The sequence below is a fragment of the Podarcis erhardii genome (genome assembly GCF_964252035.2).
Source record: "Podarcis erhardii genome assembly, chromosome: 7".
NCBI classification, from domain to species: Eukaryota; Metazoa; Chordata; class Lepidosauria; order Squamata; family Lacertidae; genus Podarcis; species Podarcis erhardii.
This window is the reverse complement of record NC_138511.1, coordinates 88,807,514-88,949,138: the sequence shown is the minus strand read 5'-3', so window position 1 is coordinate 88,949,138 and position 141,625 is coordinate 88,807,514. Positions and strand designations below refer to the sequence as shown.

Genomic DNA, 141,625 nt, shown 5'->3' with positions numbered 1-141,625 from the left:
AGTGTGTATCTGTAACTATAGATGATCACAAGATGCAGCTTGTATAATATTTTGTGGACTATTTTCACTCGTATATAAAGGAAACACCCACTAGATGGCATAAAAGGCACCCATTTTTCTAACTTTTCTTTCAGCAGCATTACATTATGGGTTATTTTCTCAGCTATAGCTGACTTCTTCTTCTTCTTCTTCTTCTTCTTCTTCTTCTTCTTCTTCTTCTTCTTCTTCTTCTTCCTCCACACAGAACCTAGGACTTGCTGATCAGAAGGTCGGTGGTTTGAATCCCAGCGACGGGGTGAGCTCCCATTGCTCGGTCCCTGCTCCTGCCCACCTAGCAGTTCAAAAGCACGTCAAAGTGCAAGTAGATAAATAGGTACCACTCCAGCGGGAAGGTAAACGACCATCATACCACACTGTGATACAATATGAAAGGACACTTTCTATTGTGGACCGGTAGAAGTTCATCAGTTGTTGTTTAGCATTATTCTTTCACAAGACCCTGAGGCAATGGAGTCTCTGTTGGGCCTTTTTGACCACCCGAGTTATGTTGATTTTCCAAGTGAGGTCCTCACTAAGGTATACTCCCAGGAATTTAAAGGAGGAGACTCTCTCCACACAGCCCCCCCCCGATATACAACGGTGCAGGTTCCCCTCTCTTCCTCCGGAAGTCCAACACCATCTCCTTTGTCTTACTAATATTTAGGTGCAAGTTATTCTCTAAGCACCATGTAGATACTTTTTGAACCTCTCCCCGGTACGCTGTTTCATCTCCGCCTGTAATTAGGCCCGTTATGGTAGTATCATTTGCAAACTTAATAATTACTGTGGATGGATCAGGTGATATGCAATCAAATGTGTACAAAGCCACTTCTGACATCAGGAGGAGGTGTTGCTGTTGTTCTTGTGGGCTTCACGCCCCCAACACACGCACGGTGGCTGGTTTGCAGCCCCGCGCGATCTGGGGGAATCCTCGGGCTGCGTCATCCCCTGAGCCATCCAATCGGCTGGCTCGGGGTGTGTGGCTTGCCCCATTTAAGGCAAGCGCGGCCCGGGATCACCCTCTTTCGGACTGCTCAGCTGACTGGTTTTCTCACCCACCCGCCCTTTAAGGTTTCTCTTTTGACCTTGCTATGGACCTCGGTCGGTCACCGTTAAGGGGCCTGGTAGGAATTTTGTTCCATTTGGCAAATTGGCACCAGCCATTTGGTTTTTTGCCTACCTCGTAGCAAATCGTGACAACTCCTTTGGTCTTGGTGGTTAGGCATTGGTAGGGGTATTGTTATGCAGATGTGTTGGGGGGGCGCCATCACCTCCCCCAAATATTGAAGGGTAGTCTGGTAAAGGATTCCGGGTGGCATGGCCTCGTCCGAAGCCTATGGAGACCAGGGCCTAAAGCGTGCCCCCAACCACAAGGGAGTTACCTAGTTGACATGCATCAGCAGGGCTCCCCCTGCTGGTGTTAACCCTTCCCAGTCTTCAAGCAAACAGGCTGAAGCCGGATAGTCGGATAGGACCAATGCCTAAGCCAATACCGCTCTTACCTGTAACCAATAAAGTTGTGGCCAATTTTAGCCCATTAACCTTAATCAATGGTGTCACATCTCGTTCTTTCTACTGGGGGAGGTGGGAACTCGCCACGCAATGCGTAAATGGCTCAGGACTGCAATGCCTCAAAGACCACCAGTCCCCATATAGACTGAGCCCATATCATCTGAGGCTCCTCTTTGTTCGCCTCCTCCATGGAAGGTCCAGGTGTCCATTGCAGGAAAGTTGCCAGTAGAACCTGAACATAAGAGGAACTCTCTCCATTTTTGGCTTCCATAAACTGGTATTAAGAAGGATGCTGAGTCCCAACTTGAAGGGAGACGAAGAAAAACCTCCGCTTGACCACTGTTTTTATTAATAATAATATTTTATTAGGGAAAAAATCATTTATAAAGAAAGAAAGTGACAAAGGGAACAGTGCAAAAAATACAGCGCAATACAATTAGCATAATCACTTGCATTTCCATACATCTTTATTTTGATATTAGTGCTATTACAGTGGTGCCTCGCAAGACGAAAAGAATCCGTTCCGCGAGTCTCTTCGTCTAGCGTTTTTTTTGTCTTGCGAAGCAAGCCCATTGACGGTTTAGCAGATTAGCGCTATTAGCGGCTTTTAGCGGCTTATCAGCTTAGTGGATAAGCGGATAAGCGGATAAGCGGATAAGAGGGGGGGAAAGGGGGGGAAACCCACAGGAACTCGCAAGACATTTTCGTCTTGCAAAGCAAGCCCATAGGGAAATTCGTTTTGCGAAGCACCTCCAAAACAGAAAACCCTTTTGTCTAGCGGGTTTTCCGTCTTGCGAGGCATTCATTTTGCGGGGCACCACTGTATTATCTTAATGCATATACGGTTTTTAATGACCTACTACATTCTGCATAAACTCATTCCAAATGTCCCAACAAAGTCTACATCTATAAGCAACCCCTTTCAGAAGTTGCGAGTATTGTCGTGTTGTCAAGCCATTGATTAAAGGGATCATATCTCCCAGTTCATCAGTATCAGTCTCTTAGCCACTGTTAGGGCAGAATCCATTTTCATTGTGCCGTTGTCCATTTCCATACAGTAGGTATAAAATTTAAAATAATATTCTCCTCTGAAAATGTTAACTTTTTCCATACATTCCTATTTATATAGTCCAGCAATTTCTCCCAGCATTTAGCAAGTATAGAACACTATAAAAATATATATTTCAAGGAGACATTGTCCTTATTACATCTCCAGCAAAAAAGCTACTTTAGCCAGTCCTTTTTTATACAAACATAAAGGAGTCCAATAAATTCTGAATATTATTTTCTGTTGTATAAATCTCGTTTTTAAGATCCATCAATACGGTTGGTACAGAGGGTAAAACATTTTCCCACTGTTTGGGTGGTATTGAAAGTTCCAGTTCTTTTTTCCAACCATTTCTTAAAGTCTGCATATGAAACTTACTTATTGATAATAAACATCTGTAGAAAGTGATCATGTCTTTTTAGTTTACAACAAATTATCCAAATGCTCCAATATCTCAGGTGTCTCAGAAGCTGAAAAAGCTGCTGTTCCAAACAAACTTGTGAGGAGATGTTGTGCCTGGAGATTTTGGGCCAGATTTGTTCTCTTAGAACAGCGAGCGTATAAAACTAATCTTCCTCATCTATTGATTGGTCCAAAGTCAATACACCTGCTTCCATCCAATTTTTCCATGGCACCATCATTTCCCCAATTTTTAAAGTAGGATTTCCCTACAAAGTAACTTTGGCATGTGAGAATGGGACAAATTTGCTTTTATTAGACAAGATATTCCATATCCTTCTAACTCACTTGATTGTTTCAAGGGTCACAAGAAATTTCAAATACTTTGATCCTAATATTGTCCAACCAACCAAAGGAGATTAGATAGATAGATAGATGAGAGAGAGAGAGAGAGAGAGAGAGAGAGAGAGAGAGAGAGATGATAGATGATAAAGGATAGGTGATAAAGGATAGGTGATAGATAGATAGATTAGATAGATAGATAGATAGATAGATAGATAGATAGACAGACAGATGATGATAGATAGATAGATAGATAGATAGATAGATAGATAGATGATAGATAGATAGATAGATAGATAGATAGATAGATAGATAGATAGATAGATAGATGATAGATAGATAGATGATAGAGATAGATAGATAGATAGATAGATAGATAGATAGATAGATAGATAGATATAGAGAGATAGAGAGATAGATAGATAGATGATAGATAGATAGATAGATGATAGATAGATAGATAGATGATAGATAGATAGATGATAGATAGATGATAGATAGATATAGATTATAGAGATAGAGATAGATAGATAGATAGATAGATAGATAGATAGATAGATAGATAGATATAGATAGATGATAGATAATAGAGATGGATAGATGATAGATAGATAGATAGATAGATAGATAGATAGATAGATAGATAGATGATAGATAGATAGATAGGTGATAGATAGGTGATGATAGATAGATAGATAGATAGATAGATAGATAGATAGATAGATAGAAAGATAGATAGATAGATGATAGATAGATAGATGATAGATAGATAGATAGATAGATAGATAGATAGATGATAGATAGATAGATAGATAGATAGATAGATAGATAGATAGATGATAGATAGATGATTGATAGATAGATAGATAGATGATAGATAGATGATAGATAGATAGATAGATAGATAGATAGATAGATAGATAGATAGATAGATGATAGATAGATAGATAGATGATAGATGGATGATAGGTAGATAGATGATAGATAGATGATAGATGATAGATATTCTGAGGTTTCTCACTTCAGAAAGTTAATACCAAGGGTGTGTTTCCAATTCTGAATGCTTGACAATAGATAGGCAGCATGGTGTAGGTCAAGATTCAGACCAAGAAATATACCACAATGCCCTAAACCAGATGATAGTAAAACTTCACATTCATTTTAAAAAAAAGAAAAAAGAAAACCCAAACGGTTCTTTCAAAGTCTGTCCCAGGAATGGAGATAGCAAGGTTCCAGAGAAGCAGTTTTCCCTACATTATGGCAGACCTCTTCTGCCTCCCCAAACCCTTCAGCGGGGTTAACAATTCTTCCTTCACAGTGAATGTTTCAGCACAGGAAAGTGACAAGGGGGAAGAAAAAACACAGGATGGAAAAACAGAGCGGAAAGGGAATCTGATAGATGGAATGGGGGGGTGAGGAGAAGGGCTCATTCATGGTTCCTGAGGGAAGGAACAGAAGCTGTGAGTCAAGGACCTTCCAAAAGAAATACTGAGGGAGGGATTCTACCAATGGAAACACAGATCATGGAGCTTCAAAAGCAAGATTCTGGAGGACGGAGGGTCAACCTGTTCTGGCCCTTCATGAGTTCAAGAACTCTCCAACTTTTGCATTCGAGGCAACCAAAGGTGGGTGACAATGGGACTCCGCTTCTCCAAGACACCTGTCCTTCTTCAGAGGGGAATGGCACACATTTCATAAAAATGTGGAATGGTGGCAAAGCCAACCAGCATGGGAGAGATGTTGATCTTTTCATGAGGGACGGGAGATTTTAAACGGAAGTTCTGCAGGATGCTGGTGAAGAAGAGGAAAAGCTCCATCCGGCCCAGATTCTCCCCCAAGCAATAGCGCTTCCCTAAGAAAGAGGAAGAAGGTAAAGACAGCTTTTCAGGGTGCTGTTAGAGATGGTTTAGGAGTGCTTGGAAAAGGAAGGGGACTGACTCACCAACAGAGAAAGGCATAAAAGCCTCATTCTTCTTGAACTGCCCATTCTCATCCAGGAAATGTTGTGGGTCAAACACGTCTGGTCTTGCAAAATGTTGGGCGTCTCTCAGCACAGACCCGAGCAAGGGAAACACTTCAGTCCCCTGAACAAGAAAGAAAGAGAAATGAGAAGATACGGGAGAAATGGGAGATTTCAACACCAGGCCGACTGGTGCAGTGGTCAGTTCTGAAGTGCAGGAGCTTATCATAGCCATGCCCACCCCCAGAAAGTCCACAAATACAAGCAACTGTGGCAAGCAATCACTTTAGATAAAAGGTAAAGGGACCCCTGGCATTAGGTCCAGTCGTGGCTGACTCTGGGGTTGCTCATCTCGCTTTATTGGCCAAGGGAGCCGGCGTACAGCTTCCGGGTCATGTGGCCAGCATGACTAAGCCGCTTCTGGCGAACCAGAGCAGCGCACGGAAATGCCCTTTACCTTCCCGCTGGAGCGGTACCTATTACGCTTTGATGTGCTTTCAAACTGCTAGGTTGGCAGGAGCAGGGACCGAGCAATGGGAGTTCACCCCGTCACGGGCATTTGAACTGCCGACCTTCTGATCGCCAAGTCCTAGGCTCTGTGGTTTAACCCACAGTGCCACCCATGTCCCTATCACTTTAGATAAACATACAGTGGTGCCCCGCAAGACGAATGCTTCGCAAGACGAAAAACCCGCTAGACAAAAGGGTTTTCCGTTTTTCGATGCGCTTTGCAAGACAAATTTCCCTATGAGCTTGCTTCGCAAGACGAAAACGTCTTGCGAGTCTTGCGATTTTTTTCACTTCCCCCCTTTTTCTAAGCCGCTAAGCCTCTAATAGCCTCTTAGCCGCTAAGCCACTAAGCCTTTAATAGCCGCTAAGCCGCTAAGCCGCTAATAGCGCTAAGCCGCTAAGCCACTAATAGCGCTAAGCCGCTAAGCCACTAATAGGTTTGCTTCACGAGACGAAAAAACCGCTAGACGAAGAGACTCACAGAACGGATTATTTTCGTCTTGCGAGGCACCACTGTACCCTAATCCCAGAAAGAGCAGCATAGTTGCGTAGTGCAAGACCCCATTTATGAGAGTTAGCACAACTCTGGTCCTCTGCCTTGCAAGCAGCCAATGGGGCTGGCAGAGGCATTGCGACTGGTGCCTGGTGGGGGGGATGGTGGGGGGGGTGAGTCAGCAGGGAGGTTGGTGCTCTGTGGAAGTACCAGAGGAGCCCATGTGGTCCTTCTGCTGATGTATCTGCACAGCGCTGGCCTCGCAGCTGCCTTGCTCCTCCTGCTAAGCCACAGCGATGCCAGGAGAACAAGGGAATCTTGCTGGGCCTCCCCAGTATCCACACCTGCTATAGTTTCTCCAAGAACCACCATTGAACTCTGTGGTGCCTGCATGCGACTGAAGAAATTGTCCATTTAGCACAGATTCCTGTTCTCACAATGGTCTGCTGAGGACTGTGACCCCTGGCAGGGCCTTTTCAATGACAGTTCCTCATTTCTGGGACACTACCCTTGGTGGCGCTGTGGGTTAAACCACAGAGCCTAGGACTTGCCAATCAAAAGGTGTCTATTCCTGTAATGGGAACTGAACCAGAAAGGGCTGGACTCCTGATGTTGTGAAGACACAGGCAAGATTTATGAGGAACTGTGCTGAGATCAAGAAAAGGGTCCCCAAGAGTCGGTGCTCACACACTAACAAGACAGAGTGCTTGGGGAATTTCGCTGAGCCACAAACTGTATCTGGAAACTGTACCGAAGGGTCTGAGCCTCAGGAACTAATAGAACTACCGTACCTTGGGAAGGTTGTATCCCCGGAACTGGGTATCACGGGTCACACGTCTTGCTACCCCCAAGGGGAGCATGTCACCAAATCTCTGGATCTCGTGGATCACAGCATCCGTGTAGGGCATCAGGGGACGGTCATCCATGTTGGGAGTGCGATTCGAGCCAATCACCCGTTCAATCTCTTCGTGGACTTTCTCTGTTGAGAAATCGTCAGAATGAGACCAACAGTGCTGTTTGCACCTTCCAGGGAGCTAAAGAAGGATCCCAGCTCATAGCCGGGAAAACAAAGAGAGACCCTCCCACAGAAAGGCAAGGACACATCTCTCCACCCTATTTTCCTCCCCCTTCCGCAGTCACCTTCAACCTCCGGGTATTTCAGCAGAAGAAGGAAGCCATAGCGCAAAGTGGTGCTGACCGTTTCTGTGCCAGCGAAGAAGATGTTGAGGGTTGTCATAACCAGATTCCTTGCAAAGAACTCTGTGTTTGGGTTTTTCTTATCCTAAGTCAGAAGGAAAATGGTAATGGAGGATGCTTCATAGATTATATGTGGGTAGAGATTAAAATCTGCTCTTCATATGTCTTCAAAGCTTGTTCTTTCCTGCTGATTGGCTAACCTGCAGTGATGTCACGATTAAACCAATGAGGATGAAGGGACAGTTGAGTAGTGTTGAAAAGGTGGCTTCGTTCCAGAGATCCTAATTTCCTTTCAGACAAATACTTTGATCACAATACTTAGAATGGAATCACCATACCTGCTGCATTTTCACCAGGAAGCAGTCAATGAAATCCCGAGGGGCATTGGGGTCCAGGGTCTCCTCGTGGTCTTTTACCTTCTCCATGATGAACTTCTCCAACCCTAAGAGCTGCTTGAAGGCTTCATGTTGTGGGCCAGGGAGGTACTGCATGACGCCCGAGAACATGTCATAGAGCTGTTTGTGTTGGTTTCAGAGGGTGAGGGGAGAGAAAACAGATATTGCACAAAGTGAAGTTGAGGTGAAGGTCTGTGGAAGTTGGAAACATATCATGGAAGTTTGGAAGAGACTAGAAAAAAAGGCAGACTCAGAAAGTCTCTCTACAGGAAGAACAGAAAAGGCAGGTGGAATTCCTGACTCCAGATAGAACTTGGCATCAACTGCTGACTAAGCTATCAGCTCAAAATAAAAAAAATCCTTCCAGTAGCACCTTAAAGACCAACTAAGTTAGTTCTAGTTACAGATAGGTAGCCGTGTTGGTCTGCCATGGTCAAAACAAAATAAAAAAATTCCTTCCAGTAGCAACTTAAAGACCAACTGAGTTAGTTCTAGGTATGAGCTTTCGTGTGCATGCACACTGTGTATCTGAAGAAGTGTGCATGCACACGAAAGCTCATACCTAGAACTAACTCAGTTGGTCTTTAAGGTGCTACTGGAAGGAATTTTTTTATTTTGTTAAGTTAGTTCTAGGCATGAGCTTTCGTGTGCATGCACACTTCTTGGTATCTGAAGAAGTGTGCATGCATACGAAAGCTCATACCTAGAACTAACTTAGTTGGTCTTTAAGGTGCTACTGGAAGGATTTTTTTTATTTATTTATTTTACTATGGCAGACCAACACGGCTACCTATCTGTAACTTAAGCTATCAGCTGTACCAGACATGACTTCTCCTCTTTCGGGGATAAGGATGGAGACTTGGAGGAGGACTCAGAGGGTGAGAAGGAATTTCTTACAGTGCCAGCAGCCTCAACAGCTCAATCTGGGATTATGTGAGGCTGAAGCAACATTCTAAACTTGCTCCAGTCAAGCAGCAAGGCAGATCAGGAGTTGCAGCACCATGGAGAGCTCCAAGTGAGAAACTTGCCCCAACAACGGTCAATAGCTTTTTATTAGCCACTGCCAAGCCCTGTTCCTTGTGGAGATCTTAGATTCTTTCAAGACCAGGGGAAAGGGGAACTCTTCTTGTTTCCATGGCCTCATCCCATGTGCTCTCCCTCTCCCCTCCCCTCCCATTTACCTGCCCCCAAGAGGTGGCAGTGAACTGGAAGCTACCCAGCATCATGCTGAGCAGGGAGACGAACTCCTGATCTTCGTATTCAAAGCGGTCGCCAAAGGCAATGGAGCTGATGACGTTGGACACCGTGCGGCTCAGCATGTAGGTGGGGTCAAAGGGTGCGCCTGGAAAGAAATACACACAAAGGGAGCACCTAGAAAGCAACTCACTCAACCCAGGAACAAATCAAGAGTACGATTTGCACGGGACAAGGATAACTGTGACTTTAAAGATGAATGGGAACCTTTTACAAAGTATTTAAAGAAGCAACAAAGTGAACTGGGCTCCTTGGCAGGCTTTGAATAAACGCTCACAAACTTTTTATTGATAATAACCAGTCAGATAAATTAAGGGTTTATACAATTTTGTAACATGCAGAGAAGAGCATTTATAGAGAAACCAGAGATTGGAACTGAGGGAAGTCAGGGGGGGAGGGGGTTGTTTTATGGGGGGGAATTAAGGATGATATGTTTTAAGATAATATGTTTTGTTTAAATTCCTAATAAAAAATATTTTTTTAAAAAGAGTACACTTTGCAAAGCAGTACAGTCTTACCTCATTATTCCTTTGAGAAACATTACTTCAATAGGATGTAGAGTGTTGGTGATCTATTTAGCTCCAGCTAGGTTACGTCTGTTTCCACCCATTACCAAAAGTAAATATAATATTCAGTATAAAGCCTTCAACTGCCCACTTATATGCCCACTGTTTCTAACTATCACCTGTAACTCATTAAGCAGCATTTATTGAAGATATCAAAACTGAGCTCACAGACTGATTGATTGATTGATTGATTGATTGATTGAGAACCTGGCTTCTGCAGCTCTGGCTAGGAAACTGAAATATGGCATTGCACAGCATCCAAGACACCCTGGATGATAGAAAAATTCTGAAAGGGGGCTGAGGACGTGGCAGAGGCCACACATTGCAAAGCCATCTAGAATGATTTCATCCTACTCTCTTAAACCCATCAGAGGATTTTGATCCCAAGTTGGATATTACAGAGATAGGCCAAGTAGACCCTCCCCTGGACTTCCATCGTCCACATGAAGGCTAAGGACTAGGGTTGTTTGAGGCTGTTTCCACTTCCTATACTCCCGAAGTTAAGAGTGTCTTGACCTGGTTTGGACCACTAGCATAACATGAGTCCATTTCTTAAAGATACCAAAACTGAGCTCACTTTTTGTTGCCCTCAGGGATTCCAGCAGGAAGTGGGCCTCCTCCATGATCCGGTCTTCAATGGATCTCCTTCCCATCCCAAAATTCCTCAGTGTTGTGATGGAGAATCGGCGTAGCTGTTTGGCCCGTTCCCCATTACTGAAGACAACCCCTGAGAAGCAAAGGAGGAGGAGGAAAGAGGAGGAGGAGGAAGGCATGTGCTCTGAATGAGAACGTGGTTGGAACTGCACAACAATGAAGAATGCCCCCCTTAAAAAATCACATTTTGAATTTTTTGCCTGGTTTTTAAAATTGTAATTTCAGCATTTGGAAGAACATTGTAAGCGTCAGGGTTTCCTCTCATAGGGTGTGTGCCTGGGTGTGTTGTTGTGTGCAAAGAGAGTTGTGGTCTTTATAGGATCTAAACAAAATTAAAAAATTCCTTCCGGTAGCACCTTAAAGACCAACTAAGTTAGTTCTTGGTATGAGCTTTCGTGTGCATGCACACTTCTTCAGATACACTGAAACAGAAGTCACCAGACCCTTCTATATAGTGAGAAGGTGGGGAGGGGTATTACTCAGAAGGGTGGTGGGAATGGGTGATTGGCAGATAGCTGTGATGAGCCTGTGGACGACTCTTAACGACTGCAATAGGTCTTACAGGAAAAAGCAAGGGGTGAGGAGGTGAAAAATGGCTTTGTCATGTATAATGAGATAAGAATCCAATGTCTTTGTTCAGACCAGGTCTCTCCATGGTTTTAAGTTTGGTAATAAGTTGCAATTCAGCAGCTTCTCTTTCCAGTCTATTTCTGAAATTCCTTTGTAATAGAACAGCTACTTTGAGATCTTGTATAGAATGTCCTGGGAGATTGAAGTGTTCTCCTACTGGTTTCTCTGTCTTGTGGTTCCTGATGTCAGATTTATGTCCGTTTATTCTTTGGCGTAAGGTTTGGCCTGTTTGTCCAATATAGAGAGCTGAAGGACACTGCTGGCATTTTATGGCATACACAATGTTAGACGATGAGCAATTAAATAGTCCCGAGATGGTATGTGTGATGTTGTTGGGGCCAGTAATGGTGTTGTCCGGGTGTATGTGGCAGCAAAGTTGGCATCTGGGTTTATTGCAGGCTCTGGTGCCAGTGTCATTGTCCAGGAGAGGTTGTCTTGCAGGAGAGTCTGTCTTGCAGCAAGTTCTCTCTGGGTATCAGTACCAGAGAGAACTTGCTGCAAGACAGACCCAAAAAAGAAAATAACAGAACACCTCTAGTCATCACATACAGCTCCCAAGTTAAAACAGTATAACGCATCATCAGAGATCTACAACCTCTCCTGGACAATGACAGTTCTCTTTCTCAAGCTCTGGGAGGAAGACCTTTCATTGCCTACAGACAGCCACCCAATCTTAAACAACTCCTAACCCACAATAATACTACAACCAGACTTAACACGGACACTGGCACCAGAGCATTCTGCCCCCTGCCCAACCATCACCGCTGGCGCAACATGCCTCCCAGCCGGTCACCCAATCGGGAGACACCGCAGGGGTGTGGACTAGCTTTTCAAATGCAGCCACGCCAGCTCTCCCCTGCCATTGCCCTGCCGATTTTTGTGAGTCACCCACCCACCACTCCCTTTAGTGCATAGTTTCTCGCTTGACCTTGCTATGGACCCATGGTTAGTCGCCCTGGTTGCCTAGGGGGCCTGGTAGGAGTTTTTTCCAATTGGCAAATTGGCACCGGCCTCTTGGGTTTTTTTGCCTACCTTGTAGCAATCGTCACAACTTTCTTGGTATTTGGCGGTTAGGCATTGGAATTTGTTGTTGGTGTATGGAGGGGCAAAGTGTGGCCATCGCCTACCCCTTCACTTATGGGTATTTTGTTAAAGGAATCCGGCGGTCGTGGATCCTGTCCGATGCCCTGCGTGGCAGGGGGGGGCATAGCATGACCCCCGGTGACATCAGGGGAGAGCTTATAGTTGTATTTGCATCAACAGGCTCCCCCTACTGGTGGTTACCCCCTCATCAGACTCACCCCTCACTCTGAGTTGGTGGAGTCAAATTTGCTCTTGTCCAATGCCTAGGCCAATACCTTCTCACATGCTGTAATCAATAAAGTTGTGGCCTTTTCTAGCCTATTAACCTAATATGCCGTGTCCTCGTGTCTTTATTATTCCTAAGCGGGGGACGGGTCCTCGAATCACAAAACTGGCAGTGATCTACCCATTGTCATTGGAGGAAGGAGGAGTGCCCCGAGTTGTTGAGCCTAAGGGGGAATGCCATAAATTGATCACCAAACAATCTACTGCTGACAGACACAAGCAGCGCTAAAGCCAAGTATCGCATCTGCTATCACCAGCTGCAGATGCCAAACGACTGCCCACTTGATGTGATGGAGGGACAGAGTGAGGGGGATGGGGGGTGGAGACATTCATTAGCCACTTTAAATAATCCTGCGATCGATCAGGAGCCCGCAATCCACCAGTATCATCCAGGGATCTATCTGTCGATCAAGGTCGACCGGTTGAACATGTCTGATTTGCATCATAGGACCAGGGGAGGTTCACTAGAAGTGCCCTATAGATGCCCATAATCATGCTCTCTGGTCTGCATTTAAAAAATAATAATCATGCTTCTGGACTGCAAAAGCAGAGACTGACCATAACCCCGGAAAAGCCAGTCAAACGTGGCTTGCTCTCCACGGCCGCCGAACTCTTCGGCCTGATCCACCAGAGCCTCCTTCACGGCATCGTATCCACACAAGACCACAACACGGCGGGGCCCTAAGTGGATGGTGAAGACAGGACCATATTTCTCACGGATCTGTGAAAAGAGGAGGAGGGCATTGTGTGAGGTGATGGAACAGATGGAGAGATGGAGCAAACAGATTGGTTTTCAGGAAGACAAGGAATCTTAAACACTGGCTATCATGTGTTGGTGGAAGAGGGGGGCAAGACATGGCAGGAAGGCAGGAATGACTGTGGTGGTGGTGGTGATGATGATGATGATGATGATGATGATGATATAATAATAATAATAATAATAATAATAATAATAATAATAATAATAATAATATACCACCCTTCATCCAAAGATCTCAGGGCGATTCACAAGATAAAAAAAATACAAGATAAAAATTCCAGTTTCATTGACACCAATGACAAAGGTAGACTGCAGGAGCGTTTACACTTGCAGTTCAGTATTGGAGCTAACTCTTTATTCTCAAAACCTCCATCTCCATAGAACTCTCAGCAGTTCATTCCCGCTGGTCTTACTGCATGCAAATCAGTTGCTGAGACTGAAAGTCCCCACCTTCGCAGTGCTGCCCTCCCCCTCCCCCAGTTTAGATGAAGGCCCCACCCCACTACCTTCCCGCTCCGAACTACCTCCTTCCCCTTCACAGCCCTGCTGCTGCCAGCCCCATCACCGCACCTTCAGCCTCACCTGTGCCTGCTCTTCCACCCCAGTGCAGCAGCAGCAAGGGTGCAGTGACAAGGGCAGGGGGGCTGTGTTGGCAGCCCAGGAAAAGTCCCAGGGAGAGAGGCTGTCGGCAGCACAATGGTAGGGTTGGGGTCAGATCTCCTGGCCAAGCAAATGCCTTCACCTCACCTAATGCCCCTGGTCTCCACTTTCACCTGCTGGGTGCAGACGGTTCTGCGGATGAGGGAACTGTAGAAATAAAGGAGGACGGCACTGGAGTTGAAAGCATGTGAGCTGTGCAGGAGCAAGCAAGCTAGCAAGCTCCAAACAAGCTGCCGGCTAGCTCTGCAGAGGCTCCTTTTATTAGCAGAAGTCAACAATTGGAAACAGGAGTGAAACCACCCCGAACTTAATGTATTTCCAGCAAGGCCAGTTGCAGGTAGTTCTGCAGGTGGAACTGGTAGAACAGGGGTATACAGTCATAGGTAAGCATGACTAAGCCGCTTCTGGTGAACCAGAGCAGCGCATGGAAACGCCAATTACCTTCCCGCTGGAGTGGTACCTATTTATCTACTTGCACTATAACGTGCTTTTTGAACTGCTAGGTTGGCAGGAGCAGGGACTGAGCAATGGGAGCTCACCCCGTCGCGGGGATTCGAACCGCCGACCTTCTGATCGGCAAGTCCTAGGCTCTGTGGTTTAACCCACAGCGCCACCTGCAGCCCAGTCATACCTTGGGATAAATACGCTTCAGTATTTAAGTATTTTCGGGTTGCGCTCCGCAGTGACCCAGAAGTAGCGGAGCACGTGACTGACGGGTTTTGTCGCTCACACGTGTGCAGATGGTCAAAATGATATCATGCACATGTGTGGAAGCAGTGAAACACGACCCGCGCACGCACATACGTGTCTTACGTTCTGTTCAGGATACGAACGGGGCTCTGGAACGGATCCTGTTCACATCCCAAGGTACCACTGTACTATGTGTATGGCAGCTGTCTGTTTATGTCACTTGATGCGGCACTAGCTTACGCAGCAATGTTTACCAAAAAATGGGGGTGTTAGGATTTTTATCTATCCGAGCTGCTCCAGCAGTGGTAGTATGTTTTGTATACATCATGTGAGTGCCTGAGTGAGCGTGAGACAGGAAGTCTCATTACTGTTGAAAGTTAGTTTCACTTCTGTATGTGTCGCCGTTTTCTGTACTGGTGTTCAAAGAGCACAGACGTGCTGATGGAGTCTTTGTATATATACTGTGCACCTTGCCAACAAAGGTCCGTATAGTTCAAGCTATGGTTTTCCCAGTAGTGATGTATGGAAGTGAGAGCTGGACCATAAAGAAGGCTGATCGCCGAAGAATGAATGCTTTTTAATTATGGTGCTGGAGGAGACTCTTGAAAGTCCCATGGACTGCAAGAAGATCAAACCTCTCCATTCTCAAGAAAATCAGCCCTGAGTGCTCACTGGAAGGACAGATCCTGAAGCTGAGGTTCCAAGACTTTGGCCACCTCATGAGAAGAGAAGACTCCCTGGAAAAGAACCTGATGTTTGGAAAGATGGAGGGCACAAGGAGAAGGGGAAGGCAGAGGACGAGATGGTTGGACAGTGTTCTCTAGGCTACCAGCATGAGTTTGTCCAAACTGCGGGAGGCAATGGAAGACAGGAGTGCCTGACATGCTCTGGTCCAGGGGGTCACGAAGAGTCGGACACGACTAAATGACTAAACAACAACAACAAAGAACTACGAACTATGATAAACCAGAAGATTAGTGTGCTCTTCTCAGGAGAGAAGGGTCGCTTATGACTGGTCTCTCTGGACTGAGGGAGATTTACAGGCAGAGAGGGCCACTGGAGAGACACTCCAAAGACTTTGGAAGTTGGCAGCCTTTCCCGGGGCATGTTTCCAACACATTTCCAGCGCTAGCAATACACGTGTCAGATAGGCGTTTCCCCCCCCCCCCAATCTTCCCCTGATACTCTAAAGTCTGTTTGTCTCCAGCCAAATGGAACTTTAAGCGAAGTTTTCTGTGAGGGAGGCAAAGGTCAGGGAACGGGCATGGCAGCCAGACACGCTGTGGCATGTCTTATGCGGAGGTGGGGGGGTGCCCCCACGCTGCATCCGCATCCCCACAGGAACTCGAACCAATTACAAAGAACCATATAGTTGTGTTACGGATAAAATGCACGTTGATAAATGCATCCCCCCACACACACACACAAATGTGCACAAGCAGCGACTACAGTTGCACATGTTCTGAAAACAGCACACACAGTGGCAGAAAAACAGCTCTTCAAACTTTAGATCCCTGCCCTTTAGAACTGGAGAAAGAAAGGAAAAACCTTACAAAAACAGCAACGCCTTTAGGCAGTGCCAAGAAAGACTCTGCAAAAACATCCTGTCATTACCTCACCCATCAAACAGCAGAAGTGGAGACCACACTCTGAGGGAGCTTCTAATTAACGCTTGCAAACCCTTTTTCATGAATGGAAAGGCCAGAAATATATGAATACAGTAGTTTGTTTTAAAACAGAATTCGAACAAAAGTCACAAAGTCATGTGCAGAGTGGATCAGAGGGGTTCTGAGCAACAGGGCATGGCCAGGTCACGGGCAGAAAAACAGAGCAGAGCTTTCCAGACTTTGTGTGTTGTGATATGCCTTTTAGACATGCCTCATTTCGCGACACAGCAAATCAGTTTTACTAGCAAACGGGAGGTTAAAGCAACCCCTTTCCAGCCCCAGGAGGAGCGCAGGGAGCATTTGCGCGACACATCTGCACACTGCAGCCAACACATGAACATGTCAAGACACAGAGATTGGGAAAACTCTTGGTTAGACTGTGTATAGGACCAGGTCCTGGGTCATAATAATAACCTTAATCTTCATTTTCATCATCATCATCTACAAAAGCTGGAACACAAATGCCTCATCTCGTTCTCTTTCCTAGTCCAATCAAGGCAACACCATCGCTGCCTAAACTGGGGGGTGGGAAGAGCCCTGGGATTTTTCAGTGCTTCACTAGAAATAGCACAACAAAGAGGCAAAGGGTGCCTTTTATTCCTGCGTGGCAGGGGGTTGGACTAGATAACCCTTGGGATCCCTTTCTGACTCGAACATAGATTCTGTTCATCTGAGACTCACCATTGGGGGACTGCCCCATTTTCCTTCATGCCCTCCTTGTTTGCGGGGGTCACCCCATACAGCCTTTTCGTCATTTGCACGACATTTGCAGTGTGTGTGTGTGTGTGTGTGATGCAAACCTTTCTGGGTACCCACCCTTCATTCTGACTTGTCTGTAGGGAGGCTACATAGCAAGCAATGGGTGCCCCAACACTTTCCAGGGCATTCCCACATCACTGTCCTTACAATGAATCTATGAGTTATGTATCTATGCTTGATGGTGACAGCAGTCACGAAATTAACAGGCACCTGCTTCTTGGGAGAAAAGCAATGACAAACCTAGACAACATCTTAAAAAGCAGAGACATCACCTTGCCGAAAAAGGTCCGTATAGTTCAAGCTATGGTTTTCCCAGTAGTGATGTATGGAAGTGAGAGCTGGACCATAAAGAAGACTGATCGCCGAAGAATGGGTGCTTTTGAATTCTGGTGCTGGAGAAGACTCTTGAGAGTCCCATGGATTGCAAGAAAATCAAACCTCTCCATTCTGAAGGAAATCAGCCCTGAGTGCTCACTGGAAGGACAGATCCGGAAGCTGAGGCTCCAAGACTTTGGCCACCTCATGAGAAGAGAAGACTCCCTGGAAAAGACCCTGATGCTGGGAAAGATGGAGGGCACAAGGAGAAGGGGATGACAGAGGTCGAGATGGTTGGATAGTGTTCTCGAAGCTACCAGCATGAGTTTGACCAAACTGCGGGAGGCAGTGGAAGACAGGAGTGCCTGGTGTGCTTTGATCCATGGGGTCACAAAGAGTCGGACACGACTAAGCGACTAAACAACAACAACAATCTATGCCTGATGAGCCACTTGGGACACAAGAAGTGAACCTTCTCACGCCTGGCTGAGGAATGTGCACTTGAAGCGTTCCTGCACTGCAGGGGTTGGGCTACGTGACCCCTGGGGTCCCCTCCTTCCACACTTCTAGGCTTCCAAGTCCCCGAGTGGCTTGCAAAACTATTGAGGGCACTTGGCGCATGGCCAGGAGGTGAGAGGGAAGAAGGCCGGATGGACGGACAGGCGTCCAGAGAGTTACCTTCATCAGCGACTGATACATGTCCTTGGTGTTGACTTGCAGCAAGTTCCCAATGAAGGGCAGCGGAGTCGGTCCAGGCGGCAGCTTCTCTTTCTTCTTCCATGCCGAGAGGAGCAGCAAGCAGAAGAGGAAGGAGGCCAACAGGAGGGTCCATGGGCCCAGGAGGTCCATGGGGCAGCTGGAGTGGTAGCCTGCAGGTGGGGAGGAGAGGAAGAGATGGAGTTCCTGGAAGGAGCTTATCCAGCTCAGCCGCAGCTTCTGAAAGTTGCAATTAAGTGAACAACAGATTTATTTATCTACCCTCTTTCTCTGCAGTCGGAGATGACAATAAATTAATTTCCAGAACTGTGAATGAATGTGACTGCAAGGATGGAGAATTTTGAAAGGCAATCCATTGACAGTTAATGTGGCAATAGCACTGTTTAAGGAAATAGGTGTGCAGGTGAGAAAAATGATTCTAGGAGAATCTGTTGGTGAAGTGCCAGAATTGCCAGAAGAGGAGACAGAAGCTCCTTTTCTGGCAATTGCAGGCTCAGATCAGGTGGGGGGGGGGAGCCAAGGGGGAAGAAAAAAAACAATTTGAATCAGAGACTCAGTCTGGAAAGCAGAATGGAATGGCAGAGTTGCACATCGGTGTGCAAAGGTCGGGAGGAACAGAGCTGCCAAATAGTGGAGGTTTGGTTTATTTATTTTAGGGGGGGGGCGGTCAGGAGTGGAGCCAAAGCAGAGAAAGGATAGACTTTTTGTGTGCAGTCTCAAAAGAATCTTGCTTCCCTGGTTAACTGGAAGAAGAGGAGAAAGACTGGACAAACAGGATTGATGGGCTGATATATAGATACAGGACTGGAACAGAGCTGATATCTGGATGGAAACGACACAGGAAATGGATTGGGATACAAATTAAGGTTTTAAAGTGACTGAACTTCTATGCATTAATATACAAACACAGCTTTTAAAAAGCTTTTCTTTCGGAGGAGGAGATAAAAAATAAAGAGGGACTGTTTTATAATAATAATAACAATAATTTATTATTTATACCCCGCCCATCTGGCTGGGCTTCCCCAGCCACTCTGGGCGGCTTCCAAATTGAAACAAAATTTAAAAATTCCTTCCACTAGCACCTTAAAGGTAAAGGGACCCCTGACCATTAGGTCCAGTTGTGGCCGACTCTGGGGTTGTGGCGCTCATCTCGCTTTATTGGCCAAGGGAGCCGGCGTACAGCTTCCGGGTCATGTGGCCAGCAGGACTAAGCCGCTTCTGGCGAACCAGAGCAGCGCACGGAAATGCTGTTTAGCTTCCTGCCGGAGCGGTACCTATTTATCTACTTGCACTTTGACGTGCTTTCGAACTGCTAGGTTGACAGCGCCTTAGAGACCAACAAGTTTGTTATTGGCATGAGGTTTTGTGTGCATGCACACTTCTTCAGAAGAATCTTTTTTAGACTTTCTGCATAGAATAAAGCAAACAAACTGGGGAGCACTGGGTGGAAGGCTGGCAAAAAACAACGTCCAGCAAAAGGAATAATTGAATAAGATATACGGAGCATTTGACCAACTGGAAGAAATATTGACGACACATCTGACCGGTGGACAGCTGTAGGTCCTTTTATCTCTTTCTTTCTCTCTTTTCTCTCATTTATTATCATTCTCATGTGATTTGTCTCATTCTACTGTGGTAAGAAGTGTATACAGGTGTGAGAGGCAGAGAAGGTGAGAGCACCCAGGGTGAGAGGCTTTGAGAAGAGAGGGGCGAGCCCAGGTGAGAGCTGGGAGGGCACACCTTCCTCTGGAGAGGATGAAAGTTAAGGTATAGTGACAAGGCAGGATCTTGCAGCTTCTTTTTCTCTTCCTTCTTCCTTTAGTTTCTTTCTTTTCTTTATTTCCTGCAGATGGGTTTCTCCTTTTATTGTACAGTCATACCTCGGGTTACAGCCACTTCAGGTTGGGTTTTTTCAGGTTACGGACCGCCAAAACCCAGAAGTACCGGAATGGGTTACTTCCAGGGTTCAGTGGTCGCACATGCGCAGAAGCGCTAAATCGCCGTTTGCGCATGCGCAGAAGCATCCAATTGCAACGCGCGTGTGCACAGACGTGGGTTGCGAACGCTGCAACTTGCAAACGTGCATCCCACACAGATCACGTTCACAACCCAAGCGTCCACTGTATTGCAAAAACTTCAATTAAAAAACGGGGCAGAGCTCACCCAGCTGCTGAGAAACGGGCAGCATCGCATTGAGGAAGAGACTGCTGGGCCTGTGAACATTTCCCTCCCCTTCTCCATATTCATTGGCGTTTATATGGTGCTTTCCTGCCAAGTCGTCTCTTTTCAAAAATGAAGCACTGAAGCAAATAAATAATCTAAACTAAGAAGATGGCCCTGGGGATTAGGGCGGAACGCACCGTCCAATTGGAGCAGGCCCTGAGGCTGCCTCTGCCTGTGACCCTTGCCTTCCTCCAACCCCCAACCCCCGCTTTCCCAGAACTTTTTCCTAGCTCTCAGGAGTGACTGTTCTTTCCTAAGAGAGACAGTGCAGCATAGTCAGTGGCGGAGATAGATGATAGAAATAGAAATAGATAAAGATACATGATAGATAGACGATGGTGATGATAGATGATAGATAGATAGATAGATAGATAGATAGATAGATAGATAGATAGATAGATGATAGATAGATAGATAGATAGATAGATAGATGATAGATATGATAGATGATAGATAGATAGATAGATAGATAGATAGATAGATAGATGATAGATAGATAGATAGATAGATAGATAGATAGATAGATAGATAGATATGATAGATGATAGATAGATAGATAGATGATAGATAGATAGATAGATAGACAGATAGATGATAGAGATAGATAGATAGATAGATAGATAGATAGATAGATAGATAGATAGATAGATAGATAGATAGATAGATGATAGATAGATAGAGATAGATAGATGATAGAAAGACAGATGATAGATAGAGATAGATAGATGATAGATATAGATAGATAGATGATAGAGAAAGAGAAAGATGATAGATATAGATGATAGATAGATAGATAGATAGATGATAGATAGATAGATAGATAGATAGATAGATAGATGATAGATATAGATGATAGATAGATAGATAGATATAGATAGATAGATAGGATGATAGATAGATAGATGATAGATAGATATAGATAGATGATAGATTATTGATAGATAGATGATAGATAGATAGATAGATAGATAGATAGATGATAGATGATAGATAGATAGATAGATAGGATGATAGATAGATAGATGATAGATAGATATAGATAGATGATAGATAGATTATTGATAGATAGATGATAGATGATAGATAGATAGATAGATAGATAGATAGATAGATAGATAGATGATAGATAGATAGATATAGATAGATAGATAGATAGATAGATAGAGATAACCTTTCCTGTGCAGTCCATTTATGCCCTCCAGCTCTCTCCCCCCCCCCCCGAGGTTTCCAGCAACTCATATTCAGAAGCACTGCTGCCACTGACTGTGGAGGCAGAGCTCAGCCATCACAGGGAGGAGAAGGAGGGTGATATTGAACGACCACCCTTGAGTTCCTCCTCACCCCAGGGTGCCTGCCAAACCATTTCATTGAAGTGCCTCTGGTTGCCAAGCGTTCATGTTCCCCTCCCCTACAACGTCCTGGGAGAGGGAAGGGTGGGAGAGAGAGAGACACAGCTCAAGAGGGAGATTGGCATGGATGTACAGCCGCCGTTCGGACATTCAGTGTCCAGGGTCTTTGCCCACGGATCCCGGTTAAGCTAAAAAAAACGAGGTCTCCCTCCCATCCGCCAGGGTTCAAATGTCTTGCAAACGCCTCTCTGTGTCACTGTCCCTACCTTAGTCGGCTACTCGGTCTGTCCTGCTCCCTTCTCAAAATGCTTGTTGCACACAGGTCCACACCCTCTGCAACTGAGGCACCCAGAAGGGGAGGCAGCGGAGGAGGAGGAAGAAAGAGCTGGACTTAAGCCACACTCGCAGCTGCAGACATGAACTCAGTCGCCCGCTATTATTATTTCTATAGATTTGTTCTTCCTACCCTCCACCCCCACCCCAAAAAAGGACAGAAATAACAAAAGGGGGGGACACACCAGAAATCTAAACCATGGGTAGGCAAACTAAGACCCGGGGGCCAGATCCGGCCCAATCGCCTTCTAAATCCGGACCACAGACGGTCCGGGAATCAGCATGTTTTTACATGAGTAGAATGTGTCCTTTTCTTTAAAATGCATCTCTGGGTTCTTTGTGGGGCCTGCCTGGTGTTTTTACATGAGTAGAATGTGTGCTTTTATTTAAAATGCACCTCTGGGTTATTTGTGGGGCATAGGAATTTGTTCATCCCCCCAAAAAAACATATAGTCCGCCCCCCCCCAAGATCTGAGGGACAGTGGACCGGCCCCCTGCCAAAAAAGTTTGCTGACCCCTGATCTAAACTATGAAAGCGTCACAACCTGGAAGGACAAAGAATGTAAAGATCCTGAACATCTGCAAAGGGAATTGGTTTAATTGTTAAATTAAAGCGACTTCCAGTTCTGTGGTGCACAAATCTAGCAAGAGGGGGAGACTCCACCCTCCTCAGATCACATCTGGCTTTGAAGGGGAGGTTGGGTCTCAACCGCTTCCTACACTGGTTGTTCAGAAACTACTTCTCTGAATGTAGGTTTCTGGCGAAATGCGATTCTGGCGTTCTGTACCTTTACCAAGGCAACTGGGAGACTCCACCATAAGATTCACTTTTGGGTGGGGGCTCCTCATTGTGAATGTTTTGGCTGATATACATCCTGGTGTTTGGGCTGATTGTGAAGTATTCAAATCTTGAAAACACAAGAAGTGGATAAAAGACCCTTTCTAAGTGGTAAGCTTGAAGGGACGCAGGTGGCGCTGCAGGTTAAACCACAGAGCCTAGGACTTGCCAATCAGAAGATCGGCGGTTTGAATCCCCATGACGGGGTGAGCTCCCGTTGCTCGGTCCCTGCTCCTGCCAAACTAGCAGTTCGAAAGCACGTCAAAGTGCAAGTAGATAAATAGGTACCGCTCCAGCGGGAAGGTAAACGCCGTTTCCGTGCGCTGCTCTGGTTCGCCAGAAGCGGCTTAGTCATGCTGGCCACATGACCTGGAAGCTGTACGCCGGCTCCCTCGGCTAATAAAGTGAGATGAGCGCCGCAACCCCAGAGTCGGCCACAACTGGACCTAATAGTCAGGGGTCCCTTTACCTTTACCTTTAAGGGGTAAGTTATAGTTCTCATTCTGGGATTGAGAGTTACATCTTTGTGTAAGGAGTACTTTGAAGGAGATAAAAGCAACCATCCAAATTAAGCTTCTTTCTAGTCATGCCGCTGTGAGTATAGAATGGATAAATGAGAATCAAAAGTCTGGGAATGGGATATGGAGCTTAGATCCAAATTTTCTACTGCAAAGGGGAGTCAAAGGATAGATCCAAAGGAGATTCTTTTTAAAGGGGGGGGGGGAGTGTGGCAAATGAATTTGTATCTTTCACAGGAAATTGCAACGGCCCAGACTCTACTTTCCTCTGATTTTCTGACTACTGCCCCCCACAGCACAAAGAGACATATACCGTATTTTTCCGTGTATAAGACTAGGGTTTTTCCCCCCTAAAAAACAATGTCAAAAATTAGGGGCCATCTTATACACGGATACATCTCCTCCCCCCCCCACACCTTTTCTTAAATCTGAGTCCCCAAAAATAGGGGGTGCTTATACATGGGGGGCGTCTTATAGATGGAAAAATACGGTAATTAAAAAAGAGGCCCACTGGAATCTGTGTTTTTAAAACCTGTGTGTCAGCTGCAAAGCAACATTTAATGTTATGTGTAGTTTGGCCCTGGATCAGGCCCAGCATCCTAGTCGAGTATCCTGTTCTCACAGTGGAAAACCAGATTCCCATTATGGGAAACCTGCAAGTGGAATCTGAGCGCAGCTGTAATTCTCCCTATTTGTGGTTTCCAGAAGCTGATATTCAGCCGGACACCGCCTCCCACCCTTTGTTGGCCATTGTGGGAACAGGTGGCTGGACTAGGTGGGCCTTTGGTCTGATCCAGCTGCAGGATTCTTCTTGTGCTCTTAGGAAAAGAGACCCTCAGAGCTTGATTTATTACTGGCCGACTCCCTCCTGTTCGGTTCCTAGGTTTCCCCTGCTTCCTATGGGACAATGGGAGTTAGCAATCTCCCTTTATACGGGTCAGGTGATCGATAATGTGATGCTAAGGGCAGCAGATGGAAAGAACAGACAAAGAGATACACCACAAAGACCAAAACCAGATGATGGTAAACTTTCATATTCACATTTAATAAAGAAAACTCCAACCATTCTTCCAAAGCCTATCCCAGGAAAGGAGCTAGACTGGTGACTGGGAGTGGCTGCCGGGACCACATAACACTGGTTCTGAGAGATCTGCATTGGCTCCCAGTACGATTCCGAGCAGAATTCAAAGTGTTGGTGCTGACCTTGAAAGCCCTAAACGGCCTCGGTCCAGTATACCTGAAGGAGCGTCTCCACCCCCATCGTTCAGCCCGGACACTGAGGTCCAGCGCTGAGGGCCTTCTGGTGGTTCCTTCACTGCGAGAAGTGAGGTTACAGGGAACCAGACAGAGGGCCTTCTCAGTAGTGGTGCCCGACCTGTGGAACGCCCTCCCACCAGATGTCATAGAGGAAAAATAACTACCAAACTTTTAGAAGACATCTGAAGGCAGCCCTGTTCAGGGAAGTTTTTAATATTTAACGCTGTACTGTTTTTAACACTTGATTGGGAGCCGCCCAGAGTGGCTGGGGAAACTCAGCCAGATGGGTGGGGTACAAATAATAAATTATTGTTGTTGTTGTTGTTGTTGTTGTAGGATTCCAGAGAAGCTATTTTTCCTAGATTACGGCCAACACCTTCTGCCCGCAAAACCCTTCAGTGTGGACTGAGCAGCTGTCATTTACTGCAGGGTTAAGAATTCTTCCTTAACTGCTCACAGTGAAAGTTTCAGCACAGGAAACTGACAAGAGGAATGGGGGGGACACACCAGATGGATAAAGATATCCTCTTTGACTAGCAGCAGGAAGGGAATCTGACGGCTGGAATTGTGGATGGGGAGAGAGGTTTCTGAGAGAAGGGAAGGTGGCTGAGAACCAGGGATCTGCTGTTTATTCCCATGGGCATTCCATTCCAAAAGAAATACAGAAGGGGAAAATTCTACCAATGGAAACAAGAGATCAAGTTTCAAAAGAAAGAATCTGGAGACGGGAGGCATGACGTTAACATATGAGAGTGCTGGAGGTGAAATAGTTGAACAGGTTACGCAATCAGAACCCGGGGGGGTGGAGTCAGAGGGACTATAAAACTCTGGGAGGGGTGAAGGGGGGCGTTCATTGGGAGTTGGGAGGTTGATTGGAGTGGGAGTGAATTGGGATAGAGTCTGTGGGTAGGTTGAGTTAGTGTAGTGAAATAAGCTGAGTCAGGAACACTTAGGAGCTAGGAAGACAAGTCAATATCTGAGAGGTGGCTTAGTGAGTGAGAGCAGGTAGCGGAAGTTATAAGTCTGGATAGGCAACCCATTGACCGATACCGTTTATGAAACCACATGCTTGTTAAACTGCAATAAATAAACAGAAGTTTATGTTCAAATTTAACCCTGACTGGACTCAGCATTGTACCAGGTAGGGCCTGGGTGGTGGCCGCGAGAAATAAAGTGGTGGCACAGGAATCAATAGAGGGTGAAACATCCGGAGACCCTGTGTGATCGCCACAGGAGGGTCAACCCCTTTCTGAGTTCAAGAACTCCCCAACTTGTTTATGATACAATACGATACGATACGATATCTTTATTGTCATTGTCCCATGCAGAACAATGAAACTGAAAAACTACATAAAACTACTACAAAACATTCAAAAAACCCTAAAAACTCTAAAACCCCATTTTAGAGGGGAATGGCACACATGTCATAAAAACGTGGGATGGTGACAAAGCCAACCAGCCTGGGAGAGACGTCAATCTTTTCAGGAGGGATGGGGGATTTGAGGCGGAAGTTCTGCAGGATGCTGGTGAAGATGAGGAAGAGCTCCATCCGAGCAAGATGCTCCCCAAAACAATAGCGCTTCCCTAGGAAAGAAGAAGAAGAAGAAGAGTTTGGATTTGATATCCCGCCTTTCACTCCCTTTAAGGAGTCTCAAAGTGGCTAACAGTCTCCTTTCCCTTCCTCCCCCACAACAAACACTCTGTGAGATGAGTGGGGCTGAGAGACTTCAGAGAAGTGTGACTAGCCCAAGGTCACCCAGCAGCTGCATGTGGAGGAGCGGAGACGGGAACCCGGTTCCCCAAATTACGAGTCCACCGCTCATAACCACTACACCACACTGGGAGGAGGAAGGTGAATGCAGGCTTTCAGGGTGCTGTTATAGATGGTTTAGGAATGCTTGGAAAAGGAAGGGGACTGAATCACCAGTAGAGAATGGCATAAAAGCATCATTCTTCTTGAACTGCCCATTCTCATCCAGGAAATGTTGGGGGTCAAAAACATCTGGTCTTGCAAAGTGTTGGGCGTCTCTCAGCACAGACCCGAGCAAGGGAAACACTTCAGTCTCCTGAGCAAGAAAGGGAGAGAAATGAGAAGATACGGGAGAAATGGGAGATTCTTCTGGGGGGCAAGAAATCATTCTGAGATTTGAGGCTGCATATTCCACTCTCCAACACCAGACTGTTAAAGTTTGTGGGTCGTAAACCCTTTGATCCATGGAGTCTGCTGCAACGGCACTGCAATAAATCTGATTTATTGGCACTCTGACAAACTTCAATGGTGCCCACACACTTCCACTCATGCGCTGCCTCTCTTCTCAGTTGTCGGATAGTAGCAGAGTTCACACGCGGCATAAAATGGCTTTCTCTGTGTCTGTGTGGTGTCTTCAGTAACTCAGCTCGACACCAGTGCTTCTAATCTGTCACTCTTTCTTTTTGTTGTTGTTGTTGTTTAGTCATTTAGAGGGCCAGTGTGGTGTAGTGGTTAAGAGCGATAGACTCGTAATCTGGGGAACCGGGTTCGCGTCTCCGCTCCTCCACATGCAGCTGCTGGGTGACCTTGGGCCAGTCACACTTCTTTGAAGTCTCTCAGCCCCACTCACCTCACAGAGTGTTTGTTGTGGGGGAGGAAGGGAAAGGAGAATGTTAGCCGCTTTGAGACTCCTTCAGGTAGTGATAAAGTGGGATATCAAATCCAAACTCCTATTCTTCTTCTTCTTAGTCGTTTAGTCGTGTCCGACTCTTCTTGACCCCATGGACCAGAGCACGCCAGGCACTTCTGTCTTCCGCTGCCTCCCGCAGTTTCGTCAAACTCATGCTGGTTTGATAACACTGTCCAACCATCTCGTCCTCCGTCATCCCCTTCTCCTTGTGCCCTCCATCTTTCCCAACATCAGGGTCTTTTCCAGGGAGTCTTCTCTTCTCATGAGGTGGCCAAAGTATTGGAGCCTCAGCTTCAGGATCTGTCCTTCCAGTGAGCACTCAGGGCTGATTTCCTTAAGCATGGAGAGGTTTGATCTTCTTGCAGTCCATGGGACTCTCAAGAGTCTCCTCCAGCACCAGAATTCAAAAGCATCAATTCTTCGGCGATCAGCCTTCTTTATGGTCCAGCTCTCACTTCCATACATCACGACTGGGGAAACCAGAGCTTTTACTATACGGACCTTTGTTGGCAAGGTGATGTCTCTGCTTTTTAAGATGCTGTCTAGGTTTGTCATTGCTTTTCTCTTTATTTAGAAGCATACAAAAAACAGAAAAGAAAAACCTACAGAATCTAGCTGCGTGTTCGCAGCTTTCTGTCTCTAACAAAAATGCAACTACCTTGCTCACATTCTCAGACAGACTGCTCTCTGCAGCCCCCAGAGAGCATAGATCAAAGGGAAAATGCCCAGATCACGTGGGCAGTGCACCCAGTTAATAAAAACTCTTCCTGGAGTGTTAACTCTTAACCATCCAGAACCACAACACCATTGGTGTTGTGGCCAGCTCTGAAGCACAGGCGCTTATCATAGCCATGCGCACCCCAGAAAGTCCACAAATGCAAGCAACTGTAGCAATCCATTGCTTTAGATCAGGCACCCCCAACCTGCAGCCCTCCAGATGTTTTGGCCTACAACTCCCATGATCCCTAGCTAACAGGACCAGTGGTCAGAGATGATGGGAACTGTAGTCCCCAGAGGAGCCCATGTGGTCCTTCTGCTGGCATATCTGCACAGCACTGTCCTCGCAGCTGCCTCGCTCCTCCTGCTAAGCCACAGCGATGCCAGAAAGTCAAGGGAATACTGCCAGGCCTCCCCAACATCCACACCTCTGTCTCCCTGATTGTTATCATTCAGAGAGTAAGGACAGCTGGAACAGGTGTTTGGGGAACTTGACTGAGCCACAAACTATATCTGGAAGGGTGGAGTCTAAGTCTAAGGAATTAATAGAACCACAATACCTTGGGAATGGTGTATCCCCGGAACTGGGTATCACGGGTCACACATCTTGCTACCCCCGAGGGGAACATGTTAGTGAATCTCTGGATCTCGTGGATCACAGCATCCGTGTAGGGCATCAGGGGACGGTCATCCATGTTGGGAGTGCGACTGGAGCCAATCACCCGTTCAATCTCTTCGTGGACTTTCTCTGTTGAGAAATCAGCAGAATGAGACCAACAGTGCTATTTGCACCTTCCAGGGAGCTAAAGAAGGATCCCAGCTCATAGCCGGGAAAACAAAGAGGGACCCTCCCACAGAAAGGCAAGGACACATCTCTCCACCCTATTTTCTCCCCCTTCCGCAGTCACCTTCAACCTCCGGGTATTTCAGCAGAAGAAGGAAGCCATAGCGCAAGGTGGTGCTGACCGTTTCTGTGCCAGCGAAGAAAATGGTGAGGGTCGTCATAACAAGGTTCTTTAGGAAGAACTCTGTATTTGTGTTTTCCTTCTCCTAGCCAGAAGGAAAATGGTAAAGGAGGTTAAAATCTGGTTTTCAGACGTCTTCAAAGTTTGTTCTCTACTATTGATTGGCTGAGCTGCAGTGATGTCATGATTAAACCAATGAGAGTGAAGGGACAGTTGAGTAGTGTCGAAAAGGTGGCTTGGTTTCAGGGACCCTAGTTTCCTTCCAGAAAAAAAAATATTCATATTTCTTAGAATAAAATCGCCATACCTGCTGCATTTTCACCAGGAAGCAGTCAATGAAATCCCGAGGGGCATTGGGGTCCAGGGTCTCCTCGTGGTCTTTTACCTTCTTCATGATGAACTTCTCCAACCCTAAGAGCTGCTTGAAGGCTTCATGTTGTGGGCCAGGGAGGTACTGCATGACGCCCGAGAACATGTCATAGAGCTGTTTGTGTTGGTTTCAGAGGGTGAGGGGAGAGAAAACAGATACTGAACAAAGTGAAGCTGAGGTGAAGGAAGTCACTATGTTTTATCCAGAGCATGCTGATTTCTAATTCTTTTTACCCTCTGGGTGAAATTTTGCCACTCAGGATTGTGAATGGGGTGTTTCTGGAGAACAGGAAGGGAGAATTTACCATATTTTTTGCTCTATACGACTCACTTTTTCCCTCCTAAAAAGTAAGGGGAAATGTGTGTGCGTCTTATGGAGCGAATGCAGGCTGCGCAGCTATCCCAGAAGCCAGAACAGCAAGAGGGATTGCTGCTTTCGCTGTGCAGCGATCCCTCTTGCTGTTCTGGCTTCTGAGATTCAGAATATTTTTTTTCTTGTTTTCCTCCTCCAAAAACTAGGTGCGTCTTGTGGTCTGGTGCGTCTAACAGAGCGAAAAATACAGTACCTTTATGAATAATAATGGAACAAGTGCAGTGGATTATTGTCTCACAGATAAGAAGGCCTTTCAATCAATCAAAGTTTTAACTTCTACAAAACTGCTGCCAAAGGGCGGGGGGGGGGGCGGTTGAGAGTGCTTTCAGCTGCAACACGACTCTGTGGGACGAAGCTTCGAGCTATCTACTGTCAACAGGAGATTCTCAACTAAAAATATTCAAGCCGAAATTAAAGGGTAAGAAGAATTTGGCATCTTCTACCATTTTGATTGAAGAATCAGATTGGATTTAATTAGACGGAATTCAGGTTAAAACAGGAGGTCCACCCTTCGATTTCTGGATAAATTAAGGTTACGTGCAGAAAAGGTGCAAGTAGGAGACCTTCTTTTGTTAAAAACCTATGGACAAGTACCTGCTGATGGGCCACCAAAACCCATACTTTTTCTGATTGCCAGTATCAGTATTGGCTCCCAGTATGTTTCCGAGCACAATTCAAAGTGTTGGTGCTGACCTTAAAGCCCTAAACGGCCTCGGCCCAGTATACCTGAAGGAGCGTCTCCACCCCCATCGTTCTGCCCGGACACTGAGGTCCAGCGCCGAGGGCCTTCTGGTGGTTCCCTCCCTGCGAGAGGCCAAGTTATAGGGAACCAGGCAGAGGGCCTTCTTGGTGGTGGCACCCGCCCTGTGGAACGCCCTCCCATCAGATGTCAAAGCGTTAAACATATACCTGACAATCAGAAGACATCTGAAGGCAGCCCTGTTCAGGGAAGTTTTTAATATGTGACATATTAGTGTATCGTTCATCTTTGTTGGAAGCCGCCCAGAGTGGCTGGGGAAACCCAGCCAGATGGGCGGGGTACAAATAATAAATTATTATTATTATTATTATTATTATTATTATTATTATTATTATCAGGAGATTTTAAAAGTGGCTATGATGCTGTGTTGAGCGACAGAAAAGGGAAGGCGGTGCCAGATTCCTGGGAGCGTCAGGGAGCCCTAACGCCACTGTCTCAAACCTTTCGTTTATGGCTATGGAAAGGAAAGTTCTTAACAACTGAACTTTATTCATAATTGCATATAATCACTAATGGATTACAGTCATAATTCGGGTTGAAGTTGCTTCCGGTTGAGCGTTTTCGAGTTGCGCTCCGCGGCAACCCGGAAGTATTGGAACACGTTACTTCTGGGTTTTGCTGCTCGCGCATGAGCAGATGGTCAAAATGACATCACACGCATGAGCGGAAGTGGGGAATCGCGACCCACGCACATGCGGACGCGGGTTGCGTTCGTTTCAGGATGCGAATGGGGCTCCGGAATGGATCCTGTTCATATCCAGAGGTACTGTAATGGTTGTGAGGGGGTTAAGGTAAAGGTAAAGGTACCCCTGCCCGTACGGGCCAGTCTTGCCAGACTCTGGGGTTGGTGCGCCCATCTCACTCAAGAGGCCGGGGGCCAGCGCTGTCCGGAGACACTCGTGCGTAAATTGCCTTCAGTTTAGTCAGCTAGTTTGCTCAACCATGTTTAGGGTCAGAGCTCGCCCTCCGTGACCTGTTAGTCACTTGCAGAATCCGTCAGTGGGCGTTCCTTGAATCTCTTCCAGCATAAAAGCTGTTTGACCCCAAGTCTCCTCCTATGTTCCCTGCGTGGAACGTGTCTGCGCAAGTAAGGGGAAGGCAGGGGCGTGCCAGCACTCTCTCCGCTAGTTTCGGTTGAAGGGTCTTGGAGCCCTGACACCGATTCCTCCATCTCCCTCTCCTCTCTATTGGTGTCACGCTGAATTCCTTCCCCCCTGCTGGTTCCCTCTCCGGCATCGCTCTGGAGCCCTGCCTCCGCCTCTCGCTTTGATGTCAGTTCCCTGACAGGTACCACTGTACAAAATTGGGAGTTTAATTTTGTACTGTGTTGAGGAACCCAGCAGGAAGGTTGTATTGGGAAGGTTGTATTGGACAGCTCCATTCAGCCTTGAATATGATCTGGCTCCTTAGTGGAAAGAATGGCTCCAATTTCTGCCATGCCTTGAGGAGATTCATTGAAACGACATTATTCACACACTCACAAAGGAAGTCCTTCCCGTCCCCTCCATTTTACCTGTCCCCAAGAGGTGCAAGTGAACTGTAAGCTACCCAGCATCATGCTGAGCAGGGAGACGAACTCCTGGTCTTCATATTCAAAGCGGTCGCCAAAGGCGATGGAGCTGATGATGTTGCACACCATGCGGCTCAGGGTGTAGGTGGGGTCAAAGGGTGTGCCTAGAAAGACAGACCCCCAAGTCACTCAACCCTGGAACATGTCAAGAAGAGACTTTGCAAACCAGTCCAGTCTTGGCTCACATTATTCATTTTACCCACTACTCCATTTTCTTCATAAGCCTCAACTTCCTGGGTGAGAGCCTGAGCAAGTTCTCATTCATATATATATATATATGTATATATATATATATATATATATATATATATATAAATTGATTTTAACATATAAATTATAAAATGTACCACAAAACTTATACAATCTTTTTAGACTTCCATCAATACCTCTGATGATCCACCGTTTTAACCACTTCTTATGCATTTCTTAACTTTATATTGCCTTTACATCTCTTAACAAATCATCCTCCCCCTTCTCCATTTTTGCAATACTTCCAATAATACTCCTCACAAAACTTCTTGCAAACCTACAAACGTCGTTTGAGCTTCACAAATACTTTTTAAATAGTCCGTAAATTTACTCCAGTCTTCTGTGAATTTCTGGTCCTGCCGGTTTCGAATCCTTCCTGTTAGTTTATCTAGTTCTGCATAGTCCATTAACTTCATCCTCCATTCTTCAATTGTCGGTAATTCTTCTTGCTTCCATTTTTGGGCCAATAAGAGCAAGTTCTCTTTTAGAGGACAAAACTTATTGGTAATGTGGTTAGCTTAGGCAAAGTTTTCTTCACACATAACCAAAAATAAATCAAAAGTGGCAGTGAGAACATTCAGTATAAAGCCTTCAAATGCCCAGTTAACATCCAACGGTTTCTAACCCATTAAGCAATATTTCTTGACCCATTAAGCAGCATATCTTGAAGATGTCAAAACTGAGCTCACTTTTTGTTGCCCTCAGCGATTCCAGCAGGAAGTGGGTCTCCTCCAGGATCCGCTCTTCGATGGATCTCTTTCCCATCCCAAAATTCCTCAGCGTCATGATGGAGAATCGGCGTAGCTGTTTGGCCCGTTCCCCGTTGCTGAAGCCAAGCCCTGAGAAGCAGAGGAGGAGGCGGAAGGAGGAGGAAGAGGAGCCAGAGGGGGTGGCAGTGAATGAGAATGTGGATGGAACCACACAGTGATGAAGAGTGGCCCCACACAAAAAAACCTTCACCTTCTTAATTTTTTCCTGACTTTTAAAATTGTGATTGCAGGAGATGGAAGAACATTGTAAGTGCCCGGGTTCTCTCTCATAGGGTGTGTGTGTGTGTGTGTGTGTGTGTGTGTGTGTTGTTTTGTGTAGAGAGGGTTGTGGTCTTTAAGAACAGATGGAGAGGTGAGGACTCAATAGTCTTGCAAAATCTCTCTCTCTCAGCCTCAGTAAAATGGGTATAAAAAATCTACTTCAGAGGAGCATGGGAAGGGCCATTGGCAGTGCTACTTTATAATTATTATTATTATTAATTAATTATACCCCGCCCTCCCCAGCCAAGACCGGGCTCAGGGCGGCTAACAACCAATAATAAAAATAAGTTGATTAAATTACAACTTTAAAAACAAGATTAAAATACAACATTAAAACATTAAGATGCAGCCTCTTCACAGGAGGAGAGAGGAAAAAAGAAAGAGGAGGGAATCAAACTGATTCTAAGCCAAAGGCCAGGTGGAACAACTCTGCCTTGCAGGCCCTGCGGAAAGAAATCAGATCCCGCAGGGCCCTGGTCTCATGAGACAGAGCGTTCCACCAGGCCGGAGCCAATAATAATAATAATAATAATAATAATAATAATAATAATAATAATTTATTATTTGAAAAGGCCCTGGCTCTGGCCAAGGGTGGCCCAAGAAGAGACTGACCATAACCCCGGAAAAGCCAGTCAAACGTGGCTTGCTCTCCACGGCCACCGAACTCTTCAGCCTGATCCACCAGGGCCTCCTTCACGGCATCGTATCCACACAAGACCACAACACGGCGGGGCCCTAAGTGGATGGTGAAGACAGGACCATATTTCTCACGGATCTGTGAAAAGAGGAGGAGGGCATTGTGTGAGGTGATGGAACAGATGGAGAGATGGAGCAAATACATAGACTAGTTTTTAGGAAGACAAGGAAGCTTCTTGTTGTTTAGTCGTGTCCGACTCTTTGTGACCCCCTGGACCAGAGCACACCAGGCACTCCTGTCTTCCACTGCCTCCTGGCCAGTCTTTTGAAATGAGGCAATCTTACTCTGCGATGTATCTTCCCTTAGACAGAAGTCCACTTACTGGCTCATTGTTCCCTTTCATTGAGGCACCTTGATCCAGGGAGCTCAGTCTGCTCAGCCTTTCCTGCCTTCCTGACATATCTTGCCCCCTCTTTCACCAACACTTGATAGCCAGTGTTTTGGAATTCTGGTGCTGGAGGAGACTCTTGAGAGTCCCATGGACTGCAAGAAGATCCAACCTCTCCATTCTGAAGGAAACCAGCCCTGAGTGCTCCCTGGAAGGACAGATCCTGAAGCTGAGGCTCCAAGACTTTGGCCACCTCAGGAGAAGAGAAGACTCCCTGGAAAAGACCCTGATGTTGGGAAAGATGGAGGGCACAAGGAGAAGGGGACAACAGAAGGCAAGATGGTTGGACAGTCTTCTCGAAGCTACAAACATGAGTCTGACCAAACTGCGGGAGGCAGTGGAAGACAGGAGTGCCTGGCGTGCTCTGGTCCAGGGGGTCACAAAGAGGCGGACACGACTAAACAACTAAACAACAACAATATATGCTTGATGAGCCACTTGGGACACAAGAAGTGAACCTTCTCACGCCTGGCTGAGGAATGTGCACTTGGAGCGTTCCTGCACTGCAGGGGTTGGGCTACGTGACCCCTGGGGTCCCCTCCTTCCACACTTCTAGGCTTCCAAGTCCCCGAGTGGCTTGCAAAACTATTGAGGGCACTTGGAACTTGGCCAGGAGGTGAGTGGGAAGACGGCCGGATAGCCGGACAGGCGTCCAGAGAGGTTAGGCTGGCCTCAACTAGAGCCAGGGCCTTTTCGGCCGCGGCTCCAATCTGGTGGAACGCTCTGTCCCAAGAGACTAGGGCCCTGCGGGACTTGACATCTTTCCGCAGGGCCTGCAAGACAGAGCTGTTCCACCAGGCCTTTGGCCAGGGCGCAGCCTGACTCCCTCCTCTGGCAATCTGCACAGAATTTTGCTTATTGGTTGCCATCAATTTGATTTTAATTAATTTTTATAATGAAATGTTTTTAGAATCGTTGGATTATTTTGATTGTTGTTAGCCGCCCTGAGCCCAGCTTCAGCTGGGGAGGGCGGGATATAAATAAAATTTATTATTATTATTATTATTATTATTATTATTATTATTATTATTACCTTCATCAGCGACTGATACATGTCCTTTGTGTTGACTTGCAGCAGGTTCCCAATGAAGGGCAGCGGAGTCGGTCCAGGCGGCAGCTTCCCTTTCTTCTTCCATGCCGAGAGGAGCAGCAAGCAGAAGAGGAAGGAGGCCAACAAGAGGGTCCATGGGCCCAGGAGGTCCATGGGGAGGCTGGATGGCAACCTGCAGGTGAGGAGCAGAGAAAGAGAGCTCCTAGCATTGCCTTGGGGGAGGGACTGCTAGGTCTGGGAATATTTCCCTCCCCACCAGGCCCTCAGGTTGATCCTGGATCTTCCACAGATTCGTTCACTGGGATGGCCTGGGATTCGGACTCGGGTGCTGAAACTGAGGGATCCCAGTCTGCACAGGAGTCCCCACATGAGCCTGAAGGGTCCTCACCTGTGCTGGATCCTCAGGTGCAGGCACCAGCTGAGTCTGCTCTGGCTCCTGAGGTGATGGAGGACCCATTGCCTGCAGGTCCTCCACTCTCAGCCCCATCAGAGGAAGCTGAGGTTGCCTTTGGGTCCGGTAACCCTCCAGCCTCTCCTGAGCTGCAGAGGTTCAGGGCAGAGAGGTGGAGGGAACTAAGTTCCCGCAGGAGGAGTGCTCGCCTCCAGGCCAGGACAGGCGAGTTACCAGAGGATCGGGGCCGCCCTATGCCTCGGGGCAGATAAAAGCTGGCCAGCCCCAGTCCCAGGTTGCGGGAGCAACATTGTTGGTCGCTAGTTCCTGCCTGAACCCTGTCCTGTGTTCCTGCCTGAGCTCCTGACCCGCCCTGGCTCCCTGCTTGCAAGCCTGTTCCTGACTTCACCCAACTCCCTGCCCTGCACCCTGCACCCAGCTTCATCATCATCATCATCATCATCATCAACATCATCATAATTTATTATTTATACCCCGCCCATCTGGCTGTGTTTCCCTGGCCACTCTGGGTGGCTTCCAATCAAATGTTAAAAACAATACATCATTAAATATTAAAAGCTTCCCTACACAGGGTGTTCTCGTTGCACCTTTGACCACGGACCAGACTTCGACCTCACCTCTGAGGTAACCCATGGGACCAGCACATTCACATTTATATTATCCCTTCCTGCCAAGTCCATTTTTTAAAAAAAATTAAAGGCTATGTGGCATAGTGGTTAGAGTGTTGGAAAATGAGCTAGAAGAGGTCAAATCGCCACCACTCGGCCACGACGCTCACTGGGTGTGACCTTGGGGGGCCAGTCACAGCCTCTCAGCCCAGCCTACCTCGCAGGAGTGTTGTAAAAGTAAAATGGGGAGGAGGAGAGTCCTGTGTAGCTCCTGGAGGACTTTAGAGGAAAATGTGAAAAGGAAATGTCATAAAGGATAGAGAAAGAAATAACCTTTGTGCTGCAGTCCATTTATGCCCCACACCCAAGCTCTTCCTGAGGTTTCCCGGATGGTTGCCACTTTCCTTAAAATCTCTGGTTGCCAAGCTTTCATAAGGGTAAGGGGTAAAGGGCCCCCTGACCATTAGGTCCAGTCGTGGCCGACTCTGGGGTTGCGGCGCTCATCTCGCTTTATTGGCCGAGGGAGCCGGCGTACAGCTTCCAGGTCATGTGGCCAGCATGACTAAGCCGCTTCTGGCGAACCAGAGCAGCGCACGGAAACGGCGTTTACCTTCCCGCCAGAGCGGTACCTATTTATCTACTTACACTTTGACATGCTTTCGAACTGCTAGGCTGGCAGGAGCAGGGACCGAGCAACGGGAACTCACCCCGTTGCAGGGATTCGAACCGCCGACCTTCTGATTGGCAAGTCCTAGGCTCTGTGGTTTAACCCACAGCACCACCAGCATCCCTCAAGCTTTCATATCCCCCCCTAAAATGTCTGGGGGGAGGGGTAGAAGAGAGACACAGCTCAAGAGGGAGGTTGGCATGGACGTATAGAGACGCTGGCCGTTCGGTGTCCAAGCAATTTGTCCCCTGATCCTGGTTAAGATAAAAAATGAGGACTCCCTCCCATCCACCACGGCTGAAAGGTCTTCCAAACACCTCTCTAAGCCCCCATCCCTACCTTGGTCGGCTACTCAGTCTGTCCTGCTCCCTTCTCAAACTCCTAGTTGCACAAAGGTCCACACCCTTTGCAGCGTCTTACTGAGTTACCCAGAGGGGGGAAGCAGTGGAGGAGGAGAAGGAGAGACCTGGAATTGTCCTTAAACCACACCCACAGTTGCAGCCATGAACCAAGCCACCCTCCAAGTGTCCCTATTTTCCAGGGACAGCCCCAGATTTACAGAAGCCGGATTTACAGAAGCCAGATTTACAGAAGCTGGGACCATCTCTGGAAAATAGGAACTGGGGTTCTATATAGCCTTAAATGAGCCAGATGTATGGGTGTTCCTTACACCAGAGGAGTACTATGTTCCTGCTTTATCAGCGGAAGATAAATATTTTGAAAGCTTTGCTTGTTTGGCTTGCTTAACTCGTTCCACTCTTTTTTGCATTCTTGTGGCCACCCCTATCTGGAAAAACACTGTGAGATGTGATACACTCTTTGCAAACCAGTCTAAATTAATCAGAAAGGCTTCAAGGGAAGGCGAAATTTGGATTTCTCTCCTATGGTCTCCCCTCCATAAAATATTGATGCAATGAGTTAAAACCAATTAACACAAAGTTAAAACGAACTGAAAACTTGAGAGCTGCAGAACGACCAAGATGAGTCTCCTCTTTGCCAGCCGGTAGCCCTGCTTTGCTTTTATTACATGTACAAAGGCAACATCTTTCTCAAGAAAACCTTTCTCTACAGCCTGGAAGGGACCCCTGACCGTTAGGTCCAGTCGTGGCCGACTCTGGGGTTGCAGCGCTCATCTCGCTTTATTGGCCGAGGGAGCCGGCGTACAGCTTCTGGGTCATGTGGCCAGCAAGACTAAGTAGCTATATATAGGCCGAAATATTGGGAAATTTTGGAACAAGATGGAGACAGAGTAAAACTGCAGAGCTTTGAAAAATTAAAAAACAAAGTGCGAGATCAAATAATGGAGGCATATAATTTGGATAAAAAAGTTGGCTTCCAGGTGGAAAAATCAAAATTGGAAACAGAATTGTTAGATTCTAAAATTAAGAATTTGTCAAGAATGTATAACTTGCTGTTGAAATGGAACACTCAGGACGAAACGGTGAAATCTGCTATGATTAAATGGGCACAAGATGTTGGACATAACATAATGATGGCTGACTGGGAACAGTTATGGACCACAGGTATGAAATTTACGGCATGTAATGCCTTAAGAGAGAATTTAATGAAAATGATTTACAGGTGGTACATGACACCAGTCAAGCTTGAAAAAATTTACCATTTGCCCGAAAATAAATGTTGGAAATGTAATGAGACTGAAGGTACATTCTTTCACCTTTGGTGGACATGCCCAAGGATTAAGACATTCTGGGAGATGATCTATAATGAAATGAAAAAGGTATTTAAATATACCTTCCTGAAGAAACCAGAGGCCTTTCTCCTGGGCATGGTCGGCCAATTGGTGCCAAAGAAGGACAGAACTTTCTTTATGTATGCAACAACAGCAGCAAGAATACTCATCGCGAATTATTGGAAGACACAAGATTTACCCACCCGGGAAGAATGGCAGATGAAGTTGATGGACTATATGGAACTGGCGAAAATGACTGGCAGAATCCGAGACCAGGGAGAAGAGTTGGTGGAAGAAGATTGGAAAAAAATTAAAATTATTTACAGAAATATTGTAAAACTAATGAGCTTTAGAAAAATGGTGGAATGAAGTAATATGGCTTTGGCAGAAATGTTATAAGGAACTAAGTACAAATAGATTGTTAATGTATTAAAAGGAAAAAAATCAGGTTAGAATATGTTAAGATTAATTATAGGACAGAAAATAGATGAAGATGGAAAGGACTTGCTGAAATAGTTAATTGAAGTGGAATACAAAAAGGGAGGCATGAGGAAGTCAATGAAACAAGTGAATGAAAGTTAAGATTGAAAATATTGGAAGTGTTTTTAATTGTTTCTGTTTTATTTTATTAATTCAATGTGTTATGTAGTGTTTTCGTTTTTGTTTTTGTATTTTATTATATTGTTATGTTTAATTTTTATTTTTTATTTTTGTATTTTCTAAACTCTTAATAAATATTATTTTTTTTTAAAAAAGTAGCTATATATAAATACATAATGCTATTAAATTAAATTTCCCTCACCCATATGTAAGAAGGTGTATACATATTTTTCATGCAATATTCTTTGCTGCATATTCTTTTTTTAACTACAGGGTGTTATAAGAATTCTAAGGTCTCAAATATAAATTAAATATATGGGGCAAACACATACATAAGTATATAAACCAAGTGTCTGAAATAGTACAGGGGAGCAATCCTGAAGCCATTTTGACTCTCCCAAGTTGACCTCAAATATTTCCCTGCAAGGAGAAAAGAAATGGGAAAAGCCTCCCTATTCTCTTTTGCTTACAAATCCTCTCTTAAGGGTGCACTTGTGTATGAATAATAGGGTGAGCCTGTGACCTGGATTCAGGAACTAAACCATCACAAAAGAATTACCAGGCCGCCCAGGGAAAGCAATCAGTGACCATTATCAGGTATCCTGGACAAACATGATTTCTGCTGTAGACTGCCTCCTTCTGTGATGTATATACGTATGCTGTTTTGGGGGGTGATCTTGGGCTACACGGTGGGCAATTTCAAAAGTCTATATAAGGGTTTGCGCACCATTCTTCTGGATTCTCTCCTCCCTTTTGCATGTGGTGAGTGGGGACCCTGTTACAACAGTTCCTTTAATAAATATCAGGCTTACTAGCCACTTTGCTTCTCAATATACTCTGGTTGGCTTCTGTTATTTTCTCCTACTGATGGGGAACCCACTTAAGGACTCTATACGGGCTCTTGGATACCCCATAAGGGAAAACGAGCAGTTGTTGTTGTTTTTCTTATAACAGCTTGGCGAGTCAGCCAGGAGTTTCAGTTGACCAGATTCTGGGGGAATTAGATATATCCATTTTTGCAAAACGTTTTTTGTTTTTCCCCCCAATAAATGTGCAATTCATTGTGGCTGTTTTGAAACCCCTTGTGCTATTCATCCACCCATCCATCCATTCAACCTTTATTGTCATAATTTGTATTATTACTTTCCTTAGTGGGTTGCAAGGCGAGTTCCCACCTCCCACCAGTAGAAATAACGACACATGACACCATTGATTAAGGTTAATGGGCTAAAATTGGCCACAACTTTATTGGTTACAGGTAAGAGCGGTATTGGCTTAGGCATTGGTCCTATCATTCTATCTGGCTTCAGCCTGATGGCATGAAGACCGGCAAGGGTTAACACCAGCAGGGGGAATCATAGAATAGAATCATAGAATCATAGAGTTGGAAGAGACCACAAGTCCATCGAGTCCAACCCCCTGCCAAGCAGGAAACACCATCAGAGCACTCCTGACATATGGTTGTCAAGCCTCTGCTTAAAGACCTCCAAAGAAGGAGACTCCACCACACTCCTTGGCAGCAAATTCCACTGTCGAACAGCTCTTACTGTCAGGAAGTTCTGCCTAATGTTTAGGTGGAATCTTTTTTCTTGTAGTTTGGAACCATTGCTCCGTGTCCGCTTCTCTGGAGCAGCAGAAAACAACCTTTCTCCCTTCTCTATGTGGCATCCTTTTATATATTTGAACATGGCTATCATATCACCCCTTAACCTCCTCTTCTCCAGGCTAAACATGCCCAGCTCCCTTAGCCGTTCCTCATAAGGCATCGTTTCCAGGCCTTTGACCATTTTGGTTGTCCTCCTCTGGACACGTTCCAGTTTGTCAGTGTCCTTCTTGAACTGTGGTGCCCAGAACTGAACACAGTACTCCAGGTGAGGTCTGACCAGAGCAGAATACAGTGGCACTATATACAGGGAGCCCTGCTGATGCACATCAACTAGGTAACTCCCCCGGGGTCACGGCTTGGGGGCGTGCTTTGGGCCCTGACCTCCATAGGCTTCGGACGAGGCAACGCCCCCTGGAATCCTTTACCAGACTACCCTTCAATATTTGGGGGAGGTGATGGCGCTCCCCCCCCCCAACACATCCGCATAACAATACCCCTACCAATGCCTAAACCAGGGAAGTTGTGGCAATTTGCTACAAGGTAGGCGAAAAACTAAATGGCCGGTGCCAATTTGCCAAGTGGAAAAAATTCCTACCAGGCCCCTTAACGGCGACCAACCGAGGTCCATAGCAAGGTCAGAAGAGAAACCTTGAAGGGCGGGCGGGCGGGTGGGAAAACCAGTCAGCTGAGCAGTCCGGAAGAGGGCGATCCCCGGGCCGCGCTTGCCTTAAATGGGGCCAGCCACACTCTCCGAGCCAGCTGATTGGCTGGCTCAGGGGATGACGCGGCCCGAGGATTCCCCAGATCATGCGGGGCTGCAAGCCAGCCACTGCGAGCCCGCAACACCACCTCCTCCCAAGGTCGGAAGTGGCTTTGTGCAAACCAATATTCTAATGACAGGGCAAGGGACACAGGGGATGAGTTCATGGAGCCAAGAGGGAGGTCCTCCAGAAAAGCTTGGCAACCATTGATTTAAACAGAAATGCAGCCCATCTCATCCTAGCAGGGAAGGGGACTGTGGCCAGGTGAGTTGGGTCCTTGTTCTGCCTGCTGCCCAAAAGAGGTGACCTCAAGGCCTCTGCTGTCTTCCTTTCTTCTGGTGGTGCTGATCCTCCTTGCATGGGCAGGCCTTCAAAGAGAGGACTGTCCTACATGGCCAATCTCTCAGGAGTGCAGAGGTACTGAGAGAGAAACAGAAATCTTCTTGCGCCGCAACACAGGAAGGGAGAGATCAGTGTTGGCGCCAGGACGCTGACAGCTGGTATTTTGGGGGCACCTTCCCAACGCCCAAGGCCACCGGTGCGAGGCTGATCTGGCTGGGGGGCACAGGGGACTGGAGGGTGAAGGCCTGCAGGATGGTGGTGAAGAAGAGGAAGAGCTCCATGCGGGCCAACCCTTCGCCCATGCAGATACGCTTCCCTGCCAGGAGAAAGAAACCAAAATCTGTCGGGCAGTGTCAAGGGACTGTAACAGGTATCGAGACGCGAAGTGCAGTCAGCTTTTATTCGCAGCAGCAAAAACATAACAGAGTTCATCTGGGCTAATCTGTCCTAGTTGAAGATGTTGTTGCGATTGTTGTCTGGCCCCTCCTTCCCTCTCTAGTCCTCTCCCTCTGGACTCCTCCCAAGCAGACGTAAATGGCGCTGAGGGCGAGGAAACCCCCTCTGGGCCTGCCGGTCCCATTGCTCAGCAACGTGCGAGGTTCTTCATGATCTGGGTGTCAGTGGAGGAGGAAAGCTAGCTGGAGGGCTGTCTGGCTGCTGTGCCGAAACCTACCCAATTAAGCCAATAAAAAACTCAGTGGGTGCAAGATGTAGTGGGAACAATTACTGATAGGCACCGATAGCTTACGGCGTATAGGCAGTAAAAGAAAGTCTTAAGTAGCTGTTGCCTGCAAGGATGGTCTAGAAGAGTCAAGGTGTCCTTGTGTGCTATTATAGGTAAAAGGTAAAGGACCCCTGGATGGTTAAGTCCAGTCAAAGCCAACTATGGGGTTGCGGCGCTCATTTCGCTTTCAGGCCAAGGGAGCCAGCGTTTGTCCACAGACAGCTTTTTGGGTCATGTGGCCAGTAGGACTAAACCGCTCCTGACGCAACAGGACACTGTGACAGAAACCATCCTCTGATGTAAAGAGTGTACAATTTTGTAAAAAATAAAAAAATTAAAACTTCAAAAAGGGGGGGGGGACACACACACTATTTACCTTCCCACCACAGTGGTACCTATTTATCTACTTGCATTGGCGTGCTTTTGAACTGCTAGGTTGGCTGGAGCTGGGACAGAGCAACGGGAGCTCACCCTATCGTGGGGATTCGAACTGCCAACCTTCTGGTCGGCAAGCCCAAGAGGCTTACTGATTTATAACACAGTGCCACCCGCGTCCCTTATGCTATTATAACATACATTTAAACAGTACCTCCTCCATGAGAGGTCCAGAGGGTAGCAACATGGGAACAGGCCTTTTCTGCAGTGGCTCCCGATTTGTGGGGTGCTTATAAATTATAAATCTTTAGGTGCCAGGCATAATTGTTCCTCTTTAAGCCTGCCTTTAGCCTCTAACTGTCTGTGGCCCCTTGGGGGGGGTGTAATGTATTCTTTTAATGGGGCATGCACCAACAGGTTGCTAAGTGGTCAACCCGGCCCCTCTCCCATGCTGTCCTTGGCAGGTATAATGCAGGAGAGCCCGGCAGGATCAGGCCCCCTCCACCCCTGCATCCTGTTCTTCCAGTGGCCCCCAAGATGCCTGCGAGAAGCCAAGATAAGTAGGACCAGAACAGAGGTTCCTTACTCTGACCCTCCTGAGAAGGATGGCCCGGAAATGAATCTCATAGGAGAGAGACCACCCACCAACCCGACTCCCCTCCCAATGGAATGGAAGGAGCCCCCTCCCCCCCCCACGTACCTGCTGAGAAAGGCATGAACGCCTCCACCTTCTTGAAGCAGCCTTGGCTATCCAAGAATCTCCCTGGGTCAAATTCTTGAGGGTTGGAGTGCTCCTCTGAGTCATAGTGAACGCTGCTCAGCAAAGGATAGATGTAGGTGCCCTGGGAGAATAGTATTTTTATATATTTAAAAAACATAAGAAGTGCCTGGCTGCTGGATCAGGCCAAAGGGGGCCCTTCTGCTCCAGCACCCTGTTCTCACAGTGGCTAAATACCCCCTTAGGAGCCCAGGAGTCTGGACAGACTGCCTCTGGCCCTGGAAGTGGGGGGCACTGAGCTCAAATCCTGTCCCCACCCCCCATCCTTGTAGTCTCACACCAATTGCTTTGAGGGCCCAAAGGCTGGATCCTGGTCCCTCTGTCCTTACTGAGGGGCCTGCTGGGAATCGAACCTTGGGGATGACGTATCCCTTGAAGTTGATGTCTTTCATGGCAGCGTGCGGAAGACTCATGGGTAGGATATCGCTGAACCTCTGGATCTCGTGCAAGACGGCCTCCATGTAAGGCATTTTGTTCCTGTCCTCAGTGGCTGGGATCCGGTCCCTCCCAATCACTCGATCGATTTCCTCGTGGAGTTTTTCTTGGGGGGAAAGAGAGCGGTTGGGCTGAGATTCCTGGATTACAGAGGGCTGGACAAAATGACCTTTTGGATCCCTTCCGACTCTGCCGTTCTGTGATTCTATGACTGAGCACCTGTTCACAATCAGGATAGGACCGTTTCCACCACCCAAAAACAGCAACTTCAAAATTTGGGGAAAGGCCTTGATGTGACATTATCAGTTGAGTGCCAACTGGCTTCAGTGGCAAGGAGTGCCTGTTGCCATCCATGACTGGCCCTCCAGCTATGGTCATTTCTGGACTGGGGTAGCCTATTCTCAAGTGCCTCCGTCTCCAACCCCGCTCGCTCTCGGAGCTCTTTTCATGAGCTTACCAGGGAGCGAGGGAGTCGCTCCAGGCACCCGCAGGCACACCAGGTCCTCAGAACACTTGATCCGAGGTTTGGGGGGGGTACCGCGATGCTCTAGCGATCTCCAACCTTCAAAGCACCAGTGGTGCCCTTTCAGATGAAAGAGCTCCCGTCCGCCATAACAGGCGACCAACCGGAAGTCCAGCTATGGCCATTTCTGGACTGGGGTAGCCTGGGCACGCATCTACATGCCCTGTTAATCTCACATCTTGACTACTACAGTCAGTTCTAGCTGGGGCTTCCCTTGCGGGTGGAAAATGCCTATAGTTTATTTATTTAATTATTTCACCGCTAGGAACCAAAGGAGGGCTTAAATCACAGAATCATAGAGTTGTAGAGTTGGAAGGGATCCTGAAGGTGATGTGGTCCAGCCCCCGGCTCTTGCGCTCCAGTCCTCTTTGCAGGCTTCCCGCTGAGCCGCTGTGAAAAGAGGAGGCCGGACTAGATGGACCCCCTTTGGCTTGACCCTGCAGAGACCTATAAAGGCCTTTTCAGAAAGACAGAATGACAGACCAGTGTGAAGATGTTGAGCTTTCTCAAACATATAAACAATCCACACGCTCCCCTCTGTGGGGACATGTGCCCTTAGGGTCTATGCTGCTGCCTTCTATCATCAGCTTTTTCTGTCCCTGTAGCAATTCATGTGTTTCTCGCTTGTTAGAGGGAGGTTTCCTCCTTCTGCCCTCACCTTGAATCTGTGGGTCTCCCAACAATTTTGTCCAACTCTGGTCCCTACCCAACACTCTTCTCTCACTTGTGGCTCCCAGAAGCTGTCAGCATGCGACAGTGGACACACCCCGGGAACAGCTTGGTTTGTAGCTGTAGAAGCTCAGGTGATTCTCATAGGCTCCCTCCTTCTGCCCTCACCTTGAATCTGTGGGTACTCCCAACAATTTTGTCCAGCTCTGGTCCCTACCCAACACTCTTCTCTCACCTGCGGCTCCCAGAAGCTGTCAGCATGCGACAGTGGACACACCCCGGGAACAGCTTGGTTTGTAGCTGTAGAAGCTCAGGTGATTCTCATAGGCTCCCTCCTTCTGCCCTCACCTTGAATCTGTGGGTACTCCCAACAACTTTGTCCAGCTCTGGTCCCTACCCAACACTCTTCTCTCACCTGCGGCTCCCAGAAGCTGTCAGCATGCGACAGTGGACACACCCCGGGAACAGCTTGGTTTGTAGCTGTAGAAGCTCAGGTGATTCTCATAGGTTCCCTCCTTCTGCCCTCACCTTGAATCTGGGGGTACTTCAGCATGGTGAGGAATCCATATCTCAGGGTGGTGCCGATCGTCTCCGTCCCAGCGAAGAACAAGTTGAAGGTGGCCATGACCAAATTCTCCATGCAAAATTCAGAAGCCGGATTATTCTTTTCCTGCCAAGAGATCGAGGTCTACTATGATGTCTGCATTGAAGGGGGGTCAGACTAGATGCCACTTGGGGTCCCTTCCAATTCCACAATTCTCTGAAACCTGCAGACAGCACGTTTTAGGGGGAGCAGATGATGGAGATGAGGAAGTTCATTCCTTACCTGATCCATCTTAACTAAGAAGCAGTCAATGTAGTTGTGGGGGTCGGAGGGATCCAGCGAGGCCTGCTGCATCTTGATCCTCTCCTCTATGAAGCGGATGATCCCCTGGGAACATTTGCTGCCCGTGTGGTGGGATCCGGGGATCTTCTCCATGATCTCCGGGAAAATATTGTACAGCTGCAGGGGAAGAAGATGGGGAGAAATGGAAGGGTGTTACCACATTTGGCTGACCTTAGTATGTGTCTCCTGCAAACTCAGATTCCCAAAAAAGGCAAGTGTTGAGGCTCACGCCTGCCTGGAAACCTTGACTCAAAATGACCTTAACAGATTGGAGAACTGGACGCAAGCTAACAAAATGATTCTCAATAGGGAGAAATGTCAGGTTCTGCACTTAAGCAGGAAGAACTAGGTGCACAAATAAAGCAGGAAGAACTAGGTGCACAAATAAAGGATGGGGGGCACCTGGCTTACTAGCAGTACATGTGGAAAGTATCTAGGGGTCTTGGTGGACCACAAGCTGAACATGAGTCAACATTGAGATGCAGCAGCAAAAAATGCTAATGCTATTCTTGGCTGCATCAACAGAAGTCTAGTGTCCAACTCAAGGGAAGTAATAGTCCCACTCTCTTCTGCCTTGGTCAGACCACACTTGGAATATTGTGTCCAATTAAGAGTAACTCAGTTTATTTTGGCAAGCTGGAAGGTGTGCAGAGGAGGGCAACCAAGATGATCAAGGGTCAGGAAGCCAAGCCTGATGAGGAACGGTTGAAGGAGCTGGGTAAATTTAGCCTGGAAAAGAGAAGACTGAGAGGAGATATGAGAGCCATCTTCAAATACCTTAAGGGTTGTCACATGGAAGATGGAGCAAGCTTGTTTTCTCCTGCTCTGGAGGGTAGGACTCGAACCCATGGCTTCAAGTCACAAGAAAGGAGATTCCGACTAAACTTTCGGGGGGAAACTTTCTGACACTAAGAGCTGTTCAGCAGTGGAACATATTCCCACGAGAGGCGGTGAACTCTCCTTCCTTGGAGGTTTTTAAGCAGAAGTTGGATGGCCACCTGTCAGGGATGCTTTGGCAGAGATTCCTGCATTGCACGGGGTTGGACTAGATGACCCTGGGTGTCCCTTCCAACTCTAAGATTCTTTGATTCTGTGACACTATGGAGGGACCCGTTTGACTAAAATATCTTATTTGACTCAATGCTTACCTTCCAAAGCTTACTGAAAGACACTGAAGTACTTAAAGAGACCTTAACAGAAAATGCAAATGTTGGACTGAAATAAAGTGGTTACCAGCTGTAATGCAAAGGTTGAGTAATAAGCTAAAATAATTTATATTAGGTTACAATAAGGATTTGCTGAAATAAGATCTGAACTGGAATACAAAAGGGGGAGGTGAGAGGAGGTCCGAGATATAAGGTAATGGAAATAAGTGATGGGAATTATATTTGTTTTGTTTTGTTTAAATTGTGTATTTTTGGTATTTTTGTATTTTTTCTGTGTATTACTTGTTTTTTGTGGTTTTTATGTTTGTACTAAATTGGAAACTTTAATAAATATTTTTAAAAAAATTAACAGAAAGTGCAAACCATCCCTTTTCTTTTCATATGTTCTTTTGTTAGTTTCTGTTTGCCAGTGTGCAGCTGCTTAGAGTCACAAGACTCTGTTTACATTCCAGAGACATTCCAGGCTGTTGGAAGTCTCACAGGAGACGGGAGACGGATGTGACGTTCCTGGGTTCCTGCTCCTTTGTTTCAGTTGCTCTCTGCTCTCACAGAGAGAGGATGTCTGCGTAGTAAGAAATAAAGCATAGCGATGTAGCTCATCACTTCTGTGTGCTGCTTTGATTCTCTGCTGAATGGGAATGTGCCTGGAGTCTCATCAAAGGCTCTGGTTGTTAATCACGCCGGAGGGCGATTCCGGAAGATGAGCTTTATCAGCTTGGTCGAACGCAGATTCTGACATATTTATGGTTGGTTTGTTGTTGTATATGAGTGTTTCGAATTGTTGCAATGCAAAATGATAAATAAAGAACGTAAAAATAATAATGATGGCACACACGGGAGTGGAATACTTTTATTGTTTAATAAGTATTCATTTGCAAAGAGAACCGCTGGAACTGGGCTGCATCTTTGCCCTTTTGCCCTTCCAGACTGTGACACTTTACGGTTTGAATTTTTTATTCTTTGCCTTTTAAAAAACGATAGTGATAATAATCAAGGTGTAGAGATATTGGGGGGTTCTCCGTCCACCCTCACCTGAGACGGGGACAGGCTGCCCACGCGGAACCGTTCTGTGATCAGGTTGTTCAAAGTGAGGAATTTCTCGTCGTCGTACTGGAACCTATTCCCAAAGACGATGGAGCAGATGATGTTGGAGACAGCTCGGCTGAGGATGAAGGTGGGGTCAAATGGCGTCCCTAGTGGGGAGAGACAGAAAGCAGGAGGGAAGAAAGAGTTTGTTTGTTTGTTTGTTTGTTTGTTTGTTTGTTTGTTTGTTTGTATTTTTCATTTTCATTTTCACACTTGAAACAGTAATCCAAATACAAAATACAAATACGGTCCACGCAATTCATGTTGACTTCCCTCCCAACTCCTTCCACGGTTTATTTTGTTAACTTCTTTTCCACTACATATTATAATTTGTAGTCCCCATTTCTTTCTTTTCTTTTCTTTTCTTTTTTCTCAATATCTCTAACTGCTGAATTTACTCTTTTACTGTTAACCTTTTAATACGTTCGCAATGAGTTTCCAGTTAAGCTACAAAACATTTCCATTCTTCTTCTAATACTTTCGTGTCCTGATTTCATATCTTATTTCCCAATCATGCCATTTCTAATGTTGTTGTTTAGTCATTTAGTCGTGTCCAACACTTCGTGACCCCATGGACCAGAGCATGCCAGGCACTCCTGTCTTCCACTGCCTCCCGCAGTTTGGCCAAATTCATGCTGGTTGCTTCGAGAACACTGTCCAGCCAGCTCATCCTCTGTTGTCCCCTTTTCCTTGTGCCCTCCATCTTTCCCAGCATCAGGGTCTTTTCCAGGGAGTCTTCTCTTCTCATGAGATGGCCAAAGTCTTGGAGCCTCAGCTTCAGGGTCTGTCCTTCCAGTGAGCACTCAGGGCTGATTTCCTTCAGAATGGATAGGTTTGATCTTCTTGCAGTCCATGGGACTCTCAAGAGCACCATAATTCAAAAGCATCAATTCTTTGGTGATCAGCCTTCTTTATGGTCCAGCTCCATGGACAAAGACAACAAGCCATTTCTATATATTCTACTAACTTCGTCTGGCCATTCCTCCTTGTTGCTATCATATATATGCCATACAAGCTGCTACAAGAAAGAGTCTGCGTTTCGCAAGAGCACAGAATGGCTACGCCAGCCTCTCAAGTGCAGACCAAGCACCACAGAGCCTTTTAGAGGCAACCAATCTTTATCAGGGACGCAGGTGGTGATGTGGTCTAAACCACTGAGTCTCTTGGGCTTGCCAATCAGAAGGTCAGCAGTTCGAATCCCCACGATGGGGTGAGCTCCCGTTGCTCGGTCTCAGCTCCTGCCCACCTAGCAGTTCAAAAGCACAAAGTGCAAGTAGATAAATAGGTACCACTCCGGCAGGAAGGTAAACGCCGTTTCTGTGCGCTGCTCTGGTTTCGGTGTTCCGTTACTCCAGAAGAGGCTTAGTCATGCTGGCCACATGACCCGGAAAAACTTTCTGTGGACAAACACTGGCTCCCTCGGGCTGTAAAGCGAGATGAGCACCGCAACCCCAGAGTCATCTGCAACTGGACTTAACTGTCAGGGGTCCTTTACCCTTACCTTTAATCTTTATGACCTACCTTGTGTCTTATGGAACTCCTCTGCCAAGCACTGAGCCTCCTCCTGGATCCGCTCCTCGATGGACCGTTTCCCCATCCCAAAATTCCTCAAGGTGGTGAGGCTGAACCTCCGAAGCTGCTTCCACCGATCGCCGTTGGCAAAGACCACCCCTGGCCAAGCAATATTATTATTATTGCATGTATTATTGTATGTATATATGTATGTATGTATGTGGAGACCTAAAAGCACCACTGAGCTGTTATTCTATAAGTCAGTGGTTCCCAATTTTTTCTGGGGGCCACCCCCTTGGTTCCACAAACTCATCCCTATCACCCTCTCCCCTCCCCTATAAAAAACATTTTTTGGAATATTTATTTGTTTATCAGATTTATATATTAGATCTATTGAAATAGCGGTTTGTGCAACCCATTAAGCAACATAATTACACAGTGATATTCAAGGCAGCAGAAATTCATTTGACATTTGTTCAAAACCCAATTAGAACTGCTTGTAACTACGAATTCCACAAAATTGCGGAACTCCATCCAGCAACACCAGCTTTTCAGAGCCTGGTAGTCACAGACATCTCCAGCACCCTAATCCTGCCACCCCTTGTCTTTTAGCACCCTTCCAGGTGATCCCACTAGCCCCCCCCCCCCAGTAGACACTACCACCCACTTTAGGGACCCCTGATGTAATCCATCAGCATCTCAAATTAACATGAACTCCTTGGAAGAGGCCCAGCCATAGAGAAAGCAGTAATTTTCCAATAAAGCTTGTCTCTTCAACATTCATCATTTTAAACATCGGCCAAGTAACGTGTTACAAAAGCGAATATACAGGGGTAAAGTGTGCATATATTTGTGAAACTTAACATATAAAAATGAGGGACGCAGGTGGCACTGTGGGTTAAACCACAGAGCCTAGGACTTGCCAATCAGAAGGTCGGCGGTTCGAATCCCTGCGACGGGGTGAGCTCCCGTTGCTCGGCCCCTGCTCCTGCCAACCTAGCAGTTCGAAAGCACGTCAAAGTGCAAGTAGATGAATAGGCACGGCTCCGGCGGGAAGGTAAATGGCATTTCCATGCGCTGCTCTGGTTCTCCAGAAGTGGCTTAGTCATGCTGGCCACATGACCCAGAAGCTGTATGCCGGCTCCCTCAGCCAATAAAGCGAGATGAGCACTGGAACCCCAGAGTCGTCCATGACTGGACCTAATGGTCAGGGGTCCCTTTACCTTTACCTTAACATATAAAAATATGATTGTTGATTATCAATATTAATTACCTGCCCTTCACTCTAAGGGGAATAAACGTTCACGGTTACCTTCACACACACAAAATAATAATTTTCAAACCCAGGTACTATGTCAGTAGAGTGATGGAGAAATGGGCTGAGCTGTGCCCCAAGCCCCCTTTCCCCACAAGGATGGACCCCCTCACCGTGTTCATTGAAATCCTTGGAGAAGGACGGCAGCTGCCCTCTGCCGCTGAAGTCCTCTGCCTGGTCCACCAGGGCCTCCTTCACCGCCTTGTAGCCGCACAAGACCACGACTCGCTGCAGCCCCAGGTAGACGGTGAAGACCGAGCCGTAGGCCTCCCTCAGCTGCCGGGAGAAGAGTGTCAGTCCCTTTTGAAGGAACCTTTCCCTGCCTTTCCCAGGTTGGCACAGGTGAGCACAGGTGAGGGAGGGACCGGGCGGGAAGGGACCCTCACAAGGATGGGCAAGTGGAGAAACAGGCAGGAGCTCTGGGGGAAAGATTGGAATTGCTCCTTTCCAATGCCTTCCTACTACGAGGCAGTTAGCCAATGCTCCTCAGGATTCAACACACTTCTGCTTAGCTTTAAGGTATACTTTCCTCCCCCTGCTCCCACTTCTAGTGTGGGTTCATGGCAAAATTGCCGTGCCCACATTTAAATGGGGAATCTTTCACCTTTCAGATCAAAGGTGTGGGTATTGTAAGAGTTTCTGCCTGCTTAAATTGTAGGGTGTCAGGGAACTGTCATCAGAGCGAGAGGTGGAGGCACGGCTCCAAAGCGATGCAGGAGAGGGGACCAGCAGGGGGGAAGGAATTCAGCGTAACACCAGTAGAGAAGGGAGGGAGATGGAGGATTCGGAGAGAGGTCTCCAAGACTCTTCACCCGAGACTAGTGGAGAGAGCACGGGCATGCCTCTGCACACTCCTTCCTTGTGCAGAAGAGTCCCGCACAGGGAGAGTAGGAGGAGACTTGGCGTCAAACAGCTCTTATACTGGAAGAGGTTCAAGAAATGCCCACTGACGGATTCTGCAAGTGACTGAACGGCCACGGAGTGAGGGCTGTCAGCCAAAGCATGGTTAGCCAGGCAATCTAGCCAAAACTGGCAGCAACTTACACACAAGTAACCCCTTATAACCATTACATAGGGTTTGGGGTTGTTGTTGTTGTGTTGTTGTTGTTTTTTTTGTGTGTAGCAGAATTTATATATTCTATCATTTGTATTTCACATAGCAAACCAAGTTTTCTGTATTCCTTTGGTGTGAGAAGTCTTCGTGGGCATAAATTTAAGGGTCAACACACATTCAAAGACCAGTGTGCATTGTAACCAGGACCAGATTTAGGTTTGATGAGGCCCTAAGCTACTGAAGGTAATGGGGCCCTTTAAATGTTCAGCTGTCCTTTGTTGTTGCTGTTTTTTGAGTTGAATATACGCTATATGGCAATTTATGGACCTAATAGGTATCTAAAACCATTTGCACATAACAGTCCCCGCAGAATGTAGGCACCCTATATATAGAAATGAGCAAACCAGTGATATTTTAGGAGCAGGCTAGCAGGCCGGGCCCATTACTTACATCATAGGAGCCTACACAACACAAAACACTGTTGCTGTATGTAGGTTTTATTTTATTTGTTTTTTATCTTATATTTTGGAAATGTACATCAGGTGTTGTTTTTTCTTTAATTTTTTGGGGGGACCCCCAAGAGAGTGGGGCCCTAAGCTATAGCTTGTTTAGCTTATACGTAAATCTGGCACTGATTATAACATCAGCAAAAATCCTAAATTTCTCAGCAGTGGGTATATGAGCTTGCATGAATACTGGCTGAGAACATCTGAGTCCAGACCTGAGTCCATACACTTGTAACAGACCTGTGGATATCAGGTTTTAGGAGACAATAGTGGGGGGGCTATTGCCTTCAGGACCTGCCTGAGGGCTTCCCAGAGGCCCCTGTCTGTTCACTGTGGTGAGCTAGAGGAACCCCCTTTGGACAGATCCAGCAAGTCTCTTCTGGTGCTCTTGCATTCCTACAAAGATGGATCCCCGGCCGTGGGGCTGCTCATAGGTTTCCAATCTCCCCCGGCTTACCTTGCAGCTCGGTAGGGAGGTGAAAGGAGACTCACCTTCTCCAGGGACTTGATGATGTTATTTGGGTCCAGTTGGAGAAAATTCCCCAGGATGGGGAGCGGGGTGGGTCCAGGGGGCAGACGACCTTTGCCGCCTTTGCCCTTCCATCCCAAGCCCAGGAGGAGGACACCACAGATGCAAAGGAGCAGGAAGAGAGACCCAGAGAGCAGCTCCATGAAGGACCCTGGCCAAGAGATGCCCCCTCTGGGCTATGGAGAGGTGCCGAGAGGACTTATAAGGGCGGCTGGGGAACACCCAACTCTCCACATTGGTTATCCAGTAACTCCCGGTCCTCCAACCCCTTTCCAAGCCAGCTGGGTGGACTTTGCCATTTCGAGTCAAGAAGTTAATTCGTTAACTTATCAAGGATTACATGATAACCATAAAAAGGGCATTTCATTGCAAATGTTGGACAGGGTACTGGGGACAAATCAGAGAGCGGCTCATGAAGGTGGAGGGTGAATTGCCTTTTTGGTACTATGATCAAACCTATCCATTCTTAAGGAACTCAGCCCTGAGTGCTCACTGGAAGGACAGATCCTGAAGCTGAGGCTCCAAGACTTTGGCCACTTCACAAGAAGAGAAGACTCCTTGGGAAAGACCCTGATGTTGGGAAAGATGGAGGGCACAAGGAGAAGGGGACGACAGAGGAGGACGAGATGGTTGGACAGTGTTATCAAACCAGCATGAGTTTGACCAAACTGCGGGAGGCAGTGGAAGACAGGAGTGCCTGGCGGGCTTTGGTCCAGGGGGTCACGAAGAGGCGGACACCACTAAAAGACTACACAACAACAAATACATGTTTATGTTTTGCAGAGCAGGGCAAATAGGCAATCCCATTTAAAGAACAACTGCAGAGGCTTGCAAGAAAATGTTTTGGAATTTCATCCACCTGCCTTTCCTGGCTCACATCCACACCATCCCTCTAAAGTGCTATGATTCTACTTTAAATGGCCATGGCTTCCCCCAGAGAATCATGGGAAATGTAGTCTGTTTCAATGTTCTGAGACGTGTTCAGAGACCCTCCCTATTCACCTCCCAGAGCTACAGTTCCCTAAGAAGAGAAACTCTGTTTATTTCCTACAAATCCCTGTTTGTTTGCTGTGTCCCATAGTGGTTATAGTGTCAGACTAGAACATGGGAAAGACCAGGGTTCAAATTCCCCCCACTCCGGCCGTGAAGCTCATTCGGGTGCCCTTGGGCTAGTCAGTCACTCTCAGCCTAACCTACCTCGCAAGGTTGTTGTTGTGGAGATTAAATAGGGAGGGAAATAACTATATACGTTACCTTTTTTCAAAATTACTATTTTTATTGAAAGAATTTCAATTTTAATGGGGGGGAAGTGTTACAAAGGGGGGGGAGTAAGAAAGAGAGAGAGAAAAAAGAGAATATACAAAAATGCTATGTAATATACTCCACCTTGAACTCCTTGGAGGAAAAGAGGGAATAAATAGGTTATAAGAAAAAAGTGCTCCTTTATCCCTTATTGGGTATCCAAGAGGCATATAGAGTCTTTATATAGGTTCTCTATTGGTAGGAGAAAATAACAGAAGCCAACCAGAGAATATTGAGAAGCAACGTAGCTAGTAAGCCTGATCTATATTAAACTGTTGCAACAGGGTGCTCACCCCCCCCCACCCAGGAGGAAGGAGGACCCCAGAACATTGGTGTGGAAGCTCTTATATAGACTTTTGAAATTGCCTAACCTGTAGCTCAAGGCTACCCCCCCCCCCCAATACATCATACTTACATCACATAAGAGGCAGTCTACCACAGAATCCTGTCCGGCAGGAAACCTGTTAATAGGTTTACCTGGACAGCCCAGCCATTATTTTGTGATGATAAATACTTAATTCCTGAGTCCAGGTCACAGGCTCACCCTATTCATACCCAAATGTGCCCTTCAGGCAGGATTTGTGAGCACAGAGACAATGGGGAGGCTTTTCCCATTTCCATCCAAACTGCAGAGGAATATTTGAGGTCACTGAAAGAGTCAACATGGCTTTAAGACTCTTTTCCTGTACTGTTTCAGACATGTGGTTTATATATTCATGTATGTGTTTGCCTGGTACATTTATGAACATTTATTTTATATCTTAGACCTTAAAATTCTCATAACAAAATACCTTTCCCGTGTTTTAATCAAAAGGACAGGAACCTCGTGACAATGACAAAACTGTCTTGTTTCTTTCCATAATCCTGAGTTTATCTTTGGCAAATATAGTCTATTGTATAGGTCCAAACCAGTCTTTGTAGCAGAGGCTGTAAATAAAGTTTGCTCAAAACACAAGATGAGTGTGCTGATCGTTACGTTAAGCATTAGAAGGTCAGGAAGTTTTATCAATGCTTTCCAGGCAGGACTGAGAGAGACTCCAGAGAAAGCTCACCTTGAGGAATCTGAGACCCTCCCTAGTCACCTCCCAGAGTTACAATTCCAGGGTTCCCTGTGAAAAGGGGTGCTGCGCCCATCGGGGAATTATAGCTTGGTGAGGGGAATGGCAGTGGCAGATTCAGGGCAATGCAAGCAGTTCTCCTGCACTGCGTGCCAAGCTGATGGGGCATTGTGGTTGTTTAGTCGTTTAGTTGTGTCCAACTCTTCATGACCCCATGGACCAGAGCACGCCAGGCACTTCTGCCTCCCGCAGTTTGGTCAAACTCATGCTGGTAGCTTCGAGAACACCATCCAACCATCTCGTCCTCTGTCGTCCCCTTCTCCTTGGGCCCTCCATCTTTCTCAACATCAGGGTCTTTTCCAGGGAGTCTTCTCTTCTCCTGAGGTGGCCAAAGTCTTGGATCCTCAGCTTCAGGATCTGTCCTTCCAGTGAGCATTCAGGGCTGATTTCCTTCAGAATTGAGACGTTTGATCTTCTTGCAGTCCATGGGACTCTCAAGAGTCTCCTCCAGCACCATAATTCAAAAGCATCAATTCTTTGGCGATCAGCATTCTTTACGGTCCAGCTTTCACTTCCATACATCACTACTGGGAAAACCAGAGCTTTTACTATACAGACCTTTGTTAGCAAGGTGATGTCTCTACTTTTTAAGATGCTGTCTAGGTGTCATACCTATGATATACTGAATTGAACAGAACGAAAAAGCGAGAGGTGGGAGTGCGTGCCAAATTTTGGCCTCACACATGGTGTTTGTTTTTGTTTGTTTGCCCCTGAAAATGGGGGTGGCCTCCTAACAACTATCAGCCCATATCCACGAAATGATAGACAAGAGGGGCGGCAAACTCAGTGACCACCTCGGGCGGCAAAAACCCCAGTTATGCCACTGACCTGGGTCCATCTCCGCCAATCTTTGACCAGCCTCGCCTGGGAGCAGAGCCCAGCTGCTCTTCTGGCTGCCAAGGGGCTGGAGGAAGCCAAGTCAGGTGGAGGGTCAGTGGGAACACAGGCCCAGACAGGGCCTGCCAGGACTTCTGCCAGTCCTGTGCCCTGCCCTTTGAGATCCAAGGAGCTCCAAGGTCCAAGTAGGAGGCAGTTGAAGCCAAGACGCCAGGCCACGATGCCAGAGGCAGCCAGAAAACAAGGAGCAGACAGAAGAAGTCTTTGACCCTCTGTCATATTGACCAGCTTTTGGAAACCCAAAACAGGGAGATTTGAGCTCCTGCCCACATATTGTACTCCTGCTGTCTGACTATCCTGTCTCCTTGGACCACAGTATCATTCAAGCCCATCCCAAATATTGATCCACGGGCATTGAAGACATATTCCTACATTTACAAAGAAGAGGGCTATCAATGGCTGCCATCAACAACGGCTAAGCTCTGCCTTCATGGTTGAAGGCAGTAATGTTTCTGTTGCTGGAAACCACAGGAGGGTTTCTTCCACTCAATTCCTGATTGTGGGTTTCCCATAATAGGCATCTGGTTGGCCACTGTGAGAACAGACTAAATGAAAAAGCTTTGGCCTGATCCAACAGGCAGGCTCTTCTTATGTTGCTATGCTAACCCCCACAAAGATTCCCTTTGCAAATAATATAGGCAAATAAAAATAAAGGTATTCTCTGTTGAGTTCCATCATTATTGAGAAAGCCACTTCTCCTAACTAGGCAGTTATCTTTCCACAACGGTCAACATTGATGCCGAAATTCAGCATCGCCTGAGCTCTGCAAGTGCGGCTTTCTCCCAACTGAAGTGCAGAGTGTTTGAGGACTGGGACATTCGCAGGGAAACCAAAATGCTTGTTTACAAAGCTATTGTACTACCAACCTTACTGTATGCTTGTGAAGCATGGACCACTTACAAATGCCATCTCCAACTTCTCAAAAGATTCCATCAACGGTGTCTCCAAAAAATCTTACACATCACTTGAGAAGCCAGGCGAACTAATATCAGTGTACTGGATGAAGCAAAGATCACCAGTGCTGAAGCAATGATTCTTCAACACCAACTTCATTGGACTGGTCATGTTGTGCGGATGCCTGATGATCGTCTTCCAAAGCAACTACACGATTCCAAACTTAAAAATGGAAAGCGTAATGCTGGTGGTCAACAAAAGAGGTTTAAAGACTTCTCATGGCATATCTTAAAAAATGTAATATAAACACCGACAACTGGGAAACCTGGCCTGCGAGCGCTCCAGTTGGAGAACAGCCTTTACCAAAGGTGTCATGGACTTTGAAGACACTCAAACTCAGAACGCAAGGGAGAAACGTGCTAAGCGGAAGGCACGCTTGGCAAATCCACACCGTGATCAAATCCCTCCCAGGAACCAATGTCCCCACTGTGGAAGGATGTGTGGATCCAGAATTGGCCTCCACAGTCACTTACGGACTAATTGTTAAAACCGTGTTTATGGAAGACAATCTTACTCGGCTTGAAGAAGAAGAAGAAGAAGAAGTGTATCCCCCACTTTCTTAATTTGGAGTCCCCCCCAAAAGGGGGTGTTGTATACATGGGGACATGTTATACACAGAAAAATATGGTACATGACAGCATAGGCTATTGGCTGGGCTGTGCCTCAAATGAATAAACATTTCTGAAATCGTGATACATAGAGCCTTCTGAAAGTGAATGTGAAGGGGAAAGTCTGGCCTATTTCTCCATCCTTGAGCAATGGTCAACATATCCACAGCCAACAATCTAGAAAAAGTTTTACAAACTAGTTCTGCATTGCAAGCTTTGAATATTTATGATAGGCAGAAACAGACATCAAGATTCACTGGTGTCTCCAAAACATGAATATTTTTGATGATACCAATGTAGATACATTGCCAAGGGAATTGGTCTAATATATGATCTTGGCAGCTTGAATAGTCATTACAAAATCTTACACTGGGTGCTTGGCAACGCTCACTGTGGAATATATCAATAATGAAGAAAGCTGTGAACCATTTGAGTTTGACAAGGCTCATCATATGACTTGGCATTTCTTTGTTACATATACAGGCTGCCTCTTTCTCAAGATAACCCTTCTCCCCAGCCTGGCTGGTCTTGAACTAGCCTTGAAAGTCAGTCTTTTTTGCTTGGACTTTGTTATGCTGACCCATGTGCCTTTCTTAAAATTTTGTTTTTCATCTTTTCATTCCCATCTCCTGTTATAACTGTTCCCTGTGTTTTATGTACATTATAAAATGCATTTTTTAAAAGGAAAATCAAATCCCCAATCCAGTCTTCCACAACCTGGTGCCCTCCATATCAGTTTTCTGAAAATTCATCAACCATTTATTGCAAATTTCTCCTAACATTGCCTTTTTTTGTATGCACAATTGCCTAAGAAGCACATTTTTGCAAAGCACTTTGTGGCTATGTAATGCCTCTGTGTATGATATTTTCACTATTATAGACCTTTTTATGCATGCTTTACAATCCCAGGATATGCATCTTTGCACCTTTTACTTGGCTTGGGGATTTACACTGCAAAATTAAGAGAAATGCACATTTCAAAAGATGGCCACAATCCAGTTCATGGCTTGACTCCAAAAGTGCAGAGCCTGTTATTCTAAAGCAGCAATGCTGCAGCAAGCAAAGGCACCAACAGCTCAGACAGCTGCTAGTGGCTGTAAAGCCAGACAGGATGTGTGTGACTGTTGCCATGGAAACAAAGGGGCAGTCCATCCTTATTGAGCACAGGATATGAGCTCAGTGTGTGTCATATGACCTGTACAGGATGTACATGGGTGGAGTTTGGAGTTTCTCTCTGTTTGTTGAAGAGAGCAGACATCTTTTACTGTATGGCTGCTAAAGACAGGAATAAAGCATGTAAGATACATTTCTGTCTGTGTCTGATTCCCCTCCCTGGGGATATGCAGGGAGGAGGAGAAGGAGGAGAAGCAGTTGGTGTGTTTTTCTCACAGCCTGAGGAAAATCGCCGGAACGGACCTCGTGTGTGCATTCCTGCCGGGAGTCGCCGGAGGGAGGTCAAAGGAATTCAGCCGGTGCCTGCAGATAGGCACAAACCTCTGACCGAGCCTGAATTCTAACAGAGCCTCCAGCGAAACACATTCCTCACTTTTTATTTAACGTTTTACTGCTTTTGTCAGCTTCAAAGCTATTTCTTTTGGTCACATTTGTATTTACAGTTCTGAGTTGCCTCAAGTCACAAGACAGCCAATTATTGGTAATAGCTATTGGTTTTCGTATTGTTACTGTATATCTGTGCAGTGCTTCCCCCCCCTAGAAAAATAGGTGCCAGTACTCATCATGAAGTTGTTACAGTAAATGTCACACTTTTCAATAAAAAAAGAGGTGCTGATAATGAGGACCCTTGAATGACGATGGGGTCAAAGGGCGTCCCTAGTGGGAAGAGACAGAAGGCAGAAGGAGAGAAGTGACCTTTACAGAAAAGCCAAACTATTGCTTTTCTTTTCTTTTGTTGTTTGTTGCCGTATATGTATTTTTCAGATTGCTATAATTCAAAATGATGGATTAAAAATTATTTTTTACTTTTTTATGTTTCTTTTTTTTATAAATATCTATTAAGATTTTACAGAATCATAACAAAATACAGCGAAAAAAGAAAAAACAAAAAACAGAAAAATACAAGATACAAAAAACAAAAAAGACAAAAAAATAAAGAAAAAAGAAAAATTCCATTATTCCTTTTCTAACTTTGAAGCTCATTACCTTGTTTCCTTCACCTCCTCACACCTCCCTTTTTTGTATTCCCATTTACATAATCAAATCAGCAAATCCTTGCCCTCTTTCAATTTATCATCTTTAACTTTGTATCTTAACATATCACAACTCAAATATTTTCATCCATCAATTCATTTTTGCATGCTCTTTCTAACTTTATCACTAATGCCACTTATTTTTGATACATCATTTTAACATTCATAAATTTTACACTGTTTCTGTAGATAGTCTTTGAATTTCTTCCAGTCCTCTTCCACCAGCTCTTCTCCCAGGTCAAAATGATGGATTAAAAATTAATGGTGGTGATGATGTAATTCGCAGGGGAATACTGTGATTGTCTAATAGTCTTTATTTGTGAATAGAAGCTTTGCATGCATTAATGCTTTGCTATCTCCTTGGAACTGGGCTGTATCTTTGCTCTTTTGCCCTTCCATGCTGTGACACTCTAGGGTTTAACTTTTCAGTTCTTTCCTTTAAAAAAAGCCACGATAATAAGTAAAGGGTAGATATATTGGGGGGGGGGGGGTTTGTAGTCCGTCCGCCCTCACCTGAGACGGGGGCAGGCTGGCCACGCGGAACCGTTCTGTGATCAGCTCACTCAGGGTGATGAATTTCTCATCGTCGTACTGGAACCTGTTCCCAAATACGATGGAACAGATGACGTTGGAGACGGCTCGGCTGATGACGACGGTGGGGTCAAAGGGCGTCCCTAGTGGGGAGAGACAGAAGGCAGGAGGAGGGAAGGAAAGGTCTGTCTTTGGCAAGAGCACACAATGGCTACGCTTGTGGACCAAGCACCAAAGAGTCTTCTAGAGGCGACCAATCCTTTAATTATGAATTTCTCCAAAGGCCTACCTTGCAACTTACGGAACTCCTCTGCCAGGCACCGAGCCTCCTCCTGGATCCGCTCCTCGATGGACCTCTTTCCCATCCCGAAATTCCTCAAGGTGGTGAGGCTGAACCTCCGAAGCTGTCTCCACCGATCGCCGTTGGAAAAGGTCACCCCTGACCAAGCAATATTATGATTATTGCAATATTTTTGTGTATATCCCCCCTTCTCCCTTGACAGGGACTCAGGACAATTTGCAGAGAAAATAGGAAGAGGTGGAGTGGGACAATATTTTTTAAAAAAACAGTTAAATATTAATATAACGTAGTCTGTTGTCTTTGTCCATGGAGTTTTTTTGGCAGGGATACTGGAGTGGCTTTTTTGAATTCTGGTGCTGGAGGAGACTCTTGAGAGTCCCATGGACTGCAAGAAGATCAAACCTCTCCATTCTGAAGGAAGGCAGTGGAAGACAGGAGTGCCTGGCGTGCTCTGGTCCAGGGGGTCACGAAGAGTCGGACACCACTAAACGACTAAACAACAGCAGCAAGAATACTTATCACAAAATATTGGAAGACACAAGATTTACCCACTCTGGAGGAATGGCAGATGAAGATGATCGACTATATGGGACTGGCAGAAATGACCGGCAGAATCTGAGACCAGGGAAAAGAGTCGGCGGAAGAAGACTGGAAGAAGTTTAAAGATTATTTGCGGAAACATTGTAAAATTAATGAATGTTAAAATGATGTTAGACAGAAATTAAGTGGTTTCCAGCTGTAATGCTTAAGAGATATGAAAAATAACGTTTAGAAATAAGTAAAAACTAATGGAGAGGATTTGCTGAACTAACAATTTAAATTGGAATATAAGAAAGGGAAGTATGAGGAGGTCTGGAAAATAAGTTAAAAGAAAATAAGTAAATGGAAATTCTATGTGTTTTTTAGTTGTTCTTATTTTTGTATTTCTGTATTTTTGTTGTTTCTTTTTTTTCTGTTTTACATTGTATCATTTTTGAAAATTTTAATAAATATTCTATTAAAAAAAAATTAACGACTAAACAACAACAACAACATAATGTAGTCTATTAAAAACATAAATAAAATTACAGTAACAACAACACAGCACCAGCTCTTTCCTCGAAAGAACTCCGTTCCCAAAAGTCTGTTGGAATAAGAAGGTTTTCACTTTCCAGTGGAAAGACAGCAAGGAGGGAGGCAATCTGACTTCTCTTGGAAGGGAGTTCCAAAGTTCCAGTGAGAGAAGCAGGAGGATGAGAAGGGAATTCTGACACTGGATTGGAGACCCAAAAGCACTACTGAGCTGCTAAATATATAAGCTAGTGGTTTCCAAACTTTTAATAAAATCTATACAGAGAGAGAGAGAATAATAATTTTCCAGTACAGATTGTCTCTTTGATACTCCTCCTTTTAAACCTTGGCCGATTCATGTGTTATGTTTCCCAGAGACATCTCCCACGATCTCCCATTTCCTGACCTCCAGTTTGCTTCATAAATTTCTCCTAGTCTTCCTACTGCTGAGATAAACAATACCCTTCACAACCACTGTTTATGTGCCAGCCAGATGTTGCCAAGTACATTGCTTTCAAGAAAAATCAGGGTGGTATATAGATGGTACATTACACCGGTTAAGTTAGCAAAAATGTATAAGATATGTAATAAGTGCTGGAAATGTAAAAAAGAAGAAGGATCATTCTTTCACATGTGGTGGGAATGTAAGAAGGTTAAGGGTTTCTGGGAAATGATATATAATGAGCTGAAAAAGATGTTTAAATATACATTTGTAAAGAAACCAGAAGCCTTTTTGTTAGGAATAACAGGAAGAGAGATTAATAGAAGGGACTATAAACTTTTTCAATATGCAGTAACAGCGGCAAGAATACTAATGGCCCAAAAATGGAAACAAGAGGAACTACCGCCCCTTGAAGAGTGGAGAATGAAACTTATGGACTACGCAGAATTGGACAAAATGACTGGGAAAATTAGATATCAAAAAGATCACAAATTCATCGAGGACTGGGGAAAGTTTACGGATTATCTGGAAAACATATGTGATGAACAGACAACGTTAGTCGGTTTCAAAGAGGCTTTGTGATTGTTAAAGATGTATTGTAAAAAAAATCAGGGTGGATAAATCAGACTTTGCCAACCTGGTGCCCTCCAGCTGTTTTGGGGGATGAGAACTTGCATCTCTCCTAGCAACATCTGGCCCAGTTGGCTGGCAAGGGGGAGAAAAAGTCAATTCAGTTTGCATTTACAAGATGTGCCAAGAACTGGAACACAGCTGCGAATCCATGCGTCTCTGAATTTTGCAACGCATTTCTTCAGCCAAGTATAGTGCCGCAAAAATAAAGCATGCATAAGAATTGAGCGGATTGAGCAAACAGGACCAAGAGTGAGTCCAATGGTCAAGAAGGTGGTTTCTGCATGTGCTGTAGAGGGAAGTGAGGGGCAAGTGGGACTCATCCACCTGGGAAGGGAGCCTATCAAGGAGAAGGAAAACTCTGGTCCTAAAACCCTGCTGCCTTGCGGAATATCTTCAGGAGAAGTCAAGGCAAAGGATTAAACCCTACACAAATCCCTAAGGTGATTGGATGATGCCTTGCACGCCTCCTTCTGGCCACTCCTGCAGCCAAGCTGGTGCCAAATGTCTTGCTCTGCTTTCCTTTGGACACATCAGTGGGACCAAGAGGGATCTTGTCCTCTGGGGAGCCCAGGACTCCCATGTACACTGCCCAGGCTTCTGCCCTGGAGAGGTCACTTTGGTGCTGCCAACACAATGGTTTGCCTTCACCCCAGAGGCACACTCATTACCCGCACACATTCATTACCCGCCCTTTACCCTAAGGTCCCAGTGTAGGGCTGGGGGTTGCAACATTAAAGCACAAGATGAGTGAAAGGCATTTTGTTTGGGGGGAATTGCTTTGCAATGTTGTAACTATTAAGAAAAATGTGCATGTTAGGAAAATCTTGCACTCAAATGTGGGTGAATGATTCGCAAACCAATGTGGATATCTGGGGAACTGAAATCAAGACTGGGGAAGATGAGAAACTGATAGAAACCAAAATTGACAGACCATAGAATTATAGACACCAAACCTCTGTTTGAAACCCTTCAAGGAAGAAGAGTATACAACCTCTGGGGGGAGACCGTTCCACTGTCTAACAGCTTTTCCCATCAGATAAAAAGGTGAAGATACCCCTGACCATTAGGTCCAGTCGTGGCCGACTCTGGGGTTGCGGCGCTCATCTTGCTTTATTGGCCGATGGAACCGGCGTACAGCTTCCGGGTCATGTGGCCAGCATGACTAAGCCGCTTCTGGCAAACCAGAGCAGCGCACGGAAACGCCGTTTACCTTCCCACCGGAGTGGTACCTATTTATCTACTTGCACTTTGACGTCCCATCAGATAGTTCTTCCTGGTGCTTAGTCAGAATCTCCTTTCTTGTAACTTGAAGCCATGGGTTCGAGTCCTATCGGCCCATCCCTAGCTGGGACTGATTGGAATTGTACTGCAAACCAGATGAAGGGCACCGGGTTGGCACTCTACCATCAGACCCATGTCTGATGAGTGACAGAAAGATGGACTGAGCTGCGCCCCAAGCCCCCTTTCCCACAGGGATGGACCTCTCACCGAGCTCATTGAAATCCTTGGAGAAGGACGGCAACTGCCCTCTCGCGTTGAAGTCCTCTGCCTGGTCCACCAGGGCCTCCTTCACCACCTTGTATCTGCCCAAGACCATGACTCGCCACAGCCCCAGGTAGACGGTGAAGACCGAGCCGTAGACCTCGCTCAGCTGCCGGGAGAAGAGTCTCAGGTTGGCCCAGGTGTGGACAGGTGAGGGGGATAACTGGACAGGAAGGGAGCCCAGTGAGAAGCTTCCCCAGCCACTCTGGGCAGCTTCCAACAAAATATAATATTGGGCTAGTCAGTCTTGGGCAGGTCATGTGACTGGCTGGGAAGATGTGTGTCCAGGTTTCCAGAGTCAACATGTTGGAGGGGATGTGATTGAGACACTACACTTTTGTTGACGCAGCCTGGAAATGCATCCACTACTTTTGCTATTGCATTGCACTGTTGACTCATGTTCAGACTGGGGTCTGCTAAGACCCCTAGATCTTTTTCACCTGCACTGCTGGCAGATCAGGGGTCAGTGGCGTAGCGTGGGGGTGCAGGGGGGCCGGCCGCACCGGGCGCAACATCTGGGGGTTAGGGGGTGCAAATCCACGGGTTAGGGGGCGCAAATCCACGGGTTAGGAGGTGCAAATTACTTGCCTTGCCCCGGGTGCTGACAACCCACGCTACGCCACTGTCAAGGGTCGCCCTTGCTATATCTGTGCATCTGGTGGCTCCTGCCTGAATTCCAAAGTCCTTGATGACTAGGGAATTGCCCCCTGGCTTCTCCCAGTCCTGCTTTATCTCGGTCTGTTTGTGGCCAAGGAGCAAGGCCGCAATTTGGGGAGAGACTGGCTCAGATTCCTCAAGGTGAGCTTTCTCTGCAGTCTCTCTCAGTCCTGCCTGGAAAGCATTGATAAAAATTTCCTGACCTTCTAACGCTTAACATAACGATCAGCACACTAATCTTGTGTTTTGAGCAAACTTTAATTACAGCCTCTGCTATGAAGACTGTTTTGTACCTATAAAATAGACTATATTTGCCAAAGATAAACTCAGGATTTTAGGGAAACAATCAAGACACTAGGTTTCACCATCCTCACAAGGGTCCTGTTCTTTTGCTTAAAACACAGGCAAGGTATTTATTCCCTCTATTCCTCCAAGGAGCTCAAAGTGGCATTTTTGTATATTCTCTTTTCTCTCTCTCTCTTTCTTATAAACATCTTTGTTCTTTCCCCTCTCCCCCCCCCCTTTGTAACACTCCCCCCCCCTTATAATTGAAATTCTTTCAATAGCAATAGTAATTTAAAAAAGGAAGCGTACATAGTTATTTCCCTCCCTATTTAATCTCCACAACAACAACCTTGCGAGGTAGGTTAGGCTGAGAGTGACTGACTAGCCCAAGGACACCCAAATGAGCTTCACGGCTGGAGTGGGGGGAATTTGAACCCTGGTCTTTCCCATGTTCTAGTCTGACACTATAACCACTATGGGACACAGCAAACAAACAGGGATTTGTAGGAAATAAACAGAGTCCCTCTTCTCAGGGAACTGTAGCTCTGGGAGGCGAATAGGGAGGGTCTCTGAACACCTCTCAGAACATTGAAACAAACTACACTTCCCATGATTCTCTGGGGGAAGCCATGGCCGTTTAAAGTAGAATCATAGCACTTTAGAGGGATGGTGCGGACTGAGCCTGGAAAGGCAGGTGGAGGATACCCCACCCCCTGAAATTTATTGGATGCTTCTGCAACAATCATATGGTAAGACATAAACATGTATAGCATTAAAAAAGAAAAGCCCCAACCTTAACGAACCTCGATCTAATCTGTTTTCCCATGCCCTGCCCAATATTTGCAGTGTAAACACCCATTATGTGGCCCTTGATAAATTAGGAAATTAAGTTCCTGATTGGAAATGGCAGGGTTCTTTCACATGTGGTGGACCTGTGAGGTGGTGAAGAGATTCTGGGACCAAATTTATGTTGAATTAAAGAAAATATTAAAGTATAACTTTCTTAAAATACCGGAGGCGTTCCTCTTAGGAGTGGTAGGAGAAGAGATTAAAAGAGAGGATGAAACTTTTTTTCAGTACGCCACGGCGGCGGCCAGGATTCTTTTGGCACAAAACTGGAAAACGCCTAATACCCCCACAATTAAAGAGTGGCAGATGAAATTGTTCAATTATATAGAGTTAGCGAGATTGACACAAAGAATTAGGCATCAAAATAATAGTAAATTAAAAAACGATTGGAGTAAATTTTTAGGTTATATTGAAGTTATTTTTGGAATTACTAAAGTCACAGTGGATGGAATTTAATACCTGCAATGTTTAGATAACAGTAATGGTTTTATAACCGGCGAGAAAGTTATAAGAGTTCTTAACCCAAACCGGGTTGGATGGAAGTCATTCTGTTGGTAACTTTTGTCTTTTTGTGTTGTAACTCTTGTTTTTCATTTTTTTGTTTATAATTTTTTTTTGCTTTCTTTCTTATGTGTGTTTTGTTGTTGGTTTTTGTCTTTTTTATGCTTGTTTTTTTTTCTATGTATGGTGTATTATGTAAAAACTTAATAAACAGAATTTTTTTTAAAAAAAAAAAGGAAATGGCAGGGTCCCCCCAGCTGGCTTGTAAATGGGTTGGAGGACCGGGAGTTACTGGATAACCAATGTGGAGAGTTGGGTGTTCCCCAGCCGCCCTTATAAGTCCTCTTGGCACCTCCCCATAACCCAGAGGGGGCATCTCTTGGCCAGGGTCGTCCATGGAGCCGCTCTCTGGGACTCTCTTCCTGCTCCTTTGTGTCTGTGGCGTCCTCCTCCTGGGCTTGGGATGGAAGGGCAAAGGCGGCAAAGGTCGTCTGCCCCCTGGACCCACCCCACTCCCCATCCTGGGGAATTTTCTCCAACTGGACCTAAACAACATGCTCAAATCCCTGGAGAAGGTGAGTCTCCATTTGCCTCCCTGCTCTCCTCCTCCAGTGAAGCCCTAAACTCTCCCTCTGGGAAGACAGCCAAGCCTCCAAGTTTGGCCGGTGGGGACTGGAAGGGTGTAAGCAGCCCTGCAGTTGCATATAATAATAGTAATAATAATAATAAGTAACCAATGAAAGATTAAAGATTAAAATATTAAAGATTAATCTTCGACATTTCTCAAATGAAAATAGGGACGTCCCATTCCATAATGATGATTTTGCTATTTATACCCCACACTGGGTTGCACCAGCAACTCTGGGCAGCTTCCAACATACCATATTTTTTGCTCTATAAGACTCACCTTTTCCCTCCTAAAAAGTAAGGGGAAATGTGTGTGCGTCTTATGGAGCGAATGCAGGCTGCGCAGCTATCCCAGAAGCCAGAACAGCAAGAGGGATCGCTGCTTTCACTGCGCAGCGATCCCTCTTGCTGTTCTGGCTTCTGAGATTCAGCATCTTGTGGTCTGGTGCATCTTATAGAGTGAAAAATACGATATATAAAAACATAATAGAGCATTAAAAAGCCTTCCCTATAAAGGATTACCTTCAGACGGCTCGGGAGTTGGATGACTCCATACCCTCCAACATTTCTCCAACGAAAAGTGGGACATTCCAGGATCAAATCAGAAACTGGGGCGGCTTCTCTAAATCAGGGGTGTCCCTGAAAAATTGGAGGGTCTGCAGTTGGGGACTTATCTCTGTAGGAAAGAGAGGGCTGCTGGATCTGTCCAAAGGGGGTTCTCTAGCCCACCACAGGGGCCAGCCAGGTACCTCTGTGATGCCCACAGTCAGAGATGAAGGCAATAGCCCTCCTCGCAACATTTCTCCAGAACCTGATAATTCAAGTGTGTACCTGAACTCACATGTGCACAGCCAGCACTCATGCATGTTCATATACACACTGCTGAGAGGTTTGGGATCTTTTGCTGGAGTTGTAACATGATCTATTCTTATGTGTATGTGTTACCCCTTAAGAACTTCTCACACCAAAGGAATATAGAAAGCTATTTTATTACACGAAATAGAAGTGTCACAATATGTATACCTGAAGGAGTGTCCCCACCCACATCGTCCAGCCCCGGACACTCAGGTCCTGCTCTGAGGGCCTTCTGGTGGTTCCCTCCCTGCCAGAAGTGAGGTTACAGGGAACCAGGCAGAGGGCCTTCTCGGTGGTGGCGCCCGCCATGTGGAACGCCCTCCCAGCGGATGTCAAGGAAATAAACTTTTAATGTTTGATGTCTTACTGTGTCTGCCTGGCTCTTTAGAGCCTATCAACTTCCTTCACTCCCACCCACCCCCCCTCATGGCTTTCAAAATTAACCTTTATATCCTTGCATTTTGTACGTTTTCCAATTCTAATTGCGCTCATTACAAAATGACTCAAATGTTAAATGAATATAGAAAGGTAGAAAATTTCTCATTACAAATCTTCAGACAACCAAACCTGCTAGTGATGTTAACTGTTTACAATAATCTTTCAGATATCGTATAAATTTAATCCAGTCCTTTTGGAATACTTGATCGTGCAGGTTTCAGATTTTTCTTTTCAGCTTCACCAGTTCTGCAAAGTCCACCATCTTCATCTGCCACTCTTCTTTCGTTGGTACTTCTTGTTATCTCCCATTTTGGGGCTAAAAGAATTCTTGGCTACGATGCCCACACTCTTGATTGGAAGAGTGAAAGCTTCCCTGTTTTAAAAGCCTATAGAAACGTTGGCCCAACAATTTTGCCATAAACCCACCCACACTAGCAGTAGAGAAGAAGAAGAGTTTGGATTTGATATCCCGCCTTTCACTCCCTTTAAGGAGTCTCAAAGCAGCTAACATTCTCCTTTCCCTTCCTCCCCCACAACAAACACCCTGTGATGTGAGTGGGGCTGAGAGACTTCAGAGAAGTATGACTAGCCCAAGGTCACCCAGCAGCTGCATGTGGAGGAGCGGAGACGCGAACCCGGTTCCCCAGATTATGAGTCCACCACTCTTAACCACTACACCACACTGGCTCAGTAGGGGCAGGGGAGGAAAGTATACCTGTCTTTAAAGCAAAGCAGAAGTGTGCTGAGTCCTGGAGAGCGCTGGGTTAAGTGCTGTCCTGTTAGAGTCAGAGGAGCTGGGGTCTTGGCTAATGCCTCCTCGTAAGGAAGGGAGGGGCATTGAGATGAGTGATTCCCGTCCCCTGTCACACACACACACCCAGCTCCATCCCATGGCCATCTGAGTGAGAAAAGGACTGAAAACTGGCCTTATCTGCTTGCTTATCACTCTATCTGCGTTTTGCTTAACCAAAGGGAGATATAGCGAGCAGTTAACTGGACCTAGCTATCTCTTCGCTGTGCCACCATTATCTTGAAGTCATGCATTCTGGAGTTTAAACAGATTTTTGCAAGCAACTGGATTTCAAGGTGTGAAGTTTTTTTCCTGAGATGAGGCCGGTACCAGCTTCAGGAAGAAGAATCTTATGTCATATTTAAGTTACGTCAATCTTATACCCGTGCGATGATCTACAGAGATCAACCACATTGTAAGTTCATATTCACACACAGTTGTTCACAGTTAGACTGCCTCTCATACGTGCCAACTCCCTGAGGCCCACAAAATTCCCCATGAAGGGTCTGAGCACCCACAAATTTCAGTGCCAGGGCTATGCACCCCACAGTTTGGGGGCCAAGCTGCCACTCCTTCTGCCTCTCAACCTGGAGTTTCTCCATTAGTTGTTCCTGTCCCTGCCCCACTCACCATTGGGGGTTGAGGTATGGAGGCTCGCCCTCAATTCCCAATCAGTCAGACTTTATTCCGTAGCAGGACAGAGTCCAAAGAGATAGGGGGAGCATTTCCATTACAGGCACGGCTGAACCTGGCCCTCCAGCTGTTTTGGGACTACAATTCCCATCATCCCTGACCACTGGTCCTGTTAGCTAGGGATGATGGGAGTTGTAGTCCCAAAACAGCTGGAAGGCCAAGTTCGGCCATGCCTGCATTAGGACAATAGGCAAATCTATGTCACCTGAGCCGTTCCTCCTCTAACCAAGCACCTCCTGACGCTTCTCCATCTCTCATTAAATCACAGTCCATGAAATACAAATTACTCAACCCATGTTTCAGAACCCTCCTTGCACTTTTCACTTTAATAGTCTGTCTTGCGGTCACGGCACACTCTTGGACGGGTGACGTTGGCCTGACTAATGATGAGCCTAACAGTAATTCCACCTCGCACATTAATGGGAGAGGGTCAGATATGGGAGAGATGGGTCAATAAAGCCTGCTGGATCAGGCCAGTGTCCCATCTAGTCCAGCGTCCTCGTCTCGCAGCGGTCAGTCAGATGCCCTAATGGGAAATCTGCGAGCAGGATCCAAGCACAAGAGGCGTCTCCCCTCCTGTGGATTCGAGTGACTAGGATTTGGAAGTCTTGCTGTCTCCAGCTGTGAAGACAGAGCAGAGCCATCCTGGCCAGAAGCCAATGAGAGCCCTCTCCTCCCTGAAGTTGTCTTTCAAAGCCATCCAATTTGGTGGCCATCACTTACTCCTGTGGAAGCAAGTTCCATAGTTTAACTCTTTGCCCCAAATATGTCCTCCATCTGCCCTGAATCTTCCATCTGCCCTCCCCTCCCCAGGCCTCACTTCCCTCCCCACTGGGCTCCCTTCCTGTCAAGTTATCCCCTCACCTGTCCACACCTGGGCCAACCTGAGGCTCTTCTCCCGGCAGCTGAGCGAGGTCTACGGCTCGGTCTTCACCGTCTACCTGGGGCTGCGGCGAGTCGTGGTCTTGGGCAGCTACAAGGTGGTGAAGGAGGCCCTGGTGGACCAGGCAGAGGACTTCAACGCGAGAGGGCAGTTGCCGTCCTTCTCCAAGGATTTCAATGAGCACGGTGAGAGGTCCATCCCTGTGGGGACAGGGGGCTTGGGGCACAGCTCAGCCCATCTTTCTGTCACTCATCTGACATGTTGGAGGGTAGAGTGCCAACCTGGTGCCCTCCATCTGGTTTGGACTACAATTCCAATCAGTGCCAGCTAGGGATGGGCCGATAGGACTCGAACCCATGGCTTCAAGTTACAAGAAAGGTGATTCTGACTAAACATTAGGAAGGACTAACTGATGGGAAGAGCTCTTAGTGGAACAGTCTCCCCCAGAAGTTGTGAACTCTCCTTCCTTGAAGAAGAAGCGTTTGGATTTGATATCCCGCTTTATCACTACCTTAAGGAGTCTCAAAGCAGCTCACAATCTCCTTTCTCTTCCTCCCCCACAAAAAAATACTCTGTGAGGTGAGTGGGGCTGAGAGACTTCAGAGAAGTGTGACTAGCCCAAGGTCACCCAGCAGCTGCATGTGGAGGAGTGGGGAACTGAACCCGGTTCACCAGATTACGAGTCCACTGCTCTTAACCACTACACTGGCTTTCAAACAGAGGTCGGATGTCCCAGATGCTTTACTTGAGATTCTTACATTGCAGGGGTTTGGACCAGGTGAGCCTTGGGCTCTGTTCCAACTCTACAATTCTATGGTCTGTCAATTTTGGTTTCCATCAGTTTCTCATCTTCCCCAGTCTTAATTTCAATTCCCCACATATCCACATCGGTTTGCAAATTATTCATCCACTTTTGAGTGCAAGATTCTTCTAACATTTTTCATAAGATGTACAACATTGCAAAGCAATTCCCCCAAAAACAAAACGCATTTGACCCTCCTTATTTCTGTGACTGCAAGTTACCGTAAGCTGTTTTTCACCTTGTGCTTTAATGTTGCAACCCCCAGCCCTACGCTGGGACCTTAGGGCAAAGGGCGGGTAATGAATGTTTAGATATGGGCATCTCTCTGTCTCTAGAGACAATGGAGTGTGCCTCTGGGGTGAAGGCAAACCATTGTGTTAGCAGCACCAAAGTGACCTCTCCAGGGCACAAGCCCGGGCAGTGTACATGGGAGTCCTGGGCTCCCCAGAGGACAAGACCCCTCTTGGTCCCACTGATGTGGTCCCAAGGAAAGCAGAGCAAGACGTTTGGCACCAGCTTGGCTGCAGGAGTTGCCAGAAGGAGGCGTACAAGGCATCATCGGATCACCTTAGGGATTTGTGTAGGGTTAAATCCTTTGCCTTGACTTCTCCTGAAGATATCCCACAAGGCAGCAGGGTTTTAGGACCAGAGTTGTCCTTCTCCTTAATAGGCTCCCTTCCCAGGTGGATGAAGTCTGTTATGATTAAATGGGCACAGGATGTTGGACATAACATTATGTTTGCTGACTGGGAACAGTTATGGACCACCGGTATGAAATTTATGGCATGTAATGCCTTAAGAGAGAATATTATGAAAATGATGTATAGGTGGTACATGACCCCAGTCAAGCTTGCAAAAATTTATCATTTGCCCGATAACAAATGTTGGAAATGTAAAGAGACTGAAGGTACATTCTTTCACCTTTGGTGGACGTGCCCAAGGATTAAGGCTTTCTGGGAAATGATCTATAATGAACTGAAAAAGGTATTTAAATATACCTTTCTTAAGAAACCAGAGGCCTTTCTTCTGGGCATGGTCGGCCAATTGGTGTTAAAGAAAGACAGAACTTTTTTTATGTATGCAACAACAGCAGCAAGAATACTTATCGCGAAGTACTGGAAGACGCAAGATCTACCCACTCTGGAAGAATGGCAGATGAAGGTATAGACTATATGGGACTGGCAGAAATGACCGGCAGAATCCGAGACCAGGGAAAAGAGACGGTGGAGGAAGATTGGAAGAAATTCAAAGACTATCTGCAGAAGTATTATAAAATTAACGGACATTAGTGTGATGTTGGATAAAAATTAAGTGGTTACCAGCTGTAACGCAGAGGTTGAACCATAAGATATGATAAGTTATAACAAGTTATAATAAGGATTTGCTGAAATAAGAATCTGAATGGGAATACAAAAGGGGGAGGTGAGAGGAGGTCTGGGAAATAAGTTAATGGAAATGAGTAATGGAAATTATATTTGTTTTAATTTTTTTATTATTATTATTTTTGCTTTTGTATTTTTGTGCTTTTATTATTATTTTTTGTGTATGTTTATTTTCTGTATTCATTGGAAACTATAATAAATATCATTTTAAAAAAAAAAGGAAAGCAGAGCAAGACATTTGGCACCAGCTTGGCTGCAGGATTTGCCAGAAGGAGGCGTACAGGGCATCATCGGATCACCTTAGGGATTTGTGTAGGGTTTAATCCTTTGCCTTGACTTCTCCTGAAGATATCCCACAAGGCAGCAGGGTTTTAGGACCAGAGTTGTCCTTCTCCTTAATAGGCTCCCTTCCCAGGTGGATGAGTCCCCCCCTCACTTCCCTCTACAGCACATGCAGAAACTGCCTTCTTGACCATTGGTCCTCTTTGCTCAATCCGCTCAATTCTTATGCATGCTTTATTTTTGCGGCACTTGACTTGGCTGAAGAACTGCATTGCAAAATTCAGAGACACATGGATTCGCAGCTGTGTTCCAGTTCTTGGCAAATCTCGTAAATTCAAACAGAATTGACTTTTTCTCCCCCTTGCCAGCCAACTGGGCCAGATGTTACTGGGATAGATGCAAGTTCTCATCCCCCAAACAGCTGGAGGGCACCAGGTTGGCAAAGGCTGGTTTTACCCACCCTGGTTTTTTCTTGAAAGCAATGTACTTAGCAACATTCGACTGGCACATAAATAATACCCTTCACAACCACTGTTTATCTCAGCAGTAGAAAGGTTAGGAGAAATTTATGCAGCAAACTGGAGGTCAGGAAATGGGAGGTTGTGGGAGATGTCTCTGGGAAACATAACACATGAATCGGCCAAGGTTTAAAAGGAGGAGTATCAAAGAGATAATATGTCCCTGTCAAGGAAGAAGCGGGGGATATACACAAAAATATTGCAATAATCATAATATTGCTTGGCCAGGGCTGACCTTTTCCAACGGTGATCGGTGGAGGCAGCTTCGCAGGTTCAGCCTCACCACCTTGAGGAATTTTGGGATGGGGAAACGGTCCATCGAGGAGCGGATCCAGGAGGAGGCTCGGTGCCTGGCAGAGGAGTTCCGTAAGTTGCAAGGTAGGCCTCTGGAGAAATTCATAATTAAAGGATTGGTCGCCTCTAGAAGACTCTGTGGTGCTTGGTCCACAAGCGTAGCCATTGTGTGCTCTTGCCAAAGACAGACCTTTCCTTCCCTCCTCCTGCCTTCTGTCTCTCCCCACTAGGGACGCCCTTTGACCCCACCGTCGTCATCAGCCGAGCCGTCTCCAACGTCATCTGCTCCATCGTATTTGGGAACAGGTTCCAGTACGACGATGAGAAATTCATCACCCTGAGTGAGCTGATCACAGAACGGTTCCGCGTGGCCAGCCTGCCCCCGTCTCAGGTGAGGGCGGACGGACTACAAACCCCCCCCCCAATATATCTACCCTTTACTTATTATCGTGGCTTTTTTTAAAGCAAAGAACTGAAAAGTTAAACGATAGAGTGTCACAGCATGGAAGGGCAAAAGAGCAAAGATACAGCCCAGTTCCAAAGCATTAATGCATACAAAGATTATATTTGCAAATAAAGACTATTTATTAGACACAGTATTCCCCTTTGAATTACGTCATCACCATCACCATCATTAATTTTTAATCCATCATTTTGAATTATAGCAATCTGAAAAATACATTGTTGTTGTTGCTTAGTCGTTTAGTCTTGTCCGACTCTTCGTGACCCCATGGACCAGAGCACGCCAGGCACTCCTGTCTTCCTGGTCAAAAAACACATATGTGGCAACAAACAAGCCATAAACAACAAAAGAAAACAAAAGCAATGGTTTGGCTTTTCTGTTAAGGTCACTTTAAGAATTTCAGCGTCTTTCCATAAGAGTTTGGAAGTTTGATTCAATTAACATCTTTTATTCAAATGGGTCCCTCTATAGAGTCCAATTTTTCTGAGGTGGTTTTCTAGCACGATATTCCTGGTGTATCAAGGAAATAAACAGAGGCCAAGATCCATCATTATGGACGCTCAAAGTTCTCTCTAGTCTTAAATGAGACAGACGTTTGCAAAGGCAGGCTGCACTGAGTGACCACGTGTCTCAATTCTTGTATAAGAATTAAAAACATGCCATCTATCTGTCTGCCTATCTACTCCTTCAAGCTCTGCCCTAGATATTTTCGCTTATGGAATCTCCCTTCCAGGAGAGCAATTTGCCAAAGCCCTGAATACCAGAAATCCAGATTATTAGGTCAGGGTTCATAAATCTGTGGCAGGAAGGAGCGATTTGTTGCCTAGGGGGCTCAATTTGCCCCCCACCTGACCGGCTTATGCTAAGCAACCACAGCAATGGGCTGAATCCGTCTCTCCAGTTCATTGTGTAGAGCAGTGTTTCCCAACCTTGGGCCTCCAGCTGTTTTTGAACCACAATTCCCATCATCCCTGACCACTGGTCTTGCTAGCTAGGGATGATGGGAGTTGTAGTCCAAAAACAGCTGGAGGCCCAAGGTTGGGAAACACTGGTGTAGAGTGTTCTCTCTCGTGGGCCTTGCAGGGCAGAAGGCAGCGCTGGAATTTCTGAAGCGAAGGGAGGCTTTTGGAAAGGAGAGCCCAAGGACCCATGAGCATGTGCAAAGAGTCAAAGGTCACTTTTCCAGGCAGGCATAAGCCTCAGTGTGGTGTAGTGGTTAAGAGCGGTGGACTCGTAATCTGGGGAACCGGGTTCGCGTCTCCGCTCCTCCACATGCAGCTGCTGGGTGACCTTGGGCTAGTCACACTTCTCTGAAGTCTCTCAGTCCCACTTGTTGTGGGGGAGGAAGGGAAAGGAGAATGTTAGCCGCTTTGAGACTCCTTAAAGGGAGTGAAAGGCAGGATATCAAATCCAAACTCTTCTTCTTCTTCTCAGCACATGCCTATTTTGGGGAATCTGAGTTTGCAGGAGACACATACTAAGGTCAGCCAAATGTGGTAACGCCCTTCCATTGCTCCCCATCTTCTTCCCCTGCAGCTGTACAATATTTTCCCGGAGATCATGGAGAAGATCCCCGGATCCCACCACGCGGGCAGCAAATGTTCCCAGGGGATCATCCGCTTCATAGAGGAGAGGATCAAGATGCAGCAGGCCTCGCTGGATCCCTCCGACCCCCACAACTACATTGACTGCTTCTTAGTTAAGATGGATCAGGTAAGGAATGAACTTCCTCATCTCCATCATCTGCTCCCCCTAAAACGTGCTGTCTGCAGGTTTCAGAGAATTGTGGAATTGGAAGGGACCCCAAGTGGCAACTAGTCTGACCCCCCTTCAATGCAGACATCATAGCTGACCTCGATCTCTTGGCAGGAAAAGAATAACCCAGCTTCTGAATTTTGCATGGAGAATTTGGTCATGGCCACCTTCAACTTGTTCTTCGCTGGGACAGAGACGATCGGCACCACCCTGAGATATGGATTCCTCACCATGCTGAAGTACCCCCAGATTCAAGGTGAGGGCAGAAGGAGGGAACCTATGAGAATCACCTGAGCTTCTACAGCTACAAACCAAGCTGTTCCCGGGGTGTGTCCACTGTCGTATGCTGACAGCTTCTCGGAGCCACAAGGGAGAGAAGAGTGTTGGGTAGGGACCAGAGCTGGACAAAGTTGTTGGGAGTAGCCACAGATTCAAGGTGAGGGCAGAAGGAGGAAACCTATGAGAATCACCTGAGCTTCTACAGCTACAGACCAGGCTGTTCCCATGGTGTGCCCATTGTTGCATGCTGACAGCTTCTGGGAGCCGCAGGTGAGAGAAGAGTGTTGGGTAGGGACCAGAGGCAGACAAAGTTGTTGGGAGTAGCCACAGATTCAAGGTGAGGGCAGAAGGAGGAAACCTATGAGAATCACCTGAGCTTCTACAGCTACAGACCAGGCTGTTCCGAGGGTGTGTCCATTGTCGCATGCTGACAGCCTCTGGGAGCCACAAGTGAGAGAAGAGTGTTGGGTAGGGACCAGACATGGACAAAGTACCCCAGCAGGAGTAGGACGTGTCCCCAACAAGAGGTACTACCACTCCCCTATCACTCCATACGCCCAAAAGGAGGAAAAGCCTAGGGCATCTGGTATCTCCAAATGGTCTCCCATCCAAATGCTAACCAGGCCTGACCCTGCTTAGCTTCCAAGCTCAGACACGGTTGGGTGTGTTCAGGGTAGTATGACTTTGATTGGCTGGCTAAGCCAAGTGAGGGTAGTCTATGGGTCTCAAACCCTCGGTGAGTTAGCAGCTTCCCCTGCAAGCGAAGGCAGGCTCTGGCAGCTGGAGCGGACGAGATCCAAAGTGGGTTCAATGGTCAAATAGGCAGTTTCTGCATGTGCTTTAGAGGGAACCAAGGGGCATCGAGGGGATGCGGTTGGCACTGTGGGTTAAACCACAGAGTATAGGACTTGCCGATCAGAAGGTCGGCGGTTCAAATCCCTGTGACAGGGTGAGCTCCCGTTGCTCGGTCCCTGCTCCTGCCAACCTAGCAGTTCGAAAGCACGTCAAAGTGCAAGTAGATAAATAGGTACCGCTCCGGTGGGAAGGTAAACGGCGTTTCCGTGCGCTGCTCTGGTTCGCCAGAAGCAGCTCAGTCCTGCTGGCCACATGACCCGGAAGCTGCATGCCGGCTCCCTCAGCCAATAAAGCAAGATGAGCGCCGCAACCCCAGAGTCGGCCATGACTGGACCTAATGGTCAGGGGTCCCTTTACCTTTACCTTTAAGGGGCATTTAAATGACTTCCGAAGGGTGAGAGAATGGAATGCTTGCTGAAGAATGACAGCTTTTGATACTGGATAGTAGCTCACAGCCTGCTTGAAGTTGGACATTCCTGCCCTACACAAATCAGGACTGAGGTCCCTAAGATGGTTTGATGGCACCTTGTACGCCACCTTCCTGCAACTCCTGCAGCCCAGCTGGTACCAAACGTCGTGCTCTGCTTTCCTTTGGACCACATCAGGAAGGCCGAAAGGGGGGTCTTGTCATCTGGGCAGCCCAGGACCTCCAACCACACTGCCCAGGCTTGCGCCCTGGGGAGGTCACTTTGGTGCTCCTAACACAGCCGTTTGACTTCACACCTGGTGGCACACTCCATTGTCTCTCAAGACAGTCAGATGCCAAGAACAGATCAAGCTGATGATGGAAGGCAACAGCCCAAACTTAAGTGCACTCTTCTCCATGGAGGGCTGTGTGGACCATGTACACCACCTTGATTTCCATGGAGAAAAAGGTGATCTATGAATGCAGTAAGATAAAGAAACAGGCAATTTCCACCCTCAAGGGAAGCCCCAGATAGAAGTGACTGTAGTAGTCAAGATGTGAGATTAACAGGACATGTAGTTCCGTCCTGGCGAGAGTAACATCATCTAGAAAAAGGTTACCGTATTTTTCGCTCTATAAGACGCAACAGACCACAAGACGCACCTAGTTTTTGGAGGAGGAAAACAAGAAAAAAATATGTATTCTGAATCTCAGAAGCCAGAACAGCAAGAGGGATCGCTGCACAGTGAAAGCAGCAATCCCTCTTGCTGTTCTGGCTTCTGGGATAGCTGTGCAGCCTGCATTCGCTCCATAAGACGCACACACATTTCCCCTTACTTTTTAGGAGGGAAAAAGTGAGTCTTATAGAGCATGCTCTGGTCCATGGGGTCACGAAGAGTCGGACACGACTAAACAACAACATAGAGCAAAAAATACGGTATACACACAGTTCCCAGACGAGAGGGATTTGTGCCCATGGGCCCTCCATCTTTTCCTCCCTCCATCCCCCAAAATGTCCCAGTGAAAGGGTGTCAAGAGAGAAATGCACGGTGCTATCCTGATTGTGAACAGGTGCTCAGTCACAGAATGATGGAATTGTACAGTTGTCAGGGACCCAAAAGGTCATCTTGCTCAGTTCCCTGTGACACGGGAATTGCTCTCTTTTCCCCAAGAAAAACTCCACGAGGAAATCGATCGAGTGATTGGGAGGGACCGGATCCCAGCCAGTGAGGACAGGAACAAAATGCCCTATATGGAGGCTGTAGTGCACGAGATCCAGCGATTCAGCGATATCCTACCCATGAATCTTCCCCGCATGGCCAGGAAAGATATCCACTTCAAGGGGTTTGTCATCCCCAAGGTAAGATTCCCAGCAGGGGTGGAGGGATCAGGATCCAGCCTTTGGGCCCTCCATGCAACTGGTCTGAAACTCCTGGGTCAGGGCGGGGACAGGATTTGAGCTCAGTGCCTCCCATGTCACACATGGACTTGCCTTGGAAACGCATTTATCCACAGGAATCAGTTCTCCACCTGTGAAATGGGTATATTTCAAAGCTCCCAGGAAGCGGCCTTATCTGTCTGCCAGGCTGCTTGTCCATCTGGATCTTTTTAATACTACTAAATGATGTAAAGTGCAGGGGAGATTTTGAAACAAAATCAACACTCGGTTTCTCTAGAGCTGGAACCCCAAAGGGTCACGGAGTTCAACCACCTGCAATGAATTAGTGGAATGAGGTCTGTGGCGGGGGGGGCTAACTTTGAAGGTGACTAATCCAGAATGCAGCAGCTAGACTGGGGACTGAGAAAGGCTGCCGGGAACATATAACACCAGGCCTAAAGGATCTTCGCTGGCTCCCAGTACGTTTCCGAGCACAATTCAAAGTGTTGGTGCTTACCTTTAAAGCCCTAAATGGCCTCGGTCCTGTATACTTGAAGGAGCGTCTCCACCCCCATTGTTCTGGCTGGACACTGAGGTCCAGCTCTGAGGGCCTTCTGGTGGTTCCCTCACTGAAAGAAGTGAGGTTACAGGGAACCAGGCAGAGGGCCTTCTCGATGGTGGCACCCACCCCGTGGAACACCCTCCCATCAGATGTGAAGGAAATAAATAACTACAGTGGTACCTCGGGTTAAGAACTTAATTCGTTCTGGAGGTACGTCATTAACCTGAAACTGTTCTTTTTATATATATATATATATATATATATATAAATAAATATATATATATATATTATTAATTTATTTAACATACGGTAATTATTACAAAATGTAAGCAAAATATTGCAAATACATACATACATATTTTAAATAAGGACACATTTATAAAAAAGAGAATAAAGAAGAAGAAGAAGAAGAAGAAGAAGAAGAAGAAGAAGAAGAAGAAGAAGAAGAAGAAATAGAGAGAGAAAAGAAGATATTCTACAAATATCTCAATATGAAAATATTAATAAAATTTCATTGATTGACCTGAAACTGTTCTTAACCTGAGGTACCACTTTAGCTTATGGGGCCTCCCGCTGCCGCCGCACCACCGGAGCACGATTTCTGTTCTCATCCTGAAGCAAAGTTCTTAACCCGAGGTACTATTTCTGGGTTAGCAGAGTCTAACCTGAAGCATCTGTAAGCTGAAGCATCTGTAACCCGAGGTACCACTGTGTATGATTCTCCTAGGGGACCTACATCTATCCTTTGCTGAGCAGTGTTCACTATGACTCAGAGGAGCACTCCAACCCTCAAGAATTTGACCCAGGGAGATTCTTGGATAGCCAAGGCTGCTTCAAGAAGGTGGAGGCGTTCATGCCTTTCTCAGCAGGTACGTGGGGGGGGGAGGGGGCTCCTTCCATTCCATTGGGAGGGGAGTCGGGTTGGTGGGTGGTCTCTCTCCTATGAGATTCATTTCCAGGCGGTCCTTCTCAGGAGGATCAGAGTAAGGAACCTCTGTTCTGGTCCTGCTTGTCTTGGCTTCTCGCAGGCATCTTGGGGGCCACTGGAAGAACAGGATGCAGGGGTGGAGGGGGCCTGATCCTGCCGGGCTCTCCTGCATTATACCTGCCAAGGACAGCGTGGGATAGGGGCCGGGTTGACCACTTATCAATATTATTAATATTTTTATTAAGTTTTAAAGATAACAACAAACAAGAAAAGGAAAAACAAATACACAAAAATACAAAATTATAAAATACATACAATACATAAAAAAGAAGAATAATTTCAAAAAAGAAAAGAAAAAACACATTTAAAAAGAATAAGAAAAAACAAAAAAACACAAAAATCCCTCTTTTTACTTCTCATCTTTGATTCACTTATTTTCTTGACTTCCTCGCATCTCCCTTTTTTGTATCCCTGTTAAAAGTTAATTCAGCAAATTCATATCCAATTAATTTGTCTAATTATCCGTCCAATCTTATTTTTAGCCTCGTTGCTAGAACCCCTTCAGTTCATTTCAATGCCATTCGCATTCAAAAATTTTACAATATCTCTCTAAATAAATTTTAAATTTCTTCCAATCATCTTCCACCAACTCTTCTCCCTGGTCTCAGATTCTGCCAGTCATTTCCGGAAAGACTACATTACAAACACCCCACCCACTGCAAGGGGCCACAGATAGAGGCCAAAGAGGAACATTTTTGCCCGGCACCTAAAGATTTATAATGAAGGCACTGTGTGAGCCTCCCTGTGTGAGCATCCCAGAAACGGGGAGCCACTGCAGAAAAGGCCCATTCCCATGTTGCAACCCTCTGGACCTCTCATGGAGGAGGTACTGTTTCAACCATGAATCTTCCAGAGCACCTTTTCACCTATCAGCCATTTAACACTTTCTTTTACTGCCTATGCATCATAAGCTGTTGATCAACGTACCTATGAATAATTGTTCCCACTAAATTTTGCTTCCACAGAATTTAAAAAAATGTTTTATTGGTTTTAAAACTGTACAACAGAAATAATCCATAGATGTTAAAGACGAAATAAAAGCATACCATGGTTCATTCCTTTCTTCTTCTTCTTCTTCTTTTTATTGATTTTTTAAAAATAAATTTTATTAGTATTTACCAAACAACAACACCACAAAAGATATCAAAAAAATAACAATGTACAACACACAAAAATCAGCATTTGAAGACTAAAGAAAGCAAAAACAACAACAACAACAAATCCATATCTCACAAGTTAATATTATAAACACTAAAACAACAACAACAAGACATTGACTTCCACCAATCCCACAGCACCTCCTTTATCTCTCATTGTGTCTTCCTGTTTTCCTGTTTTCTTTATCATCTCTATCCTAACCTCTAGATATAAATCCTTCATTCCTTAATTAATACTTGTTTCTAAAGGAAATTCCTAAAGCACCCCAAGAATGAGGCAGAAGAACGGAAACTTCTTTCACGGGGGAATAAATTCGAGGGTGGGTTTTGTCAGAGGGCTCCTTCCACCTGCCCGACAGATTTTGCGTTTCTCTCTTGGCAGGGAAGCGTATCTGCATGGGCGAAGGGTTGGCCCGCATGGAGCTCTTCCTCTTCTTCACCACCATCCTGCAGGCCTTCACCCTCCAGTCCCCTGTGCCCCCCAGCCAGATCAGTCTCGCACCTGCGGCCGTGGGCGTTGGGAAGGTACCCCCAAAATACCAGCTGTCAGCGTCCTGGCGCCAACACTGATCTCTCCCTTCCTGTGTTGCGGCGCAAGAAGATCTCCGTTTCTCTCTCCGTACCTCTGCACTCCTGAGAGATTGGCCGTAAAGTAGACAAGTCCTCTCTTTGAAGGCCTGTCCGTGCAAGGAGGAGGAGGAAGAACCCAACTCACCTGGTGGACTTGAACTATTTTGCAAAAATGTGCTTCTTAGGCAATTGTGCATACGAAAAAAGGCAATGTTAGGAGAAATTTGCAATAAATGGTTGATGAATTTTCAGAAAACTGATATGGAGGGCACCAGGTTGTGGAAGACTGGATTGGGGATTTGATTTTCCTTTTAAAAAAATTCATTTTATAATGTACATAAAACACAGGGAACAGTTATAACAGGAGATGGGAATGAAAAGATGAAAAACAAAATTTTAAGAGAGGCACATGGGTCAGCATAACAAAGTCCAAGCAAAAAAGACTGACTTTCAAGGCTAGTTCCAGATCTGCCAGGCTGGGGAGAAGGGTTATCTTGAGAAAGAGGCTTCCTTTGTATAACAACAACAACAACAACAACAACAACAACAACAACAACTTATTTGTACCCTGCCCATCTGGCTGGGTTTCCCCAGCCACTCTGGGCGGCTTCCAACAAAGATTAAAAATACATTAAAATGTCACACATTCAAAAACTTCCCTGAACAGGGCTGCCTTCAGTATATGTTGTTTATTTCGGTCCTGGAGGTCCTGCTAAATATGATTAGAAGGGACCATCTCATTCAAGGTATTCAGGTCGGAGCCAAACAGTACAAACTTAAAGCTTTTGCAGATGACTTAGTTTTGACATTACAGGAACCAGAGTCTAGTACTAAAAGGGTTTTGGAATTAATCCAGGAATTTGGTCAGGTGGCAGGTTTTAAGATGAATAAGCTAAAAACCAAGGTTTTGGAGAAAAACTTAACACCAATTGAGAGAGAGAGGTTTCAGAAGGAGACAGGCTTAACATTAGTAAAGAAAGTAAAATACCTGGGGGTGAACATGACTGCTAAGAATGTGAATTTGTTTAAAGATAACTATGAGAAATGCTGGTCAGAAGTGAAAAAAGATCTTGAAATGTGGTCAAACCTGAAGCTTTCCTTGCTTGGCCGAATTGCTGTTATTAAGATGAATGTATTGCCAAGAATGCTGTTTTTATTTCAATCATTGCAAATTATAGACAAGATGGATTGTTTCAAGAAGTGGCAAAGAAATATTTCTAGATTTGTCTGGCAGGGCAAGAAGCCTAGAATAAAATTTAAGATACTTACTGATGCAAAGGATAGAGGTGGATTTGCCCTGCCAGACCTTAAATTATACTATGAATCAGCAGCATTTTGCTGGTTGAAGGAATGGCTGCTTCTTGAGAACACAGACATTTTAGATTTAGAAGGTTTTGACAATGCTTTTGGATGGCATGCATATTTGTGGTATGGCAAGATTAAAGTGCATAGGGCTTTTAAAAATCATATTGTCAGAAAAGCACTGTTCAATGTCTGGATAAAATACAAGGACTTACTTGAAAATAAAACCCCAAGGAAGCGAAGGCTTTGAAAAAACTTAATATGGAGGCCAATTGGCCAAAATATTGGGAAATCTTGGAACAGGAGGGTGACAAATTGAAATTGCAGAGTTATGAGAAGCTTAAAGATAAGGTGCGAGACTGGCTCCATTATTTTCAAAAAAGGAGGCCTATAATTTGGATAAAAAAATTGGTTTCCAGGTGGAAAAATCAAAACAAGAAATAGAACTGTTAGAACCCAAAGCTAAGACACTATCAAGAATGTATAACTTGCTGCTGAAATGGAATACTGAGGATGAGACGGTAAAATCTGCTATGATACAATGGGCGCAAGATATTGGACATAACATTTTGTTCACTGACTGGGAAAAGTTGTGGACCACAGGTATGAAATTCACGGCATGTAATGCCCTAAGAGAGAATATTATGAAAATGATGTACAGGTGGTACATGACTCCAGTCAAGCTGGCAAAAATCTATCATCTGCCTGATAATAAATGTTGGAAATGTAAAGAAACTGAAGGTACATTCTTTCACCTTTGGTGGACGTGCCCAAGGATTAAGGCTTTCTGGGAAATGATCTATAATGAAATGAAAAAGGTATTTAAATATACCTTTCTGAAGAAACCAGAGGCCTTTCTCCTGGGCATAGTTGGCCAATTGGTGTTAAAGAAGGATAGAACTTCGGATATCAGATCTTCAGGTTGATGGACGCTGGGAGGTTGATGGAACTGACGGCAGGGGCCGGGACCGGGGAGGGGAGACGGTGGAAAGAAATTGGGAATTTAAAGTGTATATATTGAGATTAAAAAAAAAAAATTAATGAGAAATGGAAAAATCGTGGAATGAAATTTTTATGACCCTAGGGGAAATGTTTTAAGAGATTAAGTTCAATATATTAGTTTCAATGAGAAATAAGATTAAATGAAGTAAAAACGGATGATTAATTGGTGAAAGAAGAGAATGTTAAATTACAGTATATTACGATAAATTATTAGGATAAAAACAAAGATGAAGGATTTGCTGAAATATCTAACTGAACCAGAATACAAAGAGGGGAGGTGTGAGGAGGTCAAGGAAATAAGTTAAAGAAAGAAAGTCATGTAAAGGTTTGATTTGTTCTTTTTTTTTTCTTGATTCTATGCATCTTTTTTTGTTTGTTTCTTGTCTGTTTTCCATTTTTTATCTTTTTTCTTTGATGTGACTTGTTTTTATGTTTTGCTTCCTTTTTGGTTTAATTGGGTGTTTTTCTGTTCTTATTTTTTTTATTACTTATGTAACCTTTAAAATTTTAATAAAAATCTTTTTAAAAAAAAAAAGAGGAAAAGCCTAGGGCATCTGGTATCTCCAAATGGTCTCCCATCCAAATGCTAACCAGGCCTGACCCTGCTTAGCTTCCAAGCTCAGACACGGTTGGGTGTGTTCAGGGTAGTATGACTTTGATTGGCTGGCTAAGCCAAGTGAGGGTAGTCTATGGGTCTCAAACCCTCGGTGAGTTAGCAGCTTCCCCTGCAAGCGAAGGCAGGCTCTGGCAGCTGGAGCGGACGAGATCCAAAGTGGGTTCAATGGTCAAATAGGCAGTTTCTGCATGTGCTTTAGAGGGAACCAAGGGGCACTGAGGGGACGCGGGTGGCACTGTGGGTTAAACCACAGAGTATTGGACTTGCCGATCAGAAGGTCGGCGGTTCGAATCCCTGTGACAGGGTGAGCTCCCGTTGCTCGGTCCCTGCTCCTGCCAACCTAGCAGTTCGAAAGCACGTCAAAGTGCATGGAGCTCTTCCTCTTCTTCACCACCATCCTGCAGGCCTTCACCCTCCAGTCCCCTGTGCCCCCCAGCCAGATCAGCCTCGCACCGGCGGCCGTGGGCCTTGGGAAGGTGCCCCCAAAATACCAGCTGTCAGCTTCCTGGCGCCAACGCTGATCTCTCCCTTCCTGTGTTGCGGAGCAAGAAGATCTGCATTTCTCTCTCAGTACCTCTGCACTCCTGAGAGATTGGCCGCAAAGTAGACAAGTCCTCTCTTTGAAGGCCTGTCCGTGCAAGGAGGAGGAGGAAGAACCCAACTCACCTGGTGGACTTGAACTGTTTTGCAAAAATGTGCGTCTTAGGCAATTGTTCATACGAAAAAGGCAATGTTAGGAGAAATTTGCAATAAATGGTTGATGAATTTTCAGAAAACTGATATGGAGGGCACCAGGTTGTGGAAGACTGGATTGGGGATTTGATTTTCCTTTTTAAAAAATTCATTTTATAATGTACATAAAACACAGGGAACAGTTATAACAGGAGATGGGAATGAAAAGATGAAAAACAAAATTTTAAGAGAGGCACATGGGTCAGCATAACAAAGTCCAAGCAAAAAAGACTGAATTTCAAGGCTAGTTCCAGATCTGCCGGGCTGGGGAGAAGGGTTATCTTGAGAAAGAGGCTTACTTTGTATAATAATAATAATAATAATAATAATAATAATAATAATAACAACAACAACAACAACAACAACAACAACAACAACTTATTATTTGTACCCTGCCCATCTGGTTGGGTTTCCCCAGCCACTCTGGGTGGCTTCCAACAAAGATTAAAAATACAGTAAAATGTCACACATTAAAAACTTCCCTGAACAGGGCTGCCTTCAGTATATGCAATAAAGGAATGCCAAGTAATATGCCTTGTCAAAACTCTCAAATGATTCACAGCTTTCTTCATTATCGCTATATTCCACAGTGAGCGTTGCCAAGCACCAAGTGTAAGATTTTGTAATGACTATTTGGTGGAAGACAGGAGTGCCTGGCGTGCTCTGGTCCAGGGGGTCACGAAGAGTCGGACACGACGAAACGACTAAACAACAACATTTGATCTGCCAAGATCATACATGAGACCAATTCCTTTGGCAATGTATCTGCATTGGTACCATCAAAAATATTCATGTTTTGGAGACAAGTTGCACAAGAAATTTCAGAGATTGTAGGCACACCAGTGAATCTTGATGTCTGTTTCTGTTTATCATAAATATTCAAAGCTTGCACTGCAGAACTAGTTTGTAAAACTCTTTTTCCAGATTTGTTGGCTGTGGATAGGTTGACCATTGCTCAAGTATGGAGAAATATGCCAGACTTTCCCCTTCACATTCGCTTTCAGAAGGCTCTATGTTTCACAATTTCAGAAATGTTTATTCATTTGAGGCACCGCCCAGCCAATGACCTATGCTGCCATGTATATTTCTGATGTATTTTAAGAAACAAACTCAGGGCTGGCAGGTTCCTACCAAATTTGGCACTGATTATAACCTGATATCCACTATTACTAGTCATCTCTGCTCCTGTGAGATGAATAATCTTATTTTCTAGTCTGATTTCAGATTGTACCTCCTCATGTTTCAATGTTGTATCCAAACATGGATCTATAACAGCAAGTCGCAAGATTACTATTTTTGTTTTGTTTTGTTTTAAAGCACAGCATGTGACTTTTGGGCAGTGTACAGGACTGGCAAAAGTTCTGGCTGGCCCCGTCTGGGCCTCTTTTCCCAATGACCCTCCATCAGACTTGGCTTCCTCCAGCCCCTTGGCAGCCAGAAGAGCAGCTGAGCTCTGCTCCCTGGTGAGGCTGGTCAAAGATTGACAGAGATGGACCCCGGTTGATATCTACTGATTCTTTCCCCCGAAACGACCTTTAAGCTGGAAGTTTAGCCATCCATAAATTGCACAAGGCATTGTAGATTCAAGGGCTCATTTGCTTGGCAAATAAAACTCATAGAATCATAGAACTGTTGAGTTGGAAGGGACACCAAGAGTAATCTGGTCTCCCAGAACACGAAGAGGTATGAAGAGAGTGGAGCAAAGGTAGGCAAGGTGGAGAAGTCTCAGATTGTTTGGGAAGGAACCAGGGGGGGAGGAGTCTAAGGAGCTCCCTGGGGCAAGACCTATGAGGAAGAGTTCTTGTAACACTAGGCTTGGGTTTCTTTGAATAAAGAATTGACGTCACTGACATTGTGTTTTCTTCATTGCTGACCAACACCCTGGCTCCTGGCACTCGGATGTTGGCGGACTTTCTTTCCTTGGAGGTTCTTAAGCAGAGCTTGGATGGCCATCTGTCAGAGATTCTGTGATTCCTGCATGCAGAGGGCTGGACTAGATGACTCTTGGTGTCCCTTCCAATTCCACAGTTCTATGATTCTATGAGTTCTTTTATTTGCCAAGCAACTGAGTCCTTGAAGCCACAATGCCTTGTGCAATTTATGGATGGCTAAACATCCAGCTTAGGGACACGGGTGGCGCTGTGGGTTAAACCACAGAGCCTAGGACTTGCCGATCAGAAGGTCGGCGGTTCGAATCCCTGTGACGGGGTGAGCTCCCATTGTTCAGTCTCTGCTCCTGCCAATCTAGCAGTTCGAAAGTGCACCAGTGCATGTAGATAAATAGGTACCGCTCCAGCGGGAAGGTAAACGACCTTTCCATGCGCTGCTCTGGTTCGCCAGAAGCGGCTTAGTCATGCTGGCCACATGACCCGGAAGCTGTATGCCGGCTCCCTCGGCCAATAAATTGAGATGAGCGCCTCAACCCCAGAGACGGCCACGACTGGACCTAATGGTCAGGGGTCCCTTTACCTTTAATAATCCAGCTTAAAGGTCGTTTTGGGGGAAAGAATCAATACATGTCAGCCAGGGTCCATCTCCGTCAATCTTTGACCAGCCTCGCCTGGGAGCAGAGACCAGCCACTCTTCTGGCTGCCAAGGGGCTGGAGGAGGCCAAGTCAGATGGAGGGTCATTGGGAAAAGAGGCCCAGATGGGGCCAGCCGGAACTTTTGCCAGTCCTTTTTTGAATATTTTTTGAATTTTATAACAATTATTGATACAAATCTCATTCATTGTGTTATTTACAATTATTCTTCCTCTCCTGCTCTGGACTTCCTTCAACTCCCCCTCTGCTAAGTTATTTAGTTTTATTTATCGTATCCTGCTTTTCCTACGCAGAAATAAAATCCCTTATCAGTTCTCTGAAATATCTGTTGCTCAAAAGAAGTTGTGAAAGTTTATTCAGATCCTGCCATTGAGTCCAGTCCATTCTGTTGTTTCTGCAAATAAACTGTAAATGGTACCCGGACTCTTTGGAAGTCCTTTTTGTCCTTCTCTCTTAGTTTGTCTGTTAGCTTAGCCAATTTTGCATAGTTCATCAGCTTTTCTTGCCACTGTTCCTTTGATGGTATTTCTTCCATCTTCCAATATTGTGCAATAAAGATTCTTGCCGCTGTTGTAGCATACATAAATAATGTTCTGCCAGTCCTGCGCCCTGCCCAAAGGTCCAAGGAGCTCCGAGGTCCGAGCAGGAGGCAGTCGAAGCCAAGACGCCAGGCCACGATGCCAGAGGCAGCCAGAAAACAAGGAGTAAACAGAAGTCTCTTTGGCCCTCTGTCATAGAATCATAGAATCCTAGAGTTGGAAGAGACCACAAGGGCCATCGAGTCCAACCCCCTGCCAAGCAGGAAACACCATCAGAGCACTCCTGACATATGGTTGTCAAGCCTCTGCTTAAAGACCTCCAAAGAAGGAGACTCCACCACACTCCTGGGCAGCAAATTCCACTGTCAAACGGTTCTTACTGTCAGGAAGTTCTTCCTAATGTTTAGGTGGAATCTTCTTTCTTGTAGTTTGGATCCATTGCTCCGTGTCCGCTTCTCTGGAGCAGCAGAAAACAACCTTTCTCCCTCCTCTATGTGACATCCTTTTATATATTTGAACATGGCTATCATATCACCCCTTAACCTCCTCTTCTCCAGGCTAAACATGCCCAGCTCCCTTAGCCATTCCTCATAAGGCATCGTTTCCAGGCCTTTGACCATTTTGGTTGCCCTCCTCTGGACCCGTTCCAGTTTGTCAGTGTCCTTCTTGAACTGTGGTGCCCAGAACTGGACACAGTACTCCAGGCGAGGTCTGACCAGAGCAGAATACAGTGGCACTATTACTTCCCTTACTGACCAGCTTTTGAAAACCCAAAGCAGGGAGATTTGAACTCCTGCCCACATATTGAATTCTTGTTGTCTGACTATCCTGACTCCCTGGACCACAGTACAGTGGTACCTCAGGTTACAGATGCTTCAGGTTACGGACGCTTCAGGTTACAGACTTCCACTAACCCAGAAATAGTACCTCGGGTTAAGAACTTTGCTTCAGGATGAGAACAGAAATCGCTCGGCGGCGGCAGGAGGCCCCATTAGCTAAAGTGGTGCTTCAGGTTAAGAACAGTTTCAGGTTAAGAACAGACCTCCGGAACGAATTAAGTTCTTAAACCGAGGTACCACTGTATCATTAAAGCCCATCCCAAAGATTAATCCGCGGGCATTGAAGACAAATTCCTACATTTACAAAGAAGAGGGCTGTCATCAATGGTTGTTAGCAACAATGGCTAAGCTCTTCCACTCAAATCCTGATTGTGGGTTTCCCATAATGGGCATCTGGTTGGCCACTGCTGGACTGAATGAAAAACCTTTGGCCCAAGGGGGGCCACCAGGTGGCACGTTGGAAGATGGCCGACAATAACATCTCGCTGACCCATACGAGGTAATTCAGGGGCTGCTATGGGAAGTAGGCAGCCTTCCCTCCCCCCCAGGAGGTGGGGGGACCCTGTCTTGCCAGCAGTGTTCATAATGCACCCCCCGATCCGAGAGATGGGGGTGCCAAACACTTGGCACAAGCCCTCGGTGAAGTCAGCTCTTCCTGACACCGATTCAAATTAGCGCGTGCTGGTTGCTTCAGCTCGGAATTATAATTGGAAACAAATGATTGGAAATGAAGCTGAAGCACATACATCAAGTAATGCTCGAGGATAAGACTGCTGATTAATGGATCTCTGTGACCGGGAGCGACGGATGGATAAGTAAATCTTCTGATGAATCACTACTTGGGAAAATTGAAATTGTCATTTTGGGGAAGGATCTCTACAATCAAAATGAACGTGCTCCCAAAGATACTGTTCCTATTTCAGACTATCCCCATAATTAAGGGAAGTAAGATCTTTAAGGAGTGGCAAAGAGTGATCTCGAAATACATCTGGCAGGGCAAAAAACCGAGAATTAAATTTAAATTGCTAACAGATTCAAAGGAAAGAGGAGGTTTTGCCCTGCCAGATCTGAAACTGTATTACGAGGCTTCATGTCTTTGCTGGACGAAAGAGTGGATTAAATTGGAGAATAATGAATTGTTGGATCTGGAGGGATTCAACAATAGATTTGGGTGGCATGCTTATTTATGGCACGAAAAAAAGAGAGTCCATAAGGGGTTTGAGAACCACATATTCCGAGGTCCTTTAATTGAGGTATGGGATAGATATAAAAATCTATTAGAACCTAGAACACCACGCTGGTTTTCACCTCTAGAAGCAAAGAGTATAAAGAGACTAAATATGGGAAGTAAATGGATAACATATGACCAACTGTTATACAAAGAAGGGGGAAAGTGGAAAATAAAACCGTATGAGCAGGTGAAGGAACATGTACATGACTGGATGCACTACTTCCAAATGAACGAGGTGTTTAAGAAAGATGGTAAAGAACGAGGCTTCATGGATAAGAATTCAATATTTCAAAGCGAGGTTATAGACAATGATACGAAAAATTTATCCAAAATGTATAAACTGTTGCTGGACTGGAATCTGGTAGATGAGGAAGTCAAGTCGGTAATGATTAGCTGGGCAAAGGATGTGGGTCACAATATACAATTTGAGGAATGGGAAAAATTATGGAAGGAGGGCTTAAAATTCACTGCATGTATGACGTTAAAAGAGAATACGATGAAGATGTTCTATAGATGGTATATGACACCGGTGAAATTGGCGAAGATGTATAAGACATGCAACAGGTGCTGGAAGTGTAAGGATAAGGAGGGTACTTTCTATCACATGTGGTGGGGCTGTGGGAAGGTGAAAGACTTTTGGGAGAAAATATACAATGAGTTAAAGAAGATTTTAAAGTATACGTTTAGAAAGGAGCCAGAGGTCTTTTTATTAGGAATACAGTGGTGCCTCGCAAGACGAAATTAATTCGTTCCGCAAGTCTCTTCGTCTTGCGAGTTTTTCGTCTTGCGATGCACGGTTTTCCATAGGAATGCATTGAAAATCAATTAATGCGTTCCTATGGAAACTGCCTTCCGACCTCTTCTGGCGGGCGGCATTTTAAAATCGCCCGGGACAGCGGAGGACTTCTCCGCTGTCCGGGCGATTTAAAAGCCCTTGGGAAGGCAAGCAGGGGGGACAAAGACTTTTGCCCCCGCCTGCCTTCAGAAGAGGTCCAGGACAGGCTTCGCGGACCTCTCCGCAAGCAGCGGGAGCGCTCCTTGCGGAGAGTTGCCAGCGCGCCCAGGCTTCGCGGCCCCGCCGCTCGGCTTCGGGACATCGTTCCGATGCCAGGCGGCGGGGGGAGGCTTTCGTCCCGATGCCGGGAGGCGTTCCCGCCCCGCCGCCCGGCATCGGGACGATGCCCCGAAGCCGGGCGGCGGGGGGAGGCGTTCCCGCCCCGCCGCCCGGCATCGGGACGATGCCCCGAAGCCGGGCGGCGGGGGGAGGCGTTCCTGCCCCGCCGCCCGGCTTCGGGACATCGTTCCGATGCCGGGCGGCGGGGGGAGACTTTCCCGCCCCACCACTCGGCTTCGGGGCATCCTTCCGATGCCGGGCGGCGGGGGGAGACTTTCCCGCCCCGCCGCCCGGCATCGGGACGATGCCCCAAAGCCGGGTGGCGGGGGGAGTCTTTCCCGCCCCGAAGCCGGGCGGCGGGGGGAGGCGTTCCCGCCCCGCCGCTCGGCTTCGGGACATCGTTCCGATGCCGGGCGGCGGGGGGAGACTTTCCCGCCCCGCCGCTCGGCTTCGGGACATCGTTCCGATGCCGGGCGGCGGGGGGAGGCGTTCCCGCCTCGCCGCCCGGCATCGGGGCATCCTTCCGAAGCCCGGCGGCGGGAGGAGGTGTCCCCGCCCCGCCGCCAGGCTTCAGAGGAGGTCCGAGGACAGCGGGGAAGACGAGCTGCGCTTCCCCACTGTCCCGGAGATTTCCCTATGGGCTGTCGTCTTGCGAAGCAAGCCCATAGGGAAATTCGTCTTGCGAAGCGCCTCCAAAACGGAAAACCCTTTCGTCTAGCGGGTTTTCCGTCTTGCGAGGCGTTCGTCTTGCGGGGCACCACTGTAGTAGGAAAGGAGATAAAAAGGGAAGACCGCAAATTTTTTAGATATGCAATTACAGCCGCAAGAGTGGTATTGGCCCAGAGATGGAGACAACAAGAAATACCGACCATAGAAGATTGGAGAACAAAATTGTCAGAATACATAGAGTTAGATAAATTGACAGGGAAGATTAGATACTTAAGAGACCAAAAGTTCATCGGGGACTGGGAGAAATATGTAGAGTATCTGGAATGTTTAAGTAAAGGACAGATGACGCTTAAGGGATTTAAAGAAGCACTGTAAAAAAGTAATAAGTATTGATTAAAGGGAATAGGAGGAAAAGAGATAAATAATGTCAATACAAGTCTGATGAATGCGTAATGAAAGTGACGAATACGGATGATTTACGGGACAGCTGAGGGAAGTACAAAAGAGAAAGAAGTTATGAAAATGATGTGAAACTATTGTATATATATATATATATATATATATATATATATACATTATTTTGTTGTCGTTGTTGTTGTTTTGTCTTGTTTTATGTTTAATAATAAAAATTATATGGAAAAAAAAAAGAATCACTACTAGGAGACTGTGTGTATGGAACGAAGGGGGGGTGGAGGAAAAACCCCTTTTCTCCCTTTATATGATGTGATAAAATCAAAATCAAATCAAAATCAAATTTTATTAAACGGTCACAGACCAGATTGGTTCGTACAGCTAGTCAGCGAAACATAACACCAGAAAAAACAAAGGACAATTTCAATACAGATTAGGCCATAACAACAATTTAAGATTGGACAGCATGAATAAGATTAAGTATTTGCCTTCGCCTGCATGTTGACATTGGAAAGCTCTTGTTTTCTGCGCCTGATAGCGGCTGCACAGAATTTAGCAACATTGATCGTAATTACAGGAACCTTATCTTCTACCAAGGCTCTCATACATTGAAGTTCTGATTCATTTTTAAGCTTTTGTAGAACTGGGGCAATAAAGGTCAGGCGTAGATCCTCGTAATAACTACAGTGCAGCAATACATGCAAACTTGTTTCCACTTCCGATGAGCCACATGGGCAAACACGTGACTCATATGGTTTGCCCTCATATCTGCCTAACAGCAAGATTGTCGTGTTTTTTAAGAATCATAAGCAGGATTTTAAGAACTGTGTGGGGATGGATTACAACAGGAGAGAAGATGAATGGTGAGAAAGTGGAAAATTTTTATGACGCAGTTAAAAAATGGCGTCTCGCCAAGACAGGCTTGCCGGAGAAAGAAGGACGGGGGGAGGAGAATCAGGAATGTTGGAAAGAGAAGGAGTGTCGGAATTGAAAGTTTGACCTGACAGAGCCCTCTGACCTATTTGATTTATTTGGCTAGCCTCAAAAATAAAGGACAGACCGAAGATTAACTTTGTTTATGGAAGCGTTAAACAGAGGCTGTCCTGGACTAATATAGAGTACAAAACTAATTGAAGAGTACAAAACCCACACAGAGACGCCAGCTTTCACTCTGCTTGTGAGAATCATCAGAGATCGCAAAGAAAGGAATATATGACTACAACAAGAGGAGAAAGAAAGTAATGAAGGACTATCCGGATTGAACTGGATAGAACTGATTAATGCAGTAAAATGAGTGATGTCTGGACTTATCCGGAATTTTAGACTCGCGCGGTACCCTCAAAAAATTTAAAATTTGGCTGTATAATTTGGAACCAAAGTGATTTGAACAATGTGATGTGATTGGGCTGTTAATAAAAATTATTTTTTTAAAAAAATGAAAAACCTTTGGCCTGATCCAACAGGCAGGCTCTTCTTATGGCACCTCCAGGTCCCGAGGCAGTTTATCTAGATTCCTGGATTCTTGGAGGTATTTGGCCACTGCGGAAACAGGATGCTGGCCTTAGATGGGCCATTGGCTTGATCCAGCAATCCCGTCTAATAATAATAATACAGTGGTACCTCGGGTTAAGTACTTAATTCGTTCCATAGGTCCGTTCTTAACCTGAAACTGTTCTTAACCTGAAGCACCACATTAGCTAATGGGGCCTCCTGCTGCCGCCGCGCCACCGGAGCATGATTTCTGTTCTCATCCTGAAGCAAAGTTCTTAACCTGAAGCACTATTTCTGGGTTAGCGGAGTGTGTAACCTGAAGTGTATGTAACCTGAAGCATATGTAACCCGAGGTACCACTGTAATTATTATTATTATTATTAATCATTTATACCCCGCCCTCGCCAGCCAAGCCGGGCTCAGGGCAGCTATCACCAAGTATGTTGTTGTTGTTTAGTTGTTTAGTCATGTCCGCCTCTTCGTGACCCCCTGGACCAGAGCACACCAGGCACTCCTGTCTTCCACTGCCTCCCGCAGTTTGGTCAAACTCATGCTGGTAGCTTCAAGAACACGGTCCAAGCATCTCCTCCTCTGTCGTCCCCTTCTCCTTGTGCCCTCCATCTTTCCCAACATCAGGGTCTTTTCCAGGGAGTCTTCTCTTCTCATGAGGTGGCCAAAGTATTGGAGCCTCAGCTTCAGGATCTGTCCTTCCAGTGAGCACTCAGGGCTGATTTCCTTCAGAATGGAGACGTTTGATCTTCTTGCAGTCCATGGGACTCTCAAGAGTCTCCTCCAGCACCAGAATTCAAAAGCATCCATTCTTCGGCGATCAGCCTTCTTTATGGTCCAACTCTCACTTCCATACATCACTACTGGGAAAACCATAGCTTTTACTATACGGACCTTTGTTGGCAAGATGTTGTCTCTACTTTTTAAGATGCTGTCTAGGTTTGACATTGCTTTTCTCCCAAGAAGCAGGCGTCTTTTAATTTCATGGCTGCTGTCACCATCTGCAGTGATCGTGGAGCCCAAGAAAGTATCACCAAGTATAAAACAATTGATTAAAATGCAACTTAAAAACAAGATTAAAGTACAACATAAAAATGCAGCATCTTATGTTCTTAGGTATGAAAATGCAGCATTTCGTAAGAAATAAGAGGTTGGATCTCATTACCATTGTATATATGCTGTTTCTCAAGCCACTGAACGCAGAGCAAAATGGGCCTACATCTGGTCTTCATTGAGGGCTAAGCAGAACCAGCTTGTTTTCATTCTGTGTCTCTGCCAGAAAGATTCCTCCAACGGCAAACATGAGGTTAGCAAATGACAGCTGAGGGCAGGCATTGTTTGCCAAGGGGAGCTTGTTCCAGCCAGTTAGAAGCTGGTCTCTCGGGCATCTATATAACATCCCCCTCCAGGCGAAATCACAGACACTGTGACTCTGCAGACCGCGGACGGCGAAATGGAGCTCTTCCTTTCTAGGATAGATTTTGGCGGGGTCCTTGGCATCCTCCTGGCCATGGTCGTCTCGTGCCTCCTCTTCCTCCACTTCTCGTCGAGAAAGAAGTTTAGGACCCTTCCTCCGGGGCCAGCCCCACTCCCCTTCATCGGAAACATGCACCAAGTGGACATCAAGGAGCTGATAAATTCCCTGAAAGAAGTGAGACCACGGCAGCCATGTTGGGGGGGGTGTCGGGGGAGTGATTTTACAATTTCCACATCAGGCAAGAAAGCAGGACAGATTTTGGTTCTTTTTTAAAAAAAATACATTTTTATCCATTTTTAACGTATTAATTAACATTCATACAACAGAACTTCACATCTTATACAGTGGTACCTCTGGTTAAGTACTTAATTCATTCTGGAGGTCTGTTCTTAACCTGAAACTATTCTTAACCTGAAGCACCATTTTAGCAAATGGGGCCTCCTGCTGCTGCCGCACCGCCGGAGCACGATTTCTGTTCTCATCCTGAAGCAAAGTTCTTAACCCGAGGTAATATTTCTGGGTTAGCGGAGTGTGTAACCTGAAGTGTATGTAACCTGAAGCGCATGTAACCTGAGGTACCACTGTACAATATATATATTTTGGACTTCCGTCAACACCTCTGATGATTTTCCGTTCTTATCGCTTATTATGCATTTCTTAATTTCATATTACCTTTAATTATCTTTAACTAATAGTTCTCCTCATTGTCTTTTTTTGCAATATTTCAAATAATTCACCTTACGAAACGTCTTGCAAACCTACTAGCGTAATCTGTCCATCACAATTACTTTTCAAATAGTCTGTAAATTTACTCCAGTCTTCTGAGAATCTCTGATCTTGCAGGTTTCGAATCCTTCCTGTTAGTGTATCTGATTCTGCATAGTCCATCAATTTCGTCCTCCATTCTTCTTTCGTCGGTAATTCTTCTTGCTTCCACTTTTGTGCCAATAATATTCTTGCTGCCACCGCTGCATATAAAAATAACTTACAGTCCTTTCTGTTTATATCCTCACCTACAGTGCCAGGATTTTGAGGGCAGGAGAAGCATAAAAAGGGGGCTTCAGCCAGAGAAACTGAGAAAGAGCAATGAAAGTGGCTCTGGCCATGCACAAAGCATCATTTTGACGCTTTATGATCTTCAGAGCTAGTAGCAGCTCCTTGGGTGCTAGGGACTAGGGTTTGTTGTTGCTGCTGCGGTTGTTGTTCTTCAGTTCATCATTTTATATTGTAATTTTATGTTGTTGAGTGCCCTGCGATCTATAGGTATAGGGTGGTATACAGATTTTAATGATAATGATAATAATAATAATAATAATAATAATAATAATAATAATAATAATAATTTTAAGCAGTCTTGAGCCCCAGTACTTGAAAATGAGCTCTTTCTGCCTCAGTTGCCTTTCAGTTCAAGCAAGAAGAGGCTGGAGTTAGAAGGGGCTCAGGTTTCCCATCGAAGAGGGCACCCTCTTTTTCTGCATTGCACGGGGACCAACTTTGGGGTCGTTAGCCCAGGGGGAGAATGGGGAAAGGGAGAAGCTGTAAGGCTCGGCTTTCTGCCTGTAGGACAAGGAGGGGAGCGAGACAGAGGACTTGCCCATAATTACGTTTTGCCCTGCACTTTCTAGGCACAGCCTAGGAAAACCTGCTCTTTAACGATGAACAGAAACAAATGGCAATTCCAGTTTTCCGTGGGTTGGTGGGTTTTCACAAGGGAAATGAGAGGCAAAAAAATCCAAAAAACACTCTTACATGGAACTTTGAAACTCAGATTTGTGCCTAAATCAGAACCAGTGAAGGCAGTGCAGGTCCTGTGTGAGTGGCGGTTGGAGGATGGATGGCGGCTAATGGATTGGGGTTGAATCCTGACAAGACAGAAGTACTGCTTTTGGGGGGATGGGGGGCTGGTGTGGAGGATTCCCTGGTCCTGAATGGGGTAACTGTGCCCCTGAAGGACCAGGTGCGCAGCCTGGGAGTCATTTTGGACTCACAGCTGTCCATGGAGGCGCAGGTCCATTCTGTGTCCAGGGCAGCTGTTTATCAGCTCCACCTGGTATGCAGGCTGAGACCCTACCTGCCTGCGGACTGTCTCACCAGAGTGGTGCATGCTCTAGTTATCTCCCACTTGGACTACTGCAATGTGCTCTACGTGGGGCTACCTTTGAAGGTGACCCGGAAACTACAACTAATCCAGAATGCGGCAGCTAGACTGGTGACTGGGGGCGGCCGCTGAGACCACATAACACCAGTCTTGAAACACCTACATTGGCTCCCAGTACGTTTCCGAGCACAATTAAAAGTGTTGGTGCTGACCTTTAAAGCCCTAAACGGCCTCGGTCCAGTATACCTGAAGGAGCATCTCCACTCCCATTGGTCTGCCCGGACGCTGAGATCCAGCACCAAGGGCCTTCTGGCGGTTCCCTCATTGTGAGAAGCAAAGCTACAGGGAACCAGGCAGAGGGCCTTCTCGGTAGTGGCGCCCGCCCTGTGGAACGCCCTCCCACCAGATGTCAAAGAGATAAACAACTACCTGACATTCAGAAGACATCTTAAGGCAGCCCTGTTCAGGGAAGTTTTTAATGTATGACATATTAGTGTGTTTTTGGTCTTTGTGGAAGCTGCCGAGAGTGGCTGGGGAAACCCAGCCAGATGGGCGGGGTACAAATAATAAATTATTATTATTATTATTATTATTATTATTATTATTATTATTAAAATGCAGCACAAGAGCATGTCTGGAGGAGCCCAGAGAAAGAGGACCTGGGACTTTCTACCTCCACAAATTTGAAACCGGCCAAGTGTCATGCTTTCGTGTGTAGTTTGCTCAGCGGTAAAACTAGTCAGCAGTCAATATGCAAGCAATTAAGTGTCAACTAGGGGTGGGGTGGGGAGGAATTTTATTTGATCACATTTAAAGATGAAACATCCAGATCTGTGCTTTCCAGAAGAAGCTATGTACCGAATCACGGCTGTCCTCTGAAATTTGCACTTCTCTGAATTTTGCAGTGAAGTTCCCTGGCCGAGCAATGGGTGCAAAAAAAAATGCATGTCTGGGGACAGAGGGTGAACTGTGTGCTAAAAGGCAAATAATAGTGCAAATGACATGCGCAGACGCATTGCATTAGGGGAAATTGCATTGCCAAATTGTGCTTATTAGGCAGAACTGCAAAAATGTCCACAGTAGGAGAAATTTGCAGTAAAATGCTGAAGGATTCTCAGCAGGTATTTTCTTTCTTTTTCTTTATTTTTTTAAAGCATGCTGATGTGGAGTGAAACCAGGCTGTGGAAGGCTGGATTAGTGATTTGATTTCATGTTGTTGTTGTTTAGTCATTTAGTTGTGTCTGACACTTCATGGCCCCCTGGACCAGAGCACGCCAGGCACTCCTGTCTTCCACTGCCTCCCGCAGTTTGGTCAAACTCATGCTGGTAGCTTCGAGAACACTGTCCCACCATCTCGTCCTCTGTCGTTCCCGTCTCCTTGTGCCCTCCATCTTTCCCAACATCAGGGTCTTTTCCAGGGAGTCTTCTCTTCTCCTGAGGTGGCCAAAGTCTTGGAGCCTCAGCTTCAGGATCTGTCCTTCCAGTGAGCACTCAGGGCTGATTTCCTTCAGAATGGAGAGGTTTGATCTTCTTGCAGTCCATGGGACTCTCAAGAGTCTCCTCCAGCACCAGAATTCAAAAGCATCCATTCTTCGGCAATCAGCCTTCTTTATGGTCCAGCTCTCACTTCCATACATCACTACTGGGAAAACCATAGCTTTAACTATACAGACCTTTGTTGGCAAGGTGATGTCTCTGCTTTTTAAGATGCTGATTTCATTTGATTGATATATATATATTCATAATGTAAATAGAGAACAGTTACAACAGCAAATGAAAATGACAAGATGAAAAACAAAACTATTAAATAGTCACACATAATGAGTACAGTTGCACATGGATTAAAATAACGAAATCCAAATATAAAATATCAGTGTGATCATGGAATCTAGTTCCAGATTTGCCAGGCTTGTGACAAGAGCTGACTTGAAAATGACGCCTCTGCTATATATGCAATAAAGGAATGCCAAGTCACATAAAAATCATTTGGAGGTCCCAGGCCTTGTCAAAACCTCAAATTATGCATATTTTTCTCTGTGAGGGACATCTTGGGGCTCCTTTCCATTGAGCTGCCAAGATCATGCATAAGATGAATCATTTTGACAGTATATTGGCATCATCAAAAAATATTTGGTATCATTAATTTTGGACAACAAGAAATGGTCTGTTTAGTAGTATCATTCCCATCAAAATTAAATTCCAAATTTCTCGCGCCAATCTACATTCCCACCATAAGTGATCATATGTAGCAAGTTTATCTCAACCTCTCAGGCTATTAGGCAATAGAGAAGAAAGCATTTTTGTTACATTTGCAAAGGACTGTGATGCCATGTGTGGTGCAATTTCAAGGAGCCTTCCCTAAGAAACAGGTTTTAAGGGTGGTTTTTGGTTTCTGTTACTCTCCTCTTGCCTCAAGAAGACCCAGAAGATGAAGCCACGGCTGTCCTAAATTAGGGCTGCCGTACAACCAGAATTTCCCAGATAGAGCCATAGGAAACAGTGTCTAGGAGAAAAATGCTGAAATGTCCAGGAAAACCCAGATGTATGGCAACCCATGTCAGCAGTGTTGTTGTTGTTTATTCGTTTAGTCGTGTCCGATTCTTCGTGACCCCCTGGACCAGAGCACACCAGGCACTCCTGTCTTCCACTGCCTCCCGCAGTTTGGTCAAACTCATGCTGGTAGTTTCGAGAACACTGTCCCACCATCTCGTCCTCTGTCGTCCCCTTCTCCTTGTGCCCTCCATCTTTCCCAACATCATGGTCTTTTCCAGGGAATCTTCTCTTCTCATGAGGTGGCCAAAGTCTTGGAGCCTCAGCTTCACGATCTGTCCTTCCAGTGAGCACTCAGGGCTGATTTCCTCAAGAAAGGTTTGATCTTCTTGCAGTCCATGGGCCTCTCAAGAGTCTCCTCCAGCTCCATAATTCAAAAGCATAAATTCTTTGGCGATCAGCTTTCTTTATGGTCCAGCTTTCACTTCCATACATCACTACTGGGAAAACCATAGCTTTGACTATACGGACCTTTGTCGGTAAGGTGATGTCTCTACTTTTTAAGATGTTATCAGCAGTGTAGATTTTGGCAAATTTCCTTAAAAATAGCTCAAAAACTTCATTTTTTTTGAAATTTGCAAACCAAAAAGCTCAACAACTTTAGGCAAAATTAAGAAAAGCTCAACATCTTTTGTGTCCAGATTTTTACTTTTTCAAATATGGTGACCCTATCCTAAACAACTTCCGGCTTCCTTTCCTCTTTGCAGCTTAGCAAGACCTACGGGCCAATGTACACCTTCCACCTGGGCTCCCGGCCTTGCGTGGTCCTCTCTGGCTACCAAGTGCTCAAGGAGGCTTTGATTGACAAGGCAGAGGAGTTCAGCGGCCGAGGAGACTTCCCTGCCGTCCAGATGTGGAGCAAAGGGAATGGTGAGGAAATGGGGGGGTGCTGATTTCGAAAAGGAAGCGTTGCAGCGCCTCCCCAAGTAGGGGGTGAGATTACCGAGGGGGTGCTAAGAGGCAAGGGGGCAGCAGGGGAGCCCCAGAAGTGGTGGTTTAAGACTCCTGCTAAGTGACTTTAAGGGACGCGGGTGGCGCTGTGGGTTAAACCACAGAGTCAAGGACGGTCTGTGGTTCGAATCCCCGTGACGGGGTGAGCTCCTGTTGCTCAGTCCCTGCCCCTGCCAACCTAGCAGTTCGAAAGCACGTCAAAAGTGCAAGTAGATAAATAGGTACCGCTCCAGCGGGAAGGTAGACAGCGTTTCCATGTGCTGCTCTGGTTCGCCAGAAGCGGCTTAGTCATGCTGGCCACATGACCCGGAAGCTGTACTCCGGCTGCCTCGGCCAATAAAGCGAGATGAGCGCCGCAATCCCAGAGTCGGCCACGACTGGACCTAATGGTCAGGGGTCCCTTTACCTTTACCTTTTTAAGTGACTTCAAACCAGGTATTGGAAAGCTGGCCTCCCAATGGAAAGGCAAGCCAGAGGCTATATGATAAAAAGGTAAAGTTAGAGGACCCCTGGACGGTTAAGCCCAGTCAAAGGCGACTGTGGGGTTGTAGCACTCATCTCGCTTTCAGGCTGAGGGAGCCAGGGTTTGTCCACAGACAGTTTTCCGGGTCATGTAACCAGCATGACTAAATGGAGGACTGTGACGAGTGCCAGAGCACATGGAAACACCGTTTACTTTCCCGCTGCAGCAGTACCTATTTATAGTCGTACCTCTTGTTACGTCAGTCTCCAGCTGTGTTTTTTCAGGATACGAAGGATGCAAACCCGGAAGTGTATACTTCCAGGTTTCGCCCCACGCGCATGGACAGAAGCGCTCTATGGCACCACGCACGTGCACTCTAGTTGCAGACTTTTGGGGGTGCAAACGGTACCCCGGAATGGATCGAGTCCGTAACTAGAGGTATCACTGTATCAACCTGCACTGGTATGCTTTTGAACTGCTAGGCAGGCAGGAGCTGGGACAGAGCAATGGGAGCTCGCCCCGTCCTGGGGATTTGAACCACTGACCTTCCGATCGGCAAGCTCAAGAGGCTCAGTGGTTTAGACCGCAGCTCCACCATAGCTGGCTATAAAATGATGTTTGGCATGGATAAAGTGGGTAGAGAAAAGGCTTTCCTCCCTCTCTGGTAACACTAGGATTTGTGGGCATCCGGTGAAGTTAAATGTTACAAGGTTCAGTACACGTACAAGTCACGCGGCAACAGAGTTAAACTACAGAACCCATTGTCACAGGATGCAGGGGTGGCCACCAAGTTGGATGGCTTTGAAAAAGGATCAGACATTGGAACGGAATTGGAAAAAAATGTTTAAAATATCTTTCAGCAAAAAACCAGAAGCTTACCTACTAGGAATCACAGATTCGGATACCCCTAAAAAGGGGTTAAATGACTGTCAGGCTTTGAAAAGCCTGTATCATTGAAAAGCCTGTATCAAGTTCATCATTTTTTGTAGAATCCACTAAATAGTTTTAGCTGGAATTTAAATAAAAGTGCCAGCAATTGAGACTGTTTTGAATGTTAATGGATCATTATCTCCCTTAGTGGGCTGTGTAGACCAGTATCTTGAATAAGGCTTTCGACAGAGTAGGGTGGATATGCTGGGGATGAGTTTATGGGACCAAGGGGGCTGTGGGCTTGAAAAAGTAATGGAACGCCTGGGTTAGGGGCTTCTCACTGGGGGTTCATGCCACTGGCCCTGGGCTTATCCTTTTCTTTTCCCTCAGGGATAGTGTACGGCACTGGGGAGCGCTGGAGGCAGCTGCGCAGGTTTGCCATCAGCACCTTCAAGAACTTTGGGATGGGGAAGAGATCCATTGAGGAGCGTATCAAGGAAGAGGCTCAGTTCCTGGTGGCTGAGTTCCACAAAACTGAAGGTTGATGGGGAAGGGGCTGCCCAGGGGAAGGGGACGGGAGGAAAGGGATTTGCTCCACCAATTTCCCAACATTTTCTGGAATAGGGTTGTTGTAGGAGTTAAACGAGGAAGAGAGCCGTGTATACCTCACCTCGAGCTCCTCGGACGAAAAGCTGGGATACAAATGCATAAATAAATATTATTACAATAAAATCTGGTCCGAGAGAGAGAAAAGAAACAGAAAATAAAGGAGTGTGTTCATTATTGGATCCTTCAGAGCCAGTGTTGTGTAGTGGTTAGAGCGGTGGACTTGTAATCTGGTGAACTGGGTTCAATTCCCCATTCCTCCTCATGCAGCTGCTGGGTGACCCTGGGCCAGTCACACTTCTCTGAAGTCTCTCAGCCCCACTCACCCCACTCACATGTTTGTTGTGGGGGAGGAAGGGAAAGGAGAATGTTAGCCGCTTTGAGACTCCTTCGGGTAGTGATAAAGTGGGATATCAAATCCAAACTCTTCTTCCTCTTCTTCTTCAGTAATGTTGGGCTCTTTCCCCCTACTGAAAACAAACTGATGAAAAGACTTTCCGTGATTTAAATTATGATGAAATCATAGGATCATAGAGCTGGAAGGGACACCCAGGGGTCATTTAGTCCAACCCCCTGCAATGCAGGAATCTCAACTAAGGAATCCATGACAGGTGGCCTTAACTCATAGTCATACCTCGGGTTAAGTATGTTGAGTGTTTTCAAGTTACGCTCCACGGCGACCCGGAAGTAACGGAGCACATTACTTCCGGGTTTCACCACTCGCACATGCACAGACGCTCAAAATGACGTCACATGCATGGGCGGAAGCGGCGGAACGCAACCCGTGCATGCACAGACGCACTGTCATGTCTTACGTTCTACTGAGGATGCGAACGGGGCTCCGGAACGGATTCCGTTCGCATCCAGAGGTACCACTTTACAATCTGGGATGGTGGGTGTTAGATAAAAAGAGCCCTTCTAGCATAACGAAACCTTAGTTTAGGGATATCCAGATGGGCTGGGTATAAATAATAAATAAAATAAGTATTATTATTATTATTATTATTATTATTATTATTATTGCATTTCAGTCTTCATAAACCTGTTGCTCTCTGGATGTCTTGGGCTACAAAGCCCATCAACCCAGGCCAGCACAACCATTGTAGAAACTGCAAACATCTGTAAACATCAGGAGAGCAAGAGGTTGGAATCATAGACCTGTAGGAGGGCTCCCCAGGGGTCATCTAGCCAAACCCCCTTCAATGCAGGAATCACGGCTAAAAAGTCCCTGAGAGTTGGCCTTCATCGGAGAGTCCACCGCCTTCCCAGGTAGTCCATTAAAAGAGAAGGGTGACTGTTGGGGCTGTTACTAGAAGTCTGTGAAAGATGCTTTTGAAAACAATAGATCTGCTTCCTCTTTCTTTATTCCCAGGCAAACCCTTTGACCCCACCTTCTTCCTGAGTTGTGCCGGCTCCAACATCATCTGCACCTTAGTTTTTGGGGACCGCTTTGAATACACAGACAAGAAATTCCTCATGTTGCTGGACCTCATCAACAGCAACTGGAAGCTCATGAGCTCCACCTGGGGACAGGTGAGCCCGAGCCAGCGGGGGGAAAGCATAGCTGTCAACCGTCCCTTATTTGGCGGGGAACTCCCTTATCCCAGTGCCGTGTCCCGCTGCTGTCCCTTATTGATGATGTCCCATAAATTTCCCGGGTTTCAAAGGAAGCAGCTCCTTTCCCTCCCTCCCTCCCTGCCGGCTTGGTTGCATTGCTTGGTTGCATTGCTCACCCAATAAGGAGTCTAAGAACGACTAGGGGGTGGAGCTTGCATGCCTTGTGCCAATCCAATCGGCCGCGTTGCCTGGGGACTTGCCTTTGCTCAGCGCTTCCCAGCGGAGAGGTGACGGTGGTTTTCCTTGCTGCATCCCCTTTGCCGGGTTGCTGCGCTGTGGGAACCACCGCTTGAGGCTTCGTTTGGCTGCTGGCTGGGCTTTCTGCCTTTGGCTCGGAGGGGCTCAGAAGTTGAACATACCTGTGCCCCTTGGAAAATCCCTTATTTTGGCTGCTGATCCCTTATTTTTGAGGCTGCTGGTCCCTTATTTTCAAATCTGTAAGTTGACAGCTATGGGGAGAAAGGGAACTGGGGCTGGGGGTGTTAGTTAGACGAGGTAGGCCTTTGGTCCAAAACGGCAGCCTGGCTCTCCTGGCTCCTCTTATGGGCACAATCAAAAGACAGGTGTGGAGAATGCACTGGGCAGTGTGCGTAAACTGGGGTCTTTTTCTCCTCTTCTAGGGCTCTTCTTAGGGCCCTTGTATCTACGGGACCGCCTCTCCTGGTCTGCCCCGCAGAGGACCTTAAGGTCCATGAATAACCACAGTTTAGAGGTCCCGGGCCATAAGGAAGTCAGACTATCCTCCGCCAGGGCCAGGGCCTTCTCAGTGATGGCTCCGACCTGGTGGAATGCTCTGTCCCATGAGACCAGGGCCCTGCAGGATTTAATCTCCTTCTGTCGGGCCTGTAAGACAGAGCTATTCCGCCTGGCCTTTAATTTGAATTCAGCCTGATCTTTTATTTCCCTTCTCTTCTCTCCCCCTCCCCTTTTATGAAGATCACCCGCTCTGAGACCCCACAGCTAATTCTCTCCTGGCCTCCTCGCTGGCCCAAGTAGGACCAATTCAGCCAGCTAGCCCTGGGGATTATCAAATTGATTTTTGAATTTTATTGTTACAGTGGTACCTCAGGTTACATACGCTTCAGGTTACAGACTCCGCTAACCCAGAAATAGTGCTTCAGGTTAAGAACTTTGCTTCAGGTTGAGAACAGAAATCATGCTCCGGCGGCGTGGCTGCAGCAGGAGGCCCCATTAGCTAAAGTGGTGCTTCAGGTTAAGAACAGTTTCAGGTTAAGTACGGACCTTCGGAACGAATTAAGTACTTAACCCGAGGTACCACTGTATTCATGTTTTTCTACTCTATTTTATGCTGTTTTTATAATTAATTATAATTATGCTGTTTTATAAGTTTATAATTAAGTGTTTTAAAGTGTTTTAGATTTGTTGTTAGCCGCCTTGAGCCCAGTTTTTGAACCGAGAAGAGCGGGGTATTTTTATTTTATTTTTTTTTATTATTATTATTATTATTATTATTATTATTATTATTAGATGCTCTTCAGCTTCCCAAAGATCATGAAGTATGTCCCTGGGCCTCACCGTCAGATCTACAAAAACTACCTGAAGCTGGCCAAGTTTGTAGGCGAGCGGCTGGAGATGAACCGGCAAACTCTGGACGTCAACAACCCCCGGGATTTCATCGACTGCTTCCTCATCAAAATCCAGCAGGTATCCTCAGCGTCCCAAGGAGCTGCCGTTAATTCCATTTCCCTTCCCTCTTTGCCAGGAAGCCATGAAAATTCCGGTTTTGTGAGCAGGAGAAGGCTTCTATAACAGTGGTTTCTCAAATGACTACAATTTAGCTATTTTACGTCACCTAATTTATATACCACCCGACTGTAAAGCAGCAGCAATAACCTCAAAGTGGTCTACCAAAAAAAGATAAAAGTATAAGATTATCAGTAAGGAAAAAATCAGGAATTTCTTTTGGAAAGGAAAAATAGCAATCGACTAAAAATGGATTAAGTCACGCACAAACTTTCTAAGCATATGGGTAGGTTTGTTTTAAAAAACATGTTTTTAGGAGGTGTCAAGAAAAGGACAGCGAAGGCGCTTGCTTGGTATCAAGTGGCGGGGAGTTCCAAAGTGCAGGTGCTGCCACACTGAAATATTGAGATCTTACAAATGCAGAAGGGGGGTTGTTTGGCACCTGGAACAGGGCCAGATCCACCATTCGAAGTGGTTGAGCAGGCGTATTTGGAACAAGGCAGTCTCACAGGTAAACTGGTTCCAAGTTGTTACTAACAGTAATACCTTGAACTTGGCCCTGTAGCGAATCGGCAGCCTGTTCAGATCTCTGAACACAGGAGTTATATCCTGACAAGGACTCGCTCCTGTCAGCAATCAATCATTTATTTATTTCTTAAGTTTTTATTGTTAAAATAATTCAGCATTGATGCACACATGTTGTGAATATACAAACATACATTTCATACAATCCTTAAAAATGTTCAAACATACCTACACTCAATCCCACAGATAATTCCTTTTCCCATCACCATCCACCACCCCTCACCCCACCTTTGTGTTAGACTTCCCATCTACTCAATTGCCATTTCTTTCCACTTCTATTACTTTCTTTCACACACCTTTAACCTAATTCCATGCTTCTTTTTCTATTACACATTGTTATCCATCTTATTTAGTATTCCAGTATTTAAAAGGGAACTTGTTTACAGTGGTGCCCCGCAAGACGAATGCCTCGCAAGACGAAAAACTCGCTAGACGAAAGGGTTTTCCGTCTTTTGAGGTGCTTCGCAAGACGAATTTCCCTATGGGCTTGCTTCGCAAGACGAAAACGTCTTGCGAGTTCTTGCGAGTTTTTCCCCTTTCCCCCCCCTTTTTCTAAGCCGCTAAGCCGCTAATAGCCGCTAAGCTGCTAAACCGCTAATAGCGCTAATCCACTAAGCCGCTAATAGCCGTGCTTCGCAAGACAAAAAAACCGCAAGACGAAGAGACTCGCGGAAGAGATTAATTTCGTCTTGTGAGGCACCACTGTATTCTTATAGGAGTTCTGATTTTTCAATATGGCTTTGCAAGTATCCTTTAAACACCTTCCAGTCCCTGCCTATCTTCTCTTCTGAGATCCTTCCAATTTCTCCCACTGTTTTGGATATATTGTAGTACTCCAACACAGGAGTTATATGCCGACAAGGACTCGCTCCTGTCAGCAATCACGCTGCAGCATTCTGCACAGACTACGGCTTCCAAACCAAGCACAAGGGAAGCCCAGCAGAGAGCACATTGCAGCCAGTCTGTCTCAGAATCATAGAACTGTAGAGTTGAAAGGCACCCCAGGGGTCATCTAGTCCAGCCCCCTGCTTCACATTGGTTACTCTTGAATTATATTAATTACTTTGATGAATTCACTGCTGTTGTTTACTTTATTTATATGATGTCATGTTTGATATTATAATAATTGTAGCATTCGTTGTTTTGGAATGCCATGGCAATTACAGCGGTACCTCGCAAGACGAAATTAATTCGTTCTGCGAGTTTTTTCGTCTTGCGAATTTTTCGTCTTGCGAAGCACGGATTTTGGAAAAGCTTCAAAAATCACCAAAGTCTTCAAAAACCTCAAAAAAGGCTACCACACCGCGTGCTATGAGTTGCTCCTCGAAGTCAAGTCGCAACTGCACCCCCTGAATGCACCCTGGGTATTAACGGTTTTAAGAAAAAGGAAACAAACTTGCAAGACGTTTTCGTCTTGCGAAGCAAGCCCATAGGGAAATTCGTCTTGCGAAGCAACTCAAAAAACGAAAAACTCTTTCGTCTTGCGAGTTTTTCGTCTTACGAGGCATTCGTCTTGCGAGGCACCACTGTATTGTGAACTGCTTTGTGCTTGGCATTTACAGTTGGAAAAGTGGGATACAAATTCCAAATCTAATAATAATAATAATAATAATAATAATAATAATAATAAATTTTATTTATACCCCGCCATCCCCAGCCAAGACTGGGCTCAGGGCGACTAACACCAGGTATAAAACAATTGATTAAAATACAACTTAAAAACAAGATTAAAATACAACATTAAAATGCAGCCTCATTTCAGTAGAAACTTTTTGGGGATGAAAAGTCAAATCTTCACCAAGGCCAACTATCCAGACTGGTCCTACATGGGCCAGAAAAAAGCCAGGGAAGTCCCCAAATAGGAGTTCCATCACAGAATGAAAAAGGGAAAAGGATAGAGGGGGAGGGGATCAAGTTGATTCCAAGTCAAAGGCCAGGCGGAACAACTTACAGGCCCTGCGGAAAGAAATCAGATCCTGCAGGGCCCTGGTCTCATGAGGCAGAGCGTTCCACCAGGCTGGGGCCAGTGTTGAAAAGGCCCTGGCTCTGGTTGAGGCTAATCTGACTTCCTTAGGGCCCGGGACCTCTAGGGTGTTGCTGTTTATGGACCTTAGGGTCCTCCGCGGGGCATACCGGGAGAGGCGGTCCCGTAGGTACAAGGGCCCTAAACCACAAAGGGCTTTAAAGGTCAAGACCAGCACCTTGAACCTGACCCTGTACTCCACCGGGAGCCAGTGCAGCTTGAAAAGCACTGGGTGAATATGCTCCCATGGCAGAGACCCCGTGAGGAGCCTCGCTGCAGCATTCTGCACCCGCTGGAGTTTCTGGGACAACTTCAAGGGCAGCCCCACGTAGAGCGAATTACAGTAGTCAAGCCTGGAGGCAACCGTCGCATGGGTCACTGTGGCCAGGTCAGGGCAGGAAAGGTAAGGGACCAACTGTTCCCAGACTATTGCCACCCGGAGGGGCAACTCTTGTGGGTAAAAAGTTGCAGGATTTCAGCAGGAAGCTACGGTTCTTCGTGCGCCGGTCGGAAACAAAGCAGAAAACGCTTTTGCAGGCGCCAACAGTGTGATGTGGAAAGTGCGTTTGCATAATGAGCAATATCATCATAGCCACAAATCATCACAGATGCAGAATGAAAATTATGCCCGGAGGGGCCTTGTCAGACAATGGGATCCTGCACTGTATTCTTCACAAGTTGCGTTGAAGCTGTCGAGGTTTCTCAGCCCCTCCCATATCCCTGTTGCAGGAAAAAAGCAACCTGGACACACACTTCAACGAAGACACCATGTCGAAGACCACGGTGAACCTCTTCTTTGCCGGGACGGAGACGGTCAGCTCGACTTTGAGATACGGGCTCCGAATTCTCATGAGGCACCCTGAGGTAGAAGGTCAGCTTCCATGAGTAGAATGTGTCCTTTTATTTAAAATGCCTCTCTGGGTTATTTGTGGGGCATAGCAATTTGTTCATTTCCCCCCCAAAAAAATATAGTCCGGCCCATCACATGGTCTGAGGGACAGTGGACTTGCCCCCTGCTGAAAAAGTTTTTTGGCCCCTGTTCTAGTCCAGTCTGAGGTTGCTCTGAACAGCCCAAGTCTCACCTACAGAAATGCCAAGGAAGAGCTAGAACCCTGGGTTTCATAGGCTCATAGAATTGCAGTTGGAAGGGACCCCGAGGGTCATCCAGCCCAACCCCCCAGGGCCATGCTGGAATCACGCTCAATAAGCTCATTGAAATCAGTGGGTCAAAGGGGGCCTAGAATCATAGAATCATAGAGTTGGAAGAGACCACAAGGGCCATCGAGTCCAACCCCCTGCCAAGCAGGAAACACCATCAGAGCACTCCTGACATATGGTTGTCAAGCCTCTGCTTAAAGACCTCCAAAGAAGGAGACTCCACCACACTCCTTGGCAGCAAATTCCACTGTCAAACAGCTCTTACTGTCAGGAAGTTCTTCCTAATGTTTAGGTGGAATCTTCTTTCTTGTAGTTTGGAATCATTGCTCCGTGTCCGCTTCTCTGGAGCAGCAGAAAACAACCTTTCTCCCTCCTCTATGTGACATCCTTTTATATATTTGAAAAATGGCTATCATATCACCCCTTAACCTCCTCTTCTCCAGGCTAAACATGCCCAGCTCCCTTAGCCGTTCCTCATAAGGCATCGTTTCCAGGCCTTTGACCATTTTGGTTGCCCTCCTCTGGACACGTTCCAGTTTGACAGTGTCCTTCTTGAACTGTGGTGCCCAGAACTGGACACAGTACTCCAGGTGAGGTCTGACCAGAGCAGAATACAGTGGCACTATTACTTCCCTTGATCTAGATGCTATACTCCTATTGATGCAGCCCAGAATTGCATTGGCTTTTTAGCTGCCGCGTCACACTGTTGGCTCATGTCAAGTTTGTGGTCAACCAAGACTCCTAGATCCTTTTCACATATACTCCTCTCAAGCCAGTAATAATAATAATAATAATAATAATAATTTATTATTTGTACCCCGCCCATCTGGCTGGGTTTCCCCAGCCACTCTGGGCGGCTTCCAACAGAGATAAAAAATACACTAAAATGTCACATATTAAAAACTTCCCTGAACAGGGCTGCCTTCAGATGTCTTCTGAATGTCAGGTAGTTGTCCATCGCCTTGACATCCGATGGGAGGGCATTCCACAGGGCGGGCGCCACCACCGAGAAGGCCCTCTGCCTGGTTCCCTGCAACTTGGCCTCTCGCAGTGAGGGAACCGCCAGAAGGCCCTCGGAGCTGGACCTCAGTGTCCGGGCAGAACGATGGAGGAGGAGACGCTCCTTCAGATATACTGGACCGAGGCCATTTAGGGCTTTAAAGGTCAGCACCAACACTTTGAATTGTGCTCGGAAACGTACTGGGAGCCAGGCGTCACCCATCTTGTATTTGTGCCTGTTCTAGGGCATCTTCGTCTGCTTTCGCCTTCCCAAACCCCTGCGCCCTCTCCCTTTCTGCTCCCACCCAACCACCCTCGAGACGGGCTCTTCCCATCGTTAACCCCTTGCAGACCAGCACGGCCCATTTCCCTGTCCGTGACCGCATCTGGGGCCCCTTTACAGCTTTCCCCGCCCTCCTTCCTTGCCGCAGAGAAGCTCCACGAAGAGATTGACCGGGTCATCGGGGTGAACCGCAGCCCCTGCATGGAAGACAGGAGCCGTATGCCCTACACGGACGCCGTCATCCACGAGATCCAGCGCTACGCCGACATTGTCCCCATGGCGGTGCCCCACACCGTCACGCGAGATGTCGAGTTCCGCGGATACACCCTCCCCAAGGTTTGTGGGGAAAGGGGGGAGTGCACCCCATGGGGGGCAGCAAAGGTCTCCTTCTTAGGGGCCCCATTGGCAACACCCTGCCTTGACACCCGATGGGCTGCTGTCCTTAAGCCTGCTAGGAAGATCTGAGCCTCTGAATGAATGAATGAATGAATGAATGAATTTATTAATACGGTCACAGACCAGCGTCAACACACACAATATCACAGATCATAAAAATATCAAAAATACAAGAGACAATATGAGTATAACAAGGATTTAAATATAAAAATTAAAAATTAATTGTTAGCGTGCCCCCTGTAATTAACATTTAGGGGTTTGGTCATTATGGGATAGCACTTGCTTCCTGCGATTGATTGCAGACGCACAGAATTTAGCTACATTTAATGTAGTCTTGGGATTCTTGTCCTCTAGCAGTAGTTTTAAACTATGGTATTCCGATTCTTTCCTGGACTTTTGCAAAACAGATGTAATAAAAGTCAAACGTATATCCTCATAAAGACGACAACGTAATAATACATGTGAAGCAGTTTCAACTTCCAACGAGCCACAAGGACAGACCCGTGCTGCGTATGGTTTACCCTCAAATCTGCCCTGAAGTAAGGCAGAAGGGAGAACATTAAATCTGAGCCTAGATGAGCAAGACCTGGCCATGCATCCTTTTAGCAGAAGGCACTCTGCACTCGTTCCCTTTTACATTGTGGTGTGGCCTTGGAAACAGGGCATTTCATAGAATCGTGGCAGGGGCACCCAAAGGTCATCCAGCCCACCCCACCCCCGCAATGCAGGAATCTCAACTCAAGCATCCATGGCAGGTGGACATCCAACCTCTGCTTGAAAACCTCCAAAGGAAGGAGAGTCCACTGTTGAAGAGCTCTTTCCATCAGAAAGGTTTTCCATATGTTGAGTCGGGATCTCCTTGAAGCTGTGGGTTCGAGTCCTACCCTCCAGAGCGGGAGGAGACAAGCTTCTTCCCTCTTCCACGGGACAGCCCTTGAGATATTTATGTGCCAGCTTTTTCTTCCAAAGAGCTCAAGCTGGTGCAAAGGGTTCTCCTCCCCCTCCGCATTTCACCCATACAACAACCCTGGGAGGTAGGTCAAGGCGAAGAGGTGGTGACTGACTCAACCAAGGTCACTACTAGGCTTCATGACTGAGTGGGGATTCGAACCCAGGTTCCCCAGGTCAGAACCCACCATTCTCGCCATTGTGCCACACCGAGCTAAGCTCAGAAGAGCTTTCCCTCGACTGAAGGTCCCGTATTTTTCGCTCCATAAGATGCACCTGAACATAAGACACACCTAGTTTTTAGAGGAGGAAAACAAGGGGGGGGGAAATATTCTGAACGAAACAGTGGATGTATGATTTTTGTGGTTCATGCTGTGGCCACAGACATGTGATTTGATGGTGAGTTTGAGGTAGCCCAATGCAAAAATCCTGAGGATCCATGTGGATCTGTGCTTTGTAGCCACGCTTTTGCACCATTGCGGCCCCTGGCAACAGTGGGTGCGTGATTTTTGTGGTTCATGCTGTGGCCGTGGACATGCTGTGTGATCTGATGGTGAATTTGGGGTGACCAATGCAAAAATCCTGAGGATCCATGGGCTTTTACCTCCCCCCTCCCAGGCAGCCTCCTTTATCTCTAGCGTCCCTTATCTCTCTCCCCAATTGGCAAACGATCAGTGGCTTTGTTTCAACACCCCCTTCCCTTTTTCAAAAAAATATCATGATCTGCTTTTTGCCCCTGGGCAATTCAGCTCCAGGGACCACACATTCACTCCATAAGACACACAGACATTTCCCCTTACTTTTTTGGAAGAAAAAAGTGCATCTTATGGAGCAAAAAATACAGTACGTCACTCACACGTAGTAAGTGACTGCCAGAGCGAGTCAGACCATCTGGTCTACCTACCTCAGTGTTGTCCACATTGGCAGTGTTGCCCAGCAGTGGCTCTCCTATTCCTACCCAGAGATGGAAATGGGGACCTTCTCCTAGAGCTAAGCCCCACCCCCATCACTCAACACCTGTCTACCGGGGATTTCTTGCCCTTGGTTCTCAACCATGCCTTTCTCCTGCTCCTCTCCCTCCAACCCACAGGACCTCAACGTCATCCCCCTGATCTGCACATCTCAGTTTGATCCCACGCACTTCAAGAATCCAACCTCCTTTGACCCGAATCATTTCCTGGACGAGAGCGGGCGGTTCAAGAAGAACGATGCCTTCATGGCTTTCTCGGCAGGTAAGGGCAGGACAGGGGTTCAGCTCCTGCCTGTGGGTTTCCCATCATGGGCATCTTGTTGGCCACTGTGAGAACAGGATGCCCGGCTAGGTGGACCTCCTCTGGCCAGATCCATCAGGCTCTGAGAATCATGGGACTGTAGAATTGGGAGGAACCCCAATTCAGTGCAGGAATCCCAACTCAAGCATCCATGGTGGGTGGTCACCCAACCTCTGCTTTGAAACCTCCAAGGAAGGAGAATCTACAACCGCGCCAGGAAGATCACTCGGAAATCACAGAACTGTAGAGTTGGAAGGGAACATCTAGCCCCGCATCTGGTCCACTCTTCTTATGGGCCTTTTCGGTGGTGGTTCCCCATTTGCAGAATACTCTCCCCAGAGAGGCTCGCCTGGCTCCAGGCGAAAACAGTCTCTTTACCCAGGCCTATGGCTATTAAGGCAGGATGCTGGTGGCGCTGTGGGTTAAACCACAGAGCCTAGGGCTTGCCGATCAGAAGGTCGGTGGTTCGAATGCCCGCAATGACGGGGTGAGCTCCCGTTGCTCGGTCCCTGCTCCTGCCAACCTAGCAGTTCGAAAGCACCTCAAAGTGCAAGTAGATAAATAGGTACTGCTCTGGCAGGAAGGTAAATGGCGTTTCCGTGCACTGCTCTGGTTCGCCAGAAGTGGCTTAGTCCTGCTGGCCACATGACCTGGAAGCTGTACGCCGGCTCCCTTGGCCAATAAAGTGAGATGAACGCCACAACCCCAGAGTTGGTCACGACTGGACCTAATGGTCAAGGATCCCTTTACTTTTACCTAGAGGGGAGATTAAGCACCCCTTGGAAGGGATCCAAAGGTTCCTCTATTCCCTACGAAGGTCTGCTCCACTGTGGGCAACCTGGGGACTCCATCCCTAAGCCCACCTTCAAATGATGTCAGAGCGACTTCCACTTGAGATGCCACGGAAAATGACTGAAAATTCCATTGCTCCGGCTCCCACGGGGCAATTAAAGGCTGAGATGGGAGCAATCAGCCTCCCAAAATCTTCCCAGGGGTACGGAAAAACACAGTCTCATCCGTGGATGCCCAACAAACCAGCCCCAAATTCGGAAGGAAGGAGGGGCTGGGGGCACTGGATGGAAAGCCCCCGAGAGAGTCTGGCTCTCCTGGATGCTGTCTCTGTGAGCGAATCAAATTCGATTTCTTAAGATGAAAAAATAGATTTAAGTTTTGGGCATGCTTCGAGCGAGGAGGGAGAAATTAGAGCCTCCTTTGCCTGACCCTCAAAGGCACAGAGGCATTTCTGTCCCTCTCCCTTCTCACTTTTGCAGGGAAGCGGGTGTGCCTGGGAGAAAGCCTGGCTGTCATGGAGCTCTTCATCTTCCTCACCACCATCCTGCAGAACTTCAAGCTGAAGCCCTTGATGAAACCCGAGGACATTGACATCACACCCGAGTCCACGGGGCTGGGAAGCATCCCTCGGCCCTACCAGTTCTGCCTCATCCCCCGGTAAAAGGACACTGCGCTCAAAGGCCAGGCTGCTCACCCGCCTGCAGCCAGACATAGAATCATGGAAGTGTAGAGTCGGAAGGGACCCCGAGGGTCATCTAGTCCAACCCCCTGTAAGGCGGGAACCTCAACTAAAGCATCCATAACAGAGGACCATCCAACCTCTGCTTGGAAACCTCCACGGAAGAAGAGCCATTACCTTCTGAGGGAGTCTGTTCTACTGTCAAACAGCAAACTTTGTTTTTTTTTTCTGAATGGCTGTGGCAGTCCATTACGCAGGGTCTGCTCTCTCCCTCTCTTTCATCTATCTCTTTTCTCATCTATCTCTTTCTCTCTCTCCACCCTCTTGCCTGTTGCTGCGGTCTGTCCTGCAGTCACCCTGCAGTCTGTCATCCTTTCTCCCTGACCTACACTCCGGGGTCAGCATTGAGGTCAATAAACTTGCTATAGCTGTCAAGCGTCCCTTATTTGGCGGGAAAGTCCCTTATCCCAGTGCCATGTCCTGCTGCTGTCCCTTATTGATGATGTCCCTTAAATTTTCCGGGTTTCAAAGGAAGCAGCTCCTCTCTCTCCCTCCCTCCCTGCCGGCCAGGGAGGAGGGAGGCTCTAACTGTGTTGCTCACCCAATAAGGAGTCTAAGAACGACTGGGGGGTGGAGCTTGCATGCCTTGTGCCAATCAAATCGGCCGCGTTGCCTGGGGACTCGCCTTTGCTCAGCGCTTCCCAGCGGAGACATGACGGTGGTTTTCCTTGCTGCATCCCCTTTGCCGGGTTGCTGCACTGTGGGAACCACCGCTTGAGGCTTCGTTTGGCTGCTGGCTGGGCTTTCTGCCTTTGGCTCGGAGGGGCTCAGAAGTTGAACATACCAGTGCTCTGAAAATCCCTTATTTTGGCTGCTGATCCCTTATTTTCAAGGCTGCTGGTCCCTTATTTTCAAATCTGTAAGTTGACAGCTACGAAACCTGCCCACCCCTCCAAGGCCTCAGCTGAGAATGTCGACATCTCAGTTATCTCATCTACGCCCTACACAACCATGAAAGGCCAGGTGGTCATGGCACTCTGGGGTTTTTTTACAAATAAAATATTTGCTCTGCGAAGGGTTGCTTGAAAATGACTCAGCCATTTCAGTCCCGGGTGAAACTAAGGCTGCTTCCAGATGCCACAACTGTTGTGGGTTGGGATTCAGTCACATGCCGGCAGATTCAGGTGAGGCAATGTTTACAGGAGTCTTGAGCCACTAACCCCTCTTCCCTCAAAGACCTGACTTTTTGCCGTAAGGAAAGAGACGGGTAAATCCACTGGGAAGTGTGGAATATCCCTTGCTTTGATGCAACGTAGCCACCAGTTTAAGGTAAAGGTAAAGGGACCTTTGACCATTAGGTCCAGTCATGACCGACTCTGGGGTTGCGGCGCTCATCTCACTTTATTGGCCGAGGGAGCCAGCGTACAGCATGACTAAGCCGCTTCTGGTGAAAAAGAGCAGTGCACGGAAATGCCATTTTCCTTCCCGCCGGAGCAGTACCTATTTATCTACTTGCACTTTGATGTGCTTTCAAACTGCTAGGTTGACAGGAGTGGGGACTGAGTAACGGGAGCTCATCCCGTCGTGGGGATTCGAACCGCCGACCTTCTGATTGGCAAGTCCTAGGCTCTGTGGTTTAACCCACAGCGCCACCCGCGTCCCTTAGCCACCAGTTTAGATGGCCACGAGTTTAGATGTCTTTAAAATAGGATGGGACAAATTCATGGTGCAATTAGCCTGATCCAGCAGCCAGGGTCTTGTTATGGAACCTCCAGTTGCAGAGGCAGTCTATCAAGATTCCCAGGTCACTGCGAGAAGAGGTGGCTGGACTAAATGGCCCAACCCAGCAGCCTTTCCTTACGTCTTTACGTTCTTGTGTCCTTAACAGCATCTAGCACACACCCCCGCCCCGCCCCCAAATAAGAATGAGTGTTCCACAAACAGGCCACGTGGAAGTGCCCTGAATACCAAGATACAGAAAGGGAGTTGGTCCACAGCTGGCAGAAGCCGGTTCCAGTGGCACAGTGTGGGTTGCCAGTGCCCGGGACCATGCATTCAACTGCCTAACAGTGTCCGAGTCGCCCAGGAGATTGCAGCCACAAAGGTAAGAAAAGAAGAGTCGTTGTGTGGAGAGGCCACTTCCAGGCTCACATGGAGAAGCTGTTTCAACTGAGAACAGGGAAGGAAGAGCGCAGCTGTAGTGAGGCCCTGCTGGGTGTTGAAATTTTGCAGCCGCTAACAATTCTGCGCCTGGGGCAAACGCCCCTGTGCACCCCCCCCACTCCATGCTACACCACTGGCTGGCCCCTTATAAGGCACAACACCAAATGTCGCCGCCAGCCCATTGCTGGGGCAGCAAACACCAGACCAGCAGGTCATCTGGGAGCAAAACCTGCCCTTTCCTGCTGGTGAGCTCCTGCCACAGCCCTCCTGCTGCTGAAGACATGCCCGTCTCGGCCTGGAGGAGGCAATTGCTCTCAGCCTTTGGAAGGTAGAGTCCTTTATTAGTAAATGCTTACACTGACCTCTTGAGAAAGAGCACAGCTGAGATTACCCGACCTGGGCAGGGCAAGAATGTGGAGGAGCAAGGGGAATCTGGGCACGATCCCAGTCTGCAGTTTCCAGAAAGCAATCATGGCTCTCTGAGGGAAGGAATTCGTACCCCAAAGCAGTATTTGGGCAGAGGGTCCCGGGAGCCGTTGTCACGTTACAGAGTGTTTTCGGGTGCTTTTCTCAAGATTGGCAATGTCCCTTTAAAATGTCGCTGCCTGGGTGAGCTCCTGGCAAGCTGGGGTGTGTAATGCGGGCCTGCACCTGATTAACCCCACCGTTTTGAAAATGAAAGCCGCCCACACCCCGACTTGTGCCTGTCCCACCTCAGGCATGCAAAGCTGCATAGGCACCCCTGGAACTGCCTGCCACTGAGTCAGGTCAATGGAGCATCTAGTCCAAGTCTCTCTTTTCCTGCATGGGGGTGGGCACATTCAGAGCCCTGCTTCTGCATCTTGCATTGGGCTAAGAAAATGCCCAGCCCTCCCCACCCCCCTGCAAAAGATCTAGCCAAGTTCCAGCTATAGGTAAAGAAAGTCACCTGGGCTACGGTTGGCAAGGAGGACAGAGCCTTCCCCAAGGTGGCGCCCCCAGAAACACCGGGGGAGCCTCACCCCACCAGGGAAGGCTGTTCTGGGGAGATGGGGGGCAAGCGGCAAGAGGGGCAGCTCAGCGGGGGACAATGCGGCATCTGTAGGGGCGAGGGACGTTCCCTGTGCCGCTGGACAGGGGCGAGAGGTCCAGCTCCTCGCGGGGGCAGGTGGGCTGGAAGGTGAAGCGCTGGAGGAGTTTGGTGAGATACAGGAACAGCTCCATGCACGCCAAACCTTCTCCCAGGCACAAGCGTTTCCCTGAAGAGAAAAAACAAACAAACCAGTCAACAGTTCCTTTGAGGCTTTGCATTTGTGAGCAAGAGTTTCAGCACCTAAATTTCTATACATCAACTGCTCTCTAGCGTATGGTTACCAGACGTCCCCGTTTTCTGGAGACAGTCCCCGGATTTACAAATATGTCCCTGGACAAATTCCATCTCCGGAATGTCCTCGGATTTCATTAATCTTTAACGAAAGGCCCAGATCACATTTCTTGGCCCAGAAGCTTCTGTTGCTCAACCCTAATTGCTCAAGGTAATACTTCTTCTCGGATTAAACGGACTCACCCATCTCTTCCAGATTTCACCCTGTTTTGGCAGCACTAGAAAGTTGTTGTGATGCCACCCAGGGTGGCTGGGGCAACCCAGTAAGATGTGTGGGGTATAAATAGTGAGATTATCATTATGGAATGGGACGTCCCTACTTTCATTAGAGAAATGTTGGAGTATGGTTACCAGACGTCCCCGTTTCCCAGGGACAGTCCCCGGATTTACAAATCTGTCCCCAGACAAAATCCGTCCCCGGAAGGTCCCCGGATTTCATTTAATGTCCCCGGATTTGGAGTGTTGTAGATTTATTAGTAGGGAATGAATGTTGCGTGATGGGTTCAACAGCACAAGACACATCATATGGGGACTTCCGGCAAGGCAAAATGGTGGGTGCCACAGCGCTGAGCAGCTCCTGAAGCCAGCCATCACGGAGCAGGAATTCTAACGGGCTCTTGGATACCCCATAAGGGGAAAAGGGCAGTTTTTGTCTACAACACAATCCAGGGGGGCAAGACGAGGGCCCATTCCTTATACCTCCCCGCTCCCCACTGCCTGTCTTGCCACCCCCCGACTAGGAACTCACCAGCAGAAAAGGGCATGAAGGCATCGCTTCGGCGGAAGCCGCCTTTCTCATCCAGGAAGTGGGTAGGGTCAAAAGCTTCCGGGTTCTTGAACTGGGTGGGATCTTTGTGGACAGAGTGAAGAAGAGGCATGATGTTGGTGCCCTGTTGGGGGGAAAGGGGAGAAGCAAGTTGGCGAGGCCAGAAACGCCCCAGAATGTGGGCTCCCATCCTTGTAGGGCCATGCCAGGCGCTGAGAGCACCCTCATACCACTTTGACTGCTGCTCTGGTCGCCTCCCCTGAAAAGGACTACAGAGCTGGAAAATGCTTCTGAAAATCCGTTCCTGGTTTTCCCATATCAGACATCTGGTTGCCACTGTGAGAGCCACTGGCCTGATCCAGACCCTCCAAGTGTCCCTATTTTCTAGGGACGTCCTTCATTTAGAGAGGCCATCCCAGTTTCTGATTTGATCCCGGAATGTCCCACTTTTCCTTAAGATGTCCCTATTTCCGTCGGAAGGTATGGAGTTATCCAACCCCCAAGCCATCTGAAGGCAATCCTGTATAGGGAAGTTTTTTAAATGTTTCATGTTTTATGTTTTTTATATCTGGGGCAACCCAATCAGATGCTTGGAGTATAAATAGTAAAATTATTAGTATGGAACGGGACGTCCCTGTTTTCATCAGAGAAATATTGGAGGGTAATGCTGATCCAAGCAGCCTGTTCTTACGTTCTTAATTTATTATTTATACCCCGCCCATCTGGTTGAGTTTCCCCAGCCACTCTAGGCAGCTCCCAATCATATGTTAAAAACAGTACAGTGGTGCCCCGCAAGACGAATGCCTCGCAAGACGGAAAACCCGCTAGACGAAAGGGTTTTCCGTTTTGGAGGTGTTTCACAAAACGAATTTCCTATGGGCTTGCTTCGCAAGACGAAAATGTCTTGCGAGTTCCTTCGGGGTTTTTTTACTTTTTCCTCCCTTTTTCTAAGCCGCTAAGCCGCTTATCAGCTGATCCGCTAAGCCACTAAGCCGCTTATCAGCTGATCCGCTAAGCCGCTTATCAGCTGGTCCGCTAAGCCGCTTATCAGCTGAACCGCTAAGCCACTAAGCCGCTAATAGCGCTAATCCGCTAAGCCGCTAATGGGCTTGGCTCGCAAGACGAAGAAACCGCAAGACGAAGAGACTCGCGGAACGGATTCTTTTCGTCTTGCGAGGCACCACTGTACAGCATTAATTATTAAAAACTTCCCTAAACAGGACTGCCTTCAGATGTCTTTTAAAGATAAGATAGCTGCTTATTTCCTTCACATATACTGTACTACCCCTGCCTTGGGAGGCGCTGCTGCTGCTACCAGAATTCTCCACCGCCTTTCTCTAGAGGAGAGGTTTTTCTCTCCAGGAGCTACCCTGGAGTGGCACAAAGGCTCAGAATTTCACCCTACTCAAGATGGGAAACAGAGTTCAAAACGAGAGCACATTCTTTAGAAGGGGGGGGTTCTCCTCATCCTCTCATGAAACAGCAGCGCCATGCAGAACCATCTCCAAGCCACAACCGTGACCTGAGACAGGAACAGAAGGATGTCAGACTTTGCGTGAACACAGCCAGAACCAATCAGAAAGCGTTTGTTCCCCATCCCACCATCAGCAGCCCAAAGATAAACTTCTCATCCTTTGGGAAGGGGAGATTTTTTATTCCCAAGCACCTTTGGGAGCACAAAGCCACGGAAGTGAGTGTCCTTGGTCACAGCGTGGGGGACCCCCAGGGGGATGAGATCAACGAATCTCTGGATCTCGTGGATCACGGCGTCCGTGTATGGCATTTTCGCCCGGTCCTCAGTCGATGGGTTGCGGTGAGGACCAATGACCTTGCTGATCTCTTCTTGGACCTTGGCTGCGGACATAATAATAATAATAATAATAATAATAATAATAATAATAATAATATAATATTTATAACTTGTGCATCTGGAATTGGCAGTGAAATGTTAAGCCATAAACCGTTGAGTTGCGATGAAGGCAATGGCATTGGCAAAAGTAACACTAAAACCAAGCTGTAAAACAGTAAAGCTAAAAAAAAGCCAATGCAAAAAAAAAACCCAGCTAAAAAAGCCAATGCAATTCTGGGCTGCATCAGTAGGAGTATAGCATCTAGATCAAGGGAAGTAATAGTGCCACTGTATTCTGCTCTGGTCAGACCTCACCTGGAGTACTGCGTCCAGTTCTGGGCACCACAGTTCAAGAAGAACACTGACAAACTGGAACGTGTCCAGAGGAGGGCAACCAAAATGGTCAAAGGCCTGGAAACGATGCCTTATGAGGAACGGCTAAGGGAGCTGGGCATGTTTAGCCTGGAGAAGAGGAGGTTAAGGGGGGATATGATAGCCATGTTCAAATATATAAAAGGATGTCACATAGAGGAGGGAGAAAGGTTGTTTTCTGCTGCTCCAGAGAAGCGGACACGGAGCAATGGCTCCAAACTACAAGAAAGAAGATTCCACCTAAACATTAGGAAGAACTTCCTGACAGTAAGAGCTGTTTGACAGTGGAATTTGCTGCCAAGGAGTGTGGTGGAGTCTCCTTCTTTGGAGGTCTTTAAGCAGAGGCTTGACAACCATATGTCAGGAGTGCTCTGATGGTGTTTCCTGCTTGGCAGGGGGTTGGAACTCGATGGCCCTTGTGGTCTCTTCCAACTCTAGGATTCTATGAACCATAAAACTGAAGACTCAATTGGGGCTGCCACTGCCAACTTACCTGAAGCTTCCCTAGCTCTACTGTTGCATCATCATTGTTGTTGGTGTTGTTAATATTATCATCATTATCATTATCATCAATTTCATTTGTATACTGCCCTCTACCTACAGGTCTCAGGGAGGTCCACAGGATAAAATCACAATATAAAAACACGAAATACATAATGAAAATAAAAACAACCCAATACCTCCTCTTTGTTAAGATAGCAACTATTTCACCAATGGTTTGTTCATTATTTTATATGATTTATGCTGTATTTGTGATGTTCTATTATGTCCTCTCGTGTTACTGCTATTTGTTGCTTGTAAACTGCTTTAGAAAGCACTGCTAATAACAAGGTGATGATATTCCAGCTGAATTATTTAAAATTTTAAAAGATGATGCTGTTAAGGTGCTACACTCAATATGCCAGCAAATTTGGAAAACTCAGCAGTGGCCAGAGGACTGGAGAAGATCAGTCTACATCCCAATCCCAAAGAAGGGCAGTGCCAAAGAATGCTCCAACTACCGCACAATTGCACTCATTTCACACGCTAGCAAGGTTATGCTTAAAATTCTACAAGGAAGGCTTAAGCAGTATGTGGACCGAGAACTCCCAGAAGTGCAAGCTGGATTTCGAAGGGGCAGAGGAACCAGAGACCAAATTGCAAACATGCGCTGGATTATGGAGAAAGCTAGAGAGTTCCAGAAAGACATCTACTTCTGCTTCATTGACTATGCAAAAGCCTTTGACTGTGTCGACCACAGCAAACTATGGCAAGTTCTTAAAGAAATGGGAGTGCCTGATCACCTCATCTGTCTCCTGAGAAATCTCTATGTGGGACAAGAAGCTACAGTTAGACGCTACCACAGCAGCAAGAATTCTTCTGGCAAAGTATTGGAAGATGCAAGAACTACCTACTCTGGAAGAATGGCAGACAAAGGTCATGGACTTTATGGGACTGGCAGAGATGATCGGCAGAATCCGCGACCAGGGGAAAGAGACAGTGGAAGAGGACTGGAAGAAATTCAAAATATATCTTAAAAATTGTTGTAAAATTGAGGAATGTTAAGATGTCAAGGGGTAAGAAGTAGAGAATTACAGCTGTAACTAACAAGCTTATGGAAACGTAATGAAAGGGAACTAATAGACAAACTGACTAAAGGGTTGCTAAAGAATTCCAAAATAAGGATGCAGCGAAAGGGAGGTATGGGGAAGTCAGAGGAAAGAAGGTGTATGAAAATAAGATTATGAAATTATACATGTTTAAATGTTTTGTATGTTTTTGTCTTGTGTTTTGTTTGTTTTTATTATGTGTTTGAAAAATGAATAAAAATTATTTAAAAAAAAAAAAGAAGCTACAGTTAGAACTGGATATGGAACAACTGATTGGTTCAAAATTGGGAAAGGAGTACGGCAAGGCTGTATATTGTCTCCCTGCTTATTTAACTTATATGCAGAATTCATCATGCGAAAGGCTGGGCTGGATGAATCCCAAGCCGGAATTAAGATCGCCGGAAGAAATATCAATAACCTTAGATATGCAGATGACACAACCTTGATGGCAGAAAGTGAGGAGGAATTAAAGAACCTTTTAATGAGGGTGAAAGAGGAGAGCGCAAAATATGGTCTGAAGCTCAACATCAAAAAAACAAAGATCATGGCCACTGGTCCCATCACCTCCTGGCAATTCGAAGGGGAAGAAATGGAGGCAGTGAGAGATTTTACTTTCTTGGGCTCCATGATCACTGCAGATGGTGACAGCAGTCACGAAATTAAAAGACACCTGCTCCTTGGAAGAAAGGCGATGGCAAACCTGGACAGCGTCTTAAAAAGCAGAGACATCACCTTGCCAACAAAGGTCCGTATAGTGAAAGCCATGGTTTTCCCAGTAGTGATGTATGGAAGTGAGAGCTGGATCGTAAAGAAGGCTGATCGCCGAAGAATGGATGCTTTTGAATTATGGTGCTGGAGGAGACTCAAGAGTCCCATGGACTGCAAGAAGATCAAACCTCTCCATTCTGAAGGAAATCAGCCCTGAGTGCTCACTGGAAGGACAGATCCTGAAGCTGAGGCTCCAAGACTTTGGCCACCTCAGGAGAAGAGAAGACTCCCTGGAAAAGACCCTGATGTTGGGAAAGATGGAGGGCACAAGGAGAAGGGGACGACAGAGGACGAGATGGTTGGACAGTGTTCTCGAAGCTACAAACATGAGTCTGACCAAACTGCGGGAGGCAGTGGAAGACAGGAGTGCCTGGCGTGCTCTGGTCCAGAGGGTCAGGAAGAGTCGGACATGACTAAACGACTAAACAACAACAACAAGCTGCTTTAGTAGGATTCATTTGAATGAAAAGCAGCACAGAAACATAATTCATCAAATCCATCAAATCGGTGTCAGCAACACTGAGAGAGATGGACCCATTGTCCGGCTCATCGTAAGGCTCCCCTGCTCAGCGCCTGAGGCCCCAGTCCTGCCACTCACCACCTGACCTAGGGCTCTATAATGGGCTCTATAAAGGACCGCTGCCGCTGCCGCTGCTTGGCAGAGAGGGCTCAGTTTTGTTTTATTTTTGTTTTTAGTTTAAATTGCTGTTATTTTTTACCTATGTCATGTTAAACTGTGATATTAATGCTGTATTCTTACTTTTAGATTTTGATTTATGTGGAAATGGTTTTCCATTTGGTTGTGTATTTTTTGATGTGGTTTATTTATTGTTTATGACTTTGGAAATTGTGTAAATCTTGTCATGTTGTAAGCCGCCTTGAGCATTGTTTTTAACTGTGGGAAGGCGGCACACAAATAAAAAATGATGATGAAGTAGAAGGCAGGTTCCAGCGTGTTTGCGTGATGACAGAGAGCATCTGCTTCCTGGGCTCAGGATCCCAGTTCAATATTGGTAGCAGATGGTGGAAAAGGCATCTCTGGGCCTCAAAATCTTTTTTGTTGTTGTTTTTGTTTTTGTTGTTGTTGTTGTTTAGTCGTTTAGTCGTGTCCTCCTCTTCGTGACCCCCTGGACCAGAGCACGCCAGGCCCTCCTGTCTTCCACTGCCTCCCGCAGTTTGGTCAAACTCATGCTCATAGCTTCGAGAACACTGTCCCACCATCTCGTCCTCTGTCGTCCCCTTCTCCTTGTGCCCTCCATCTTTCCCAGCATCAGGGTCTTTTCCCAGGAGTCTTCTCTTCTCATGAGGTGGCCAAAGTCTTGGAGCCTCAGCTTCAGGATCTGTCCTTCCAGTGAGCACTCAGGGCTGATTTCCTTCAGAATGGAGAGGTTGGATCTTCTTGCAGTCCATGGGACTCTCAAGAGTCTCCTCCAGCACCAGAATTCAAAACCATCCATTCTTCGGCGATCAGCCTTCTTGATGGTCCAGCTCTCACTTCCATACAGCACTCGAGATCTTAGAAAACCTAATATTGTGTGCCTGTCGGGTTAGGCTTATGTGTATGTATATTATCAGCATCATGCGTGTGGCATGTGATAGGCAGTGTGGCATAATGGTTGGAGTGTTGGACTAGGACCTGGAAGAGACCAAGGTTCAAATTCCCACCCCTTCCCTGGGTGACCTTGGCTGCCAGTCAGCGCCTCTCGGCCTAGTTGTGATGGCCTGGGACTCGGGCTCGGAACCAGAGGAGACTCAGTCTGCACCGGATCCTTTGCCTCAGGCATCATCTGAACCAAGCCTGGGGCCTGATCCTGAAGAATCCCAGTCTGCACAGGTTCCCTTGCAACAAACACCAGCTGGGCCGAGTCAGGGGCCTGAGCCTGCCCTGGCTCCAGATGTGGGGATGACCTCGTTGCCTCCAGCTGGGCCATCACTTACAGCTGCTCCACTACCAGTTAGGTCAGGGGAGGCTGAGGCGGCCCCTGGGTCTAGTATCCCACCGACGTCTCCCAAGCTGCAGAGACAAAGGTCTGAGAGAAGGAGAGACCTGAGTACAGTGGTACCTCGGGTTAAGTACTTAATTCATTCCAGAAGTCCGTTCTTAACCTGAAACTGTTCTTAACCTGAAGCACCTCCTGCTGCCGCCGCGCCACCAGAGCACAATTTCTGTTCTCATCCTGAAGCAAGGTTCTTTTCTTAACCCGAGGTACTATTTCTGAGTTAGCAGAGTCTGTAACCCAAAGCATCTGTAACCTGAAGCATATGTAACCCGAGGTACCACTGTACTTGCAGGAGGAGTGCTCGCCTTTGGGCAAGACAGGGAGGTGAGTCGCCGGGGGATCAGGACCCCGACAAAGATAAAAGGCTGTCGGACCCCGCCCCAGGTTGCGGGAGCAACACTGCTGTCTTGCCAGATCCTGCCTGAGATCCTGTAGCTGTCCTTGCCTGGTTTCCTGCCTTGGCCCTGTCGGACTGACTCGTAGCGGAACCTTCGGATTCTGGACCGGTCCTGGACCGTGTTTCACAGGTTACCCCCGGGCCCAGCACACTAGCCTACCTCACAGGGTTGTGGTGAGGATAAATTGGGGAGGAAGACAACCGTGTGCTCTTCCACCTTGAAAGAAGGTGGGGTGTGAACGTGGTCAATGGACATCAACGATCAAAACACCTGAGGGGCCATCCCAGCTCACCTGCTATCTCCTGATGCTTCATGAGGATGAGGATCCCGTAGCGAAGGGTGGTGCTGACGGACTCTGTTCCCCCAAAGAAAAGGTTGTGGGTGGTCATGACAAGCGTGTTGATGTGGAAGTGGCTGAGGGGGTCCTTCTTTTCCTGCGGAGAGAGGTGAAGATGCCCAGGACATGAGCTTTACACAAAGGGACGAGGCACGGGGCGTTTTTCAGCTCTCTGTGACCTCGCCAATCGAGTTGTGACCTCGCCCTGCTAGACTTGCACGTATTTCCTGTGAAATATAATCGCCCAGGCTTTGGACCCTCCTCCATGGCAGGAAATTCTTATTAAACTCAATCTGCTAGATCTTTATGTGCCCCCTTGCCCAGATTGTGCAGAGCTTTGGGCTGGGTTGTCACCAATATGCTGATGACACCCAGCTCTATCTGCTGATGGATGGCCACACCGACACGGCCCCGGACACACTGAACAGATGCTTGGAAGCTGTGGCTGGATGGTTTCGTGGGAGCCAATTGAAACTAAATCCTTCGAAGACAGAGGTCCTCTGGCTGGGTCAGGATGGCATGGGGATGAGGGACCAATTCCCTTCTCTTGCGGGGGCCTAATTACTGCCACTGCCTTCCATTAAGAGTCTGGGTGTAATCCTTGACGCCTCCCTTTCCATGGAGGCGCAGGGTACAGTAACAGCCAAGGCAACATTTTATTATTGATTGTTAGCCGCCCTGAACCCAGTCTTGGCTGGGGAGGGCGGGGTATAACTACAATTTATTATTATTATTATTATTATTATTATTATTATTATTATTATAGGTTGGCAGCTGGCATAATCTGGCCGTCTTGCCTTCTTTGACGGCCGTTCCTCTCCCTCTTGGGATGCCTTGGGGACGAAGGTTGGATGGACTGCGATGGAGGGAGCCTCGCTGTTTTCAAGAGGGAGGAAGTCACAGACCAGCAAATTCGGGTTGCACAATTAAAGCCGATTTAGCCAATTTAGGTTGCACAATTAAGGCTGATTTAGCAACAAACACACGCGCGCGTGCACCCCAAAACATTCTGGACTTTAAAAAGATGAAAAAATATTTTTAAAAATATTTTAAAGAATCAGCAAGGCTCCTCACAGAGTCCCTGCCATGGGAGCATATTCACCCAGTGCTTTGCGAGTTGCACTGGCCCCCGGTGGAGTATCGGGTCAGGTTTAAGGTGCTGGTTTTGACCTTTAAAGCCCTTTGTAGCTTAGGGCCCTTGTATTTACGGGACCGCCTCTCCTGGTCTGCCCCGCAGAGGACCTTAAGGTCCATGAATAATCATAGTCTAGAGGTCCTGGGCCCTAAGGAAGTCAGACTATCCTCCACCAGGGCCAGGGCCTTTTCAGTGATGGCTCCGACTTGGTGGAATGCTCTGTCCCATGAGACCAGGGCCCTGCAGGATTTAACTTCCTTCCGCAGGGCCTGTAAGACAGAGCTATTCCACCTGGCTTTCAATTTGAACTTAGCCTGATCTTTTATTTCCCTTCTCTTCCCTCCCTCTCCCCTTTTTATGAAGATTACCTGCTCTGGGATCCCACAGCTAATTCTCCCCTGGTCTCCTCGCTGGCCCAAATAGGACTACAGTGGTGCCTCGCAAGACAAAAAGAATCCGTTCCGCGAGTCTCTTCGTCTTGCGGTTTTTTCGTCTTGCGAAGCAAGCCCATTAGCGGCTTATCGGATTAGCGCTATTAGCTGCTTAGGGGCTTAGCGGATCAGCTGATAAGCGGCTTAGCGGATCAGCTGTTAAGCGGCTTAGCGGCTTAGGGGATCAGCTGATAAGCGGCTTAGCGGATCAGCTGTTAAGCGGCTTAGCGGCTTAGCGGATCAGCTGATAAGCAGCTTAGCGGATCAGCTGATAAGCGGCTTAGTGGCTTAGAAAAAGGGGGGGGAGGAAAAAAAACCGCAGGAACTCGCAAGACATTTTCGTCTTGCGAAGCAAGCCCATAGGAAATTCGTTTTGCGAAGCACCTCCAAAACGGAAAACCCTTTCGTCTAGCGGGTTTTCCGTCTTGCGAGGCATTCGTCTTGCGGGGCACCACTGTAATTTCACCAGCTATCCCTGGTGATCATCTAATGTTTATTGGATGGATTTTCCCCCAAACTGATTTTTGAATTCTGAATTTATTGTTATTCACAGTTTATACTGTATTTTAATGTGTTTTATGTTGCATCAATTAAGTGTTTTAAATTTGTTGTTAGCCGCCCTGAGCCCGGTTTTTGAACCGGGAAGGGCGGGGTATAAATAAAACTGTTTAATTTATTATTCTTTATTATTTCTGTTTACTTGACAGGAGGCACCTCTAATTTGTTTGTGATCTATAATACCTGGCAAATGAGCTTGAAAGATATGTGAGCTGTCTAACAAAAACAGGTGCCAGCGGTGTCCAACTTTTGACACGTTATGAAAGCGTATTTATTCACACATCCCAGGGCCTTTGCTGGTCAGGGGCACCAAGGCCATGGATAATTGTTTGGTCATAGTTGAATAAACTCGTTTTTAATCTTTTGCTTGTATTGTATTGTATTGTATTGTATTGTATTGTATTGTATTGTACTGGCAATCTTGTATTGCCTTGAAGTTTTAACGGAAGGCAGTATCCAAACATTTTAAATAAGCACATTATGCAAGAACGTGGTGTTGCAAAGGAAGCTATTCATCTCAGTTTCCCTAAGGCTTTCTGAGTTACACACATTCCTCTGAAGTGATAGTTTGCAGAGGTTGTGGCAAACAGTTAAACTGTGGAACTCCCTGCCACAGGAGGCAATCTGGCCACCAACTTGCGTGGCATTAAAAGAGGACTGGACCAATTCATGGAGGAAGAGAGGGCTGTCTGTGGCTCCTAGCCAGGATGGGCTCTGCTCTGCTTCCAAAATTGGAGGCAGCAAAACCACAGAATTTCAGTTGCTGGAAACCCCAGGAGGGGAGAGGCGCTTGTGGTCAGATCCTGCTTGTGGGCCCCCTTTTCGGGCAACTGCTAAAGAAGGCTGGGCTAGAGGGGCCCTTGGCCTGATCCATCAGGCTCTTCTTATGTCCTTGTTTGTTGGCTTTTAATCTTTGCAGCCGCAATACGCTTTTCACGGATCATTTAGGGTTTATTTTCCTTGGATATTTGCATCTGTTGGATATTGCATTGATCCTACTTGTTGTTCGTCCTTCCCGAAAGAGGGATTTCAGGGCAGGTGTGGCACCTGAGCTTTGCAAATGGTGCTGCACAACACACACACCCCATTTTGGACATGTCCCAAATCCAGGGCTTACCTGGGACGGGGCTCAGGTTACCCCACACCTGCCCCTGTCTTGGCCTCCACCAAAAGACGGGGAGATTATCTCCAAGCTGAGCAAACAGGCAGCAAGGCAAGGCCTCCATTGTCCATGGCAGAACACAGCCTCGCCCTTGATGAAGCTACCAGGAAGCTGCCCTGATGCCCCCAGCCAGGAACACGCCCCCTGCCCTTTCCCTGCCAGCCCCAGGTGAGAAGAAGCACGTAGACAAGGACTTAGCCCCTTCTCCACCCCCCAAAGCCCAAGGGCTCACCTCTTGCATTTTGAGCAGGAAGCTGTCAATGAAGTCGCGAGGGCAGCTGGGGTCGAAGGTCGCCTGGTGCTCCTTGACCATCTCCAGAATGAAGAGGCGCAACTTCTCAAAATTGGCAAAAAGTTGCTTGTGAGGTCCAGGCAGGTAGCGTAGGATGTGGGGGAAAGTGTTGTACAACTAGGGAGGGAGGAGAAGACGAAAGATGGAAGGCCCCAACCCTGCAAGTACTCGCTTGTGCGAGAGGGCAAGTGTTTCAGGGAGAGTCTCCCATCCACAATCCAGCTTAAAAACAAAATCCCCAATCATGTCAAAATGGGGAAGCAGAAATGTTTTTGGGAAACAAATGAATGAATCGAGAAACGTCATTCCATCAGAAGAGACTTGCTTCCACTTTGCTGAGAAAATACACAAGGGAGGACTTTACTAGGCTTCAGGGGAAGGAGGGAGGGAAGGAAGGAAGGAAGGAAGGAAGGAAGGAAGGAAGGAAGGAAGGAAGGAAGGAAGGAAGGAAGTCCTGTATTTGTGGAGGAAGCTGCAAAGGAATTCTGTCTACATCCCCTTAGGACAGAACATGAGCAGCATTATTCTTATTCTTATTCTTATTCTTATTCTTTATTATTATTATTTATACCCCACCCATCTGGCTGGGTTTCCGCAGCCACTCTGGGTGGCTTCCAACAAAGTATTAAAATACAATACAGTGGTCTGTTAAACATTAAAAGCTTCCCTAAACAGGGCTACCTTCAGATGTCTTCTAAAAGTCTGGTAGTAGTTCTTCTCTTTGACATCTGGTGGGAGGGCGCTCCACAGGGAGGGCGCCACCACCGAGAAGGCCCTCTGCCAGGTTCCCTGTAACTTGGCTTCTCACAGTGAAGGAACCGCCAGAAGGCCCTCGGTGCTGGACCTCAGTGTCCGGGCAGAACAGCATCCAGGTGTTTTCAGTCAGCCTTCACCCACCTGGTGTTTTGGCAGAAGTAGGAGCTCCAAACATCTGGAGGACATCAGGTGGGTGCAGCCTGACTTAAGTCCACCTGCTGCTTTTATAATGGTCATGGAACATGAGGAAAGGAATTCTCTAACTCCACATGAAACACGCTCTTTGAAAAAGTCCCTTCTCACCCAAGCCGCCCTTTAAATAAAAAGGAGCCCACAGCAGTTTTATGCTGAAAGCCCCCCAAGCATCAGTGGTGGTCCCCAACCCACATGGCTTCAAAAGAGGATCCAACACATCTGTGGAAAAAGAGAGAACTGTTGATGGCAGGTAGCCAGGGTAACTAGGCTCCACCTCCACAACTGGAGACAGCAGTATTTCTGAATCTCGGTTGAAGGGAACCACGAGAGCTACTCTTGCGTTCATGCTCTGCTTGTGCGTTTCCCTTGAAGGCATCTGGCTGCTCCCCGAGAGAAGAGGTTGCTAGACTAGATCCTCTGGCTCTGCACTTTTGCTTTGCTCCAAGGGGCGGAGACTTTGTCCCTCTGCCTCCATTGCTCTTTCAGAAGCATTGACGGGACTTCTCCATCTGCAAACCCTGAAGGGCACCCCCTCTCTGTGTCCCTTCATAGTGAAGGGGGCTATCAAGGGCTACGACATCAACTTCATTGGGCCGGTCATGTTGTGCGGATGCCTGATTATCGTCTTCCAAATAATAATAATGAGAAGAAGAAGAAGAAGAAGAAGAAGAAGAAGAAGAAGAAGAAGAAGAAGAAGTAGTTGAAGTTATTATTTGTACCCCACCCATCAGGCTGGGTTTCCCCAGCCACTCTGGGCGGCTTCCAACAAAGATTAAAAATACATTAAAATGTCGCACATTAAAAACTTCCCTGAACAGGGCTGCCTTCAGATGTCTTCTAAATGACAGGTAGTTGTTTATCTCTTTGACATCTGATGGGAGGGCATTCCACAGGGCGGATGCCACTACCAAGAAGGCCCTCTGCCTGGTTCCCTGTAGCTTTGCTTCTCACAATGAGGGAAACGCCAGAAGGCCCTCGGCACTGGACCACAGCGTCCGGGCACAATGATGGACGTGGAGACGCTCCTTCAGGTATACTGGGCCTTTGAGGCCATTTAGGGCTTTAAAGGTCAACACCAACACTTTGAATTGTGCTCGGAAACGTACTGGGAGCCAATGTAGGTCTTTCAAGACCGGTGTTATGTGGTCTCAGTGGCCGTCCCCAGTCCCCAGTCTAGCTGCCGCATTCTGGATTAGTTCTAGTTTCCGGGTCACCTTCAAAGGTAGCCCCACGTAGAGTGCATTGCAGTAGTCCAAGCGGGAGATAACCAGAGCATGCACCACTCTGGCGAGACGAAAACTACTCTACTCCGAACTAAAAAATGGAAAGCGTAATGCTGGTGGACAACAAAAGAGGTTCAAAGGCAAATCTTTAAAAATGTAATATAAACACCGACAACTGGGAAACACTGGCCTGCAAGCGCTCCAACTGGGCTTTGAAGACACTCGAACTCAAGACAAAAGGGAGAAACGTGCTAAGAGGAAGGCACACTTGGCAAATCCATACCGTGATCAACTCCCGCCCGGAAATCAATGTCTCCACCGTGGAAGAATGTGTGGATCCAGAATTGGCCTCCACACTTACGGACTCATTGTTAAAACCATGTTTATGGAAGACAATCTTACTCGGCTGCGAATGATAGAAGAAGAAGAAGAAGAAGAAGAAGAAGAAGAAGAAGAAGAAGAAGAAGAAGAAGAAGAAGAAGTAGAAGTGTATCCCCCACTTTCTTAATTTGGAGTCCCCCCAAAAAGAGGACGTCTTATACATGGGGGCGTGTTATACACGAAAAAATATGGTACATGGCAGCATAGGCTTTTGGCTGGGCGGAGCCTTGAATGAATAAACATTTCTGAAATTGTGATACATAGAGCCTTCTGAAAGTGAATGTGAAGGGGAAAGTCTGGCGTATTTCTCCATCCTTGAGCAATGGTCAACCTATCCACAGCCAACAAATATAGAAAAAGAGTTTCACAAACTAGTTCTGCATTGCAAGCTTTGAATATTTATGATAAACAGAACCAGACATCAAGATTCACTGGTGTGTATACTTGGCTACGAGTGATCGCCAAAGAAAGAAAGAAAGAAAGAAAGAAAGAAAGAAAGAAAGAAAGAAAGAAGAAATATCAATGGTTCCTTGCCATAATGGCTATGTTAACCCGCCTCTGTCTGCCTCTGAATGCCACTATCTGGATATTGCAAGTGGAGAAAATGAGGCTCTCGCACTCAAGTCCTGCTTGTGGACTTCTTCCTCTCGGTGCACCCAGCTGGCCACTGTGGGGACGCCAGGCTAGAGGGGGCCCCTTTGGCCTGATCCAGCTGACACCTGGCTTTCTGCATTCCCAAGGGATCGGGACTCACCTGGGTACAAGGCGAGCTGAAGATGCGGAAGTTGTCATTCATCAGTCCCACCAAAGTCAGGAATTTCTTGTCCTCGTAGTCAAACCGGTCCCCGAAAATGATGGAGCAGATGACATTGGAGACGGCGTGGCCGAAGGTGAGGGTGAGGTCACAGGGCTCCCCTGCAAAAGGGACAGGTGGAAAGGCCAGAACTTTGCAGGTGTGTGCAGCCCCGCCCAACCCCACCTGCCCCAAGGAACGGCAAACGCACCTTTGGTCTTCGCCAGCTCTTGCACCAGGTACTGGGCCTCCTCCTGGATCCGTTCCTCAATGCTGCGCTTCCCCATCCCAAAATTGCGCAGCGTGTGTATCGTAAAACGGCGCAAGACCTTCCATTTCTCCCCTTGAGACAAGGAAATCCCTTTGGGGGGGGGGGAGAAGACATTGGCAAGAGACGTTGCTCAAAGAGATAGCAATGGCTGGAGCCCTTAAGAGTGTGGGCAGTACCAGGCATAGCTGTCAACTTTCAGATTTGAAAATAAGGGATCAGCAGCCTCACCTGTCCTGGGGACAGTCTACGGCAGTGTTCCCCAACCTTGGGCCTCCAGCTGTTTTTGGACTACAATTCCCATCATCCTTGACCACTGGTCTTGCTAGCGAGGGATGATGGGAGTTGTAGTCCAAAAACAGCTGGAGGCCCAAGGTTGGGGAACACTGGTCTACGGGATATCTAACAATCCAGGATAGCAGCGGGAAGCAGCGGGAAACGACGCTGGAATAAGGGAATTTCCCGCAAAAAAAGGGAAGGTTGACAGGTATGGTACCAGGGAGGCAGAAGCAGATCCATCATCATCATCATCATTATTATTATTATTATTATTATTATTATTATTATTATTATTATTATTATTTTAAGACAAGGTGAGCCCATCCAGCCCAGCAGGTACCTTCAGGATGCCCTCAGGCAGCACACAAAGCCAACAGCTCACTCCCACTGTTGCTCTCCAAAGCAAATGTCATGCAGAGGTAGACTGCCTCTACACATGGAGGTGCCACTGAGTCCCCACAAGCACGCCTCCCCTCCACCACCTTGAATTTCTCCATTCCTTTTCCGAAGTCATCTAAGCCAGTGTCGCGTGGTGAAATTTTTCATAGGGGAACATTTAAGCGCTAGCTTGCGAGGGGCGTGAGATGTCATGCGTGTGATGTTGTGAGGTCCTGACGTCGCACTCTTGAGCATCATGCCTCGCCCTCTAAGCTGGGCAGAAGTGTCCTGGGCTTTGTAAAGAAGGTGCCAGGGCTCTGGCAGGATGCTGGAGACCTGCTGCCTCCGTCCAAAAGCCGGGGGGGGGGATTTGGGAAGATGGCAGGATGGATTCTGGACCCATCAGAGCCTCGTTCCGCCCTCCCTAAACTGTGCAGAAGCTTCCCGGGCTTTGGAAAGGAGGCACCAGGGGGAAATTTAGGGGAATAGACTAGTCCTCTTAGTCCAATGACCGCACGCCCCTGGTCTAAGCTATTTGCCATCACTACATATTGGGGCGTCCTGAGGAACCAAAAACTCTGCCCTCCTCCCCCTTCATTTTATATAGAACTATAGTTGGAAGTAAAGTAGAGACATCACCTTGCCAACAAAGGTCCATATAGTTAAAGCTATGGTTTTCCCAGTAGTGGTGTATGGAAGTGAGAGCTGGACCATAAAGAAGGCTGATCGCCAAAGAATGGATGCTTTTGAATTCTGGTGCTGGAGGAGACTCTTGAGAGTCCCATGGACTGCAAGAAGATCAAACCTCTCCATTCTGAAGGAAATCAGCCCTGAGTGCTCACTGGAAGGACAGATCCTGAAGCTGAGACTCCAAGACTTTGGCCACCTCATGAGAAGAGAAGACTCCCGGGAAAAGAGCCTGATGTTGGGAAAGATGGAGGGCAGAAGGAGAAGGGGACGACAGAGGTCGAGATGGTGGGACAGTGTTCTCGAAGCTACAATAATGAGTTTGACCAAACTGCGGGAGGCAGTGGAAGACAGGAGTGCCTGGCGTGCTCTGGTCCAGGGGGTCACAAAGAGTCGGACACGACTAAATGACTAAACAACAACAATAGTTGGAAGGGACCCTAAGGGGACATCCAGTCCAACCCCCTGCAATGCAGGAATCTCAACTAGATCATACATGACAGGTGGCCATCCAACCTTTGGTTAAAAGTCTCCAAGGAAGGAGAGTCTACCACAGGGGTGGGCAAACTTTTTCAGCAGGGGGCCAGTCCACTGTCCCTCAGACCTTGTGGGGGGCCGGACTATATTTTGAAAAAAAATAATAAATGAATTCCTATGCCCCACAAATAACCCAGAGATGCATTTTAAATAAAAGGACACATTCTACTCATGCAAAAACACGCTGATTCCAGGACTGATTTAGAAGGCGATTGGGCTGGATAGACAACTGACTTTAAGAAGACATCTGAAGGCAGCCCTGTTTAGGGAAGCTTTTAATGTTTAATAGGTTATTGTATTTTAGTGTTTTGTTGGAAGCTGCCCAGAGTGGCAGGGGAGACCCGGCCAGATGGGCAGGGTATTAATAATAATAATAATAATAATAATAATAATAATAATAATAATAATTGCAGCAGATAACAAACTTCCTCCATCTTGCACAGGACAACCTTTCGATGTAAAGTGGCTATCTTGTTCCTGTCACCTGTCAATCTCCTCTTCTCCAGGTTGAACATGCCCAACTCTCAAAACAAAAAATTCCTTCCAGTAGCACCTTAAAGACCAACTAAGTTAGTTCTAGGTATGAGCTTTCGTATGCATGCACACTTCTTCAGATACTGAAGAAGTTTCAGATTCTTCAGTTCTTCAGATTCTTCAGATCTGAAGAAGTGTGCATGCACACGTAAGCTCATACCAAGAACTGACTTAGTTGGTCTTTAAGGTGCTACTGGAAGGAATTTTTTGTTTTGACTATGGCAGACCAACACGGCTACCTATCTGTAACATGCCCAGCTCTGTCTCTCTGATCATACCGCCTATGCTTTTGCCCAAACTGAGAAACATTAGAGGCTTTCTCCAAGAGAGGTGTTCAGACACTCCTTCGAATCTCATCACCCTTTCCTGCCCCTTCTCCATCCCTGCACCTCTCTTTTTAGGAATTCACACACACACACACACACACCCCTCCCCGCTCAGACACACCCGCCCCACCTGCAAGCGGAGGAAGCAGGCAGGCTCACCATCCCCTCGAGTGAAGTCAAAAATCACCGGCAAGTCTCCGCGGGCACTGAACTCCTCGGCTTGGTCCACCAGGGCCTCCTTCACCACTTGGTACCCGCAGAGAACCACAAAGGGCTGAGAGCCCAGGTAGATGGTGTAGATAGATCCGTAGCGCTGGCTGAGCTGGAGGCAGAGGGAGAAAAGGGGAGACGGAACCACGAGGTGCAGAAAGGGCGTCCAGATGTAAAAAGAGCCTGCTGGATCAGGCCCAAGGGGGCCCGGCTGGTCCAGCGTCCAGTTCCCACAGGGGCCAGCAAGCAGGATTCGAACTCAGGTTTGCCCCTCCCTTAGCCTCTTCTCAATTGCAAACAGGTGTCTTCCTAAAGGATGGCAGCAGCATTTAGCTGACCCCCCCACCCCAAGGGGCTGACCTTACCTCCAACATTGACTTCGCCGTGTTCTTCATGTCCAGGAGGAGCAGATTGCCCACGATGGGCAGCGGCCGGGGTCCTGGGGGAAGGTGCCCCCTCTTCCCCTGCCTGCTCCCTTTGAAGAACATCAGCAGGCAGGCGATGCAGATAGCCAGAAGGGCGGCCGTGGCTGCGCTGAACTCCATGCCAGCCTCCTTGCCCAACTCAAAAGAAGTCTCCTGCTCGGGCTTGGGCTCAGATGCCAGCCTGCCTCATTCCTGGTGTGCCCACAAAACCTGATCCATGGAGAAGGAGGCGGGCACAGCCGACAATAGAACCGAGTGGCAATTGCGTAATTCCACACCGAGGGGGTCCAAAGCTCGAGCTGTTTGCCGGGCGAACTACAAGGGGCTGCAGGCTAAGCTCACAGCGGAGAGTCGCAACTATTCTTAGCGTTTTACTTTTGGAACGCAATCAAACAAACAAAAAAAACCCCAGATCAAACGTAGCAACAATAAGGGGGGGGAGGGTTTGTTTCGTCTGGTTATGTAAGATGAGAGTTCGTAGGATTTGGAACTGCATAATATTTCTAACTGGTAAATTTGTCTGTAACCCATCTAAGAAGTCAGTTTGCCCTTTCTGCTTCTCCTGCCTCAATCTTCTTTTCCACATTTTTTACAGTTACAGATAGGTAGCCGTGTTGGTCTGCCATAGTCAAAACAAAATAAAAAAATTCCTTCCAGTAGCACCTTAAAGACCAACTAAGTACTGGAAGGATTTTTTTTACATTTTTTACAAATTAATATACAGTATATTACCATTTTAGGTTGGGGGCATTTATAGATTTATAAGAAAAGGAATTTATCTGAAAGCCTTTCCTCCTTTTTTTCTTTTTCTGTCTTCTTTAGGATTTTGATTTTTTTTTTAACAAACTCTTCTTATTACTAGGTTTAGAACAATCTTGTGGATGGGGGGAAAAGAAAAGAAAAACTCAGACCTGTGTTTTCTATGCACGAGACAAACAGAATTTGGGTGAGCCTTTGCTGGCCCAAACTGGAGGGAAACCCCTGCAAGAGCTCAAAGGAAGTTTGGGTGGATTTTTTAAAGCAGAGGTTGGGTGGACATCTGTCATGGACACTTAAGATTCCTGCATTGCAGGGGGTTGGGCTGGATGACCCTCGGGGTCCCTTGCGGCTCTAAGATTCCATGATTCCATGAAGAGAATCCACAGAAATTCTCTTTGAAGGAAATCTGTTAGGAATTCCTCCTCTTGTGACTTTTGCAGCCAGGTTGCCTCATGCCCTACATGTCTTCTGCATGTAGAAGATTTTCCCCCTGGAGGAGGAGGCAAAAGTATAAGGGAGGAGACCCTCTGCAAAAAAAAAAAAAAAACACAAAAAAACTCACCAAGGAGTAAATAACCTCTCAGCTGCAGTGCTTTTCTGGTGGTACTCAGGGGTACTTAGTACCGTCAGCTGAAGCAGCATGAGGAAGAAGAAAAAAGCAGTTGAAGGGAACATAGTATAAACAAGTCTGCACTCAGAGGTGGAAAGGTTATTCGTGTTTTTTGACACATTGAAGATCGCAGAGCCAGAGGCAAAGAAGTTTGGAGAGATAAAATTGGATATGGAAATATGGAAATATCATGAGAGGCAGGACTGAGAATTCAGAGTTGCTTTGAAGTTCAGGCCGTGGGAAGCCGTAAAACCAGAATCAAATTCAGAAGACAATAGGATTTTTTTATTTTAGGTTTTTTTTTAAATTGGATTATGATTATGATTTGAATGTTAATTGGATGTTTTTATTGGAAAATTAATAAACGCTCTAACAAAATAAACAAAAATAAAATAAAATAACAAAATAAAAAATAAAAAGGGTACTTAGCACCTCCCCCCCCCAAAAAAAACACAAAAAGTGCAGCACTTACATTAACAACTTCATGCAGACCCTCCAAGTGTCCTTATTTTCCATGGACAGTTCTCGACAGAAGCCATCCCAGGTTCTGATTTGATCCCAGAATGTCCCACTTTTCCTTAAAAAGGTAAAGGACCCCTGACAGTTAAGTCCAGTCGCGGACGACTCTGGAGTTGCGGCGCTCATCTCACTTTACTGGCTGAGGGAGCTGGCATTTGTCCGCAGACAGTTTTTCCGGGTCATGTGGCCAGCAGAACTAAGCCGCTTCTGGAG

At 46.6% G+C, this 141,625-nt stretch overlaps 6 protein-coding genes across 7 annotated transcripts; 2 read left to right on the top strand and 4 right to left on the bottom strand.

The window, feature by feature from the left end:
• Positions 1–4,512: 4,512 nt before the first annotated feature.
• LOC309345803 (cytochrome P450 2A13-like) lies at positions 4,513–21,903 on the bottom strand. Its single transcript, XM_081869202.1, has 10 exons — positions 21,774–21,903; positions 17,897–18,087; positions 12,926–13,088; positions 10,293–10,442; positions 9,077–9,237; positions 7,839–8,015; positions 7,444–7,585; positions 7,095–7,282; positions 5,283–5,424; positions 4,513–5,192 (listed from the first exon to the last, which is right to left on the bottom strand). The coding sequence occupies exons 2-10, from the start codon at positions 18,065–18,067 to the stop codon at positions 5,011–5,013; spliced, it is 1,476 nt and encodes a 491-aa protein (XP_081725328.1). The 5' UTR covers positions 18,068–18,087; positions 21,774–21,903; the 3' UTR covers positions 4,513–5,010.
• A 3,899-nt stretch (positions 21,904–25,802) lies between these two features.
• LOC309345804 (cytochrome P450 2A13-like) lies at positions 25,803–37,427 on the bottom strand. Its single transcript, XM_081869203.1, has 10 exons — positions 37,310–37,427; positions 35,266–35,455; positions 33,760–33,922; positions 32,806–32,955; positions 31,811–31,971; positions 29,103–29,279; positions 28,739–28,880; positions 28,391–28,578; positions 26,378–26,519; positions 25,803–26,037 (listed from the first exon to the last, which is right to left on the bottom strand). The coding sequence occupies exons 2-10, from the start codon at positions 35,434–35,436 to the stop codon at positions 25,856–25,858; spliced, it is 1,476 nt and encodes a 491-aa protein (XP_081725329.1). The 5' UTR covers positions 35,437–35,455; positions 37,310–37,427; the 3' UTR covers positions 25,803–25,855.
• A 4,670-nt stretch (positions 37,428–42,097) lies between these two features.
• Positions 42,098–54,024, bottom strand: LOC309345792 (cytochrome P450 2F3-like; the record flags this gene model as incomplete). Of its 2 annotated transcripts, XM_081869188.1 has the most annotated exons (9): positions 53,491–54,024; positions 51,552–51,714; positions 50,133–50,282; positions 48,558–48,718; positions 46,300–46,476; positions 46,002–46,143; positions 44,200–44,387; positions 43,769–43,910; positions 42,098–42,285 (listed from the first exon to the last, which is right to left on the bottom strand). In XM_081869188.1, exons 1-9 carry the CDS (start codon positions 53,668–53,670, stop codon positions 42,098–42,100), a joined length of 1,491 nt encoding a protein of 496 aa, XP_081725314.1. In that variant the 5' UTR covers positions 53,671–54,024. The 2 variants fall into 2 exon arrangements, with proteins under 2 accessions (XP_081725314.1, XP_081725315.1); XM_081869189.1 differs by lacking the exon at positions 50,133–50,282.
• Positions 54,025–67,799: 13,775 nt separating this feature from the next.
• Positions 67,800–84,009, top strand: LOC309346175 (cytochrome P450 2F3-like; the record flags this gene model as incomplete). The annotated part of the gene is made up of 9 exons (XM_081869910.1): positions 67,800–67,979; positions 71,713–71,875; positions 74,903–75,052; positions 75,199–75,359; positions 76,968–77,144; positions 77,301–77,442; positions 79,899–80,086; positions 81,394–81,535; positions 83,194–84,009. 9 exons carry the CDS (start codon positions 67,800–67,802, stop codon positions 83,379–83,381), a joined length of 1,491 nt encoding a protein of 496 aa, XP_081726036.1. The 3' UTR covers positions 83,382–84,009.
• Positions 84,010–97,289: 13,280 nt separating this feature from the next.
• LOC309345786 (cytochrome P450 2F3-like) lies at positions 97,290–117,784 on the top strand. Its single transcript, XM_081869180.1, has 9 exons — positions 97,290–97,530; positions 102,712–102,874; positions 104,679–104,828; positions 106,267–106,427; positions 108,000–108,176; positions 111,553–111,694; positions 113,412–113,599; positions 115,698–115,839; positions 117,150–117,784. Exons 1-9 carry the CDS (start codon positions 97,333–97,335, stop codon positions 117,329–117,331), a joined length of 1,503 nt encoding a protein of 500 aa, XP_081725306.1. The 5' UTR covers positions 97,290–97,332; the 3' UTR covers positions 117,332–117,784.
• A 2,048-nt stretch (positions 117,785–119,832) lies between these two features.
• On the bottom strand, positions 119,833–139,913 carry LOC309345797 (cytochrome P450 2F5-like). Its single transcript, XM_081869194.1, has 9 exons — positions 139,465–139,913; positions 139,049–139,211; positions 136,092–136,241; positions 135,842–136,002; positions 132,473–132,649; positions 128,910–129,051; positions 123,308–123,495; positions 121,624–121,765; positions 119,833–120,750 (listed from the first exon to the last, which is right to left on the bottom strand). The coding sequence occupies exons 1-9, from the start codon at positions 139,642–139,644 to the stop codon at positions 120,569–120,571; spliced, it is 1,485 nt and encodes a 494-aa protein (XP_081725320.1). The 5' UTR covers positions 139,645–139,913; the 3' UTR covers positions 119,833–120,568.
• Between the last annotated feature and the right edge of the window lie 1,712 nt (positions 139,914–141,625).

Bases quoted from the DNA above. Each gene is read 5' to 3' on its own strand.
- LOC309345786 (XM_081869180.1), top strand. From the start codon at position 97,333: ATGGAGCTCTTCCTTTCTAGGATAGATTTTGGCGGGGTCCTTGGCATC. The intron at 104,829-106,266 runs GTTGATGGGGAA...CTTTATTCCCAG, and splicing joins TGAGTTCCACAAAACTGAAG to GCAAACCCTTTGACCCCACC. The intron at 113,600-115,697 runs GTTTGTGGGGAA...TCCAACCCACAG, and splicing joins GCGGATACACCCTCCCCAAG to GACCTCAACGTCATCCCCCT.
- LOC309345804 (XM_081869203.1), bottom strand. From the start codon at position 35,436: ATGGACCTCCTGGGCCCATGGACCCTCTTGTTGGCCTCCTTCCTCTTC. The intron at 33,923-35,265 runs GTAATAATAATA...CTCTTTTCACAG, and splicing joins TGTATCAGTCGCTGATGAAG to ATCCGTGAGAAATATGGTCC. The intron at 26,038-26,377 runs GTGATTCAGTCC...CTTCTTTCCTAG, and splicing joins TTTTATGCCATTCTCTACTG to GGAAGCGCTATTGTTTTGGG.
- LOC309345797 (XM_081869194.1), bottom strand. From the start codon at position 139,644: ATGGAGTTCAGCGCAGCCACGGCCGCCCTTCTGGCTATCTGCATCGCC. The intron at 121,766-123,307 runs GTGCTTGGGAAT...TCCCCCCAACAG, and splicing joins GTGGCTTTGTGCTCCCAAAG to GGCACCAACATCATGCCTCT. The intron at 120,751-121,623 runs GTGAGTTCCTAG...TTTTCTCTTCAG, and splicing joins CTTCATGCCCTTTTCTGCTG to GGAAACGCTTGTGCCTGGGA.
- LOC309345803 (XM_081869202.1), bottom strand. From the start codon at position 18,067: ATGGACCTCCTGGGCCCATGGACCCTCCTGTTGGCCTCCTTCCTCTTC. The intron at 8,016-9,076 runs GTAAATGGGAGG...CAACACAAACAG, and splicing joins CTGCCACCTCTTGGGGGCAG to CTCTATGACATGTTCTCGGG. The intron at 5,193-5,282 runs GTGAGTCAGTCC...CCTCTTTCTTAG, and splicing joins TTTTATGCCTTTCTCTGTTG to GGAAGCGCTATTGCTTGGGG.